The sequence below is a fragment of the Dermochelys coriacea genome, chromosome 23 (assembly GCF_009764565.3).
Source record: "Dermochelys coriacea isolate rDerCor1 chromosome 23, rDerCor1.pri.v4, whole genome shotgun sequence".
In the NCBI taxonomy this organism is placed as follows: domain Eukaryota; kingdom Metazoa; phylum Chordata; order Testudines; family Dermochelyidae; genus Dermochelys; species Dermochelys coriacea.
This window is the reverse complement of record NC_050090.1, coordinates 4,794,308-4,901,024: the sequence shown is the minus strand read 5'-3', so window position 1 is coordinate 4,901,024 and position 106,717 is coordinate 4,794,308. Positions and strand designations below refer to the sequence as shown.

Sequence of the window (106,717 nt, the reverse complement as noted above, 5' to 3'; positions counted from 1 at the left end):
GGATCGGGGGAGTGAGCTTCCGCACAAAACTGTATTGAATGGTCCAAATGCAGCCAAATTCCTGCCCCACCACCGCTTTCGCCATTCTGCTAAGAACATGCCGCTGATTTACCGTTACGCTGGCACGCGCTCGACCCTGGAAAGAGCCAGTTTAGCCCAGCAGAGGTCCCTTTCCCTGGATTGGTAGATTTCATAGACAGGATCATGCTGACCCTCCCCCTGAATCCCGGCATCGAGCCCAGATCTGATGGTTGAGCTAGAAAGCCACACCCAAGCTCAATGTAACGGTTCCAAGGGATGAAGAATCCACCCCATCCCCGAGCCATTGCTCCCACACTTAACCGCCCATGCCATCAAACATTTGCCCCTTCTTTCCAGCCAGAGCACTGCCGAGTCCGCCGGCTGGCCACCACGGGATCTGTTCGGTCTTTGGCAGCATTTTCCCAAGGCAGTTCTGAGCCAGGCTGCCCTAGGGTGTCTCAAGATGGGCTAAGATGAAAGGCAGCCAGGGCCAGTGGCCGGCGTCTTTAGTGAGGACGGCTGGTGGTCTGGAGCTCGCAGTTCAGTTCCCAGCCCTGCCCCAGCCCCCCTTGCGTGAGACCCTCTGCCACAGCAAGTGAGAACTTCGCTGGCACTTAAACTCTGTCTCAGCTCCCTGCCACGCCGGCCTGGCCGCCCCACCGGCAAACTCCTGGCCTCTGCCTTGCCCTGCAGCTAACAACCCCTTCCAGAGTGGTCCTCCGCTGGATCCGGTCCCTAGCACCAGCCACGCACAGAAGGGACCCCGGCACGCATGCCAGCCCATGCGTCGGTCTCGCCTTGGACCCCCACGGTAACACACAGCGGGGAGATGGTTTTATGGTGAAACTGACAACTGAGTTGATTAATAAAGTCCAGAGCTGCCTGGCACAGTCGGCAAGGAGACGAGCAACAGAACGTGGCTCCAAATGAAGTAGGCTGTCTGGCGACTAACGCTTTAACAGCTTCTACCCCAGGGCTCAGACAATTCCTCCCACGTGGCCGGGGGTGCCACCTTTCCAAGCACACTGGCCTCTTGTCTTTTAAGAGCCGGATTGCCAAGGGGTTTTCTCCCCAGTGCCAGGTACCCTGTGCCATGTTGTCTAGAGTGAAGTGTAGCCCCAGAGATCGGTCCCGTCTCCTGCAGCTTGTCACGCCCCTGGTGCTTCTCGCAGGCCACATTCCCTAGCTGTGATGGCCATTGTCTCTGGCATTAGGCAGGCTGATAAAGCCACTCTAAGGTTACTTGATCTGACCCTATTTCCAGCACATGCACACACACATAACTCGTCACACGCTGCCGGACACACAGCCCTGCACCAGCATTAGGGCCCAGATGGCCACCAGTTTTCTGCTGAGATCTTGCAAGCTACTTTTTGGATAAATATTATGACACCAGCGTGTTAGGTGTGATGAGTGTGCCAGGCCTGACAGGGGTTAGAGGGCAGCGTGCCCTCTGCCAGTTGGCATGAGAGGCTCTTCAGGGCATGGTCCCACTGGCTATTTAGCATGGACATGTTTTGGGACAGGGGCCATCTCTCCTTTCGTGTCTGTGCAGCGCCGGGCAGAACGGGGCCCCCATCTTGGTGACTGTGTGTCCGCGCGGTGCCCAGTGCAACAGGAGCCCTGATCTCTGCCAGGGTCTGTGCAGCGCCCGGCACAATGAGGCCCTGATCTCAGACGGGGTGGGGGGTCTGTGCCGTGCCTGGCACAATGGAGGCCCTGATTTTGGCTGGGGTCTCTGCAGCACCCAGTAAAATGCAAGGCCCAATCTCAGCTGGGACTGCTAGACTCTGCTGTAATAGTAACAAAGGAAACGTAAACAGGAAGGGGTGATGCAGCCAATTATGAAAGGAGCATTCAGCTCTGAGCTGTGGTGGAAGCAACATCCGGGCCCGTCATAGTCCAGTTACTGCATCATCATTTCCCCCAGGCTTCCCAGCCTGTGGATAGCGCATGTGTGGTTTGGGCTGCTGCTTCCTGCAGAAAATAACAAAGCCTGTGTGTGCACCCGAGGGTCCCAGCTGGTGTCAAGGGGCCTAGCTCCATGGGAGTCAATGGGGCAAATTCCCCAACAGCTGGATCAGGGCCACTCCATTGGAGTCAATGGGGCCAAATCCCCAGCTGGGGTCAATGGGCGTAGCTCCATTGGAATCAAAGGGCCAGATCCCAGCTGGGGTCAATGGGTGTCACCCCACTGGAGCTAAGGGTGCAGTGCCAATTCTGACACTCTCTGTCAGAAAGGTTTTGCCCGGCTGGATTCGAGGCTCCTGGCTGCGAAAGACCAAGGCACCCCCAGGAAGCATTTTCTTGCTGGCATCCCTTGGGGACTGGGCTTGCAGCTCGGCTGCTCCCTGCACCGCCCACATCTGGTCCCTGCGGTGCTGTCCCCGCATCTGGAGGTGGCTGATGGGAAAGCATGACATGGCAGCTGGGGGAGGGTGTCTGTCACTGGGAGGCACCTGGCACAGGGCTATGTTACTGCTGGTGTGTGTGTGTGTGTGCACGCGCGCGCACAATGCAGGATGCACAGTGCCTGCCTCGCTCTCATCAGTAACCCCCCCAGCTCTCTCTCTCCCTCTCCACTCCCTCTGAGAGCCCCCCCCCCAGAGCTGGGATCTGTATCAATCCATCCTTCCCACCCCCTCTGGTACTGCTCTGCAGGTGAAGGGGGAGGGCCAGGAGCCCCTCCCCATAATTCCCACCTGGCCTGTCCCCAAAGTAGGCATCATTGGGGGCACACCCATGATCGCAGCGCCCCTGCACTTTGGGGAACTCGTCTGCCTATTCTAGGGGGTGGCAGCTCACTCCAGGCGAGGCAAGAACGCCCCAGCAGGGCCCCTTAGATCAGGGCTTGACACCCCCTTGGGCCTGGCTGCGAGACAGAAGGTGCCAGGCGCAGGGCACTGGGTTTTTTCCCTCCTCCTGCCAGACCAGATGTAGTGCACAGCGCAAGTGTGCTGGGCGGGCAAGATTATTCTCCAGAGCAAACCCTTCCTGTCTATCCCGCCTGCCCCAGCACCCAGACACTGCCGACACCCACAGTTCCCCCCATGCGGCCTTCCGGGCACTTGCTCCCCGTCGCAGACACAGGCCAAATTCTCCCTGGGAGAACCTAGCTGGGTTTAATGACACAGGACCCTCCCTTGGGCAGGCTCCAGTGGCCCTGAGGGGCTAAGCCCGGTCTGAGGGCAGCGTGGGGGCATTGTGCTACAGTCGCTGAGCCAGGAGCGGAGCTCTGATCAGCTGCCTTTGTCAATGGGCAGAGCTCAAACCTCCTCCCCCTGCTCCAAAAATCCACCAGCACCTGAGCTAAAGGAAAATCCCCATCTTCTATTAGCGTTATAGGGCATATGACACACAGTTCTGAGTCTATCCAGTAGAGGGCAATGGTATCTATATATTCTCTGCTCCCCTGGGACACTGCATCCGCTCCTGGGTCACCATGTCTGATGCCTCCTCTCCCACCCTGGAAGTCTGGCTCATCCCTCTCAGGAGTGAGGTTTGAACAGCCCGGGGCTGTGGGGATGAGTGGGGCTGGGAAGCAGCACTACCCCCGTCTCGGCCCAGCGATGTGGAAAGAGTTAAACTCTTCCCGGGGAGAAGCCCCGGTTTAGGATGCCAGGGAGCAGTTCCCGAACCCCAGTCAGTCCCTTTCCAGGGGCTCCGATCGGTGTTAAAGACACATGGCCGACGTCTTTATCTGCCTTCCTAATAATAGCTCCTTTGATTATTAACTCGGAAAGGTCCCGTGTGCGTTCTCGCCCCGCATCCCCTTGGACTGGATTTGTGTCTGCGCTTGGCTCCGGCAGCAGAACGGCCCTGGTCAATTTCACTGTCTCCCTCCGATCAGCTTGCCTTTAAGGGAGCGGAATCCAATCACTAGCCATTTGTGAAAATGGTGGCCCAGGGCCAGCTGCACCCTCGGATTGTGTTGGTGCAAGGCGGGCTGGCTCGCCACACCCATTCCCTGCTGGTGCACGGTCCATGGGCATCCGTGACAGCTCGGCCTCATCTGTTCTCTGCCCAGGGGGGACACAAGTTTAGCCTCCTGCAAACCGAAATGCTTTAGTCTAACTAAAGTCATCAGGTTCAACATAGGGACAGCGCTTGGGTTAGACAGGAGGTCAGCCTAGATCAGGAGGGGCCCTACAAATTTTCGAATGGAGGTACGGACCCCTTTGGAAATCTTAGACACAGTCTGCGGACCCCCAAGGGTCCAGTCCACCGACCACTAATTGAAAACCACTGGCTAAGACGCTGACGATCTAATGCTAGATGATCTACTTCTTCTTCCTAGCCTTAGACTCTATGGATCTAGGAAACTCAGGGTATGATTTTCAACAGGTTTAGTTAATCAGAAGCAATTCTGTGTGTAGCACAAGGTGCTCCTGAGGCTCTTACATCTGTTTAGTGTAAGCCCTGCTCTACACCCTGTTTTTGTCCCAGTATCGCTATGTGGGTTGGGGGTGTGATGCTTTTACCAATAACATAATACTGGGATAAGCACTCATGTAGGAGCAGGTGCACCGGGAGAAAAGCTGCCTTCCCAGCCATTCTGAAAAATTGGGGGGAAAGAAAGCATTTCCTGGCAAAATGAAAAAAAAATTTTCCCCAAAAAATGTCAGGGAATTGGAAATGTTTAAAAATATTATTTAATAGATTCATCGAGTCCACAGCCAGAAGGGACTGTCCCCCAGAGAACGGCCCACAGTCATTTCCAGAGTAGATCTTTTAGAAAGATTATTGGAGTATTGCGTCTAGTTTTGGGGGCCCCATTACAGAAAGGATGTGGATAAATTGGAGAGAGTCTAGTGGAGGGCAACGAAAATGATCAGGGGGCCGGAGCACATGATTTACAAGGAGAGGCTGAGGGAACTGGGGTTATTTAGTCTGCAGAAGAGAAGAGTGAGGGGGGATTTGATAGCAGCCTTCAACTACCTGAAGGGGGTTCTAAAGAGGACGGAACTCAGCTGTTCTCAGTGGTGGCAGATGACAGAACAAGGAGCAAAGGTCTCAAGTTGCAGTGGGGGAAGGTCTAGGTTGGATATGAGGAAACACTATTTCACTAGGAGGGTGGTGAAGCACTGGAATGGGTTACCTAGGGAGGTGGTAGAATCTCCATCCTTCAAGGTTTTTAAGGTGAGGCTTGACAAAGCCCTGGCTGGGATGATTTAGTTGGGGTTGGTCCTGCTTTGAGCAGGGGGTTGGACTAGATACCTCCTGAGGTCTCTTCCAACCCTGATCTTCTATGATTCTACAAAACACAGCCAACCAGGACTTAAAAACTGTCCATGCTGGAGAATCCACCATGACCTTTGGTCAATTGTTCCAACAATTAATTATTCTCACCATTAAATATTGACACCTTATTTCCAGTCTGAATTTGTCTGGCTTCCACTTCCAGCCGTTGGATCATGTTAGACCTTCCTCTGCTAGGCTGAAGAGCCCACTACTAAATTTATGTTCCCTGCGTTGGTACTGCTAGACGGGGAACCAGTCACCCCTGACTTGACTTTTTGTGGCTCTTCTCTGATCCCTCTCCTATTGATCAAAATCCTTCCTGAATTGTGGGCACCAGAACTGGACACAGGATCCCAGCAGTGGTCGCACCAGTGACAAATACAGAGGTAAAATAACCTCTCTGCTCCTCCTCGAGATTCCCCTGTTTATATAGCCCAGGATCACATAGGCTCTTTTGGCCCCAGCATCACACTGGGAGTTCCTGTTCAGCTGATTATCCACCAGGACCCCCAGATGTTTTTCAGACTCATTGCTTCCCAGGAGACAGTCCCCCAGCCACTAAGTACAGCCTGTGTTTGTTGTTCCTAGATGTCTACATTTAGCGATATTAAACACAGGTTGTTTGCTTGCACCCAGTTTAGCTAGCGATCTGGATCACTCTGTATCAGTGACTTGTCCGCTTCACTGTTTACCACGTCCCCGATTTTTGTGTCATCCTCAAACTTTATCGGTGATCAGCTTTGGGGTCAAATGAACTGGCACTGTTAGATTTTGAGCATTTTTTTAAAACATTTTTTGTTACACTTTCTAACTAAAACTAACGGCCATTTGGAACCAAAAAGTCATTTAGAAGCAAAAAAAAAAAAAAAAAAATTTTAAGCTAAATGCTCAAAAGACCTCAAAACATTTTGATGTATTCATTTTGGTTAAAAAGTTTTTTTGACAAGAACAATTCAGCCAAACAACGCAACGTTGCAAGAAATAAATAAATAACTAAATCTTTCAGCTGACCCAAATCTGCAGGTGTTTTGCTGGGGGGAGAAATGAGCCAGAATGTCTACTGAATAATCTAACAACCTGCCAGGCACACCCACAGCCATCCACACACACATGGCCGCTCTAACTAGCTTCTGGCGGCTTCTGCAAGCCGGTGAGCGCCCCCAGAGGGCTCATAAACTAGTTAAAAAGGATCCCACCTGATTTCTATGCACCCACTCCTATACATGGCACTTGGCAACTAGATCTAACTCCATTAAACTGGAAACCTGTTCACAGCCCAACCGGCAGGGGGAGATAAGGAACCCCTGGCATTAATATGGGTCTATTGGCATCGTATCCAATTATTAAAGGCATCTCAGCTGCATAATTTCCCTTGGTGCCCCCATGCACTGGGGCAAGGGGGTGAATGCAGTGCCCGCCCCCCAGGCCTGCCTCTTTTCTGCAGCTCTCCACGAAGAATCTAGTGGGAGAGGCGATTAATTTCACGTTATCACTGATCCAGGTTTCCTTTTAACCAGCCTTCACCTGCTCACAAAGCCCAGCGTCCACCCCGCACCTCGGCCTTGCCTGGTCTCTGTCTGCAGCCCAGATCTGTGGAGGTATTCAGAGGCAACTGCTTTCTATGGCACTTAGGAGCCAAACTTCTTTTTCAGTTCTGAGAACTGAAAGGTTTTGCTCTACCTAAAGTCCTTGGGTTTGATATTTGGGTGGCGTTTCATGCCCTGGTATGCACCCAACGATCAGGGGTCACTTCTGGCCTGCAACGCTCAACTCCGTCACGATCGGACCGTCTCGAAACAGCAGGAAATTCTACCACCAAGAGTGAGGGTTTTTAACGCTATGAGTGTGGGGGGAAGTCAATTGGGTGTAGCTACTTCAATGTCAGGGATGCAATGAGACCTTCTAGCCTTGGGAAATGCACTCCTGCTGTCACAGGCTTTAGAAAAAAGAAAAGGAGGACTTGTGGCACCTTAGAGACTAACAAATTTATTTGAGCATAAGCTTTCGTGAGCTACAGCTCACTTCATCGGATGCTGTCCTCCTTTTCTTTTTGCGACTGCAGACTAACACGGCTGCTACTCAGACACAGGCTTTAGAGACATTTTTATTCTTATTATTTATAGTTTTCATTCATTTTTCCAAATACAACACATGCCAAAATACCAAAGTCTTCATAAAAGATCTTTATAGACTGGATATTTGAAGCATCTGATACCATGCCTTTAATTAATTTTATTTATTTATTTATTACAGTCACATCTAAAGTCCCTGATTTGTGTCAGGCTCTGCAGAAACAAATTGGCTGAGATCGGTGCCCCGTCACGCCGGGCACTGCCCAGACATGCAGTGACCGAGATCAGGGCCCAGTCGGGCTGGGCGCTGCCCATCACACCATGACCGAATCGGGGCCCCATCACGCCAGGCGCTGCCCAGACACACAGTGACCGAGATCAGGGCCCCGTCGCGCTGGGCGCTGCATGGTAACTGAGGCAGAGCAAGTGGGAGGTGGGGAGGGAAGGTGTTAATTGGCCATGTGTTATTATTTCCTTTATTGATTACTACAGTGTATTGGGGGTGGTTGCGTGTGTGCTTCTGCCCTCTCCTGGACACAATCAGAACTGCTCCTGTGTGTCACAGACCCCTCTACAGCTTTCTGCTAACAGAGATTCCCCTTTGCCTCCTGGCCTGGGGGGAGGGGGGTGCAGAGCAGAGGCTGGGTTCTGTCCCTGCTGAGTGATGCAGCGACCCACCCGAATTCCTAAGCAGTGATTTGTTCCGTCTGGTGACCTCACATTTGCACGGCGCTTGTTCAAACACAGATAAAAGCACGGCCCCCTCCATCCCAGCCCTGAACAAGTGACTTGAGATCTCAGTGAGATAAGCCAAGCCACAGGCCGGGAGTGGGGCGGGGGGATGGGAACAGCTGCTGTATGGGGTTGAGCAGTCCAAGAGAGGGCGAGGTGAGCAGTGCATGGGCATGGTAGATCTTTGCACCAGCCTGAGCCCACCGCCCAGGGAAAAGGGGAACGCTGATGGGTTCTGCGTTCTCTGCCCCCCCCCAACCCCCAAAGGCACAGGTGCTATGGGGCAGCTCCCAGTGACCACACTCGCTAAGCCAGACCCCCAGCCCAAGGATCAGCCCCCCCTGTCGCAGATCCACCAGCCATGGGGGGGAAGAGGGGCTGCCTCCGCCACTGGGAGTGGGAGGGGGCCATGGGCCAGTAGGTTTTGGGACTCTTGCCCACCGTGGGACAGCGCTGCACATATTTAGACAGGGGGGATTAGCCGGCAGCTGCGTGGCGGAGGCTAGAGGGGGATTAATTCAGCAAAGGAACTATTTACATTGGGCTTAGTGCTGGCTGTGGCATCATCTCCAGCACCCGGATCCCAACGGGGGCAGAGCCAGACAGGACAGGGACAAGCTGGGGCGTCAGGGCACCAGCCAGAGGGCAGAATGGGCACAGAAGGCAGAGGAAGGGGAGGAATGGGGCAGGGAAACTGAGGCAATTGGGGGCACAAACAGCCCCCAGGCCACCCCATGGCATCCAGGCACGTAGCTCTGAGGATGCTCCTCAATCCCCACCCACAGTCCCCCCATGTTCTCCCAGCCCTGGGCTCCCCCCTCACACAGAGCTCTGCTGACAGCCCTCACTCCCGACCCACAGCCCCCACCATGTTATCTCAGCCCTGGGCTCCTCCCCCCCCCCCCGAGCTCTGCCGACGCCCCTTAATCCCAACCCCAGCACCCCCCACAATGTTATCCCAGCCCTTGGCTCCCCCCACAGCTCTGCCAATGCCCCTCACTCCCGACCCGCAGCCCCCTGCTCCCCACTCCCACACACTCTAATACAAATTGACGACTGGGAAGCATCTCTGTTAAATTTTCTTTAATAAGGAGGACGGAGGCATTTAATTGCGAGTACCATTAACGAGCCAAAGGCCGGACTGTGCCATTCCCACAAGAGGGGGTGCATATAGCCCAGCCACATCCAGCCATGTAATCCCTATGCCCCTCTCCACCCCCCATTTCGATCATGCCCAGGGTATGGGGGGGAATCAGAGTCGGGATCAAAATCCCCCCTTTTCCCCATGACCTGGTGTCCCCCTCACCAGGGTGCTTGGCCTCCGGCACCAGCTTCCATCTTCTAGCCACTGGGGGGGTATGAAATGGCCTTTATACCCTACCTGGGGGCATCCACGCCCCTCCCCCCAGTTCCCTCTGCCCCACACCGGGAGGGGCATCTCCCCTGCTTGGCCCCCTTAGCTCATGCTCTGTCCTGTCTCGCACTGCCACCACCCCTCCAGTCATGGCCCCACCCAGCCGGGTGCCCTGGGTCTTCTCTTCATCCTCTGTAGAAGGTGGGTGGGGTTGGGGACGGAGAGTCCCAGGTGCCCACTGGGCCCCCTGGCCTGGCGATGTCGTGGTGCCCACGGCAGGGCCCGTGGCTGGTGCTCAGTGCCCATGATGCAGGGCCTTGCGGTGCCCGCACGGTGCCCGGGGCCCAAGTCTCAGCAGGAGAAGTTGGACTGGAAGGGGACGCTGTCCAGCCTGCGGGGCTCCGGCACCCGGCCCAGGGCCAGCACAGCAGCGCGCGCAGGGTCCGGAAGACGGCCTTACGGAACAGGATGAAGATCCAGGGGTCCAGGATGGGGTTGAGGGCGCTGAAGCGAAAGGCTACCATGTCGCCCTTCTCGTAGCCGTCCGGGGCCAGGCCGCCGATGTAGGCACGGATCTGGGGGGAGAGGGGAGGTTACAGTCACTGCCTGAGGGGGGTGGGGGTGGGGGTGGGGAGAGTGATGTTAGAAGAGGCTACAAGGTGGGATGGAGCTGGGGAGGGGATGCAGAGCAGGAGGGGCCAGGGGTCTTTCGGGGTACCCTGTGGGAGGTATTCAACTCTGGGACCTTTTAAGCCCCCTGGAGCTGGGGATAAACCCAGGAGTCCTGGCTCCCAGCCCCCCCTGCTCTAACCACTAGACCCCTCTCCCCTCCCTGAGCCAGGGACAGAACCCCGGAGTCCTGGCCCCCAGCCCCTCAGCTCTAACCAGTAGACTTCACTCCCCTCCCTGGAGCTGGGGATATGGAACCCAGGAATCCGGGCTCCCAGCCCCCCATCTCTAACCAGTAGCCCCCACTTTTCCCAGAGCCACCAGGGGGCAGTGTCAGGACTGTCCCCAGCTGCTGCCCCCCGTGGGTGCCTGTGTGCTTAGGCTCTCTGCTCTCTAGCTGCACGTGATGGGGTGGGGGGGGTTACAACCCCTCTCCCAAAAAACTGAGGCCATATTACCCTCCAGTGACTGGTCTGCCCGAGGAAAAGAGTCTGCTACAGCCGCTTGCTAGGGGAGTGGTTCCTTTATCTCAAGCAGCAGAGCATCTGCTGAAAGCCCCAGGCTCAAACAAGACTGGATTTACCTCCTAGCCCTCTTGCTCTGGCTCCTCCTCCTCCTGGCAGAGGCAGGGGCTCCCCTCTCCCCCAGTGCTCACCCCAGCAGCTGCTTGCAGGGAGAGGGGGCTGGGCCCAGTGCGCACCTCTCCTCCTTCCCCACACAAAGCACTGGGGCTGGGAGTTAGCACCAGGGATGCACAGGGCAGCTACCCCTTGGAGCAATCGGCTCAGGCTCTCTGCAAACCCCAGCAGCGTCGCTGCACCGTTTACACCTGTGTCGCATTGCAGAGCTTTTCTCACCAACTCTATGGGCTGGAAACTCCTGTTTAAATATTTTTATTGGCGCTGGGATCAGGAGAATCCAGGAGCTGGGGCCCTGGGCGTGGCCTTAACCGGCCTTGGCTTCAAAGCCCCCAGAGACCCAAGCCAGCTCACTGATCAATCTGAAGGGGGGATTCACGGATTTCAAGGCCAGAAGGGACCATTGTGATCATCTAGAACGACCCCCTGTATGACATAGGCCAGGGAACGGCCACACACTAATCCCTAGAGCAGATCTCTTTGACACCCAGCCCACCTTGATTTAAACCTTGTCAGTGCCAGGGGATCCACCAAGACCCTGTTCTCAGGGTTAATGACTCTCACCATTAAAAACTGACCCCGTATTTCCAGTCTGAATTTGTCCCGCTTCAACTATCAGCCATCAAATCATGTTTGACCTTCCTCTGCTAGACTGAAGAGCCCGTTATTCAATATTTGTTCCCTATGTCAGTACTGATAGCCTGGGATCAAGTCCCCACTTCACCTTCTCTTTGTTAAACTAAATACATCGAGCTCCTTCAGTCTCTCACTACAAGGCAGGTTTTCCAGCCCTCTGATCATTCTGGTGGCTCTTCTCTGATCCCTCTCCAATTTATCAACATCCTCCTTGAATTGTGGGCCCCAGAAGTGGACCCAGGATCCCAGCATCAGTCACACCAGGGCCAAACATGGAGAGAAAATCACCTCTCTGCTCCTATCCGCTACTCCCCTGTTCATACACCCCAGGATCGCATTAACTCTTTCGGCCCCAGCGCCACATTGGGAGTTCCCGTTCTGCTGATTCTCCACCATGACCCCCAAATGTTTTTTAGAGTTGCTGCTTCCCAGGAGAGAGTGGTTCCCTCCCCATCCCCCCCATAAGTGCGGCTGACATTCTCTGTTCCCAGATCGATACATTCACATTTAACCGGGTTAAAAAATGTATTGTCGGCCTGTGCCCAGTGACCCTGATTGCTCTGTACCTGTGACCCCCATTTGGGTGTCCTCTGCAAACTTTATCAGGGAGGATTTCATGGTTTATTTCAGGCCATCAATAACCAAGTTAAGCAGCGAGGGGCCAGGAACTGATCCCTGCGGGACCCCACTGGAAACGTCCCACAGACAGTTCCATTTGGAGACCCCTCTGCAGGATTTGAATCCATTTAACGTGGGCCCGTTTGTCATGTGGCCCCAAGTCACAGATGGGGCAGGGGAGGGTCTGTCAATGATCAGAGCCCGGGTCCAACGAGCCGACTATCCCACTCCCAACCCTTGTACCTGCAGCTTGGCTGCTGTTTCCAGCCCGTGGAGTGGCCTTGCTGGGCCATGATACCCCACCCCTTCCCTGGAGGCTATTTCTGGCTCATCCCAGCCACTCGGTGCTGGAGTACACACAGGCTCCCCGCTCCTCACCCCGGGGGACCCCCAGAGCAGGGTCCAGCCTCAGGGGGCCCATTCACACCTCAGCCCAGCTCCGACATTATCCTCCTTCCAGCAGACATGGGATGAAGGGGGGACGGACATGTCAGGCTCTGCACTTGGAGGGGGGCCAGGAGACCTGGGCTCTGTCTGCATAACCCCCCCCAACACACACACACATTGGGCAACAGCTGCCCTTGCTGGTGGTGGATAGATCCTCACGTATAACCCGGGCGGGGGTGGGGGGGGACTTGGCAGATAATGGAGATGAACACACTGGGTTAGCCAGGATTAATGGCAACAGGGTCAGCTGAGAAGGGGGGGCTGGGGCCCCGGGGCACCCAGGAGCGGAAGCAGATAGTGTCAATGACTGGACAAATGTGGGCAGTATCTGTCCACAAAGCACCCGGAGAGAAGCAGGCAGGGAAACTGAGGCACAGGGAGCTGTAACAGCCCCCTCCACCCACCGCAGGCCAGTGGTGAGGCTGCCTCCCAAGGCTACACATTTCTGTTCCCCACCCTTGCTGGATCAGGCCAGGGACCATGGAGCCCAGTATCCCATCCCTGACACCAGCTAGCCCCCAAGCAGACAGCCCCCTAGCAGGCAATGATGGGATAACCTAAGCCCAGGGGAAGTTACCCCTCGTCCTCTTGCACTTTCCCCTCCCCCCTCATTATTCATGGCCTCTCCCAGGTGCATATTAATCAAGCTGGACTCTTAAAGCCCCGGTGCTGGGGTGGGGTGGGGTGGGAAGGGAAGGATGGAAAGCAGCATTTCCCCCCAGCTCCTCCCCAGAGCCAGGAGCATCCCCCAGATGTGCTGGCAGCCATGCCCCGGCGCTGGGTGAGAGCCCACATGAGAGTGCCCAGGGCTGCTCCCCCTGCTGGGCAGCCAGCACCCAGCAAGGAGGGGAGGCACTTGCTGGGGACCCTCTGCACCCCTGTGCTGTCAGTGGCCCCCCAGCCCTGGCAGGATGACCCCCTGCCGGGCCCCTCCACTCAGCCACGAAGAGCTCCCTGCGCTGTCAGCGCTTTCTGCCCTGTGGGGAGCACCCTGGCTGGGCCAGAGGACTCGTTCCCTGGCCCAGCCCCCTCGGTTTCCTCCCAGACCACTCACGCAAACTGGGGCTGGACCATGCCGTGGTTCCCCAGTGCCTGCCCGGCTGCACCACACTCCCCCCTAGGCCAATCCAGGGGGTGCCCCAAAGATTCTACCCTCTTCTCCTATCAATCGGGGTCCCCCACAGCAACAAGGACCCAGCCACTGGAGGGGGGGAGGCGGATAGCCAGGGTCTCTATGGGACTGGTGGCTATCACCAGGGGAAAGAGTGGAAACGATCCCCGGCACTTGTTAACGACACTTTGTGCCTCAAAGGGAGCCTTTGAAAATCATCCCTTGTACAGCCCCTGGTTATCGTTTGTGTCAGGCTGCCCAGGAAGGCCGACCCGGCTGCAGGGAGACCCCCTCGCCCACCCTCGGGTGAATCCAGAGTCGCTCCATGGAGCGGCATCAGGGTGGACGCAGGATAAATTCGATCCCGGGCAGGCCGGAGGGGGTTCCCTGGAGAGGTAACTGACTAGTCTTCAAAAATGCAGCTCAACTCTAAGGGGGGAGGGGGTTGAGTGTTTGGGGGGTGGGGGGGCAGTCCCAGATCCCAGTCCGCTGGGAACACTGAGTACTAAACAGCTCGCAGAGGCGAGCAGACACAAGCATCCATATCGCTCAGGGTAACATCCTAGGAGAGGAAACAGCCTCATCACAGGGGCGAGAGGGGCCAGGGCATGGGAGGAAGGAGATTACTGCCCTATAACCATATACCCTAACGGGGGAAAGGGACTGAATGGAGAACTCAGCCCTTATCTGCAGGCCCCTTCCACACATGGTCCCAGCACGGCCGCAGCTTCCCCCGCGGGGAGAAAGACAGAAAGGCTTCTGGGGGCGTTCACCACCAGGGTGCCTTGCTTTACCCCAGCTGGGGATCTGGCCCACTGGTTCCAGATTTACACCACAATCTACAAATAACGGTGGAGACAGACAGAGGAGGGAGCAGAAGGGGGGGGAGGGATAGCTCAGTGGTTTGAGCATTGGCCTGCTAAACCCAGGGTTGTGAGTTCAATCCTTGACGGGGCCATTTAGGGATTTGGGGCAAAGATTGGGGATTGGTCCTGCTTTGAGCAGGGGGTGGGACTAGATGACCAACACTGATATTCTATGATAAGGCAACAATGGGCAGAGATTCCATCACGTGGAGTCTTGGCACCAAGATCAGCTGACTATCTAAAAGATCCTCTCTAGCTCGACCACCAGATATGGGCTGCCTGGAAGAAATGGCTGAGCGGGACTCAGAGGAGATGGTCGCCTGAACAGGACTTTCATAGCATTTAAGTTCAGAAGAGACCCTAGATCTTCCAGTCACAGTCCCTCTAGGACTCAAGATGCCCCAACATATATCCCATTGCCTCCCTCCTCCTACTTAACACATCCCTGTTAAATTTAATGCCAGACCCCTCGTTAAATTCAGTGCTGCGCGGCCGCTAGCTGGGCGGACAGCTCCCATCTGTCCCCAGCCAAGTTCCCTTCTTAAGAAGGAGTGGATTGTAAATAAACATCCTTTTCTTTGCAATCAGAGCAGAGGCTCCAGCTGGAGTGAAATGAAACTGGCCAGAAATTGACTCTAGAGAGACCTGAAACTGACCGATTCTCATGGCGCTGGCTGAGGAAAAATGAGAAGAAAATCCAAGAACAAAAGAACAGAAGTGGTGAGAAAAGGGCTGTTGGTTCAGGGGGCGGGGGGGTGGGAAGGTTCTAACTGGACTGTCTGTGAAAGTTTCACCCCAGGGTAAAACCCAAGGAAATCAGTGACACTCAAGTGATAAAGAAGAACAGGGAATAAGACCAGAATCAGGCCCAGAGGCTGCAGAACGGGAGAAGAAGCCAGTGCATGTGGAAAGGAAGTGTCACTTGGACCAACGTGAGTGTGCAAGGAGAAGGCAACGTGCACGCTGTGGGGCGGAAGCGAAGCAAGGACAACAACCAGAAAGGAGGGAATCAAATTAAGTTGCTCGCACACAGATGCACGCACGTGCACACATACACTCCTGCCCGTACAGATGCATGCACACACACAGGGATGCACAAACACACATGTGAACACGTACACCCCCGCCTGTCCAGATGCACGTGCACACACAAGGTTGCATGAACACACACGCACATGCACATGCATGGCTCCTGCTCACTCACGCAGGGGGCATATTTCTTCTCTGCCCTGCACCTTGCAAACCAGCGCAAAACAAATGTGAAACGCTGCCCAGCCAATCTGGGGTTTGCTCTTGATCCTCACTTTGCCCAGGTGCAGATGGCAGGGGAGGGTCACCCCTAGCAAACTCAGGTCTGGTTAAAAACCACCTGAAAGGGATTTTTAAAAAATGTGTAGTTGGCTGCTGACTGCTATTCAGCGGATTCTCTGGCCTCAGAGACCAGAGGGGCTGATTTTCGTTGGGCATCACTGCACGGGGGTCAGCGGGTGACCCCCTCATTTGCACCCAGTGTGAGCAAAAGGAGAATAGGGGTGCAGCTCCCCCATTGCTCACCCCACAGGCATGGAAGGAGGCCCTGTGGTCCTCGCCCTCTCTATTTAAAGGCTCAGCCTGGAAAGGCAAGAAAACGAATGGTTGAGAGGCTGTAATTTATAGACCCGGGAGGAAAAGTGAACCCAAGGAGGAAAGGATGAATCACGCTGGGAGAGATGGCAGAGACAGGCAGATGCGTGCACGTTGGGGGTTCCCGACGTGCCAAGGCAATGGGCAGGCAGAGCAGAGGCCCCAATCCCATTAGTTATTGGGCCAGAGCGGGGTCAACTGCAAAGCTCAGAGGACTCCAGAGGCACTAAGGCTGGGGATCGGGCCCGCCAGGGACTTGTTGCCTGTTGGCGGAGTGCCGGGAACCAGCCAGGGGGAAGCGATAGGACGGAAAGGCAATATTGAAACAGGTGAAGGAAACATGGCATGGGGCCGGCCAACAGGTACTGTCAACGCCGGGCGGGCGATAAGCGCAATACAGCAGGGCGGGTTTGGAAGGACAGTGAGCGTGTTGGGAGCCACATTCAGTGAGACGCCCCACGGCAATATTTGCTCAAGGCAGCTCGGGGTCCCATGAGCCGCCGGGACCACAGCAAACACTGTAATGAGCCCCCAGCCCTTCCTGGCTACAGAGCCACTGCAGCTGATCAGACCAGCTTCTAAAGCCCAAACGTCTGGTGCCTTAGTTACAGGGAAATCACCATCAGCTGGGTGCAGTACAGGGGCTATGACACATGGATGAAGAGTTCTGATTTCTTCCACTAGGAGGCAACAGTGATATCACACACACTCACATGGATGGGGTTGGACTTTGTAACTAAAATGGATGGGGTAGTACTTTGTACTAACGTGCCATCTCAGCCCAGAGCCCTCACTCACTTTGTAAAGGTCAGGGGGCCCCACTCCTCTTGCCATCTCTGTTTCATAAATGGGGGGAGCCATGGCATGGCATGGGGAAGTGACCTGCTGAAAACCACCCAGCAGAGTCAGGAATAGAACCCAGAAGTCCCGACTCCCAGCTCCCCTGCTCTAACCTCTAGTCCTCACTGTCTCCTTGAGCTGGGGATAGAACCCAGGAGTCCTGGCTCCTGGCCCTCCCTGCTCTAACCCCTAGACCCCACTCCCCTCCCAGAGCTAGGGACAGAACCCAGACCTATGCTGAGTGTATTAGACCAGAGTTTCTCAACCCGTGGGTCGCGACCCACAACACATCAAAGGGTCACAAGGCTCTGGGGGGCTGTTTGCAGAGCTCACTCCACCCGCAGGCTGGCTAGGTTCAGCTCCTTCCTCCGGCCTGGTGCACAGGGGCACAGTGCCACAGAAGTACGGCCCAGCCACCCCTCCATCACGATAGCAGGGGGCAACAAGTGGTACTGTGGCCCCATATGCAAGCTCACAATGCCACTCACACAAATTTGACCCACCTGGCCCCGTTGGAGGGGGGCCCACTGGGCCAAACCTGAGCAGCACAGCCATCCCAGAGATTGCAGCGCCCAGAGCGGGCAGCCGAGCCCAGCCATCCCCATGGGACGGGAGCCGCAGGAGCTGCAGCTGTGGTCTGCCCAGTGCACTGCGTGTATATGTAAGAAATATTTTGCCAGGTGATTTCTGCAGTAAAGATATTTACTGGGTTGCGACAGGCCAGCGAGGCTGGGAACTGCTGTCCTAACCCCCACGCTGCTCCCGCACAGCTTGGAGCTCTCTGCAAACCAGTCTTCTCACCTTCCCGCTCCAATGTTGGTTTAACAATCGGGACAATAAGCAGCTTGTTTGCCCTGTAATCACCGACAGAATTTGCTTTTCTAATTGTTAAACCAGGAGCACAGCAGGATTTGAAGCCCTAGATCCAGTGGGCAATGAGAACCTATGCCAGGGCACTGGCACCAGCACTCACTCCTGGATCTCGTGTGCACTGGGGGTCGTACACCAGGGCACGGGCACCAGCACTCACTCCTGGATCCGGTGTGCAACGGTGGCCTGCAGCCTCCCCCATGAGTGTGACCCTGATAGGAGCCCCCTCAGCACCCCACAGGAGCGGCCACTGAAGTTGGTGGAGTTATGGAGGGGATCAGGCCCGTATCCTCCACCCCTCAAGTGCTGAGAGCGGGACAGCTAACCTCTTCCCCCCCCCCACCCCCACATACACATACACACTTTCAGATTCCCGAACCTGACTCTCATCCCCCAAACCAGCACACAGGCCTTCACCCCAGGGGCTGCACTGGTGCATTCTGGGATCCCAGAATCCCTTGTACCCAGGCCCAAGGGATTTGGGGGTCGTAGCCCCAGAGAGATGCACTGTATTGTGGGAGAGGCTAGTGGAGCTGAATTAAAGCCCAGCCACACTTGGGAAACCCTGGCAGATGGCATGAGCTCGGCGGGGCCCGAGCTAAAGGCCTGGTCCCCAATGCCCGGGACACCTGCCACACAGAGACGGCTGTGCTGGTGTCACGAGATCCCGGTGTCCCTGGAAACTTCTTCTTGCAACTGCTTGGTTCTTAGTGGAGATGGGACTTTCCTCCCCAAGCCCACAGCTATTTGCTGTAACATTTCAATAGAACAGAACAGGAAAATGCTCCAGGTTTCCCCTTCCCCCTGCTGGATTTTAAACAACCCCCCATCCCTTTTGCACCTGAAATCTGATCCTTTCCCCCTGCGGATCACAGAATCACCCCACCACCCCAGAAAGGCTCATGCCAAGATGTAAATCCTGATCTCCGGCCATTTGCCGATACGCAGCAGGGAGTCTCAGCTGCCTGGAATCTGCCCCCCCACACCCATATTCCCAGAAAAGAGAAGGAGCAGGAGCAAAGCTGTCAGTGCAGGCAGCTGCATCTTAAGGGCCTCACATGGGAGAGAGCCACGGCATCTGCCTCATGCCGCTTAGAAGCCCAGCCACTCTTCACCTGCAGGGTGACAAAGAAAACTTCCCATAGCGTGACTTGAGGCTTCAAGGTCTGCCTGAGTTTGCAGGCAGCCTGAGCCACAGGCTCCAAGAGGGGTGAACATCTCTAGTATCAAATTTGTTCACTGGGTGTTAACTCTGGAGTCTAAATGAGGACACTCCAATGGGTCTGACGCTCCCTGTTTCAAGCAACCTGGACTGTCTCCATTTATGGGTCTGCCTTCTCACACAGCTCCTCAACGGCAGACACATGCAAAAAATCTTAATTCAAGGCATCCATCCATCCATTCATCCATCCATCCGCAGTATTATCAATCAGCCATCCATCATATCCCCTCTGTTTGTACCTCGGTGGACAAATACACTTAGCAAGAGACAGACAGACAGAGAGGTGTGTATGGGGGTGGATATATCTAGGCAGTTAGATAAATGAATGTAGTGACACACAGAGGGATGGATAGATGTGCAGAAGGGCAGATGACAGTGTTAACCAGCTACCGTGCCCCGCTCCAGAAGTGGCTGCATTACAGTGCTGGGGTGGTGGATTCCTGGGTCTATGAAGAGCCTGCGAGGGTCCCTCCCCAGTTTCCTGCTGTCTACAGCACCGGCTGCTTCTTCTGTAGGGCCCGAGTCTTGGCTCAGCTCCCAGCCCCTCAGAATTCATCAGTGCCCCGAGATGCTGCGGGGAGGGATGGCCATGGGCTTGAGGGGACTCCCCTGGTCATCCGCTCAGTTTGCCCGTCAGCCCAAGGGTGTTCCACTCATTCATCTCTCCAGAGCCTTGGGGCCCTGCAGCCGGGAGCCTACAGCCTCCCTGACACTCCCTGACAGACGGACACCCCCTCCCTTCTGCATCTATAACATCCCTGACAATCCCTCCCCGACAGACCTACCCCTCCTGGCGCCTATCGAATTCCTGACAACCCCACTCTTGACAGACCCCTCTTCCCACCAAAGAGCCTACAGGATATCCCTGTCACACATGCACACACACAACCTGACAACGCCCCCCACCCCCCTCCAATGGATCCACACACACACCCCCAGGAGCCTACGGAATGCCTCAAAAGATTCACAACCCCCTTCCCTGATGGATCCACCCCCGCAGGAACCTCCCTGACCCACCCCCCCACCCCCCAGGTCAGCCGGGGGGGCGGTGGGCAGTGTTCCTATCTAGAGAGTGTGATGTGGAAAAGTCAGGAGGAGGGCAGAGAAGAGATGGGGCGAGCAGCACCTTGGGCCCGTGGGCAAACAGAGCCTGGGAATTGGGCCCAGCAGTGTTTGTCTTGGCCCCGTGTCCCATCCCTGAGCCTGGCTCCCACAGGGCGCCCAGAGTAGCTTGGAGCCTGGCCCAGCCAGCCCGGCTGGAAGGGATCAAGTCTTCGACAGCGCTGGCGCGATGAGGGGCCTCAGCTGCTCTGATCCTGGCGAGTGCCTCAGCAAATATTGGGACAGCCAGCCAGGATCCTCTGCCCTGGCCAAGAGTCGCTGGCCAGCCACTCATGGCCTCCCCAAGCCCACTCCCCGGACCCCAGCCCAGGAGCACTCCCCAACTCCCCAATCTCCCCTAGGGGCATCCTCAGCCTAATGACACACAGCCATCCCAACCCAGGGTGTCGGACTCCCCATTGCCCTCCACGGTCCCAAGGATTCACAGTCCCCTTCCACCCTGCTCTAACCACTAGACCTCACTCCCTTCCCAGAGCAGGGGATAGAACCCAGGAGAACAAGGGGCCACCAAATGTAATTAATAGGTAGCAGGTTTAAAACAAAACACAAGAAAGTATTTTTTTCCACACAACACACTGTTAACCTCTGGAACTCCTTGCCAGAGGGTGTTGTGAAGGCCAATATTATAGGGTTCAAAAGGGAGCTAGACAGATTCAGGGAAGATAGGTCCAACAATGGCTATTAGCCAGGATGGGCAGGAATGGTGTCCCTAGCCTCTGTTTGCCAGAAGCTGGGATTGTGTGACAGGGCATGGATCACTTGAGGATAACCTGTCTGTTTGTTCCCTTTGGGGCACCTGCCATTGGCCACTGTCAGAGGACAGGACACTGGGCTTGATGGACCTTTGGTCTGACCCAGTATGGCCGTACTTATGAGTCGTGGCTCCCAGCGCCCCCCACTCCCCGCTCTAACCACTAGACCCCGTTCTCCTCCCAAAGCCAGGGATAGAACCCAGGAGTCCTGGCTCCCAGTCCCCCACCCCTGCTCTAAGCACTCCCAGATCCAGCACTTACCGTGAGGGGCAGGGAGCAGATGACGAAGATGATGGTCATGAGCGCCAACAGGACCAGGTGATCCACCTCTTCCTCACCTTGGCTGAGCCAGCTTTTCCCACGGCGCTGGGCCGGCCCCAGGGACCCACGCCGGGCCCGCTGCTTGCGGTACATCTTGCAGAGGCTGACGATGACGGAGCCGTTGCAGAGGAAGATGGCGAGGATGAGGAAGGCCATGAGGGTGGCGTAGGTGAGCGAGAAGGCGGCGGTGCCCGGCTGGCCGGACGCCATCTCCACGAAGCACCAGGTGCCGGGGCAGTATTGCTTGTGCCGCCCCACGCCCAGGAAGGGCAAGCAGCAGAAGAGGGCGCTGAAGGCGTAGACGGCCGGCAGGGCCAGCTTGGCCCAGCCGCGCCCATTGTGCTGGGAGTAGAAGTAAGGGTGGCTGATGGCCAGGCACCGCTCCACCGCCATGGCGCAGAGGATGAGCATGGAGGCCAGGCCGAAGAAGGTCATGGCAAAGGCGAAGAGCTGGCACAGACCCCGGCTGCCCTCCGCCAGGCCCAGCAGGGAGGCATTGCGGGCGTAGCTGACAAAGACCACGGGGCTGAGGAAGCAGGTGCCCAAGAGGTCAGTGGCGGCCAGGCCGGTCACCAGGATGCAGAAGGCCGAGGACTTGGTGCGCAGCTCCTTGCGGTGCACGCCCAGGATGGCCAGCGCCACCACGTTGCCGGCCACGCCGGCCGAGAACATCAAGGAGCTCAGCACCGGGCTACCGTCTTCCCGCAGCTGCGTGGTGTTGGCGCACAGGTCGGCCAGGGGCCTCAGGGAGGGCAATGCCAAGGGACCCGGGCTCTTCTGCTGGAAGAGCATCGGCAGGGGGTAGGACTCCTGGGTTCAGTTCCTAGCTCAGGGAGGGGAGTGGGGTCTAATGGGTGAGAGCGGGGCAGAGCGGGGGGTGGGGGTGCTGGGAGTCAGGACTCCTGGGTTCTGTCCCAAGCGTGGGAGGGGAGTGGGATGGAGTAGTTAGAGCAAGGGGCAATGGGAGCCAGGACTCCTGGGTTCTATCCCTGGCTTTGGGAAGGGAGCGGGGTCTAGTGGTTTGAGCGGGGGGGGGGCGGGAGGGCTGGGAGCCAGGACTCCGGGTTCTATCCCCTGCTCTGGGAAGGGAGCGGGGTCTAGTGGTTTGAGCAGGGTGGGGGGCTGGGAGCCAGGACTCCTGGGTTCTGTCCCGGGCTCAAGGGCACCTGTAGATGAGACGCGCCCGCGTGGGACCCCCGGAGATCCGCCTCCTGCAGACGCCGCTGGCTCGGCTCAACCCTCGACTCTCCGGCAGCGGCTGAGAAGCGGCTTCGGCTCCTCACCCGGCTGTGGGGCTGGGAAGAGCCAGACCGGGGCGGGGCAGCCACCGCCCACTTGTTTCCTTTTCTTGAAGCTGGGGGGCGGGGACCAGCTGCCAACATCAGCCCCGGGACAGCGGCCCTTGGCCGCCCCCGCCCGTCCTGGGCCGGGCGCAGGGGGCTCGAACTGCCGCGCAGCCAGGGAGGGGGCACCCAGAGTGGGGTGGAGGGGGTGCATGGGGGGAGAGAGGGATCGAGGGGCTAGAGGGGGTGTATGGGGGAGACAGATAGAGGGGGTGTATGGGGGAAGAGAGGGGTGTGTGCCTGGGTAGGTTTTTTCCACCAAATGCATCCGATGAAGTGAGCTGTAGCTCACGAAAGCTTATGCTCTAATAAATTTGTTAGTCTCTAAGGTGCCACAAGTACTCCTTTTCTTTTTGCGAATACAGACTAACACGGCTGCTACTCTGAAACCTGCCTGGGTAGAGGGGGTTTATGTGGGAGAGAAACAGAGGGGGTGCATGGGGGGAGAGAGGGATCGAGTGGGGTGTATATGGGGAGGGAGAGACGTGGGGGAGGTATGTGGATGAAGGAATAGTTAATAACATTCCCTGGCTCTTTTCACTGGGTTTCAAAGCACTTTACAAAGGAGGTATCATCGTCCCCATTTGATAGATGGGGAAACTGAGGCACAGGGACTTGTCCGAGGTTACCCCACAGGCCAGTCTCCGGCCGCCCAGCCACATTCCCGCAGCAGGGCGCCACAGGGTCGCAGGGCCGCCACCAGCTGGCCGGAGGGGAGGTGACGTGGGTGACTTGGAAGGGACCGTGAACCCGAAGCTGCGGCCCAGAGTGGCTCTCACAGCCTGACGCAGAAGCAGGACAAGTGATTTGAACGCAATGCTAACGCCATAGAGGGAGGATAGGTGGGTAACACCGGAGAGGGGTGGATGGAGAGCCGAGAGTGTGGAAAGGGAGAGGCATTCACCATCAGATCCCCTCTGACTCCAGATGACTGCGGGCGGGGGGAGGTCGTGGCCCTCCAGACTCCACATTTTCTGTGTCAGTGTCCCAGTAATTCGACCCTGGAGTACGTCCCAGCCGAGCCCCAGCTGGCATAGATCAATCCGGCTCCCTTGGAACCCATGGGGCCAGGTCTCCAGCTGGTGCAAAGGGGTGTCACTCCGTTGCAGTCAACGAGCCAGATCCCCAGCCCCTCTGCAGTCCCTTGAATAGACTAAAACCTATTTACACCAGCTGAGGATTTGGCCCAGGACCCCCTTCTGTGCTCGCGTCCTGCCAATATTCCAGAGCCTGGTTTTTATCAGCAAATTACAGGAAACATCAACTGCGCCAGATCCAATTCTCCACCCTTCCCCCACAACCAACAGAGCCAGCCAGTTCTCTCCTCAGAGCCCTCACCCAACCACCCGGGGACTGGATCAGAGCCAGCACCTTCTAGAGGGCCCATTCCCCACAGCCTGCCCAGGGCATCTTTCCATCATGCCCTACGAAGTCACAGAGCAGGCACCCAGCACCCTGCTCTTTGATGGGGGGGTGGGGAGAGGAAGGTGCCTGGAAATCCAGACCAAGCACTCTTTGTGCCAGGCTCAGCTGTGTCTAATCACAGGTAGGGGGGTTCTGTGGGACCCAGGGACCCAGAGAGCATCTTCCCACTCAGCCATGGGGGAAGAGGGTGAGTCAGCAAACACCAGTGCTGGTCTGGAGACAGATTCCCAGCAGCAGCTGTGGTGTAGTGCTTCCATGTGCTCTGGACGATGTTTAGAGTCAGATTGATTGGGCCATCTGATAGATCCAGCAAAATAGAGATCCAGAGATACGAGTCTTATTTATTAAGTGGATTATGGTAACACCAAAAGCCCCCAGTTGAGATTGGGGCCCCATCCTGCTGGGTGCTGCCCAGACACACAGTTACCGAGATCGGGGCCCCGTCGTGCTGGGCGCTGCCCAGACACACAGTGACCGAGATCAGGGTCCCGTTGTGCCGGGCGCTGCCCAGACACACAGTGACCAAGATCAAGGCTGCGTTGTGCCAAATGCTGCCCAGACACATAGTGACCAAGATCAGGGCCCGTTGTATCGGGCGCTGCCCAGACACACAGTGACCAAGATCGGGGACCCATTGTGCTGGGCACTGCACACACGGGTGTGTACACACATGCGTACACACTCTCAGATCTGAGGCCCTACTGCTCCAGGTGCTGCACACACATAGTGAGACAGCTCCAAAGATCTCACAATCAACATCACCAAAGGGTGGGAGTGTAAACAGGCCCGGAGTTAGGGGAGACTTGCCAAGGTCAGTGTCAGAGTCAGCCAACTGGGAAAACCGAAGCACTAACTTTGGTTGGACAAATGAAAAATTTCAAAAAATGTTAATGAGTTTCCGCTTAGTAAACTACAGTCAAAGGGAGAATAGTCTTAGACATAGCCTGCTCCGTGGGAGGGGACATCCCCCAGGAGCACTGGCCCAGAAAAAACCCCAGAGTTGGGGAGTGGGCAGCCGTTTGGATGTGATACAGTGACAGAAAATGTTGATGCCGTTTTGGGAGCTGTCTAGAGCCCTCCCAGGCTGGAGCAGAGAGCAGCATCCCTCCTGCCCTCTCTGGCTTTGAGCAGACCCTCCTGTTGGGGTCTGTTGCCCAGCTCTGAGCCCCTTCGATCCCAGAGTCCCTCACTCTACAGCGCTGATGGCTGTCGTGTACTCTGGGGCATTTTGTGACCAGAAGGGAGCAAGCTGATGGGCAGTCAAGGTGCTCCAAGGGCTGGATTGATTGATGGAGAGACATGAAAAGAATTTGGGGCCTGATTCTCATTCAGTCTCAGGCCTCCTGGGCTGCATGAAGAGGCCTTAAATTGAGCATAATTTACAACCCCTTTACAGGGCCAGAGCCTGGTCTACACACCGCTTTTGTCCTGGTCTAGAGACTTCGGGCGTGATTAGGTCCTGGATCCATCCCTTTGCTATCCAGGGTGCACCCACACCTGGGATACTGTGTACCATTCGGGTCACCCCCATCTCAGCAAAGAGATATTAGAACTGGGAAAAGTACAGAGAAGGGCAACAAAAATGATTTAAGGCTCTGGAACAACTTCCATGTGAGGAGAGATTAAAAAACCAGGGACTGTTTAGCTTGGAAAAGAGACAATCAAGGGGGGATATGAGCAAGGTCTATAAAACTATGACTGGTGTGGAGAAAATGAAGTGAGAACTGTTATTTACCTCTTCATATTACACACAAACAAGGGGTCACCCCCCAAAAAATAATCGGCAACAGATTTAAAACAAACCAAAGGAACTGCTTCTTCACCCAAAGCACTGTCAACCTTTGGAACTACTTGCCAGGGGATGTTGTGAAGGAACTATCACTGGGCTCAAAACAAGAATGAGCTAGGCTCCTGAAGGACAGGTCCATCAGCAGCTATAAGCCAAGATGGTCAGGGACGCAACCCCATGCTCTGGGTGTCCCTAAACCTCTGACTGCCAGAAGCTGGGACTGGACAACAGGGGATGGATCACTCGATAATTGCCTTGTTCTGGTCATTCCCTCTGAAGCGCGGGGAAAGTTCTGTCTGAGTAGCAGAAAAAACATCCTGGTGGCAAGAGGGGGGAGTAGGGCCCACAGGGATGGGGTGGAAACTACCAGCTCAGCAGAGCCAACCCCAGCTCAGTGGTTTGAGCATTGACCTGTTAAACCCAGGGTTGTGAGTTCAATCCTTGAGGGGGCCATTTAGGGATCTGGGGCAAAAATTGGGGACTGGTCCTGCTTTGAGCAGGGGGTTGGACTAGATGACCTCCTTAGGTCCCTTCCAACCTGATATTCTATGATTAAGTGCGCTGACCCAGCTCAGCAGAAAGGGAGCGCCACATACAGGTTGTCCGGGTGATTTATGTGTCCAGTGCATGCCTGCTCGCAGCACTGGAATATAGCACCCCATAGCCAGACCCTCAGCCAGTGTGAACCCTACACCAGCTGAAGATCTGCTCCCCACGAGTATGCCGAAGATCATCCATACACCTGGGGACACTGAGGCCCAAATGGGGGGGAATGACACACGAGAGGTCACTGGCAGAGTCAGGAAAAGAACCCAGGAATCCTGACTCCCAGTCGGTGTGTTCTAACCGCTGCACCCCACTCTCCTCCCAGGGCTGGATATAGATCCCAGGAGTCCTGACTCCCAGTTCCCCCACCCACTTGAATAGGGTGACCAGATGTCCCAATTTTATAGGAACAGTTTCGATTTTGGGGTCTTTTTCTTATATAGGCTCATATTACCCCCCACCTTCTGTCCCGATTTTTCACACTTGCTGTCAGGTCACCCTAGACTCAAACCACTTGACCCCACGCCCCTCCCAGAGCTGGGGATAGATCCCAGAAATCCTGCCTCCCAGCCCCTCCCTAACCTGATGGAGGACAAGCAGGCACTCAGCACCAGATCGGTGCCGAGGTGCAGAGGGGGAAGCCCTGGATGCAGAAGACCCAGATGGGGCTATAGTGTGGTGGGGGAGCAGAAACTCCCTCTGCCTGTAGCGGGTGGGGGCCATCAGCACACCACTCTTCCCCTCCCCCTCCCCGCAAAAGCCCAGATAAAAGCAGCAGCCTCCTTCTGCCCATGGCGTGGGCAGCTGAGCCTGGCACACTCGCACCCAGGGCCTATCTCCTGGAGCCAGTCGCTCCCTGTGGAACCATCAAGCAGCCACCCAGCCACTCTCCCCGCCAGCGATGGGGCCAAATCCCGCCCTGGCGTAAACCCACCCAGCTCCATAGGGCAGTGCGATTTACACCAGAGGGGGCTGGGCAGGGGGGAGGTGGAATCTGGCCCCATGTCATGTGGCTTGAAGTGAGACGTTTATGGGCACTAAATAATTAAGCAGCAAGTTCCTCCCTTCCCCCCCCCCCCCGCGGAGATATAACAATAATTTCATTTACAGTGGGAGAAACAGGCTAGCCCATGATCTCATGGCAGAGCCGAGGTGAGAACCTGGGAGTCCTGGCTCTTAGCTCTAACCACTAGACCCCACTCCTCTCCCAGCATGGGAGAAGAGAACCCAGGAATCCTGGCTCCCAGCCCCCCTGCTCTAACCACTAGAGCCCACTCCCTTCCCAGAGCTGGGGATAGAACCCAGGAGTCGCCCACTCATGCTCAGTGTGTCCAACGGAAGGACGCCCTTTCACACCAGCCGGGATCCAACCCCTTTGGCACCAATGGAGCAATGGCTGATTTAATCCAGCTGGGGATCTGGCCCCAATGCAGTCCCACAGAGCTTTGCTCACTACTGAGCTACAACTCCTCTGGGGTGGAGCCCAGCAGCTGTTTAACAGCATTAGCCCAATTGCCGGGGGAGAGGGGAAACTCACTGCAGCGTGAACCAGGAGTAGCTTCATGGAAACTCAAACCCAGTGTAAACCAGGAGTAGTTCCACTGAAACTCAACCCACTGCCAACTAGGAGTCACTTCATGGAAACTCAACCCCAGTATAAACTGGGCATGACTTCCTGGCAATTCCACCTATCTTTAATAATGAGACCTTTTCTCCTGATGGCTCTTTGAGCATTTGAGTGAAATCAGCATTAACAAAAAGGAACTGATTTGAACAGTGGGGAGGGAAATCCCCTGCTGCTCTGATTTCACTTTTCTGGTATTTCCTACCTGGTCTTTATCTGCCCATAGCAACAGCCGAGGCCTGAATCTGTAATGTTTTAAAAAACAAACAAACTGCAAAAAAAGCCCCTTTCTTTTCCCCTCCTGGCTTCCCACATGCAACACCCTGGAGCTGTCATGGCAGCTGACAATTCCCCAGGGTGCTGAGCTGCACCCTCCATGCCCCCCCCACTTCCCCACAGTCGGCGGGCACAGGATCCTTTCAGTGGTTGAATCTGCTTGCTGCAGGCTGGCACAATGTACCAGAATAGGGCCATTCAGGGCCATGTAAACAGCCCCCTTATCTCTCTTGGCTTCTTTCCCACTGCACCCTCCCAGTGATGAGATCCTGACACCTCCCCCTTCTGTACCCTCCCCCCCCATCTCCAGCCCCCACTGGCTTTAACGTCTCTTTATTTGCCTAAAAATGATCACCTCTGTTGCACTGGTACAACAGTAACCTCGACCAGTAGCCCAACCCCATGGCAGCACTCCTTTCGGGCTACAGCACGGGGCGAGCCAGCCTTCAGCCAACATGCATGGCTCCAGCACATCACAGCCCTCTACCACCTGGGATCAGATACACTCATCCTTGGGTCAGAGACTCTATACTGCCAGCAGCTAATGGGGATTCTTCTCAAGCTCCAGAGGCCGGGTCTTTGAATCAGGTGGGGGGGTCTATCTTAGCCTCCGAGTTTGCATGGCATAGCGGCATCGCATGAAGCCCTAGGTCCCTGTGGATCGCTTAGAAGTGCTGAATTGGGCAGACAATGAGGCGCCCGGAGGACGGGGAGGGCGCTGCCGGGTTTAGAGCAGGCAGAGCATGAGGGGCAGAGCTGGGATTCTGTGGGGAGGGCTCTCAATAGTGGGGTGAGAGGTGTGAGCAGAGAGCCAATGGCAATTAGCGATAACGAGTGGGAATCTAGGGGGGGTGGGAGAACTATGCGGGGGCGGGCATCTGGAGCAGAGAAAGGGGCCTAGATAGGCTTGGGGCTGGGGTGGGATCTGAAGCAGAGAGGCCCAAGCCTGGAGAACAAAGGGGGTCCTGAATCAGAGGCCTTGGGGGTGGGGGGACACCCTATTTCCAGTTCCTGATGACCCAGGCCAGCTCCTGGCTGCAAGCTGCTGATCCAGCAAAGCCGTTAGCTTCTCCAGAGCAGTAGCTAGGGCTCTGACCCAGGGTGCTGGGACCGGGTGGGTCCATATGGAATAACAAGACAAATAGGCCCGAGACAGGGAGTGAATAAACCCGGAGCTGCCCTGCCCCGGTTAACAGAGGGGCTGGATCCTACCCGCTCCGGAGTTCTGTGGATCCACCCGACCCTGGCCATCCGCACTCCAGGTCCCGCCATCGGACGCATCCCCCAGTGGGGCTGGGCTTTCCCCCCACACGCTGGGCACCTCAGCCAGAGGATGCCAGGGCTGAGCTCTAGATCTGAGCCCCCCAGGCCCTGCCGCCACTGCTAGATGCCTCCACCGCCCGCTCTGAGCCCCCACCTCCCACAGTCAATGGGGAGCCTGTCCCTTGTATTCCTTAGCTAGTGACTGTCACCACTTCCCTGACAGACCAGTCACAAAATACAACATGGTTTTACAAAAGGTAGATCGTGCCAAACCAACCTAATCTCCTTTTTTGAAAAGGTAACAGATTTTTTAGATAAAGGAAATGCAGTGGATCTAATTTACCTAGATTTCAGTAAGGCATTTGATACCGTGCCACATGGGGAATTATTAGTTAAATTGGAGAAGATGGGGATCAATATGAACATCAAAAGGTGGATAAGGAATTGGTTAAAGGGGAGACTACAACGGGTCCTACTGAAAGGCGAACTGTCAGGTTGGAGGGAGGTTACCAGTGGAGTTCCTCAGGGATCTGTTTTGGGACCGATCTTATTTAATCTTTTTATTACTGACCTTGGCACAAAAAGTGGGAGTGTGCTAATAAAGTTTGCAGATGATACAAAGCTGGGAGGTATTGCCAATTCAGAGAAGGATCGGGATATTATACAGGAGGATCTGGATGACCTTGTAAACTGGAGTAATAGTAATAGGATGAAATTTAATAGTGAGAAGTGTAAGGTTATGCATTTACAGATTAATAACAAGAATTTTAGTTATAAGTTGGGGACACATCAATTAGAAGTAACAGAAAAGGAGAAGGACCTTGGAGTATTGGTTGATCATAGGATGACTATGAGCTGCCAATGTGATATGGCCGTGAAAAAAGCTAATGCCGTTTTGGGATGCATCAGGAGAGGCATTTCCAGTAGGGATAAGGAGGTTTTAGTACCGTTATACAAGGCACCAGTGAGACCTCACCTAGAATACTGTGTGCAGTTCTGGTCTCCCATGTTTAAAAAGGATGAATTCAAACTGGAGCAGGTACAGAGAAGGGCTCCTAGGATGATCCGAGGAATGGAAAGGAGACTTAAGGAGCTTGGCTTGTTTAGCCTAACTAAAAGAAGGTTGAGGGGAGATATGATTGCTCTCTATAAATATATCAGAGGGATAAATACAGCAGAGGGAGAGGAATTATTTAAGCTCAGCACCAATGTGGACACAAGAACAAATGGGTATAAACTGGCCACCAGGAAGTTTAGACTTGAAATCAGACGAAGGTTTTTAACCATCAGAGGAGTGAAGTTTTGGAATAGCCTTCCAAGGGAAGCAGTGGGGGCAAAGGATCTATCTGGTTTTAAGATTCTACTTGATAAGTTTATGGAGGAGATGGTATGATGGGATAATGGGATTTTGGTAAGTAATTGATCTTTAAATATTCAGGGTAAATAGGCCTAATCCCCTGAGATGGGATATTAGATGGATGGGACCTGAGTTACCCAGGAAAGAATTTTCTGTAGTATCTGGCTGGTGAATCTTGCCCATATGCTCAGGGTTTAGCTGATCGCCATATTTGGGGTCAGGCAGGAATTTTCCTCCAGGGCAGATTGGAGAGGCCTTGGAGGTTTTTCGCCTTCCTCTGTAGCATGGGGCATGGTTGACTTGAGGGAGGCTTCTCTGCTCCTTGAAGTCTTTAAACCATGATTTGAGGACTTCAATAGCTCAGACATAGGTGAGGTATTTCATAGGAGTGGGTGGGTGAGATTCTGTGGCCTGCGCTGTGCAGGAGGTCGGACTAGATGATCAGAATGGTCCCTTCTGACCTTAGTATCTATGAATCTATCTACGTTCAGCCCTCCATACACATGCACACGCACAGACACACACACTCTTACAGAAACACACATAGACACACAGACACACACGCACTTACAGATACGTGCACAGACACACACACACGCTTACAGACACACGCTTACAGACACATGCACACACACAGACACACGCACACACTTCCAGATACATGCACACACTCACAGACACACACAGACACACACACACTTACAGATACATGTACATGCACAGACACACACACACACAGACACAAGCACACATTTACAGATGCATGTACAGACACAGACACACACAGAGACATGCACGCACACACTTCCAGATACATGCACAGACACATGCACACAGACACAGACACACACTTCCAGATACATGCACACACACAGACACACGCATACGTTTACAGACACACGCACAGACACACACAGAGACACACATACACACACTTCCAGATACATGCACACACTCACAGATACACACACACTTACAGATACATGTACATGCACTGACACACACAATCAGACACACGCACACATTTACAGACACATGTACAGACACAAAGACACACACAGAGACACACATGCACACACTTACAGATACATACACAGACGCACACAAACACACACTTACAGATACATGCACACACACAGACACACACTCACAGACACACATGCACACACTTACAGATGCACGCACGGACACACACACACTTACAGATTCACACACAGACACACATGCATACCCACAGACACGCACATGCACACGCACATACAGATGCACACACAGAGACATGCACACACACATGCACATGCACAGACACACCCATACATGCACACGTACAGACACACACATGCACATGTACACACACAGACATGCACGCACACAGACGTACATACACACACACCTACTCCACACACCATTGTACTTTCACTCCCAGCTCCACCACCTCATCATCCTGCCTTGCCCTGCAGGGAGCCTCTCCCTCCCCTCCCCTCCCCCCCACACCCCAGCCAGCAGTGGAGTCATTTCCGAGGCCTCAGGACGTGAGCTAAACAGCAGTGTACTTGGCACCGCTTGCCCTTTAAAGGTATTAGCTCCCGCCGCCCACAGGAGTGTCTCAGCACAGCTGGGAAATGGGCACGTGTTATTAACCAGCTGCCCTGGCTCGTTCTGGGGGGCCTTTCCGGAGATCTGGGCTGGGCTGAGCGTCCAGCCGCTAGCCCCGTGTCATCTGCCCTTCAGTGGGACAAATCCCCATACGCCCCCCTCTATCTATTGTCATACGTACCCCGTTACCCATCCCTCCATCAATCCCACAATCCTATACACCCCCCGATCTATCTATCTATCCCCATACACTCCCTCTATCTATCTATCTATCTATCTAGCCCTATACACCCCCCTCTATCTATTCTCATACGTACCCAATTACCCATTCCTCCATCAATCCCCCAACCCTATACACACCCCGATCTATCTATCTATCTATCTATCTATCTACCTATCTATTCCATTCCCATACACCCCTTCTATCTATCTATCTATCTATCCCCATACACCCCCTCTATCTATTTATACAGCCCTACCAAATTCATGGCCATGAAAACCGTATCACGGACCATGAAATCTGGTCTCCCCCCATGAAACTGTTTTTTTGTGTGTTTTTACCCAATACTATACAGATGTCATGGATGTTTCTCAAATTGAGAGTCCTGACCCAAAAGGGAGTTGCAGGGGGGGTCACAAGGTTATTTTAGGGAGGGGGTCATGGTATTGCCACCCTTCCTTCTGCGCTGCCTTCAGAGCTGAGTGGCAGGAGAGCAGCGACTGTTGGCCAGACACCCAGCTCTGAAGGCAGCGCCCCACCAGCGGAAGCGCAGAGGTAAGGGTGGCAATGCCAGACCATGCCACCCTTATCTCTGCACTGCTGATGGCGATGGCTCTGCCTTCAGAGCTAGGCTCCCAGCCAGCAGCCGCCGCTCTCCAGGTGCCCAGCTCTGAAGGCAGCGTCGCCGCCAGCAGCAGTGCAGAAGTAAGGGTGGCAGTACCGCAGCCCCCCCTCACAACTCCTTTGTGGGTCAGGGCCCCCACAAGTACAGCACCCTGACATTTCAGATTGAAATAGCTGAAATAATGAAATTTACGATTTTAAAACTCCTGTGACCGTGAAATTGACCCAAATGGACATGAATTTAGTAGGTCCCTACTTATTAGGAAACGGCTGCCCGGGGCGGCTGACGGGCATCTCGTTCCCTGCTCTGGAGGTGACGGCTGGGCCCCTGCACTTCCTCCACGTTACAATGCTTAGACAGGTCTCCATGGAGCCCACTCCAAACACACATGGCCTGGCATTCCGATGGCAAGGTCTGGGGAAAGCAGGCACCCAGACAGTGACAGGTGGCTTAGGCTATGGGGGTGGGAGGGGAGACCATCCTTTGCTAGCCCTTGTGCTGGGCCACCATTGTCCCTGCTCCGCTGGATGCCCTGGATGCCCTCCCAAGAGGCTGGCGGGGTCTCACCAGCACCATTGCCTGCAACGAGAGAGCCAGGGGGGCGCTCACTGGAGCTGGAAGACAGAACATACAAAACTAGCGTGTGGACAATCTGTGGAACTCCCTGCTGCAGGAAGGCTAGAGATTCAAATGCTGCCTTGTATCAAAGCAGCAGGTATTGGCTTGGCTGAATGGGTGGATGCTCCAGTCCAAGACACTGCATGCTAAGTGCTTATATTAGTGCACATACATGTGTTTACATGTGCTACATATGCATGTAACTATGTGTGTGAATGCGCACGTTCTCCAAATGCATACATCCATGCATAGGATGGCATACATTTACACAGAGCTACCTATATGCCTGCCTGCATTTTGGTAGGCATTTTGCATGTTTGCATGTCATGTACGCAGGCTGGCACATGGGTATGCTTGAATCATGGATACCCCCATGCTGGTACGTGTGCTTGCGTGCTTGCCTTGCATAAAGGCATGTTTGTATTGCATGCATGCATGGCTGTGTATGTGTGTGCATGGTTGTATTACATGTGTCCACATTGCATGTGTGTGTGTCTGTGCACACATGTTTATGGATGTGCGCATCTTTGTATTGCATCCATGTCCGTATTGTACGCATGCATGGTTGTGTACTTCTATGCATGGTTGTGTGCATGCCTGCAACACACGCACATATGTGCTGCATGCAAGTGTGCTTACGCACATGTATGCATATCTGTATTGCCTGATGCATGGCTGTGTGCCTGCATACATGCCTGGGTATTCCACGCATGCACACTCGTATGGCATGTGTGCTTGTATTGCACACTCATATGTGTGTGCAAATAACTCTGAATAGGTGTGTGTATCAGAAATACAGAACAAGCAGGGCCCTGCACCATGGACAGGAATGTGACAGCCAGGCAAGTGTCTGCACTGGTATCTGGGAGGAGGCGGGGGGTCCAGACACCCCAGGGGCAGAACAGAGGGGCTGAACCCCCCAAAATAAGAAATTAAGTCAACTGATTGTCCACACTATTATTACACTACCAAAGCGTGTGCAGTCCAGTACTTTCTGAAAGCCGGTGGCACTGATGAATATCCTGGTGAAATGTCTGTCTTAACAAAACATGAGGAATGACGGGTACTCGTGGCTATGGTGTTTTAAAGCAGGGGTGGGCAAACTTTCTGGCCGGAACGCCCCATCTGGGAATAGAAGGTGTATGGTGGGCCATGAGTGCTCACAAAATTGGTGTTGGGGTGCGGGAGGGGGCGATGGCTCTGGTTGTGGGTGCAGGCTCTAGGGTGGAGCTGGGGATGAGGAGTTTGGGGTGGAGGAGGGTGCTCCGGGCTGGGATCGAGGAGGTTTGGAGACCGGGAGGGGGTTCAGGGCTGGGGCAGGGGTGCGGGAAGGGATGCAGGTTCCAGCTGGGGGTGCGGGCTCTGGGGTGGGGCTGGGGATGAGAGGTTTGGGGTGGAGGAGGGTGCTCCAGGCTGGGATCGAGGGGTTTGGAGAGCAGATGGGGGATCAGGGCTGGGGGAGGGGATTGAGGAATGGGAAGAGGCTCAGGGATGCAGGCCCCAAGCAGCGCTTACCTCAAGCGGCTCCTGGAAGCAGTGGCACGTCCCTTTTCTGGCTCCTATGCGGAGGCGTGGCCAGGTGGCTCTGCATGCTGCCCCAACCACAGGCACTGTCCCTGCAACTCCCATTGGAGCACCAGAGGGGACCATTGGAGTGTGTAGGAGCTGGAGCGGGGCCATGCCATGACTTCCAGGAGCCGCATGGTGCAGCCCCCAACCCTGTGCCCCAGCTGGAGCGGGGCTGAGCCGCGTGGTGCAGCTCCCAACCCAGCGCCCCGGCTGGAGAGCCGGAGCAGGGCAAGCCCCAGACCCTGCTCCCCAGCGGGAGCTCCTGGGCCTGCTTAAAACGGTTCACAGACTGAATCCAGCCTGCGGGCCGTAGTTTGCCCACACCTGCTTTAAAGTCTGTGACCAAAGAAAGGGAGAACCAGGTTGTCTCCCAGAAGGGGGAAGGCAGCTACCTGCCTCTTGCCCATGAAATTACACATGCTGGAACAGAACCAAGGGAAGCCCCATTTACACAGGCATCAGGGAGCTGGGAAATCGTCTTCCTGAAAAACAAGGAGTTTGGAGAAACACAAGCAGAAGCAAAAGGCCATTTTGGCACCCTCGGAGCCTGAGAAAGGCGGAACCCCTTGCATGGGATGCTACAACACAATGGAAGTAAAAAACTGCTCCGGCAAAGGCTGTAACTTGCTAAAATGAAGTTTTTGTCGCTAGAAAGCAGGTCGGGTTTGATTTGGTTTTGCTCGTAGCCGGCTCCTGCCTATTGCTCAGCATCACGTAAATCTCTATTCTTTGTGAACCCAGGTATTCCAGCTTTACCACAAGCCATCTCAGGGCTGTGTGGCGAGGCGGGGCCCAGAAGCCCGCCGGAGCTAGCAAGCTGTTGTGTGCACTGGCTCTGTGGAAGCAGCCAGCTTTGGGTTACCCCTGGGAGTGTCCAGCAAGAGGGATTGGTTTTGGGGAGACTGGAAGGGTTACTGGGGTCACCTGCATGAAGTCACTGGGCTGGTGGAAGGCAGGATACGACCCTTACGCCATGAGCAGGCTGCTGGTGTCCAGGCTCTGAGCTTGAGCTGCCCAGCACAGAAGCAGTTGAGGTTACAGGGCAGGGAGGTGACAGAATCCCTCACGGGTCTGGGTGAACCCCCAAAGCGCCCCAGCTCAGCTGCCTGCTCCCCTGTATGCTAAGCAATGGCAGATGCTGCCAATTCAAAGCTCCCCTGCACCCTCGCCAGCTTCAGCCTTGGCATCATCCCAGCCCCTGGTGGGATCCATCAACACTGAGCAATGCTGCCTAGAGCAATGCCCCTGACCCAGCCTGGCTGCAGCAGCTGGGGGGTGGACACAAAGCTTTGCCTCCCCGCCCCAACTCTGGCCTCTCATTCCCTGCCCCCCAGGGGGCAGCAGCTGTGGGATGCCTGGGTTCAACGCCTCTAGGGTCAGGAGCATTTTACCTTCTAGCGACCCCTTCTGGCCAAAGGGAGGATTGCACCTCTCCCCACCTGGCTCATCCCAGCAGTGAGGGTGTGGGTCGCCTCCTGCAGGTCACCTGTCTCAGTGTCGCCCCTGGGGCAGACAATTCAGCACTCTTCCCCACCCCCGGTCCACCTGCAAGTTCCCAGGAGAGTTGTGGGAAGTGCAGAGTGTGGAGCTGTGAAGGGGGGGGAGCTGAAAATGCAGGATTCCCCCCACCCTGGTGAACTGCCTCCATGCCAGGCACCGGAGAGAACCCAGGCAAAGGGATTAATGGGACTTTGGGTGTGGAAGGTGTAAGGGACTGTGGAAGACTTTGTTACGGCTTAGCCAGGGAACTTCCGCTTTCTCGAGCCGAGAAGTTACTGTGGGATGTAGATAGCTGCTTCGTTACTGTGGGATAGAGGCTTTGTTATTGTAGGAGACAGTTCTTGAAGGACACAGCTGCTTTGCATGGCCCTTCGCCAGGTAATAGAAAGCCCCCCTTTGAGAAGTACCTAATTCTATATTCATGAGCTGTTTTTGTGTAGTGCTTATTAGCGCTGACTGTCTGCCCCTCCATCGGACTCCGTCCCAGCCAGAGCTCCGGTGTGCTGGGTTCCCCGCTTCCGTGACTGCAACGCTTGGAGTCCCCGTTGCGGCTGGGTCACTAACCTTCAATAAAGCCAATAACTCACAGCTGTGTGTAAGCCTCGTTTTTCTCAGAGTCCTCCTGCCGGAGCTCTGGTGCTTCGAGCACCTTGGCCAGAACAGAAGGGTTAATGGCCCACGAAGCCAGCCGCAGGGGCCCGTGGGCTGAGCCAGACTGGCTTTAGATGGGACCTTTAGATGCTGTTGTCCCAAGCCTGGGTGGGTCCTCCCTTCAGGTGCCCCCACCACCACCTGGTGATGGAGAGCCCTCCAAAGGTACCCCAGGAGGATGGACCAGAGCTGCCCCAGAACTGCAGGGGGCTGGAGTCACCCACGCAGTGTCACTGCAGAGCCCGTAGGTGGTCCCTGTCTGCCCCTCCTCATCTGCCCCCCAGCAGCTGAGTGGATCTAGGCCAGAGGATGCTTTGCTGCTCTCTAGCCCCATCCATCAATGAACCCTCTCAGCTTCCCTGGGTCATGTTCAATATGCCCATTGTACAGCTGGAGAAACTGAGGCACAGGACAGGCAAGCGGCTCGCACAGTAAGTCTTCAGGAGAGCCAGAAACTGAATCCAGGTGTCCTGATTTACACTCCTTTACCCACCCCTCCCTGGCTGTCCTCCTGGAGCTGGAACTAGAACCCCTGAGTCCTGGCTTCCTCTCCAAGCCAGATCACCAAAGGGTCTCCTTTCCAATCCACTGAGAGCTCACAAGACATCTGCCCCCATTGCTCATTCACAATCTCTGGAGATCCACCCCATGCCCCCAAGAGGTATCCCAAGGGATCCGTCCCCATTCCTTATGCAAGATCACTAGGAAGTCCCCAGAACCTAGGCTAAATCAGCTGGCACCCCAGCCCCCTTCTCCAGCTCAGACTCCAGTTCCTGAGCCCAGCCCCACCCCCCAGTTGAAGGCAAACACACACAAACACACACCCCATCCCATGGACCAGCCGGGGCTCTGCTAGCTGGGCAGCTACTTCCCAGACCCAGCCTCCCTAACAGCAGCAGGGAAGGGGTTAGCCTGGAGGCCTGCCGTGTGCTCCAAAAGCAGGTTCACTTGCAATTCATTTAGCCAATGTGCTCAATTAATTAGGGAGGAAATGAGGGGAAGGAACCAGAGCCGGAGGCTGCATGTGGCCGGGGGTGATCGGCGCCAGTGGGGCCAGGGTACTGGCTGGCGCACAAGTGCCCCTGACAGGGACCTAATCCCCTCAGCCTGTGTAGCCACCGGCCCATCTGGCTGCGTAGTGAATTTGCAGTTTTTGAGGGGGTCAGGCGCACCCACTGGGTGGAATGGTGTTGGGGGGCACCAGTGATCTCACCCACCAAGCTGGGCTACTCTGCACTGTCACTAATAAACTGTCATGGGAGAGCACCAGGAGGAGATTAGCCCTGATAAACTAGCACATGACAGCAGCGTGAGGGGATTAGCACTGATAAACTGGCACAGGACAGCAGTGTGGGGGATTAGCCCTGATAAACTGGCCTGGGGCAGCAGCGTGAAGGGATTAGTCCTGATAACCTGACACAGGACAGCAGTGTGGGGGGATTAGCCCTCATAAACTGGCACAGGACAGCAGTGGGGGGATTAGCCCTGATAAACTGGCACAGGACAGCAGCGTGGGGGGGATTTGCCCTGATAAACTGGCCTGGGACAGCAGCATAGGGGGGATTAGCCCTTATAAACTGGCATGGGACAGCAGTGTGGGGAGATTAGCTCTCATAAACTGGCACAGGACCGCAGCGTGAAGGGATTATACCCTCAGTCTCAGATCATTTGGAGCCAGGACAACATGGTGGGAGGGGGATTAACCCTCTCTCTTGGATAATCTGGCACTGGCCAGTGGTGTGAAGGCGATTAGCCCTCAATCAGCAACAGCGGATTTAGGGAGCAGGCAGGTCTAATCTCAAGGACACAGGAACTAAGACCTACACGAACTAAGGATGAGGCCAGGGAAGGGTGAACCTTCCAATGACTGACACAAACCCCCATCCATCCCCGTGCCTCCAGCCATGTCCTGCCCCACCTTGCCTGGTCACACAGACCCCCTGACCTTGGCCTTACAGAGAGCCACTCCCTGGGGCTGAAATTAACAATGACATAGGTTTCGCTTCCGGCTCTGATCACAGGAGGGCCATTTTCCTCCCCCCTGCGCCAAAGGCCCAGCTGCTTTCAATCACTGATTTTATAACCCGGCATGATGTGGGCTGGGGCGCAGGGGCCCTCCCTGCCAAACCACCCATGTAACACGCATGTCAGGGCCACACCTGGAGAGTAATATCTCCCCTGGGAAGTGCATGCCTGGGGAGTTGAGGCTACAGATCCCAGCCCAGAATCACTGGCAGGACCAAGCAGAGATAGATCCAGATCCCAGCCCTGCGAGGAGGGGGTGGGGAGGAAGGTAGTAAATTTGGGTACAGAGAAGGCAGAGCGCCCCCTCCTGACTCACCCACACCACTTCCCGCTGAGTTGGGGACTTGGTGGGTCTCCCACCCAACTATGCACTAAGTCTGGCCCTGCTTAGCGTAAGATGCCAGCATGAGTTGGCATGACAGCAGTGTGTCCTAGGCCATACAGTGCTAAGATCAAAGGGAGATTCTCCTTTAGATTAAATGCGGGGAGGCCTGGGCTTCAGAAGCAGGAAGCTCGGAGCTGTATCCCCACCGGGGCTGGGAAGGACCAAGAGGCCCATGTGTGTCACTGTTAGCAAAACCCTAACTGGCATTGGATTGGTTATAATGGGATACGCCCTGCTCCTGAGCTGATCATCGTAGATAGATAGATAGATAGATAGATAGATAGGGTGTATGGGGGAGAGAGAGAGAGAGAAGGGGGGTGTATAGGGTTAGGGGATTGATGGAGAGATGGGTAAAGGGATACGTATGAGAATAGACGGGGGTGTGTATAGGGTTGGGTGGACGGTAAAAGGCTCTGTATGTGGCTAGGTAGACAGAGGAGTGTGCATAGGGAGGGAGGGATAGGCAGAGGGTAAATCCATGAAGAGGGTGTATGGGGATGGAGGGGCGTGGCCAGGGGCTGGCTGGATAAATAGAGGGGTGTGCCTGGGGACAGAGAAAAGGGGAAAGGGTGAGTCTGAGGCAGGATAAATAAGGGGGATGGATGGATGGATAGAGACCCCTCCCAATCAGATGGCTATGAGCTGTAAACAGCCATCAGTGGATTTTCCAAGCTGTCTGTTAGCAAAGCCCTGGGGCATCCCATTATCGGGGGGGGGGTGGTGAAAGAATGCCCCCATCTGTAAGCGCTTCCATGTGTCTCCATGACTCACGCTGCTCATTTCCTTCCACGCAATCCCCCCAGGGCTCATCACTCACTGGCTTCCACCGCATGGAGGGGGTGGGCGCTGTGCTGGACTCAAGGAGAGGGCCCCTTGTAGAAGGGGGTGCTGGGCAGCCTTCCAGGGTGACAGAGCTGTAGGGCTGGATTCGGGCGGGGTGACGTGCTTGTGACCAGGGGACCCATCCGTGCACTGGGACCTCGTCACCTCATGGGGATCTTCGGGGAGTGTCGCCCTCTTGGACAGTCTCTGCTGGAAGAGCTACTCAAGCGTGGGGCAGCAGGATGGGCTAGTCAAAGCAGGGGACCACTAGCCCTAGAAGGGGGCGTTGGCTAGTGGTTTGAATCGGGGTCGGTGGGACTGGGAGTCAGCACTCCTGGGTTGTGTCCTCAGCTCTGGGTGGGGAGCGGGATCTCGGGACTGGGGCAAAGGGATTGGAGGTCAGGACTCCTGGGTTCTATTTCTGGCCCTGGGTCGGGGGGCAGAGGGGGTTGATGCAGTGATTAGAGCAAAGGATTGAGGAGCCCATGTTCCTGGCTCTGCCTCTAACTCCCCCAGGGCTGCCCTGGGGTTATGTCAGGTCCTAGGCATTTCCTGTCAGTGGGAAGCGCTATTGCTGGCCAAGGATGGAGCCCCCAAGCTGAGCTCCCCCATCCCCATCTCCCTCCTGCAGCTCAGCCCCTTAGCCATCAGTTTTGGTCTGAGCTGGAAGAAGTGAGATTTCAGCTGGTGCTGATTCCTTGGCTGAACAAACTGAAGGTAGGAGGGATGCCCAGCAAGAGGATCTTGGGGTCCTGGGACACCCCATTAGCTGGTGCCCCAGGCCCTCCCATGTCACTCCAGTTGCAGAAGCTTGGACGGAGGCCTCCTGAGCTCAGGTACAATTGTCCCCCTTTCCCACTGCCCTCGCCAGCCCTGCCTGGCCAGGCTCAGGGCCCCGCTGGAGGCAAAGGCTGATCTCAGGGCTCAGGGATTGGCCAGGGATCCTCGCAATTTGGGTCAGTTCTTGGCTTTGCTGCAGACTCCCTGTGTGACCCCATGGAATAACCACCCTTCTGCTGTCTGTCTTGTCCACGTAGACAGGTAGCTCTTTGGAGGCAGGGGGACTGTCTCACTCTGTCTGTGCAGCACCCGGAGCGACAGGGCCCTGATCTCAGTCACAGTGTGTCTGGGCAGCACCCGGCGCAACGGGGTCCTGATCCCATCACTGTGTGTCTGTGCAGCGCCCGGCGCGATGGGGCCCTGATCTCAGGTGGGCAGTACCATAATGCAAATAAATAATAAGAACTGACTTCTTCATTAGTGGTTTGCTTTATGCCAAACCAGAAAATCCCAGTGGTTGAGCTAGTCCAGTCTCTGGTAGTCAGAACAGGTGGCTCAGATGCTAATTATTCACTCTTATGTAGCCATTTTCATTGCTAGAGCTACATTTGTATCATCACCCCCATTGTATAGATAGGAAAAACTGAGACGCAGGGAAATTATTCACTTTCTTCACAAAGCTAGGACTTGAACCCAGGCATCCTGAGGCTTAGGCAGGTGCCTTAACCACCAGGCTGACCCTCCCCTGACTTTGCAGGCCCCTGTGACTGCTTTTTATGAATGGATTCCAGCTACACAGGTTCCTGCCTCTCGCCTTATCACACACACACAAGACACGGATCACCCGGCACCCCTTGACAGCCAGTTCCCAGGACTAGATTCCTGCTGATTTGACTGTACCAAGATTACCCTGCTGGTTAAATTCCCATGGGATTTAAATTGGCTTTGAGTAGCCCTGGGGTCATTATGAGCATCTATTTACCCAACAGCCGCACTCAGAACATAAAAAGAAAAGGAGTACTTGTGGCACCTTAGAGACTAACAAATTTATTAGATCATAAGCTTTCATGAGCTACAGCTCACTTCATCGGATGTACTCCTTTTCTTTTTGCGAATACAGACTAACACGGCTGCTACTCTGAAACCTGTCACTCAGAACATACAGGGCCTTGGGCACTACAAAGCCCAGAGGAAGATTCATCGAGTTTAAGACCAAGAAGGGACCACTAACCTACCTGAGCGGACCTCGACAGGTCACAGAACTTCCTCCAGCTCCCCCTATCCCGAGCCCCATGATTTGTGTTTGGCTAACACATCTCCAGACAGGCCTGCACTTGGAGATGGAAAATAAGCCACCACTTTCCTTGGCAGCTGATTCCAGAGCTCAGTTACCTTTGTTGTTAAAAATCAGGCCACGGTTCTCACTTCAATGTATCTGGCTTTAACTCCCAGCCACTGGTTCTTGTTCTGCACGAAATGAAAGAGCCCTTTAGTACCTGGGAATTTCTTATACACTGTAAGCAAGTCACTGCTCAGTCTCCTTTTCAACAAACTAAACAGGCTGAGCTCAGTATAAGGCATTGCAGCCAGTCCTCGACTCATTTCTCTGGATCTTCTCTGCACCCTTGACAATTTTTCCTTGCCCTGAAGAGCTCATGAGGAAAGCCTTCCAAACAGACCCGGCACGGAGCTCTCTGCCTGAGTCTGCACAGAGCCTGAAATGACAACTCGAAGGCAGCCCTCCGATCATCTCAAGGCGGCGTTGGCTCTGAAATCTACTGACAGTTCATGTCAATGTTGTTAGCATTGGCCACTGCTCATCTCAGCTTAGGCACTCCAGGGATGCAGGAGTGCGGGGGGGAAAGGGGCTGTATCGCTTTAACCGCGAGCTGGCACATCCCAGGCAGGGCTGGAGACATGATGCAAGTTTCAGAGCTGGAGGCCTAGATGCAGAGAGGGAGATGGAGGGAAGTCAGATGCAATTATAGCCCTGATGAGCAGGAAGGATTGTAAATCAATAGTGACTAATAGGGCTGTAAATAATTGAGCACAGCTGAGATTGGACCCTAATCGAGGGAACGGAAAGCAATTTAGATATCATGTTCCAAACACACAAGGGAAGTCATGGAGGCCCTGGGAGGCCCTGATTGCTCCGAGCAACATAATAATTCCTGGGTCTTGCCGGCAGAGGGGAGTGCTGCAGGCCAGTCTGGGGGTCTGAAATGCGGCTACGTCTGGGGTGGAACAGAGTCCAAGGGTTAGCAGTTGGGAGAAAGACAGAACAAGAACTAGTGGCTGGACGTTCAAGCCAGACAAATTCCGATTAGAAATAAGGCACAAATGTTGAACAGTGCAGGTGATTGGTGTGAAGCAGCAGGGAGGGGGGAGTGTTGGCCTGGGAATGTGGCAGGGGAGTTTCACTCCCTGCGGATGGGATACCTGAGAGCCCGTAACCTGGCCCAGGAGGGAGAGGGGGAGGTAACACCTCTGCCCTGGGAATGTGGACAAAAGGCTGCAGGAGAGAGCGGGGGGGGGTGTTAGTTTCAATTTGGTGCTGGGTGGTGGAACACAGGGAACCCCAGGGCCGGGGTCTAAGCTCCCTGCTCCCCCAGAAGGACTTGACTGAGGGGTCCTGGTTGTACCCCCAAGCTCCATTTTAGACTGTGTTCCTATTGTCCAATAAACCTTCCATTTTACTGGCTGGCTGAGAGTTACAGTGAATCCCAGGAAGAGGGGTGCAGGCCCCGGACTCCCCCACACTCTGTGACAATTGGTTAATTCATTAGCTAATCCCCTTGACGGCCTTGTGCATTTCCTCAGACCTGGAGAGACAACTGGCAATCACTACGTGGCTGACTCCACGGGGGGGAGGCAGATTGCGGGAGAGGGCACACACTGGGAAAGGGGGTGCACTGGGCAAGTCAAGGGGGTGCAACAGTCTGCATTAGCAGGATGCAGAGAATCAGGGGGCTGAGAAGGAAGCCTGGACCATCAGCTGGGAGTATCTCTTGGGCTGTGTCAGAATGGGCCCTGCCTTGCTCTAGATCTGGGGTGCTTTGGGCTCAGCTGGGTCCCTCTGGTCTCTTCCAATGCCCATGAATGTACATGGCCAAGGGCAGCCGGGCTGCGAGGGAGCAGTAGGGAGGGCAGTCACAGGAGGGACCTGTTTACTCTTCCTGCTAGGGGAAAGGTATTCGCACCGAGGCTGGCTAGTAAAGGAGGCTGGCTAATAAAGCAGTCACGATGCTTTATGGGCTGGTTCTGTGCAGGGACTCTGCGAAGAACAAGAAAAAGGGACAGGGGAACGGAGCTAGGAACCTTGGGGGGGGGGAGCCTAGCAAGAGTCACGGTGGGAGCTCCAGCACTGGGGAGGGGGGGAGGCAGGAGCAGCCATGGAGGGGAAGCTCAGACTCACTGGGGGGAACCCAGCCTCAGGAGTCACTTGGGGGGGGCCAGCCCAGAGTCAGTTTGGCCCCTTTTCCTGCTACTGAGTGACAGGGCAGCTGCCCTGGCCTTTTCCCTTACGGAGGGAGCAGAGCTGGTCTCCAAGGGCGGTCAGGGGTTGGTTTCGGGGGTAGGACAGACATTCCCCATGCTTTCAGTGCGGGGATTTCCTCGTGCTGTATCTCTCCCAGCAGAGAGAGTGCCCCAATCTGGGTGTCGCAGTGTCCTGTCGCTGCCTCCACCCCGCAAAGAGACACAATAAACCACAAGGCCCCAGCTCCTGCCTGCCCTGACCCGCCTCCCCCCACACACACCCTACTGAGCACAGCCCCCAACCCAGGGCAACAGAGGTGCTATTATGGGCATTACGATAACACCCGGAGGCCCCTCCATGCCACAAGCACAGAGTGAGAGACAGCCCCTGTCAGAACACAATCGAGATACACAATGGGTGGGAGGGAAACTGAGGCAGGGAGTAGGCAGTGACTTGCCCGTAAAGACTGATAAACCTTGGACCAGAAGCCGGGTCTGCTGAGCCTTAACTGCGGGGTGATGCTTCCCCTCCAGCTGGGGGGGCCATTGGTTCACTTCCATTCCTGGGGCAGCCCCCGGCTTTCTCTGAGTGTCTCCCCGCCAAGCTCTCACCAGGGCCAACGCAGCTTAGCTGGCAATGACTAGCGGGAGCAGGCAGCAGTGCATTGGGGGCAATGGGTGCTGTGTGGTCCCGCTCCCCCAGCCAGGCTGGCCATCACCCGGCCCCCAATGCCAGTGCAACTCGCCCGGATGAGCACTCGCCCGGATGACCACTAGGTGGTAGGCTGGCACCGGGAATCCCATCAAGGGACTCGCTGCCTCCAGAGGCCTCTGCTGGGGAAGGGGCTTCGACCCTCCTGCTGGAAAAGTGGGCGAGGGCTGTGTCTGGCCAGGCTGTCCCAGTCTCACAGGTCGTGCCCACTCGTGGCCCTATATGGTCCCTTGGGGGAGCTCCCTTCAGTGCGACAGCCCTTCTCGGGGGTCCACTCTCTCTCGGGGGTTAAGCCCCTCCTGGAAGCACACCTCTCTGAGCCTCAGCACACCTGTCTCTCGCCGTGGGCCCCCTCAGGGAGTCTACTCGCTCTGTACCCCCGGGACCCCCAAGCCCAGAAGGAATAATGCCCCCTGATCTCTAACCCAGAGCAACTCTCAGCCAGCGTAAGACAGGAGGGTTTATTGAGCGTCTGAACCCAGCATAGAAAACTCTCAGGGATCCTCAGGCCTGGCCTCCCTCAGGCCAGCACTTCCCAGTCTCTCCTGCATCCAGGTGGGCTCTGCCTGCTCTCTCCCTCCAGCCTCGAACCCCCTGCTCCCCGGCCCCGCCTTTCCAGCTGGGCATCCCATATCACCTCCCGCAAGCCAGGCCTCTGTCCATTGTCTTCTGTCCAGGTAAACAGGGTCCTCTCGGCTGTCCTTTGTTCCCCACTGGCTGGAACCAATTGGTCACAGCCCCCGGGGTCCTCTCTCTGCAGCCCATTGTCCTCCCGCTGGCCAGAACCAGCTGAACTGAGCGGGGTCACTTGGCCAGTGACCTGGGGAAGTTCAGGGCCCCCGCCCCGTGGTAAAGCATCGGCAAAAACATTGGCACTTCCCCTCACAGGGACCATCTCCATGTCATAACCCTGGAGGAGCAGGCCCCACCTCAGGAGCTTGGCATTAGCCCCTTTCATTTGGTGCAGCCGCGTCAGGGACAAATGGTCCGTGTACACAGTGAAGTGCTGCCCAAATAGATGCAGCTGCAGCTTTTTAAGGGCCCACACCATGGCCAGGCATTCCTTCTCCATGGCCGCATAGTGCTGCTCTCGGGGCAGCAGCTTCTTGCTCTGGTACACAAGGGGTGTCTCTCCCCCTTAGTATCAGTTTGCATCAGCACCACACCCAGCCCCATGTCTGAGGCGTCAGGGAACACCAGGAAGGGTTTGTTAAAATCCAGGTTTACCAGCACCAGGCTTTGGATAAGTGCCCCCTTCAGCGCACAGAGAGCCCTCTGGCACTGCTCGGTCCAGACCACCTTGTCCGGCTTTCCCTTCCTACAAAGCTCCCTGAAGGGAGCTGCCAGGGAGCTAAAGTGGGGCACAAACCTCCGGTAGTACCCTGCCATCCCAATGAAAGCCTGGACCTGCTTCTCAGTCTGGGGAGTGGGCCAGTCCTTGATTGCCTCCACTTTGGCCAGCTCTGGCTTCAGGTGGCTGTTCCCCACCTTGTGGCCCAGGTAGGACACCTCTGCCATCCCCACCTTGCACTTTTCATCTTAATCCTGTATCCTGCAGGCGACCCAGCCCCCTCTTTACCTGGGACACATGGTCCTCCCAAGTCTCGCTAAAGACACAGATATCATCAAAGTACGCCAGAGCAAAGTCCTCCATCCCCCTTAGTAACTGGTCCACCAGGCACTGGAAGGTGGCAGGTGCCCCCTTGAGGCCAAAAGGCAGGACCAGGAACTCGAAGATCCCTATTGGGGTGGTGAAGGCAGATTTCGCCCTGGCCTCCAGGTCCAAAGGCACCTGCCAGTAGCCTTTGGTGAGATCCATGGTAGTGAGGTACCGGGTGCCCCCCAACTTATCTAGGATCTCATCAGTCCTAGCCATGGTAGGTAGGCATTGGACACAGTGATAGCACTGAGCTTCCGATAGTCCACACAGAACCAGATCGACCTGTCCTTCTTGAGGACCAGCACCACGGGAGAGGCCCAGGGGCTGGAGGAGGGCTGGATCACCCCTAAAGCCAGCATGTCTCCGACCTCTCCCGTCAGGTCATGGGCTGTTTTCCCAGTGACCCTGAATGGGGAACAGCTGATAGGAGGGTTGGCTCCCATCTCCACCCGGTGAACAGCCAGGTTAGTGAGCCCAGGCCGGTTGGAGAACAGCTGCCGGTATGAATGCAGCACCTCTCTGATCTCAGCCTGCTGGGCAGGGGTTAGCTGGTCTGAGAGGGGAATTGATTCCAGCGAGGGGTCAGCCCCAGCCTCAGGGAGGAGTCCCACCAGGGATCGTCTCCTTTCTCCTCCCTCTGCCCACGCACAGCCAGCACCAACTTCTCCCTGTCCCAGTTGACATGGTACATCACTGGCTGTGTGCCCAGCTGGACAGTTCCACTATATAGTTCACCTCGTTTACCTGTCTGATGACCTTGACCGTCCCAGGCAGTTTGCAGCTTGTTCCTCCTCACGGGGATGGGAAGCATACTTGTCCCAGTCCTGCAGGTGCTGGTCCATAAATGTTTTCAGCACCATGTTTAGGGTCCCATTGAACCTTTTCACCAGCCCATTGGACTGAGGGTGGTACACCAAGGCCCAGGTGTGCCAGACCCCACACTTCTCCCACAAGCACTGGAGCAGGGCCAACATGAAGATGGACCCCTGGTCTGTAAGGACCTCCTTGGGAACCCCACTCTGCTAAAAATGGTCAGCACCGCGTTTGCCACGGTGTCTGCCTCGATCAAGGACAAGGCCACCGCCTCGGGGTAGCATGTAGCGAAATCCATCACCATCAGGATGTATTTCTTCCCTGACCAGGTCACCCTGCTGAGGAGCCCCACTATGTCGACAGCCACCTTCTGGAAAGGCTCCTCTATGACGGGCAACGGTCTCGGGGTGCTTTACACTTATCCTGGGCCTTTCCCCCACAACTTCTAGCAGGAGTCATAGGACCTGCAATACTGTTGGACAGTGTCAAAGACCCCGAGCCAGTAAAAGTTCTGCAGCAGCCTTTGCCTGGTGCCAGATGCCCTGATGCCCTGAAAGGGAAATATTTTGGGCCAAGTACAACAATCTGTGGCGGTACCTCTGTGGGGACAGGGCCTGGGGTCTCAGTATCTGGGTGGGGGTAATGGGGAGGAGATGGAACCTGGGGACTCGGTGGGGACAGGGCCTGGGGTCTCAGTATCTGGGTGGGAGTAGTGGGGAGGAGATGGAAGCTGGGGCAGTGGAGGGGATGGGCTCAGCGACCAGACAGGAGCAGCAGGGCGAGGAAAGCTAGAATCAGGGGTCCCATTTGGGGAGGGGGACAGGGCCTGTGGGCTGAGTGACCAGGTGGTGGCTGTAGGGGCGGAACGGGACCTGGGGGCCCAGTGACCAGGCGGGGGCAGTTGTAGGGACAGGACCTGGGGGCTCAGTGACCAGGCAGGGGCAGTGGGAGGGACAGGACCTGGGGGCTCAGTGACCCAGTGGGAGCAGCACGGGGTGGGGACAGGACCTGGGGGTGTGTGACAAAGCGGGACTGTTCTTAATGTTTCCTCTGAATATTGTGGGGGTGCCTCAGTTTCCCCTATGCAGTTCTTAAGTCTCTAAGTGCTGGGTTAAGGGTGTATGATCCTTGCAGAGCCCTAGAGGGCAGGTGAGTGCAGGGGTCTGGACACAGAGAAAGGCCGACACCCTGTTTCCTGGCAACTGATGGCCTAGGCCCTCCCCCCCCCCAAAGTGAGAGCTAAAGGGTTGGAGAACAAAGGACTCAGGTGCCCTCCTGGCCCGGGAAAGGGACAAAGCCCAAGTGGGGGGAGGGGGCCTGGAGGGTGAGTCAGTTTGGGGCTGGCTGGGGACATGGAGTGAAGTGGAGACGGGGTTGTCTGGCTCACGGATCCCCAAAATGGACCCGGCTGAGGGGTCCTGTTCTCTGCACCTACAAGCTCTGTGTTAGACCATGTTCCTGTCGTCTAATAAACCTTCTGTTTTACTGACTGGCTGAGAGTCACGTCTGACTGCGGAGTTGGGGGGCAGGACCCTCTGGCCCCCCTAGGACCCCACCTGAGCGGACTCGCTGTGGGAAGCGCACGGAGGGGCAGAGGATGCTGGATGCTCCGAGGTCAGATCCAGGAAGGGGGAAGCCGGGTGAGCTGTGTGCCCTGCAGACAGTCTGCTCACAGAAAGGAGACTCCCCCCAGAGTCCTGCCTGGCTTCGTGGGGAGCAGTTACAGAGCATCCCCCGGAGACTCCGTGACAGGGTGTGGGGGGACAGGGGCAGGGGGACACAATGACCAGGCAGGGGCAGAGGGAGAGTAACTCAGCAGTGTGTTTATTGATCTTGGAAATAGCAGCCAAGGGGTGAATCCACAGAGATAATGTTCACTGATGGGGGGGGGAGAAAGGAGGATAGGTGAAGCAGACACCCCAGGTCAGTCAGGGTGTGCAGCCCACACCCCATGCTCTGTCCCACAGTGCCCACACACCTCCCCGCCGCTCTCTGACCCACTCTCCGCTCCCCTGTGCTAAAGCTAGCGGTGCCGCTCTGGAGCTGCAGCCCCGGGGGAGAGGGGGGCGCTGAGTCGCTGGCTGCAGGGCTCAAAGCACGATGCAGAAGAGCCTCTTTTCGCGGAAGGGGTTCTCCGAGGAGGGCACCGGAGTCACCAGCGGGTCCTCTTTGGCATGCGCCTCGCAGTAGGCCAGCAAATCTGCCGCCGCCTTTGACACCTGCCACAGGGAGGAAAGGGTTAAATACACCTGCCCGAGCCCAGGGAGAGCACCTCCTGCTGGCCACAGAGCTACTGGGCGATCTCCCAGCCAGTGCTCCCCCCACAGCCAGCTCCTGCCCTGCTCCCCGCAGCGCCCCCTGCCGGGAGAGGCTGGGACTGGAGTAGCCAGGAGCTCCCCCCACAGCCAGTTCCTGCCCCACTCCCCCCAGCGCCCCCTGCTGGGAGAGGCTGGGACTGGAGTAACCAGGAGCTCCCCCCCACAGCCAGCACCCCTGCCCTGCTCCCCACAGCGCCCCCTCCTGGGAGAGGCTGGGACTGGAGTAACCGGGAGCTCCCCCCACAGCCAGCATGCAGAGAGGATGGCATTAGGGGTGGGGCTTCCACAGCAGTGGAGACAGTGGCATGGGGGCGGGGCTTGCACACCCATGTGAGGAGGAGGCGGTGGGGGAGAGTCACACCTTCATGCGGTCAATGTTCACCTCCAGCTTGAGCTGCTCCACCGTCTTGCGGGCCTCGGCGATCTTGGCCATGTTGTTGGACATGGTTCCCCAGCCAGGTGCTTGCCCTGCAGGGAGCTGGCGGGGAGGGGTGGGTGGAGCCGGGGGAGTAAGGGGAAGGAGGAGGGGGGCAGAGAGAGCTGATGTAACTCATCACGGGCTGCTGTCCCCATTGGGACAAAACTCCCGGAGCCCTGGGCCACGCCTGCTCCTCGCACGCTCCCTGCTCCCTCGTCTATAGGGGGCACCAGCTCTGCTCCAGCCCCAAGGCAGTGGGGACTGGCTGGAGGGCGGGAGGGGGGCGGGCAATGGGATATGGGGCCCTTCCCCTCCAGTTGCTGGCTCCAGTACAGCTCCTGGTCAGCAGTGACAAAATCATCCCTGCTGAGTGGCTCATATGTGAGGAGTTGACGGGGGTCTCAGTTACAGACCACCCCCACGAGAGCGGAATGGGTGGCTGAGGAGGAGATGCCGGGCCAAGGGCCAGTCCCTCTAGGGCAGGGCCACATTGGCAGGGGCTGAGCATATGCAGGAGAAGGGACAGCTCAGTGGTTTAAGCACTGGCCTGCTAAACGCAGGGTTGTGAGCTCAGTCCTTGAGGGGGCCATTTAGGGATCTGGGGCAAAATTTGGGGATTGGTCCTGATTGCACGGATGATCTCCTTAGGTTCCTTCCAACCCTGAGATTCTATGATATGTGTGTGGCATGCATAGCATGTATATGTTTGCATGCATGTATAGGTGTGTGTGTATATATAGAGAGAGGCAGGCCTATCTTTTATTGGCCCGTCTGTTGGTGGAAGATCCACGCTTTTGAGCTGCGTGAGAGCTCCTCTTCCCGTCTGGGGAAGGAAGCAGAGTACACGTATGTGCATGCGTGTATGTTTGCGTGTGCCTGTGAGTTCACCCTGCCCCCCCCCCCCCGACAACCCTGAGCTCTCTGCTCCATCCACGCCTCCCCCCAGCACAGAGCTAAATTTTAAAGGCAGCTCAGTGGAGCTGCTGGGCCAGGAGGGGTGGGGTGGGAGCTGCAGATGAAGGGGGCTGGAGGCTGGCTGTGCTGGTGACCATGGGGAACCCACTGCCTCAGACTTGATCCAAGAAAGGGAAATTAGCCACACTCCGGGAAGAGTATGTGGGGGGGCTGGCTAATTAGGGCCTTGCAGCAGCTTTCCTCCCCCTACTCCAGCCCTGCCTGCAGGAGATCCCTGATCAGCTATGCTCAAAGCAGCGAGCTAATTGCTCAGCCAGGTGCAGGGAAATGTCACCTGTTCCAGGGCTGGCACAGGGAAGGCCAGCGCTTAAGTGGCACAGCAGGGGGCACTGCATGGCTAGAAGCCCGGGGCAGGGCCTTTAAAGGGACAGTGCCTGCAGTCTTTACCCAACCCACCCTGAGCTGTGCGGGGACCAGGGGTGGAGGGAGGCCTGAAATACTGTGAATTTTGGAGGCTCTAGGTCGTGATCCAGTCTGTAAAATCCCATGAAGGTGGCTCTGACAGGGAAGGTCCCACCGATCAGGGTTAGGAATATTGGGGTGACAGAGTCTCTGTCAGGAACAGGGGCCCACCAGAATCCCTCAAGGCAGAGGCAGTCATTAAAATATTGGGAAAAGGGAGGTTAATGAAATGCGGAGAAGTTTTTCTGGGGAGATCGGTTAGAGTTTGGGGGTGATGGTTCAAATCAAATCCGCTTGCTTTGTGCTCTTCTACAGACCACCCATTCCACACCCCGAGCCAGTTCTTTCCTACAAAAAACGCCGGGGGAGCTGGCTGGGCATCTCATTTGCCCGGCTTCATGAGCCTGCAGGGTGTGTGCCATTTGTAAGCGAGGAAGGCCACCTGCACGAGACATCAGAGCTAAAGAAATATGTGTTGCTGGTGTGCACTGGCGTGCAGATGTGCATCCACGTGCAAGTTCGTGCCAGGGCGTGTGTTAGTGTACGAATGCCTGCATGCTTATGTCTGAATGGGCGTGTGTGCCCGAGCGCAGGCTCTTATGGACATTTGTGCGTGTGGGGGTGCAGGCATGGGAGTGCATGAGTGTGCACATGGGAGTGCAAGGACTTGCACACGTATGTATGTGTGCAAGGGCATGTAAGGACAAGGGCTTATGGGCATGCACCTGCGTGGACAAGGCCATGGGGAGGGTATGTGTGTGCTATAGTGTGCACATGAGAGCGCAAAGACTTGCACATGTGTGTGTGTGCATGTGGGGGGGATGCACACAGTGAGCATGCATCGGTGGACACATGCAGACACGTCCCCCCGTGGAGGAGAAGTCCCAAGTGCCCTGAAGTGCTAGCTGCATTCCTCTCACTGCCCCAGGCCCTCCCTAGCTTCGCAGCTGCTGCTGGGGGAGATGCTGGTCCCTGATCTCTGTTCTCCGCCGATAAATAACAGAGGGGCTGGGCGTTGGCTATTTTGTTTTTCAGTTCCAGATCTGTCCCCCCATGCAGGAACCTGGAATCTGATTCTTATCGGTTGCTGGGGGCACAAACACCTCCTTCCTTCCAGATCTGCTCATCCCGCTGGACTCATACCCTCTCTGGCAGGGTCACCGGCCACAGAGCTCCTGCCCGGAAAGCCAAGCCAATACGTGGCTGGCTCTGCACTGCCACCTGTATGTATGTGGTGGGGGGCAGAGATGGGGCAGGAAAGTGGGGGCTTGGGGGGTTATTACAAAGCAAATCTCCTGCATGCCTTGGACCAGCGTGGTGAGTTGAGGACCAAGAGCCAGGTGGAATGCATGTCCCGCCCTGCCTCAGGAGAGTCCAGGGTTGGTCCAGGAGAGTCCCTGGTTCTGGTGCTGACCCAAATGGATCAGAAGCTGCTGAGCCTGCAAAACCCATCTGGGAATCTCACTCCGTTTTAGGGCCTGTAGTATAGATCTGGACCTGCTTAGAACTCATCATCACCCGTGATTTGGTTTATTCAGTGGCAGCTCTTGGAAACAAAGGTGAGCTGGGGATAAAGAATTTTCAGAACTTCTGGGGATAGATAAATCTATCTATCTATCTATCCCCATAGACCCCATCTATCTATCTATCTATCTATCTATCTATCTATCTATCTATCTATCCCCATTCACCCTCTCTATCTATCTATCCATCTATCTAATCTATCCCCATACACCCCCTCTATCTATCTATCTATCTATCTATCTATCTATCTATCTATCTATCCCCATACACCCCCCTATCTATCTATCCATCTATCTATCTAATCTATTCCCATACACTCCCCTATCTATCTATCTATCTATCTATCTATCTATCTATGTATCTATCTATCTAATCTTCTTACATCAGTGCCCAGATTTGGGCATGGAGGTTCATACTTTTTCTCCCCAGGCTGGCCCCTGTCACTGGAGGAGTGCAAAAGAATGAGTAGGTGTCACCAGAGGGAGGGGTGGTCTAGAGATTAGGTGAGAGACCTGGGCATCAGGACTCCTGGGTTCTAGGCCCAGCTCTGGGAGCAGAATGGAGTCTAGGGGCCAGAGCAGGGGGGCCTGGGAGCCAGAGCACCTGGTGCTAGTCCTGGCTTACTGGGACCCTGGGCAAACCCCTTTCTGCCCCTGAGCCCCCCTCTGTGAAACAGGGCTAGGGAGCCTGACCCCCATGCTGGGAAGGAAGCAGTTAGTTTTGCTTGGCAAAGGCTCTGAGACCCTTGGAGCAGCGGACAGAGAAAGACCAGATGCCCCCTTAGCAGTGATTGCACCCCAGCCTGCCAGCTGCCCCCTGAGGGCAGGGAGACCGGCCCCCGCTGGCACTGCACGGAGCAGTCTGGGGCATGGGGGAGCTTTAACTGCTCCCCGGCCAACAGGGATCATGGCTGTCGGATGCTCCGGGGCCAGCTGGGTCCCAGGATTTCCTAGGAGACAGCGGGGTTCACTACAGCGAACAGGGAGCCTTCTAGCTCGGCGCTAGCTTCCCAGAGGGGAGATCAGCACTCCCCATGTCAGAACCCCAGCCCAGGGCAATTTAGGAAGGGGTGGGTCACTTTCGAGGGGACGCGGGGTGGAAGGGGGTGGGGGCTGAACCAGCTCCTACCTGTTGCCAAAGTGTCTGGGTCTCTCGCTCTCTCTGGATGAAGTGAGCAGCGTCAGCTCCCCACTCAGCAGCCTCTGGTGTGAAGCATCTCTGAGTGTCACCTCCCCCTGCCCCCCGGGGGGTGCTGGCTCAGCAGGGTGGCTCGCAGCAGCTGGCAGAGTGGGGGGAGGCAGGGCCAGCACCAGAGCCCTGTGATCACACACAGTAGGACATACAGATGCACAGACGTGAGCATGGGCACACCCGTGTGGCCAGACAGACACACAGACCCAAGGGCAAACGCCCTCCCCCAACCCCTTGATAGACATAGACACGTGGGCACAGACAGACAGCCATGGGGCGCACACATGGACAGATAGATGGATACGCGCACACGGAAGAGTGATAGAGTCACACACACACACACACTCACAACACTCAGAGTCAGGTGCGCGCAGGAACCCCCCCCCCACCATGGTCGGACTGACACACACTGGTGCAACTAGACTGCCAGGCACGGAAGCCTTCGTGCACACACACACACACACACCCCGTGTGCACAGACACACGCCAGCTCCGTGCTCACACACACTCAGTTCGCAGGGCCTGTTCTCTGCCCCTCATGTCATCATGTGGCCCAGTGCCAAGGGTTGCCACATTCAGGCATGGAAGTGGGCCAGAGCCACCATTCGGGCATGGAAGTGCCCTCCCCCCCGCCTTCCCCACTGACCCACAGAGAAGGAGGCCCCAGGATTCTGGGGGTGCCTTTCTCTCTATCACTGGGGATTGGCATGTGCCCAGCTCCCCACTGGGGAGTGCCCAGCCCCAGAGCAAGGGGTCCACACGTTCCCTGGGGGAATGGCTGACGGGCTGCAGCCCAAGCTGGCTGTGTGTAAGTGGGTGGCCCGTTACCCCTTCGCCCTCAGCAGGCCAAAAGGCTCGAAGCCTTACCTAGACTCCTCTCGAAACATGGACCCAGGAAGACTCCAGCCCCCTGGCAAAAGGGCACACCGAGATGTGGGGGGGGCTACCCTGCAACTGCACTTGGACAAGATGATGGGGGAGCAACCAGACCTTTCCAGTTGCATTCTCTGTTACCCAGAACCCCCAGGGCCCTGCCCAGCTCCTGCTCCCCGATTCTCTGTTATGTGCAATGACTTTGCTTTGTCTCTCCCCGTCCCTGGGACCCCGAGTCCGGTCCCTTGCACTCTGTGCTGCCCTCCCCACATGCAGCACTGGCATTACCCACATGGGGGCACCGAAGGAAAGGGGATCCATACAGCACTTGGGATCATGCCACCGACCCTAGAGCTGGCAGACAGTGGGGTGCATGGGGGAGGGTGCCAGGGTCTCTCCAGCTGAAGGTTTCCTCCTCCCGCCCTCCCGCCCCATGGAGCTCACACCTGGAGAAGGCATGGGGTCCATGCAGGGCAAGAGGGCCTTAAACATGGGTGCAGGCCCTGCTGGGCTCGAGGACAGTGCTGCTCAACCCCAGAAACCCTGGGATCTTCAGCATGAGCCAGAAGCTGACCGGGCCGCCGGGGCTGCCCTCGTGTCTCACGAGAGCGTGCCGCGTGGGCAGGAAGGCGCCGCGGGGCCGGCGGTGCAATGGAGTACGGGCTGCAGGAGGGCAGGGGCTCAGAGCGCGTGTACCCGCAAGCGTTGTGCGGTGAGCGTGGCAGGTGCAATGCTGGTGAGGCAGGACAGGAGCGAATCTCCGGGGGAGGCAGGAGATCGTGGCACGGGCCGGGCATGGCCGTGTGGGGAAGCCGCGCCCTCGCAGACGGCTCTGATCTGGCTGGGGCACGTGCCCCTTTGCCCTGGTGTCACGGGGAGAGGCGGGCGCCCTTGGCTCCGAGCACCAGCCCCGCTGCAGCCGCCATGGCAGCCATAAGGGCCTCAAGGGGCTAAAATTAGCCCCAGCAAATCCCGGCAGTGCCTCACGGATTCCAGAGGGGCGGGGGGATGATGGAGGGATAGAAAGAGAGGAGATGGAGAAAGATGGGGGGGGGAGAGAAAAGGAGGGGGCAAGGGGAAAGGGAGGAGGGGGAAGAGGTAGAGAGGGTGGGGGAGGGGAAAAGAGCTAGCGAGCATGAGTGCTGGAATCGGCTGACCCCACACTAGAGGCGGGGGAGACAAGGCCATTAAAGGAGCTGAACGGCAGGGAGGGGGTCGCTGTGGGGGGCAACAGAGAGAGACGTCTAGAATGAGGGCAAATGAGCTCCACAGGACCAGCCCGGTCCATGGACCAGCTCCCATGTTGACACACACACACACACCCCTGCCCCACATCCACGTCCTCCTGGGATGGGACGGGGGAGTGGATTGCCTCCATCTAGCTTCTTTCCTGCTGAATCCTCCCCTGCATCCCTCTTTCCCCCGCAAATTACCTGCTGGAAGCTCCGAGTGCACCCCCCCACCAGAGGGCAGTGCCGCCCAGGTGTCCCGACACGTTGCAGCCACTCAGACCAGGACTCAGTATTTAATTATTTGTTCTTTTTACTGTTTTTGGTCCCCGCGTCCTGCCAAAGAGGCTTTATTTGGCCTTTGGAGCCCCACCAACCCTGGTGTCTTGGCTGCATCTCAGCCTGGGTGACACTGCCCTCCCTGTCCCCCATAGCCCACTCTGCAGACAGGATTCTCCTGGGCTTTCTGTCCCAAACAGTGTTTAGTTTTGCCATGAAATGGCTGTCGCATCCCACCCCAGAGGTGGCTGCATTTCAGTGCCGAGGGAGGCATTGCTGTATAAACAGCTGCTGTGTTCCACACCAGAGGTAGCTGCATCTCAGTGCTGGGGGATGGATTTCTGTATAAACAACTGCTGCGTCCCACCCCAGAGGTGACTGCATCTCAGTACCCGGCAAGGGGTACACCTGTGTGCCCTATCCCAGTGGTGGCTGCAATTCAGCGCTGGGTGAGTTGTCCCTGTATAAACAGCTGCGGTGCCCCACCCCAGAAGCAGCTGCATTTCTACGCTGTGTGAAGCTACTCCTCTCTGTTTTTGTTTAATAGCCGTCTTCTCCTAACACTTCCTAGCAGCAGCTGGGGTAAAACCCAAATCCTCCTCCTCCACCAGCCCAGATCACTTGAAGCCGAAGGAGAATCCACACCAGCAGTGATGGGCCTTGACATGTACAGTGGCACATAGGCCTCGTGCTGTCTACACCAGGGGTTAGGCTGGCTACATCTCTCAGGGATGTGGATTCCAGTGCAGATCAACCCTAAGGAAGGGGATTCCAGGCACCGGTTCCTTGGTAAAGTCACTTCAGCCCCTCCGCACCGCCGGTGCCCTGCACCCTGGGACTGCCCAGCCAAGGATGCCCTGCCTCCCCTCCAGCGTTTGAACCCGGGGCCATCAGAGCTGCGGCTCTGTCCCTGGAGTGACAGGACCAGCTGGCTGAGCCGTCTCGGGAAGCCATGGAGTGGTCGCTAGAGGGTGGCACAAATCCACGCTCTCCTGGCGTGGGTGGTGCCAACCCCCGCAGCTGGGAGCGGAGAGCGGTGGGTAATTGTCAGGTGCAGAGCAGTGCATTGTGGGACAGGACTAGCCGCACCCCATGTGGCTTCCTATCCCTGTATGCATGGCTTAGCCAAGACTGAACTAAAGGCCCCATCCCTGTGGCATGGACCCAATATTGCCACCCTGCAGGCGCATTGTTGCAACATCTTCCGGTGTAGTGTAGACGGGCCCTGCAGGGAGGCGGCTTTGCTTTTCCCCTCGATTCCTCGGCCAGCCCTGGGATTCCTTCGCACGGAGGGCTGGCGGGGAAGGAGCCGGTGGAAGGGTTAACATAATCCTCTCGTCCCTTCGCCCCCTTCTCCAGAGGCAGGCGCTTGCAATACGGTCGCCATGGCGACGGCACCAGCCCGTTCTGATACCGGAAGAAGCGAGGGGTGGGAAAGCCGGGGTGTGGAATCGGTTCATTAAGACCTGGGCGATAGCGGGGGGCAGGGGGAGGAGGAGGACTCGGGCACATTCCAGAGGTAAACGAGACAGAGAAAGGGCTCCTGCAAATTATCTCGCATGTTTTGACAGTGCCTGTTGCTCATGTCCTTTTAGGGAAATATTCACCCAGAGCTGAGATGCAGCCACCTCTGGGGTGAGGTGCAGCAGCTGTTTATACAAGGAGCCTCCATCCAGCACTGAAATGCAGCTGCCTCTGGGGTGGGGGTGCAGCAGCTGTTTATACAAGGAACCTTCACTCAGTGCTTAAATGCCATTTCCTCTGGCATGGGGTACAGGGACTCTTTCTACAGGGATTGTTCACCCAGCACTGAGATGCAGCCACCTCTGGAGAGGGGTGTGGCAGCTGTTTATACAGGGATCTTTTTCCTGGCACTGAGATGCAGCTGCCTCTGGAGTGAACGTGACAGCTGTTCATATAAAAATTCTCTGCCCACCACTGAAATGCAGCTGCCTCTGGGGTGGGATGCATGGGCTCTCTTTATACAGGGAGTTTTTACCCAGCACTGAGATGCAGCCACTTTTGGAATGAGCCTCAGCAGCTGTTTAGACAAGTTCCCCCACCCAACCCCCCCACCCAGTCCCCCAGACTTTCTCAGCCTTGCTGATTTCTAGTCTGTCAGCCTGGTCCTAGTCACTGCAGGGGGGAGTCAGAGTGGATTCAGCCAGGTGGGATCTAGAGAGACCCTCCCCCCTGCCTCCAGATTAGCATCCAGTTCAGGGCAGGCAGCCCACTCCTGTGTCCTGCCTAGCCTTCCCCTCTCCCCCCACCCATGGGTGAGTCTGAACCAACCTGGAACTCATGGGATGCCCCTGGGGCACAGGCATGAGGAGCCAGCCAGCGCCCAGCACTTGCCAATGCATCCCATCATTCCAACTTGGCTACTCACGCCTGCCCTGTGCCCAGGCACCAGTGCATTGTGGGAAAATCCTGTCCGCTTGCAACTCCTCTGCCCAGGCTCTGGAGTGGCTTTCCCAGGGTGCACGGTTCCTGGGGGCATGGGGGAAGGGACAGGACCGGCCAGCTCAGAGTCGCCAGGTTGGAGGGTCTGAAGGGTCCAGCAGCCTCCATAGAGAACCCCCTTTAGATTCCAGTCAGCTCAGTCCTGGCTGCAAAAGGCAAGTGGGGCGGGGAAGGGAGTGGGGGTGGGATGTAGGGGGATGGTGCTAGGGCCCCTCCCCCCCAAATATCTATGAATCACCTTCAGACCTCCCAGTAGCCCCTGAGATGGCCAGGCACTGCGGCGGAGAATCTCGCAGCACTGGGGTCCCCGGTTGGATGCTGGCAGGACACTGCTGTGGGGAAGCTCACAATGCTGGAGCCCCCAGTTGTGTGCTAGCCATATGTGGGGCCCCTCTGCTGCAGAACTGGCCCACTGGCCCAGAATTCCTGGTCGCCTCGGCCCAAACCCAGCCCAGCTCTTTTGTCACCTTAGATTGGGTTGCTTTACCTCATCTCCCCAGCCTGGCTCATGGCCCCCAGGCCAGGCCAGTCTCCTATTCACAGTGTGTAGCTCCCGTCTAATTACCCCCTGCGGCCCCAGACTCATTAATCGGCCCCATGATGCTGCCTTCATTAATTGCCTCCTCCCTGCTGTAATATTGGCCAGTTGTTCCGTTCCAGAAAAGTTAGCCCCGTGACACCAAACCGATCAATTACCCCCACCCCAGGGTGTCAGGGGAATGAGGCAGTTCATCGCCCCCCCATAGGGCACCAAGTGCCCAGCGAGCCAGCTGTCTCCTGCCACCATCCCGGCTTGTTGACCCTCCATTAGCAGGACCATAGCTGCTTGGACCCAGCCCAATGGGCACCTGTAAGGTGCCAGGATAGAACGACTGGCAGGGGGCTCAGCTTGGCTCATTGCCTGGGGGACATGCCCGTCTGAGGGGGAGGCACCCCGCTGTGGGTAAGATAGTTTGTTAACCCTATGGTGCCTGAAGGCAGGAGCACAGCAGGCACTGCCCTGGAGAAGCTCACAGCACGGCAGCGATCGGAGTAGAAGCCTGTTCTCAGCTCTGGGCAATCCAGGCAGAGGGACGGGTGGGCACCTTGTGAGGGGCGGGGGGGGGCCCTCTGCCCTGGAAACAGCCCCTTGAGACTCTCCCCCGCCCCACACACAGGAGGCCTCTCTGCTCAGTGTAGAGCTGACTCCCAACCCCGGCGTAGGGAGCAGATCGGGGGCATGGCCAGAGGACATTGCGCTGTGCTATTCTCTGCCCGCCCCCCAGGGCATAGGGGGTGCACCCCTGACCGGGAACTGGGAAGAGCCCTGAATGTGAGGAACACAAAGAGAGTTAACCCTTCCCTTTCCCCAAGCGTAGGGAGTTGGGACTCAGGCCAGCTGCCTGCCATCAGCTCCATGTGCCAGGAGGGGTAGGAGCGAAGCAGGTGTGGGTGGACATGCCAGGGCCCCTTTCTGGGCCAGAGTAACCCCTTTCCCGGGAGAGCAGAGCTCAGCCCCGGTCCTGCAGTGATCCGGGGCCCGGGGGGGAGGGGGCAGGAGAAATGGGGAGTCTGGCAACGCTCTGGCCCTGCCACCGCCTGCGAGGTATTTTTAGCAGCTCCGTGGGAAGGTGCTGCCTGACTCAGGCTTCATGTTCCCTGCAGTTTAGCAGCTCCCCAGTTGGGCCTGGCTCCTGCTGGCAGCCAGGGGCATGTGGGGAGAGGGTGAGTGGGCTGAACACACCCAATGCTGGGGAATCGCTGGAGCAGGGGCTACAGGGGTGCTCACACCCTCCCAAGCCCACACCAGCTCTCCCTCTGCTTTGCCCCAGTGCACCCTGCCCCACACTGGCATTCGTGTCGAAATCACTGCTTCACTCTGTTCTGTCTGTGTCAGGTGCTGCTGGGGAACTGCTGTAAGGAAGCTCGCAGCACCATGTTCCCCAGCCGGCACCGCCTAGAGGAAGCTCGCAGCACCACGCTCCCCAGTTGGCACCGCCCGGAGTAAGCTCACAGCACCAAGCTCCGCAGCCGGCCCCTCCCGGAGGAAGCTCACAGCTCCACACTCCCCAACCGGCACTGCCCGGAGGAAGCTCGCCTAGTGCCAATGCCCCTTTGGAGGCAAGTGGCACTTTGCCAGCTCCAAGCTGTACTGTCCAGCCCCACTGCCCTGATGTCCCCCCACCCACACCAGGACTCCCACCCCTGCTGCTGGGAGAACCCTGCAATGGCACAACAGTCCCCCAGAGACCCGCACACCCAGATCTGGATCTTTGCCAGGACAAAGATCTGGTGTGGCTGCAGGAGGGGTGGGTACCCTCCTCCCCGCTTCCCCCCCCGCCACCTGCCCCGAAAAGGATCTGCTCTGGGGATTATTTCATGCAGTCCTGTGCCCTGCAGGGGGGTCAAATAAGCCAGTTGCAATGGACCCTTCCAGTCTTGGGGTCAAGGCATCTGGTGCCAAGGAATGGGGCACGACCTGCCCGCACACACAGATATGGTACAGCCCCCCCCCGCCCCATCCTGGGGCTGGCTAAGTGGCCCCATACCCGCTGGGAATTGGGGAAGGCGATCTTGGGTCCCACAGGACCGTCTCACCTCCTCCCACCCCAGCCTGAAGCGCACACAGTCCCAGCAGCTGGTGGGTTTGGCTCGGGGCAGGCCATGAAAGGGGGCCACTGTCTCACATCTGGCAGGCATTAGACCCCAGCCACTTCAGTCAGCCAGAGCCACCGGCCCCTCCCCACATCCCCCTCCGCCATAGCCCGGCCTCTCCCCAGGTCCCAGTGCACCCCCTGCACTGTCCCCCACTGCCCAGCAGAGCCCAGCCCCCCATCAGAGCCCAACCCACCCTTCCCAACAGCCCAGGCTCCCCGCCCTGCAGATCCCAGCTCCGCCCCCCCCACCCAGCAAAGCCGAGCCCCACCCAACATCCCCCTCCTACACACCAGCCCCCTCCCACAGACCAACCCCCCATCCCCGCCAGAGCCAACCACTGCAAACACACACACCCTGCGCCTCTTGGGGGAGCCCAACATATTCACATCCTGCCCCACAATAGCCCTTTCCCCACCCCATAACCTCCAACCCTCCCCTCCATTACAGCCCTCCTCCCCCCACCCGCTCCCCCTCTGCTCAGGTTTGTGTGATTTGCAGATGGTACAAATTAAAGGGTGTGGTCCCATCCCCCTCCCCCTCCCCCCATTCCCTGGACCAATCCCCCTCATTTCTACCCCAGGCTCCCCTAATGGGAGGCAGCCAGATGCTCCCTGCTTTTCTCCTCTCCCCCATGCCAGGAGATGGAGCACCCGGGGGGGGGGGGGAGACAGAACTTGACCTGCAATACCGGTGTGAAGGGGGGAGGGAAAATCTTCTGCCCCATCAAGTGGGGGTGTCCCATTCCCACCCAGACAGAGAGGCACAGGGAGGTGAACCCCTCATTTGTATCATGCACAAGGCAGGGTGGGAAAGGGAAGACACTTGGCAGCTCAGGTTTGGGGGTGCAGGGGCAGAGGGGTTTGGAGGCTCAGGTTTGGGGGTGCAGGGGCAGAGAGGCTCAGTGGCTCAAGTTTGGGGGTGCAGGGGCAGAGGGGTTTGGAGGCTCAGGTTTGGGTGCAGGGGCAGAGGGGTTCAGCAGCTCAGGTTTGGGGATACAGAGCACAGCAACTTAGGCTTGGGATATGGGGAGAGGGGTGCAGAGCACTGCCATTCAGGTTTGGGGGGTGCAAGAGGGCATCGGACTTAGCAGGCCAGATTTGGAGGTGCAGAGAGCACTACAGCACAGGTGTGAGGGTGCAGGAGAAAAAGCGCAACACCGCAGTGGGGGTGCAGAGAGCGCAGAAGCTCAGATTTTGGAGTGGGGAAGACAGCAGCCTAGGCTGGGGGGAGCAGAGACAATCTGCATAGCTGGGGTGGAGGGGAGCAGGGAGCAGAACTGGCTCCACACTTTGGCTTCCAAGCAGGGCTCGAGGAGGAGAATGTGCATGTTGTCCACAGCTTGTAATAATTCAGCTGAGCAAGGGCCGGGGGGAGGGGAGGGGAGGGGAGCAAGTGCTGGCGTTCCTGGGGCTGAGGGAAAGAATTTGGAAGGCAGGAACGTTTTCCTGGCTGCTTCACACATCTGGTTTTCATAAGGGTCTCTGGGCTAAGCGTTTTTAACAGCGACTGCCTGGACCTCAAAGCAGCCCATGGACATGGCTGCAGCCTGGAATCTCCCCCCAAATTCTCTATTGGTGTCAGCGGTGGGATGATGCCGGCATGCTGCCATGGAGGGATTGACCCACGCCAGGCAAGGGGAGGTGGATGAAATGCCAGAGTCTCATCCACTAGCTCTCCAGCCCCAGTCAGTCTCAGGGGCATGTGTGTGGGGATGCTACAGCCGACCCAGCCTGAGGTTTGGGGCCTGCTTTCCACAGCCACGCCAGGGTATCTAGGTACTTTTTTGCATACTCACGGACATACACTGCATGTAATGGGGGGTCTGGATGTCAGGTACTGTGTCTAGGCAGCGCCTGGTCTCAGGGGACCCTGATTTCAGTTAGTGTGCATGTGGGCAGCGCCCAGCGCAACGGGGCCCCAGTCTTGGTCACTGCATGTCTGGGCAGCACCTGGCACAATGGGGCCCTGATCTCAATTGGGGTTTTCTGTGTGTTACCATAATAACAAATACTGCTCAGCAACCCGCCCCCTTAACATTGTGAGTGCTTCAATCCCTGCCCCACCTCACCAGTAAAGCAGGACTTCCACAAATAACACTGATTTTTATTTACAAAAACGGGGTGATGGGGAGGGGGAAATTATATATAGAAATACAAGACTGGCAGGGGGGTTTGCCACAGACTCCAGGGAGGTACCTATGTACAGCGCGGACTCCAGAGGAGTTGCAATACAAAATCAGAATAATAAATACGTTCATTTAAAAAGCATGCGACACTGTGAACGTCGCGCCATGGAAGTGCTGGCCCAGCCGGGGGGCAAGGGTCTGCGGCAGGGGACTAACACAAGCTCCTGTTGGCAAGTTAATTATCTGAGTAGCGGGCATGGGTGTCTATTTCAGGGGAGCGCTCAGGAGCAGGCTGGATCTCCTTAGTAAATGGCCCTGGCAGAGAGATGAAACCCACATAACCGGGGAGGGGAATTTTATCTGCTGCTGCGATGGGGCCGGATGGCGACCCCTGGAGTCCTTCCTGATCTAGCCCTGGAGTGGGCACAACCCCGGGCAGGGGGAACTCACACCTGCACCCCAACTGCTACCCTGAGCAGTCTCAGCCCTGCCCGGAGGGACCCCTTTCACTGGGGGGGCTCATGGTGTCTCCCACTGTGAGCGGAGACCCAACAAACTGATTGCAGACGGGGAGAGAGGGCAGCATTACCCAGCTGGGCTGGACTGGAACTGGGGAGCTAGAGGGGAAAGGCCCCTGTATCTCATGCCCCTGGGACCACAATGCTGTCCCACCCCCACCACGCTCATCAGGGGCTCCTAGAGTATCTGATGAGCTGCAGCAGTGGGAGCATGTGGGGGGGGGGGGAGGTAGCCAGAGTCCATGCCCTCAGGCATAGGCTCCCAAAAGGGAGAGGATGGGAGTGCCACCACCCTGAGATCTCTGCACCCTTAATCCGTCACACCGAAGCCCTGGGGCAGGATCCACGGGTGCAACGAAAGACACAGGCCCATCCTAACCCAAAAGCTGCTGTTAGCCTGGTGGGACCCAGGTCCCAGCAGTCCACAAAGTCTGCAAGGCGATGAACACTAATGGGGCACAATTACAGTGCTAGTGCCCTAGCCCTGGCTCGGTGCCAGCCGCCAGGGTATTGGCACACACTCACTAGTGCCCACAGCGTCACCATTAACAGACCCGAAGAGCTCATCTATTCAGACACAATCACATCAGCGTCACAACCTCCTCGCTAGCGCCCCAATGCAGCTCACCCCCTCCCATGCAGGGGGCGTCACCCCCAGGGCCCACGATTGCACTAGTGCCCCAGTTTCACCGTTAGTGTCTCCGAGGCCACTCGGCATCAGGATTTTACCACCAGCGTCCCGGCACCAGCGTTTCCCCAGTGCCAAGCGAGGGTCTCGCACGCAGCTCACTTCGGTGGCGTCATGCACCAGGAAGCGAGTGCTTACGCACAATGGTGAAGGGAAGCCAGGGCAGACTGCAGCTCCCCCACCCAATTCCCTCCCCAATTAATTTTAGCACCCGCTCCCCAGCCGCAATGTAACCCACTGACCCCCAGCAGCCAGCGCCCCCTACCCCGTCATGGCATCCCCCTGGCCTTGCAGACTGGTGGGGGGCAGGGGGGCATCTTGCACCTCTGCTAAAAATTAAACTTGGGGGCTTGAACCTACCAGCTTCTGGCCTGAGGTTTGCATCACGGGCCGGGCAGGGAAGGGTTTGGGGAGGAGGATTTGGTAGTAGGGCAAAGGGGGAAGAGAGACAGGGTTGCCACGCCTCCAGGATTGTCCTGGACTCTCCACGAATTAAAGATGAATTTTTAATTAAAGATGATGTCATGCGATTAAACCTCCAGGAATGGGTCTAACCAAAATTGGCAACCCTGGGAGGAGAACTGGACCAGTGGGAAAGATCAGAGGGGCCCCAAAGCTGGGAGGGATGGAGGGATGACATGCCCCTCCCAAGGTAAGTGGGGGGGGTGAGGTGAGGGGGGCCCCAGGCTGGGGGTGCAGGGATCCAGGGTGGGTCAGGGGTTCGCCAGGCTGGGGGGTGGAATGGGGGTCGAGGGGAATCCCCAGGCTAAGGCGGGTCAGGGTGTAGATCAGGCTGGGGTTTGGGTCAAGCGACATTCCCAGGGTGGGGGTGGGGGTGGGCTGGATTACCTTAGAGGGGTTGGATCAGGGTCACTCCCAGATTGGGAAGGTAGATGGGGGGAAGGGGGGAGTCAAGCCCCCCACAAAAGGCCAGGGATTATGGATGTGGTGGATCAGGCTGGAAGGGGTATGGGTCAGGGAATACTCCTAAACTGAGGGAGTAGATGGGGGGGGGGTCAGTGCCCCCCAAGCCAGGGGAGTATGGGGCAAGGTTTGTTGGGGGCCACCACCAGGCAGGGAGCATAGACCGGGAATGGGTTAGGCTGCCCCAGGCCGGGGGGGGTATGGGGCAGAGTTGGTTGGGGGGTGGAGCAGGCTGGAGAGAGTGTGGGTCGGGGGCAACCCCAGGCTGCAGGGGGTGACGAAGGGGATTAGACCCCCTCTCCAAGCCCAGGATCTCACACCGTCGTCATCACTTTCAGGGAACCCGAGCGGAAACGCATAATCTTCTTCTTGAGGGCGTGGGAGGCCTTGATCTTGACGAAAACCTTGGGCCGCCCGCCGGCCTGGCCGGGGCCCGCGCTGGCGACCAGCTGCGGCGAAAGCTGCTGGGGCCAGACCAGCCCGCTGCTCTCGTCCGTGTCGCTGGAGCCGGTGCTGAAGGCGGGCGAGCCGCCCTCGCTCAGGCTGGACTCGCTGTCGCCGTAGGCCAGCCCCTCCTCCAGCCGGCACACGGGCGCCCGCCGCGCCCCGCCGTCCCGCCCGCCCGAGCACTCCGAGTCGCTCCCGGCGTAACCGTACAGCACATTGCGGGGGGGCGAGGCGGCGCCCGACCCGTTCTGCCCCGCCCGCCGGCTCCGCCGCGGCTCCCCGGCGCCCGCCTCCTCCTGGCAGATCTCTGCCGTTGAGCACCACTTCCGGTAGCCGGTGGCGCCGGGGTGGGGGCGGCGCTGCCGGGACGGCTTGAGCACCACCTCGTCCCGCTCCACCGTGTGGTACTTGGTGCCTGAGGCGCCCGCCTTGTTCAGGAGGCTGTTCTCTGACTGAGAGCGTGCCGCCTTCTTGCCCCGGGGGGAGCCTTTCCTGGCGCTAGCCCGGCGCCCCCCTGCTGCTTCCCCCCCTTCCTCGGTGAAGCGGCACTTCTTGGGCATCGCCGCTGCCCGAGGCCTTTCCCTGGGCGTCACCGGGGCCCGCTCCGGTGACAGCTCCACCGAGCGCCCCTTGGTGAGGGGAGGGGGCTTCTTTTTGGCGCCTCGGTGGGCCTGTTGGGCGCGGGGCGGCTGCTGGGCCGGGATGTACTGGGCCTTCACCATCTGGCAGGCCCCGTCCTCGGTACAGGGCAGAGGAGGGCGGCCCCCCCTCTCCTCATAGGGAGCGGGTTCCTGGCCGTTCCTGGCATGGGCGCCGTCCTCGCCCGGCCCCTCCTCATAGTGATCCACCGACTGGGCAGGCCGGAGGTGGGCCAGTGCCTGCAGCTTGGGGGGCTTCTTGAGGTTGGAGTGTGGGGGGGCATAGCCTTCGGGGGCCCCCTTGCCGGCCAGCGTCCTCTCGGCCGCAGCGTCCCAAGACGACCAGATCCGGGTGGCCAGGCCGGCCCCGCCCTCGTAGCCGCAGGGCGAGGGGGTGCTGCTGCCCCGCTCCATGGCCGGGGGGTGCTTGCGCTCCGCCTGGGGGGCCAGCAGCTCTGAGGGCCTCTTGCAGAGGCTGTTCTGGCGGGCCACTGCCTTGGCGGGCGGCTCGGCGTTGAGGCTAGTCCGGGGCTTGCCGCCCCGCGCCAGCTGGCTGCGCCGGCGGATCAGCCGCGAGATGTAGCTCTCCACCTTGTGGCAGTGAGCGGCCTCGGGATAACAGGGCAGCTCCTGCCCCCCGAACTCCTCCAGCCCCCCGGCCTGCTCCGCCCCATAGGCCAGGCCCGGTGAGAAGGGGGTGGTGTCATAGAGGCGACCGCGGAGCAGTGGGTTCTGCATGGCCACAGCGTGAAGGGGACTGGGGTACAGGAAGGGGTCCAGGCTGTCCCGGGGCGGGAGGCGCGGGGGTGGCTCGGAGGGGTAGTCCTGAGAGCTGGAGTAGGGGGCCGAGTAGGAGCGAGGAACCATGCCCCGCCCGGCCCCGTCTTTGCCACCGCTGCCCATCTCGCCTGCGGGACAGAGAGATACAGACTGAGAGACAGACCCACGGACAGCGGGAGGGACAGACCCACAAAGGGAGGTTCCAGCTGGAGGGGGGCAGTGCTCAGCCCCCTTCGCTCCCATGGGGACGAAGGCAACCCCAGACACAGGCCAGCCCTGTTCACCACCCCCCAACTCTCCTCGGCCAGGACTGGATGGTCCCTGACAGCCCATCCAGCCCGGTATCCCCCAGGACCGGGCCCACGGCCCCATCCGGCCCGGTATCCCCCAGGACCCAACCCACGGCCCCGTCCGGCCCAGTATCCCCCAGGACCCGACCCACGGCCCCGTCCGGCCCGGTATCCCTCCCTCTGCCCACCAGATCAGCCAGGCGACCCCCAGCCCCGCGCTAGTCTCTCGGGAGCCGGGCAGCCGCTCACCCACGGACTTGGGGCGCTCACTGGCGTAGCTGCCACGTGACTCGGCCTGGCCGATGCGGGGGCAGGAGCCGGAGATGGAGGGGAAGCCGGAAGAGTCCGCGAAGCAGGAGGCTGGCGAGTCTGAGGCCAACGTGGAAGAGGCACCCTCGTAGAAACCTACAAGAGATGGCAGCTGAGAGCTGGGGGGGCAGCCGGGATGGATTTGTGGGACAGCCACTAATTGGGGGGGGGCAGGGAGGGGATAGGAAGAGGCAGCCATGAGCTGGGGGACAGGGATGGATGTGGGGGGGCAGCCATCAGTTGGGGGGAAGGGAAGAGGCAACCATCAGCTAGGGGGCAGGGAAGGGGGAGGCAGGTGACTGAGACTGCAGTGGGGGATGGGAGCAGCGCACGGGGCAGCCAGCCAGCCCATTCCCTGGGCAGGTCTCAGCTTGGAATCTGGGGTGTGAGAAGCAGTTTTGGGGTCCCACTTCCCTGCAGGGATAACCGGGGGCGAGGATCAGCTGCATCTCTCCCCCAGTCTGAGACACACCCCCCCATATCTCACCACTGGGGTCCCTACCCGAACTGGGCCAGCTGTCCATCTCGGCCGCCTCCCCGCAGGCCTTTTCAGGGTGCAGCCGCAGCCCCCCGACTTGCTGCTCCAGTTCCCACATCAGCCCGGGCAGCGCATCCTGGAAAGGAAACCGAGAGGGGCAGGATGTTAGTGAGGGATTGATACTCCAGCAACAGGGGCCTTCCAAGCCTCCCCATTTGGGGGGGTTGAACTACCCCCCCAACAGTGCCCTCCATCCAGAAGCCACTGCTGCACGTCACCCCCTGAGCCCCCTCCCAAAAATCAGGGCTCAAACCCCATCAGTGGTAGATAGTTGGGGGGGTCAGCTAGCCCCTTAGTGCATCCCTCATGTTTACATTCAGTTGCACTTTGCACCCCGAGGGGGGTATCATGGTGGGAGGGGGATGTGCTGCAGACAGCCCACATGGGGGGTGGGGTAGGGTCTGCTAGGTGACCTCTGACCTCCAGACAGATGGGTGGGGGGGAGACAATGAGACCCATTTGGGGCTGTCGCTCAAACTCTGCTGGAGACAAAAGTGGGGGGGGACGTCCTCACCCCAGGGAAGCGGGGGAGCTGACAGCTCCAGGGCTGGAGGGGGAGGGGAAACAGCCACCACCTGGCCCACTGCATTGGGATACCCCAAACTCCACCCCCAGATCTGGGGTGCGCAGCCGCCCAGGGAAACAAGGCCCAGGGAGCCAGGAGATGGGCCCCAGGCTCTTTGGAAACTGTGCTGGCCTCTACCCTGCCCCTATAAGGTCAGGAAAGCAGGAGGCAGCCAGATCCCAAAGCTCCCAGGCCCAATGGAGGTGGGGGGAAGCTTCCTGAACTCCAAGGAGCCGGGGAGGGGGTGTTCTGACGGGGCCAGAGCCAGTCAGGATGCGGGGGCAAAACAAGAAAAGGAGAGAAAGAGAAAGGAGGAAAAGGAGGAGAGAAAAGAGGGAAAATGAGAGGAGAAAAAGGAGGAGAGAGAACAAGGGAAGGAGAAAAAGAAGAGAAGAGAGTGAGGAAAAATGAGAAGAGAGAAGGAGAAGAGGGAACAAAGGAGAGAAGAGAACAAAAGGGGGAAAAGAACGAGAGGAGAAAAGGAGAGGAGAGAAGAATAGGGAGAAAAGGAGAGACGATGTCATGAAAAACACTTTTATTCACATCAAATTTCATTAAAACTTTTAAAAAATGTTCTAAAATACCAAGACAGGGATAAAACAAAGCACAACACACCCAGCGGACATTACACTTGGATAAGCATCAGCACCACCAAGTTCAGGCAAACTCTTAACACCCCACGTCAACCGACCAGCGACCTGGCTACAAGTCAGTTCGTAAAAGGTGTAATCAGCCCGCTGCCCGGGCCACCATCGGCCCTGGCGCGTCACACGGCGCTACCCCAGCCCGTCGGTTCCGGTGAGATTTCAAACCGGCTCTCCTGTGCCAGGAGAGAAGAGCGAGAGAGAAGGAAAAGACAGGGGAGGAGAAAAAGAACAGGACGGACGAAATCGAACAAGAGGGAGCGAGAGGGAAAAGGAGAGGTGTGTTGGGACGGACGGACAGATGGGGTTACGTGGGGATAGACAGACAGAAAACACAACAGGAAGAAAAAAGAAGAGAAACAAACGAGAGAATGAACGAGAGGGGAAAAGGAGAGAAAGGAAAAATCTCCTCCACCCCTCCAACATAGACCCCGTTTCCTTGCCATCCCAATGGGGAGAGCTCCCCAGCCGTGCACTGGGGACACATGCACACACAGGCCTCCCCCGGCCCATCCCCGCTATCTCTGCTTCACACCTGGATGCCTTCCCCTCTGCCTGGCTCAGAGATTGGGGCGGGGGGGGGGGGAGTTCGGTTCATTTATCACGGCTCCTGGGGAAAGGGGGGCGGGCGACACCCGGTCAGCGCTGGAGGAAATTAATTATTCGTATTACAATGGCAACGTCGATGAATACATTACAGTGCAGGGGGCTGCAGACAAAGGGACTGTTTGGGGGGGGTATTCCCAGCCCAGTCCAGATTCACCCCCCTACTCCATAAATTCAGCCCACGTCCTCCCCCCCACTTCATGAGTGACATTCTAAATCAGGGATTATCCTGCTGCTCTAAGGACATCTGATAAATTCCCCCCACCCCACAGAAGGGGCAATGCCCCCCCCCATTCCTGACCCTCAACTCTGTATTGTCCACCCGGCACTTAACCAACCCCCTCTGTTTCCACTGTCTGTCTCCCAGCGGCCCTCGTGTCAGGCTCATGGGTGAAGTCCAGCCATTTTGTGAAGAGGCTGGACGTAAAAATGGTAAATTTCCTAACTAAGCTCCCCCTCTCCCACCCCCCCTCCAAAAAAAACAACACTGTAAAACTCTGGGGGGACCCGAGGGTTTGTTTTCTTCAGGTCTTTTGGCTTCAGCCTAGTAGCAGAGAAAGAGAAAGGCTGGTGAAGGAGGGGGAAGGATAGCCTAGCAGCCAGGGCCTCACTTCCTTGATCCACCACAGCCTCCCTGAGTGACCTTGGACACAAGGCTCTCTGTGTCTCAGTTTCCCCCTTTGTACAATGGGCATAGCTGCCTTGCCTCACAAGGATGCTGTGAAGATCCTTATGTTAAAGTTTGTGGGGTGCTCAGATGCTATATTAATGGGGCCTGAAGTGAGGTGGTCGTTACATGGACTATCCAGAAGGGGGCAGCACCCACAAGCCAGGCCAGAATTTCCATTTAGAGACCTCAGTGAATTGGGTGCTGAGGTCCCAAGTGTGGATGCTGGGCTTTGGAAAACCTAGCCCTCAATGGCCTTGGCCCCTGGACTTTCTGCCCTATCAAATCCTCCAATGGCACTAGTCAGATTTTTATCCTACTATCCCACACCTATCCCCACGGTATCTGGGCACCTTACTATAAGGGTGCATGTGGGCACCCCATTAAGTACACATGGAACGGTTGTGCCGGATCAGGACTGAAATGACCTGCATGCATCACCCATGTGTTAGCTGCACTTTCCCCTTGTTCAGACAATCCAGCCATGCAGGTCCCACAGCCGAACCAGCAGCCATCAGGGTTTTAACTGCTGTGTCAGCTAGACCTGCTCTGAACTAGGCCGTACGGGGGGAGGTTGGCAATTTGACAGTCTAACCACTAAATCATGCTCCTCTCCCAGAGTGAGGAATGGAACCCAGGAGTCCTGGATCACAGCCACCTCCCTCCTACCCACTCCAATCCACTAAACCCCACTCCCCTCCCATAGCTGGGAACCCAGGAGCCCTGGGAGTTAAAATGACAGCCATAAAGGTCTGACAGCGTGGAAAGAATTTTTTTTCAAGGGGGCCTTTCAAAATAAAAACCAAATTATTGTCTTTGAGCTACGGAGGTCAGCTAAGGGTCTAGGCCCCCAACTAATGTAAATGGGTGTCATGCTATTGGAGTCAATGGGCCAGATCCCCAGTTGGCACAGCAACACTGGGATGAATAGAACCAGATCCTCAGCTGGTTCAAGTCAGCATCACTCCAACAGCGCTGAACGAATTTGCACCAGCTGAGCTCCTGGTCCAAAGATTTTTAATCCGGAAAAAGACTTTAAAATCACCCCCTAGGAAGTGCCAGATCCCAGCAATGCTCCATATTACCCAGCACCCTGCCTCCCCGTGGCTAGTTCCAGGTATTTTGGGGGCAGGTGCAAAACACTATGGATAGGACCATGACCAACTAACCACCTATGAGGGAAGTTATTCCAACCTCCATCAGTTTGCAGTGGGCTTATACCCCAAGGCAGGCAGATTTATATCCCATGTAAATTTTCATCCCAGCACGTGTAGCCGCAACAGTTCTTATTATTCCTATAAATGGCTAATCCTTTTTGGAATCCTGCTAAGCTCTGTAATATCTGGTGCTGGCGCATTTCAAATATCTAAATCCACACACACACAAATGGGTTTGAAAAACCAATCCCGATCCAACTGCCAGCAGCCACGATCAGCCTCTGGTAAAGGATGGAGCTGAAAGATACATCCTGGGATACAACGGCAAGGAGCACTGGATCTGTAATTTGAATGAGTGCGTTAGCAGCAGCCCAAATAGCAATGTCGATTGTTAAGGTTGTCTGACAGTTGCCATTATAAGAGCCTGTTTTCGGTTACTTATAACTTTAGCTGTTCAGTTGAAATTTTCCCTGTTGGGTGTCAGCCTCCGGCTGAATTTTTCTGGAAAGTTTCAGGTAAAACAGGTCAGCTGTTTTTGAGAACAAAGTTGGGGGGAAATATAGCGCTTTGGCCATGCTTCCAAAAAAAAAAAAATAAATTTTTTTTTCTTCCAACCATTCGGTTGGGAAGCTCTAGCGCCTCCATGCTTTGGGGCAGAGACTTGAAATCTGGCAGAGGGGCCAGGGATGTGCCTTCTGCTGTCCCCCTGAGAATCTGTCCTGTGTGCCAACCAGACTGCCCATACACCATCCGAACAGAGCAATTGAACATGCTCCAGCTCAGGGCTGCAGGGGCTGAACAGGACTCCTGGAAATTGCTCCTTGGGGATGGGGGAAGGGGGAGGGCAATGCAGCACAAAGAGCAAGGAGATTCTCTCCTGCACTCTGAGTGCTCCCCCTGTTGGCACCATGCAGCATGGAAGAGGAGGCAGCTGCCAGGCTGGAATGCAGAAGGGTGAGGAATGAGGAGGCTGGATGGGAGAACAGAAGAGATGCAGGTAGGAAGAGGGAGAGAGAAACGGAGTGGGATAGGAGGAGGACCAGTCATGAGGGATTCTGGTGTCAGCAAATAGCTGTGAAACCCACAGTCAACACGTGGCTCTCATCCCCCTCTAGTGGCAGATCCACATAGAAGATGATAGCTTACTACTGCTACCAGGACTGCGCTTTGAATCAAATGATCCCAACCCTGATGACATCCCGCATGTGTGAAAGGGTCAACATGGCTCCACAGGATGAAATCCTCGCCCCTCCCAAATTTTAAAATCATAGGAAATTACATTTAAAAAAAAAAACCCTGCATTAAGAGGCCTGGTGTATATTTAAATCTAGCCTACTTTCCTCCCGGCTTCGTGGCTAAGATTAGTTGCAGTGCAATATCAGGCAACCTGCCTCCGGGAAATGAATCTGATCTGGTTAGAGATTGCAAAGATCCTATTAACGTGGTGGGTTTCCTGTCTGCATTTCACCTCGCTCAGGAACCCTGAAACATAGCTGGGTTGTTTTCACTCTGATTCTAATCAGTTCCACTTCTTGCCTCTCGCCACCACAAGGCAGCAAAAATAACCATTCATGTATGTGGCACTTGCTACCTCCAGAATACTGTATAAATATTAACCCTTTCTGCTCCCCAGCTCCGTGCTTTCCCTGGTTTACAAATTGGGGAAACTGAGGCATACTGACTTTCCCTACAACCAGAGTGTCAGTGGCAGAGCTAGGCATAGAACCCAGGAGTCCTGACTCCCACTCCCCACCTGCTCTCATCCATTAGACCCCACTCCCCTCCAAGATCTGGGAATAGAACCCAGGAGTCCTGATTCTCATGTCCCCGCTCCTCTAGCAATTAAATCCCATCCCTTCCCCTTTAAAACATAGCTTGTTCAGTTCTCCAAAAGAGAGAGCTCAAATGAGAACCAGGTGTGGGGCTCATCCACATTCATTCTGCACAGCACCACTGCTCTGAGCTATCCCCCGCCAAATTAAAGATCGGACCGGGGAGAGCGTATGGGATAAATTACAGAACGGAGCCACTTACAGACATTGTAGGGGGGATACATTTAAACAGGACACCCTGGAGCCACAGTCAGAAAGGCAGAGGAATTGTCACAATCTCAGCTGTACTTGGGGCTCTGTGAAGAAAGGGGAAGGAGAAGATCTGGGGTGGGATTGGTGGAAGCTCTGCAGGGAGTGACTACGGGGTGGGAGGGGAATTAGGGGCGCTCTACTGTGGTGATTCAGAGATTTTCAGCCCAGAAGGAACCATCATTCTGATCAGCCTGTCTGACCTGTATTACCTAGGCCAGAGAATCCCACTTCCAGCCCATATCTTGTGGTTGAGCTAGAGCAGGAAAGAAATGTCTGATTTCATCATAAAGCCTCCAAGCGGTGGAGAATCCACCACTGCCCCTCAGTCAGTTGTTCCAATGCTTAGTTCCTTTTCCTGTTAAAAACTTGAGTCTTATTTACAGTCTGAATTTCTCTAGCTTCAGCTTCCAGTCACTGCCTCTTGTAATGGCTTGTCTGGTAGGTTACCAAGCCCTTTACACCAGAGATCTCCCCCGCGGATGCTTATCCACCCAGACCAAGCTGCCTCTTAGGTGTCCTTTCAATAAGCTAAATAGACTGAGCTCCTTCCCTCTCTTGCTGGGAGGTGGCTTTTCCGGACTTCAACTTGCTCGTCTCTGAATCCTCTGTGAGCTTCCCCCACTCCTGTTTGGAGTGTGGACACACTATCCCAGTAGCTGTATACAGAGGTAAGGCTGGGAGCTGGCCAGAAAGCACGAATCCCCCTCCACAGAAAATGTCAAGGTTTCGAATTTTGTTTTTATTTCACACTGGAACAAACCGAGACCTTTTGAAATTACTCACAAAAACACCACAGGGGAGAGAGAGAGACAGACAGACTGAGAGAGAACCACCCTGGAACAGCCAACAGCTCAGAGTTAGGATGCATTCCTGGGATATGGTACACCCAGGTTCAAGTCCTCTGGGAATAGGACTGGTATGAAGAAAGGGACTAGGGAAGCGCTATTTGCCCCTTCACATCACACAAAAACCAGGAGGTCGCCCAATGAAATTAATAGGCAGCAGATTTAAAACAAATAAAAGGAAATATTTCTTCATCCAGCACAGTCAACCTGTGGAACTCCTTGCCAGAGGATGTTGTGAAGGCCAAAAGTATAACCAGGTTCAAAAAAGAACTAGATAAGTTCCTGGAGGACAGGTCTATCAATGGTTATAGCCAAGATGGTCAAAGAAACAACTCTGGATGTCCCTAAACCTCTAACTGCCAGAAGCTGGGACTGGACAACAGGAGATGGATCACTTGATAATTGCCCTGTTGTGTTCATTTCCTCTGAAGTACCTGGCATTGGCCACTGTCAGAAGACAGGCTACTGGGCTAAGTGGACCCTTGGTCTGACCCAATATGCCCATTCTAATGAATAGAACCCAGGAGTCTGGATTCCCAGCCCCACCTGCTCAGCAGTATCCCTGTTTTACAAATGGGGAAACTGAGGCATACTGACTTGCCTAAGATCAGAGAGGGAATGGCAGAGCACAGAATGGAACCCAGGAGTCCTAACTCGCAGCCGCCCTTGTTCTAACCCCCTGCACCCCACACCCTTCCTAGAGCAGGAATAGAACCAGGCATCCTGACCCCCAGCCCCCTGCTCTGACCCACTAAACCCCACCAGAGCTAGGAACAGAACCCAAGGGTCCTGAGACCCCCTGCTCTATCCCGCTCTAACCATTACTCTCCACTCCGTCCCTTTAAAACTAAACATGGATTGTTCAATTCTACAGCTGAGAATTAGAATGAGAACCAGGCGTGGTCCAGCCCAGGGAATTGAACCGGTGTCTCCCATTTCCCTGAGGAGCATCCCACCCACCAGGCTGGAGAATCAGCCTCAGTCTCACCGCTTTGTAGAAGTCATTAACTAGCCACTGTGCCAAAAAGAAAGAGACTGGGTAGCCCAGTGGTCAGGGTGGTCGCTGGGGATACAGCAAACCAGTTTGAAGGCCCTACTCCAATGCCAGCCAATCAGGGCCTTGCACTTGAAATGATTGCTCAGACGGTTTGTCAGGTTGAGGATGGGATTGACAGGTGCATCTACACTGCATTGCGAACCTGGGTCTGTGGACCCCAACATGTGGACTCGGCCTTTCGAAGCCCGTGCTTGAGCGTCCACACCACTTAGAAGTGCTGGGCTGGGGTCTCTCACCCATGCTAACAAGTCCACACTGCACTACGTGGTCTGCAGCCCGATTCTGTGTCCACACTGCAAAATGACGGAGCTCAGGCCTGAGTCACACCAGGTGCAGGGCTCTGATGCACCCCACTAGCAGGGTCCTCAGTGAGTGCTTGCTGACCCAAGACAGAGTAATTTGTGTGTGGACACAAGGGGGGATGGGTAATTGGGCTCAAACTGGAGTCAGAGCCTGGACTTAGCGTGCAGTATAAACGTGCCTGGCAACAGCCACCATGACCCCTCAGTTTGTTTCGGAGCAAATGCTTTCCAGACTATAGTCCCCCCTGTAGTTGTATTCCTTGCTCCTAGACACACGATCTTGCATTTGGCTGCATTCAAACTCATGTTTGGATGTTGGAGCAACAAGGAGACAAGGATACAAGCCAGACCTCGGCAGAGCCGTTATCGTCCAGCTAACAGTCATAAGCAGGGAGGTGGACGCAGCGGAGCTAAAGCAGAGATCACAGCAACCAGAAATGGAAAAGTGCCAACAGATCCTGTGACTTCCTGAGCACCAGGGCTAGGCTGAATTCAGCCGGATCAAACTCTGCGCCTTTCACGGCTCAGGACAAGGTTAAAAAAGGGTTAAACCCGTAGAATTCAGTTTAAGTAACCTCAGTGCAGCAACCCAGCATCCCACAGAGCCAAGGGCCAGGCTCTGAATGTGCAGCTAGCACAGCAAATGGATGGTGGCTCCAATGCCGTGCGAGTCTCTAATCTGCATGCCACACAGGCACTAGGATCTGCTGGGCCGGATTGGACCAGCATCTCCCCTAGCGCAGTATTGTGGGGCCCGATTCCCAGCTATCTACCCCCTGTGTTTGTGGCAGTGATGGTGGGAGGTGGTTTTAAGCCCCTTTGCAAAGTGCTCCCCCCCGCCCTGGCATATTCTAGTCCGCCCCCAGCTCCTGGTGTTAGCTAGTGCAGCCTCAGGGCTACTCTAATTCACACTGTTGCCTCTGGAGGACAGCGAATAGCCACAGAGCAGTGGGCGCTGACAATGCCCGCGATCCACCCCTTACGTCGGGGGGCTGGGATCCAGGTCCTCTTACCCCAGCTCCACACTGGCTGGGGAGACCCCCTTGTGAGGGAGGGATTCTCAAGGGGCAGTTTCCACCCATTTTAAGACCAGGGGGGTCTGAACATGCATGAGGGTTGGAACTGTGTCTATGACAGCTGCAGCTGCTTCAGAAGAAGGTGCAAGAACCACCCTTCCTCCCCGCACCGCTCCCCCCGGTGGGCAATGATGGAATACCTGGCCGAGAGCAGAAGTTCTTGACAGACCCCTAGGTTAGCGGGTTTGCGTATGCCCTGAAGCATGAAGGCTTATATCCCTTTTGCCAACAAACTTCCTATTTTTGTTTTATATGGAAAACTTCTAACCCTTCCTTTAAAATCCTGCCTTAATACTATCATGTGGCAGGGAGTTCCATAGGATACCATGGTAGGGGTTTCTCTCTCTCTCTCTCTCTCCCTTCCTGCCAGGTTTCAATGTTCCACCCTTCACCAAGTCAGCGGCCAGAGGTGGCTTCAGATTCATTATACCTACTAGCAGAGGCTGACCCAGAAGAGCAGAGACAGGGGAAGCATCTCAGCCCCCATTCTCATCTCCCGCAGTGGGAGGACAGAGGCATGGGCTGGTCTTGCTAGGTCTTTACACCCCCTTCCCCCATATTTCAGATCAGCACCTGGCTGGCAGATTTAGCCCTCTGGATAGTAAATCTCCCAGCCTGGCCATATTGGCTAGCACATCCAACATTGCACTAGTCTAGGAGGTAGAAAGGTTGGACCAGCTAGAGGCAGCATGGCTCAGTGGATAGGGCACCAGACTGGGAGCTGGGTGCCCTGGCTCTATTTCTGGCTCTGCCCAGACTGTGAGGCATTGGCAAATCACTTCTCTCTGCTTCTCCTCCTGCCTTGACTGTGAGCTCTTTGGTGCAGGGACTTTGTGGCCGTGCAGTGCCTGGCACAATGGCCCCTGATCTCCACTAGGTGGTACTGTGATATACAATGTAAATAATAATCCAACGTTGGCAATTCTTGCACTTCAAGACCCAGCTCCCAGAGTCATGGGAGAACATCTGCTTCCGTTTTTTTTCCTTAATGAAGTAAGGGCTTGTTTAGATGAACTGTTAGCACATGGCAAGCTGGAGCATGAATCTACCTGGCCATAGCCTGCCATGCACTAACTGTCGCAGACTGTGCTTTGACCTACCCCAGATCTATGTCTGTAGGGCTTGTGGTAGGGGAGACAGAGCTAGAAAATGGGACACCCTAAAGGCTCCAGAAGGCAAATGGAGAGAACCCCCCACCCCATTATTTGGGAAAGTCTGCTGATAGCATCGGGCCATCTCATGATTCTGGGGGGGAAGCTGACACATGACACCACCCCACAGCTGAATGGGGAGCAGGGGGGAAGCCTCACTCTTCACCATGAAATCTCAAAGGGCTTTACAGAGGAGGGCAGGATCACAACCCGCATTTTACAGCTGGGGAAACAGAGGCACAGCCAGCCAGCCACCCAGTGGCTGAGCCAGGAAGAGAACACAGCTCTCCTGGGTCCCAGGCCAGTGTTTTAGCCACTAGGCCACACAGCCTCCGTCACAGGGGGTAGCAGGGCAGGCCAAAGCAAGAACTGCACCAGCCCGGCGCTCCACCATCACTGAGCTGCTGTGGCTGGGAACCATTGTACTAAGCAGCTAGTTACTGCCGGTCCCCGGGGTGCAGTTCAGAGCAGATTGCTCTCCTCGCCGTTGCAGAGGTCTCCTTCAGCACACCAGATCCTGATAGCCAGCAGCCGCCAAGGGGATTGCAGGCTATAATAAGCTTGAGCTTTGTATCGGTTCTCTCTGTCTCGCTCTTGCATTCCCTTAAAGAAGCCGCTTCTCAGCATTCTCCTCCTCCTCTTCCTCCCTCCCCCCACCGGCAAGAGGAGAGAGAGGACAGACCATAAAAGTCTCTTGGATGGAAGCACAGCTCCCATTTCTCGGCAGGAAAATTCCTCTTGGACAGTCATGGCTGCTTTCCCAATCAGAGAAACAGGGAGGCTGATTTAAAAAAAAAAAAAAAAAAAAAAAGGAACAAAGGTCGGAGACGTACGTTGCACACACATGTGTGTAAAAAAACACCCAGCAGAGAGAAAACACATGACCCATAGGGGGTAACGTTTTGCACCAGCATTCAGGACTCCTGGGTTTTATTCCCAGTTGTGTGACAGAGTGGTTAGAGCCAGGACAATTGAAAACCAGGACCCCTGGGTTCTATTCCCAGTTCTGAGAGGAGAGTGGGGTCTAGTGATTAGAGCAGAGGAGGCTGGGTGTTGGGACCCCTGGGTTCTATCCCTGCTGTGGGAGGGGAGTTGGGCCTAGAGGTTAAAGCAGCAGGGCTGGGAGTCAGGACCCCTAGGTTCTCTCCCCAGCTCTGCCACTGACTCCTTGAAGGAGTTGCTTTCCCCTCTCCGTGCCTCAGTTTCCCTTCAGTAAACCAGGGGGTGGAGCCATAATACTAACCCACTTTGCACCAGGTGGCTGAAAAGCACCATACAAGTGGCAAGCATGAAATGATTTTAAAACAGAAAAGAACTTAAATAAACTTCCTGTTGCTTTTAAATGCTTCATCCCCACCCCCACCGTGGGCACAGAGGGCCAGGCTTACAAAGGGAAATAGATGCCTCAAGATGCAGAGAGGCACCAAGCAGGATTTTACAAAAGGACCTGACCAGGTGAGGTGCCTAAATCCCCTGGGCCAGCAATGGCTTTATATTCTTGGGTACCAACTCTGCCCTGGTGTAGGGGAGTGGACAATGAAGCATCCCACACAACATATAGGACTAGAATGTCCTAAGGGAGTTAGGCATGTGAATTCCATAAGCATCTAATTCCCCTAGATTATTTCCCAACCATAATTTCTGGAATGAGGTTTAAATCGTTAGAACAAGAGCTTGTTAAAAAAAAAAACCCAAGTGCTCCCATAGCAACATTTAATTCCTGCAAAGCTTTCACTTCGCTAACAAGGAAAAGAATTATAATTTTGTTTGGGGGGTTAAAATTAAACCACCGATTTTGATGTAGGACGAAATTTCTCATCTTCTACGCTTCTAAAACCAACTTGCAAATGACCATTAATTTGGAGCTGATACTGATTCCTATCTTGATGAGGGGAGGAAACACAGTATCCTTTCCCAGAACAAAAATCTAGGTTGGCTTAATTTGATGGAGTCTTGAATGAGCATTTCTAGGATCCAGAAGAGACCATTGTGATCATGTGGTTGTGACCTCCTGGATAACCCCAAATTAATTCCTGTTTGAACTCGAGCAGGTCTTTTAGAAAATCATCCATTCTTGAAGAGACACATCACTTTGGAGCTGTGGAAGGGATCTTGGTAGAAACAGGCTAGGTTTCTAACTGGCAGTTCCACGACTAAATTTCTTTAATTAGCTAGATATGGGGAAATATGGAGAGGGGGAAATTTCTCTTATCACGTGAGCATTAGGGGTTGCATACTTTTTTTCAATACCAAATGCCGTTGTGTGCCCTATTCCCTAAGTAGTCCTGGGCCAGGGCACATGATAAATAAAATCTGAATACATGTATATTTCTCTCCATAGAAGTGTATGTGGTTTATATGCCTAGAAATGATTTTCCCGTTAGGCTACGGAAGACCTTAGAGGGATTTGCACTTGAAGCCTGGCTCTAAACGACTTTTGGAAACCTTACTGAGCTGTTACACCATTGATTCTCACAGGAGTTATGCCATGGATGATTTAGCCACTGCTATACTTAGCAACATCCCTGGCTGTGCATTCAGCATCTTCTCTGCGGCTTTCCGCCCCCTCGGTAGATTTTTTTCCCCTCGCCTTCTTAATTACAAGGGATATTTGCATAAAAGCAGATTCTTTTGTTCCTGCGGCATTTAACAGCTGCTAATGCCTCCACCTGAACTGAAACCACAATCAGCTGCGCAGCACGGCGTGGTAATCTTTCCAGCAAGCCACTGACACGCTCAAGAATGATAATCTGGAGGAAGGTCTGTGGTAGCTCAGAACTTCCCACCACCAACAGGGATAGAACCCAGTGCCTCCTGCCGCAAAAGCCCACCTGGGCTGAAGGAGAATCTCCCAGCAGTACAGGGCTTATGACACTCATCAGAGCTGTCCCAAGTGTATCCAGACGACGGCAATGCTCGGATATTGTTACACTGTTTCCCTAGCGGATCGCAAATCTTTTCACAAGCTGTGCACGCACACTCAGCAGCAGCAATCGAATGCAGCCATCTCTGGGGGGGGAAGAGTGCACAGCACAGGGTGGGGTAGATTTTTGGCCAATGGCACCAGAGCAGACCCCTGCCCTTATACAAAGATTTTTTTTGAAGCATCTACTCAGAATTCACAAGCTCTCCTCCTTCCATCTGGGCCCACTACGCACCCTCCCATCTCAAGGCAACAATGTTTCTGGTAACAAGGTTGGCCTCATGGTTAAGACAGCAAGAGACAAAGGTTCAAGTCCTGGCTCTGTCACAGACTCTCCCTGTGTGACCCTTGGGAAACTGAGGTGCAACACTTGCCCATCTGTAAAATGGGGTGCTATGAAGTTCAGGTGCTCAGTTACCATGGTGATGGGTTTGCACAGTTGCCGCGGTGATGGGGACCACACAAGGACCTAACTAGACAGAAGTTCCGTGTGTGATCCTGACGCACAGGGTACGAGACGGGGACAGACTGCGCTGGAGAGGATCAGACTGGGGGGCAGCCCTTGAATATGCTTCTCCAGCTGAGAAGGGCCGCCAAGGTCATTGTGACTGGTCCAAGAAGACATAAGAAGCTCTCCAGGCTGGGTGACCCAACTTATGTCTCTACTTTGAGGTTTCCATGTTGGCTTCATTTTTCTTCTTCTTTCTTGTGTTTCCTTGTCTGAGATCAGGGCCCCGTTGCTGCCCAGAGACACAGTGACCGAGATCAGGGCCCCGTCGCGCCGGACGCTGCCCAGACACACAGTGACTGAAATCAGGGCCCCGTCGCGCCGGGCGCTGCCCAGACACACAGTGACCGAAATCAGGGCCCCGTCGCGCCGGGCGCTGCCCAGACACACAGTGACCGAAATCAGGGCCCCGTCGCGCCAGGCGCTGCCCAGAACCACAATGACCGAGATCAGGGTCCCGTCGCGCCGGACACTGCCCAGACACACAGTGACCAAAATCAGGGCCCCGTCGTGCCGGACGCTGCCCAGACACACAGTGACCGAAATCAGGGCCCCGTCGCGCCGGGCGCTGCCAGACACACAGTGACCGAGATCAGGGCCCCGTCGCGCCGGGCGCTGCCCAGACACACAGTGACCGAAATCAGGGCCCCGTCGCGCCAGGCGCTGCCCAGAACCACAATGACCGAGATCAGGGTCCCGTCGCGCCGGACACTGCCCAGACACACAGTGACCAAAATCAGGGCCCCGTCGTGCCGGACGCTGCCCAGACACACAGTGACCGAAATCAGGGCCCCGTCGCGCCGGGCGCTGCCCAGACACACAGTGACCAAAATCAGGGCCCCGTCGCGCCGGGCGCTGCCAGACACACAGTGACTGAGATCAGGGCCCCGTCGCGCCGGGCGCTGCCCAGACCCACAATGACCGAGATCAGGGTCCCGTCGCGCCGGGCGCTGCCCAGACCCACAATGACCGAGATCAGGGTCCCGTCGTGCTGGACGCTGCCAGACACACAGTGACCAAGATCAGGGCCCCGTCGCGCCGGGCGCTGCCCAGACCCACAATGACCGAGATCAGGGTCCCATCGCGCCGGACACTGCCCAGACACACAGTGACCAAAATCAGGGCCCCGTCGTGCCGGACGCTGCCCAGACACACAGTGACCGAAATCAGGGCCCCGTCGCGCCGGGCGCTGCCCAGACACACAGTGACCGAGATCAGGGCCCCGTCGCGCCGGGCGCTGCCCAGACACACAGTGACTGAGGAGAGGAGGAGGTAATGGGGTCTGTTTTGGGGTCAGATAGGGCAGGGGCTCCCAGGAGGAGAGGGTGTGTTGGGGGTCTGTGCGAAGGTCAATTGGGAGGGGGCTTATTGAGAGTGGACAACAGGGTCTGTCTCGAGGGCTCCCTGGGTCTGGGAGAGTAATGGGGTCTCCGTTGGGGTGAGATGCAGAGGAGGATCCCTGATGTAATGAGGCCCGTCCTGGCACTAGCAGCTTCCCTGCCCCATCCATCCCGCTAGCTACAGCTCACTCCCTCCCTCCCCCGACAGTCCAGGCCGGAGTTTCGCTCCTTTCGGCACAGCCCCCCCAGCCCAGTGGTTATGGCCCATAAGTAATAAAGCAGAGATAAGGCGCAGGAGGGACCAGTGGGGGAAGGGAGGCTGCTCACCAGGCAGGAGCCTGCCCCCTTGCATCCCTTCAGCCCCCCTCAGCGGCCAGGAATGGGGCTGGGGGGGGGGGGGGGACAGGCAGAGCGAAACAGCTCCAGCCAGCCCAGCCAAGGGGCCCAGTCTGCCCCCAGCAGCCACCGCCAGGCCCCCTGACCATGCAGCTGTCGGCTGCTACCAGCCCTGCATCATGCAGACAACTCTCAGCCCTCCCCCATCCCACTGATATAAAGTCCAAGCTCAGCTCCCCCTCTGTAACCAGGGGCTCACCCCAGCCCCTTCCACGATCTTGCAGCTACTCCCTTTGCAGCAGCTTTTGCTTCAATTCTGCAGCCTCCCCACCCAAGATCACGCCCCGCCCCCCCCCACCGCTGCAACGTCTGGGCAGGATCATTACCCCTGTTTTACTGACAGGGGGAGCGAGGCCCAGGGAGAGGCAGCACTTTGCCAAAGGATCCCACCCCCCCCCGGCCCCCAGCCTCAATTGTGAGCCGCCAACGGCTTTTGCCTTTGAAGAAGTGAGGAGCAGAGAGGAGAAATCAGACTCCTAGCGGAAAGGCAGGCCCAGCAAGAGCCAGTGGGACGGTGTGTGTGGGGTGGGGGGATGGACACTGCAGCCGGGGACGCGTGGCTGGGCTTTGCTTTGTCGGAGCATCTCTTCCAAGGAAACCCTAAACCGGGGCCGCTCCGGACGCCAAGCCGCAGGCTCGCGCACCGTCATGTCTCAGGCATGAGCCGACCTCAGAGCGCCGGCCGCCGGCCCATTCCAGATGACTCACGTGTTTCCCCACCACCACCGGCAAGACTCCCACATGCTCCAGCTCCAGCTGGAAGGCAGGGGACTGACGAGGCCTGCCAGAGCGCATGCCGGACAGCGTGTCACTGAGACCCAGCCGGCCGGGAATGGCCAGGCCAGGGCTAAAGACACTGACAATGCTAGCCACCGGCACTCCCTTGAGGAAGTTCACCGCACCCGGGGGAGGGAGATGTCCTCACTTCCATCAGCCAGGGCACCTCCCTGAGGAAGCTCCCCACACCAATCTGGGATGGTGTCAGAAGCCCCCCTCCCACACGCACACGGGGGCGGGGGGAAGGGCCAGCACAGCTGCATAGATTGCCCATCCCCTGAGAACTGTATATTTTTCCTGTCCCAAATTGGGAAGAAAAGTCAAAAGCTTGAAAATTTTCACCAACCAGCAATCCAAAAAGAAGTAGAAGAAGAAGAAGAAGACTGGGTCCAGTCGAAAGGTTTTGTGTTGATTGAAACCTTTTTTATTCTTATCTGCCTTGTTTAATTTGTGGGGGGGGGAGAAATGTAAACTTCAAATTTCCCTTTTGGCCCCCCACCAAAAAACCTGGAGCTTTCTCATTTTGTAAAACGTGATGACAGGGAGGTGGTGACAATTCCTAACCCCTTCTTCCCCATGCAAAAATAAAATAAATCAATAAATTTGTCAAAACAAAAAAAACTTTCCCACCAAAATATTTGGGTTTCAACCCACCCGACGACGTTTCCCAGTGGCGGGGGAAAGAAAAACATTTTGCTGTAAAAACTCCCAACCTTCTCTGAGGGAGGAAGGAGCCTCCCCCGTCTCGGGAAGGGACCCCAGCTCAGCCAGAAGATAAAGACCAAAGAAATGGGGGGAGAGAAATAGGATGGTTGAATGCGTGACCCCTGCCCAACACTAGAGGGGGAGGAGTCATGGCACAGGGGTGCAGCCAAGGAAGTGCCCCATGTGAGGTTGGGCTAGCACTCTGGATTGCTTTGCCCTGGCCTTGGGGTCTAGCTAGCACTGCTCAGAGGCAGCTCACCACGCCACTGACACACAGTCAAGATGGGAGGGGCGGAGGGGTGTAAGGAGGACACAGCAATCCAGGCAGCCTGTTCTCTGGCTGACTCATTCCCCCCCCATCACCACCACCGGAGCCCAGACAGTCTTGGGGTGAAAGCAGGACTCGTCGGCCCATTATCCGACCGCTGGAGTGGCGTTATCAGCACCAAGGCATGCAGCTTGTGTCAATGGCAGGAAGAATTCACCCAGTGCTCAGCATCCTGAGCTGACTGCAGCCTCGTCCCCAGGGCCGCACCCACCCACCCCCCACCGCCTTTCCTCAATGCAAGGTCCAAAGAACAGCTTCCAGACCATCTCACCCTCGCCCCACCAGAGAATCTCATCACTATGCAAAGCAGACGCCTCTCATTGGCTGCTGGCTGCTCGCCCCATTAATCCCCTGCTGGAAGACGCTGCCAGGCTTTTTGAGAGTGGATCCGCAAACGTGAAGTCGATTTAATTAAAGGGGGGGAGAGAAAGAGCAAAATCTTTTTATTAAATCAGTAAATAGCTGGCAAAGCTGGAGCTGAAAGGGGGGGCGGGATGGGCAGCTGCGATGTACCAGGCCAGGCAGGAATCCCATAGCCCAGGGAGCAGCAGAAGGGACCAGTAATGCCAGCCTCCAGAACAAGACTTTTAGGGGTCCAAGCGATACCTGGTCAGAGATGGCTGCACAGGCCAAGCTGTGAAATCAGCAAGATAGCACATCCAGGGCACTGAAAATACAGAGCACCTTGCAAGAGGGTGTGGGGATGGGGAAAAATCAGGACTCCTGGGTTCTACTCCAGCTCTAGGAGGGGAGTGGGGTCTAGTGGTTAGAACAGGGGGGCTGGGAGTCAGGACTCCTGAGTTCTACCCCCAGACCTGAGAAGGGAGTGGGGTCTGGTGGTTAGAGCAGCAGGGCCTGAGAGCCAGGACTCCTGGGTTCTACCCCCAGCTCTGTGAAGGGAATGGGGTTTAGTGGTTACAACAGAAGCATTTGGTGCCTCAAGTCCTGGGTTCTCTTCCTGGCTCTGATACAGATTTGCTGGGTGATCTCGGGTTACGTTACTCCCTCTGTCTGTGCTGTGCTGTGCCTCTATTTCCCCTATATGTAGAATCCACCCAGGTCACTACTAGGAGGAAGCTTACCAAGCCACTCAAGTCCTGTAGCTGCCCCTGCTGCAGCAACGCTAAGCAACACTAGAGCATGGGGCTGGGGATGAAGATATTTGCTACATCACGTCAGCCCAGCACCGTGCCACCAGCACCAGTCAACATCCAACGCTTCAGAATCAACCATCCTCCTGGCTGAATGCACTGCAGGGGCAAGTGAGGAATCCCCTTCCTGACCCTGCTCCAGGGACCAGCTCTTGCCCTGGAGCATGACCTTGACTACTCTAACTCCACTGGCATGGGCAATAGTCTGGAGCACAGGACTATGTCGTCCATCTGTCCATCAACAGCTATGTCGTCCATCTGTCCGTCCTGCTGAGACAGGGAGGGGCCGAGATGCACCCAGGGAAGGACTCCAGTGAGAATAGCCTTAGCAGCCACTTTCCAAGAGGTAAGCTGGTTCCACGTGCCCAACAGATACCTTTGCCCAGGGCTTGTGAGCAGCTTATTACACAAAGTGACAAGACCCACACAACATCCCCCGACCCCACTCCAGAAGTCGCTGAGGATAGTTTGGTTTGGTACTGCAGGGTCTTAGGTTAGAGCCAGCTCAGAGGTGGGACAGACCCTACCGACACCTGCACCATACACCAGGGAAAGGCAGCCCGCCCCATTCCTCTCCCCCAGATATGGTCTCCTCAGGTCTCCGGAGAGAGACCTGCCCCACCCAGCACTCACAGCTACAGGCTTAGCTCTGAGAGCAGGACACCACCGTGACGATGTTCACCACACCACTGGCCCCTTCCCAGCTAGGACACGGCACTGAGGAAACTCACCACAACCCCAGCCCCTCCCTGGCTAGGACACAACTGCAAGGGATCTCGCCACACAACCGAAGTCCTAGCTGACTCCGGCACAGTGACACTGGGATGATGGCGGAACCTGCCACTTCCAATGATGACCGGACAATCGAGTGTTTTGTGAATGACACCCCCCCCGTCCTTTTGACTCCCACCCCACCTGCTTTCCCCTCTGAGCGGGCTGAGAACAAGATGGGGGAGGATGCAGTCAGTCCATGCACCAGAGGAGCTGACAAACTCTGACTGACAGACAGACACCCCGAGCCCCAGAGGGCTGTCCATAGTACTACAATGAAGTCAGTGAGCAAAGCTGATGTATGCCAGCTGGGGATCTGGTCCCACTGACTCCAATGGAGTTATACCCAATTTACCACAGCGAGGGATCTGGCCCAGCACTGTAAGGTCTTTGGGGCAGGGACTCTCTATGGCTTGTGCGCATAGTGCTCAGCACAATGGGACCCCCAATCCCCAGTTGGTGCCCCAGCTAAAGACCAGGACTAAAGACCAGTCAGACCTCAGAGGGACACCTCACCTGCCATCTCCGGCCTCCCCCCAGCTGCCTTATGCCAGCATACCCCCACAGCCAGCAGGATCTTTCCCTTCCACCCGCACATGGAGGAGAAGACAATCGGTGCTGAGTGTAATTTGTCAATGGCAAGACAGCCCTTCCTCCGCATTAGCATTGGGGCTGAGGGCAGACTGAATTCTGTTAATGAAGATGCCAAAGCAGAAATGATCAGTGGTCTGTTGAGTGCAGTGTCCCCACCACCCCCTTCCTTGCTGCACCAGAGCAGACCACTGGGCCAGTCTAGATCCACATTCTCTCCTGGATGGCCTGGAGGATGGACTTAACTGTGTACTCGGATTGGGTGCCTTCCTGACCATTAGCCAGTGATCAGCTCTGAAGCATGAGGGTCAGTTTTTGTATTAAAAAACAATCTTAACTTTTTTCCAACTCCTACCCAAGCACTGTGCATTGGTAACATCTTGTGGCAGGGAATTCCACAAGTTAATTTTGTGCTGCTCAGGAGAACATAGGTGTTGGAACTAGAGGTGCTGGGGGTCCTGCCACACTCCCTGACTTGAAGTGGTTTTCATCATATATAGGATTTACAGTTGGGTTCAATAGTTCTCGGCACCCCCACTATAAAAATTGTTCCAGCATCACTGCAGGAGAGAATTAATGTTCTTCTACTTTCAGTTTATCGCTTCGCAATTTCACATGCCCCCCTTTTCCCCCTGGAGTCTATCCAGAGGTATCAGGAATATCCTCCTTTCTCTAGCTCTCAGGAAAACCCTGACACTAAAAGCCCAGTTTCTATTATACATAGTGGAAGATCTCACTAACGCCTCACGGTCACACAATAATTCACTACTTTCTTGCTTACCGGATTCATGTTCCAAAAGCAGTTCTTAAACTGTAAGCCTATCCATATCAGGAAGAAAGGCTGGCCCTGGGTTGCTCCTGTTGGCAACAGAGCCCTTGAGGCCTGACTCCCAGTCTCCTGCTCTAACCACTGACCCCACTCCCCTCCCAAAGCTAGGGATAGAACCCAGGAGTCCTGGCTCCCCGGCCCCCTGCTTTAACCACACTGCCATAGAGAAAACACTCTCAAATCAACAGAGTCCAATCACAGGGCAGAGGACAATGTAACCTCAGACACGGTGGTGCCATCAACTTGAGTCAGGCAACAGGCCGGGCCCAGGGGTTCCCAGAGGCCGGGGGTCTGAGATGTTTCTATGAAAGTTAAATACACAAAGGGAGGGGAGGGGAAGCCTCCTGCTCACCTGCCCCCAGAAAACACTAAAACTGAACAGCTGGGGGCTCCCACACCCCCAGAGACCTCCACAATACACAGCTAGGGGCTCCCCCCACAACCACTCAGAACAGCCCCATAGACCCCCCATGCCCCATAATAGCACTGTACACCCCCCACTGAACAGCGGGGGGTCCCCCCACACCCTCATAACAGCTCTCTACACCTCCCACTGCACAGCCTGGTGTGCCCCCACACCTCTTTAACAGCCCCATACACCCCCATAGACCTCCACACTACACAGCTAGGGGCTCCCCCAACACCCCCTCGGAACAGCCCCATAGAGCCCCATATTGCACAGCTAGGGGCTCCCCCACACCCCATAACAACCCCATACACCCCACACAGCGGGGGGCTGCCCCCACACCATCCCCATGTACCCCCCCACAGCGCACAGCAAGGGGCTGTCCACACAACCCATAACAGCCCCATACACACACACACACACACACACACACCGCACGGCTCCCCGCACAACAGCCCCCCAACACCGCACAGCTGGGGCTCCCCATAACAGCCCCATACACTCCGCACACCGAAGCAACCGCGCAGCTATGGGGAGGCCGGACCCAGCCCCCCGGAATTAGCCCCACTGTGCCCAACGAGTCCCGGCCCCGCCGCCCCCGCTCTCCGGACCCGTCCCCAGGCGCTCGGGGCTCCGGCCGGGACTCACCAGCTGCTCCTCGGGGGCCGGCTCGGCAGCGCTGCCCGGCTCGGTCTCCCCGGCCGCCGCCTGCTCGGCGGGCTCGGTCCCGAGGCGCAGCGCCTGCCGCACCCGGCGCTCCTGCCGCTCCCGCAGCAGGTGGAGCTCGCAGAGCCCGGCCAGGCTCCCCTCCAACCAGCCCCGGAGCCGGCCCCGCTCCGGGCTCACGGGGAAGGAGAACGCCCGGATCATCCCCCCGGCTGGGCTCCCGCTGCTGCCCCTGCAGCCCCGGCCAGCGCAGCCGAACCGCTCCGCCTGCGGCAGCTCCGCGCTGTCACCGCCTCATCTGCATAACCACCGCCCCCAGCACCGCCATTGGCTCACCTGCCCGGCCTCATCTGCATAGACACCCCCCCAGCACCGCCATTGGCTCGCCTGCCCGGCCTCATCTGCTTAGACACCCCCCCCATACAGCCATCGGCTTCTCCGCCCTGCCTCCTCTGCATAGCCGCGCCCTTGACCCGATCGATTGGTTCCCCCGCACTGTTTTATTTGCATAACTACGCCTTCAGATCCACCCATTGGTTGTCCGACCCTGCTAAATTTGTATAGCCCCCCTCCTCATTGTAGCCAATTGAGTCGCTCGTCCTGTCTTATCTGCATAGTCACGCCCTCAGCCAACCCATTGGCTCGCCTGCTTTCTCCCCTGCCCTGTTTTATTTATATAGCCACGCCCCTAAATTTAATCCTTGGCTCCACCCACCTTGTTTTAATTGCATGGCCACCTCCCCTTCCCAGCCAGTGGTTCATTTACACATGCTTATTTGCACGGTCACGCCCATTTGCTCATACGCTACCGTAAATCTGCATGACCACACCTCCCGCACCTAGCCATTGGTTCATCCATTTCGTCCATGGGCGGGGCAGTGACAGCTCCACCCACCCCAAGGGGGGTGTGGCTCTCACTCATCCTGCCTGCCAGGGGACGGTTGAAGCCCCTGATGGCTGGCTCCTGGCTGAGCGCCTGGGTTGTCTACTATAAATAGACCCAGGAGAGGGGAGCTGTTGGTTCTGGTAAAGTCTCCAATGGTCCTTCAACTCCTTCATGTGAACCCAATTGACCCCACTAGCCCCTTCCCCAATTCACCCTCTCCCCCAATAAACTCCCCAGTGCACCCCCACTAACCTCACCTCCAATGCAACCCCATCCCCTCCCACAAAGAGCCTCCCACCAATGCACCCTGTTCAATGCAATGCCATCCCATCCCCAAATGGTCATTCAACACCCCCCCTCACAGCTGAACCCAGTGCTCCCCCATGAACCCTCTCCCCCAATGCACCCTTGCCTCAATGCACCCCATCGACTCCTGCCAATGAGCACCCTGTGCAACTCCCCCTCCCCAATGCACCCCCACTAACCTGCTCCCCCAATGCCCCTCCTCCCCAGTGCTCTCTGCCTACCCCACCATTTACCCCTCCCCAGTGCACCCTGTGCAAACCCCAGCCCCGCCCCCAATGCATCCTCCACCCTGCTAATCAATCCCTGCCCAAGTGCTCTCTGACCACTCCCATGCACCCCTCCCCATGCACTCTGTGCAACCCCCCCATCCCGTCCACCAACACACCCCCTATTAATCCCCTTCCCAGTCTTCACTGCCCACCCCCATTTGCACCTCCCCCAATGTCCTGCCCTGCTGCACTCCTCCAGCCCCCTGGCCATGTCCTTCATCCAGCCCCAATGCACCCTGCACACTCCTCTACCCCCTCCCCAATGCACCCCATTCAACCCCTCCCCAATGCATCCTGTGCACCTGCCCATTTAGTCCCTCTCCAATGCACGCTGCCCCCCATTTATGGCTTCCTCCCCCAAGGCAGTCTCCTCAATCCCTCTGCTCCATAATGCTCGCCCTCCTCCCCCACCCCTACCAATCTCTGCCATGCTTCCATTGCAGCCCCCCACCATTCACCCCTCCTCTCAATACTTCCTATCCCCTGCTATCCCTGATACCCCCAAATACCTGCAGTGCCCCTCCAGGTCTCCCCATATCCCTGCAAATCCCCCAGGGCCCACTATTCCTGCTGCTGCCAACAAGAACCCCTAACAAGCCCACAACATGCCAGCGTCCCACCCCCACACTTATGCAGCACACCCTCCCACATCTCACCCCCCCCCACAGAGCCCCAGTGGAGGCACACGCTTTACCCTGGAACAGCGTCTACCTTCCTCTTTCGAACTGTGAAATCCAGCACATGGGTCACAACCAGCTTTGGTCATGGAGTGAAACGTGTCTGTACAGAGGAGGGGTCTTCTTTGCCCGCCGAGCCAGACTGGACTCCACGCAACCGGGCTGGGGAGGATGGCGGACGTGGTAAGTGCCCATCGAAAGAACAGCAATTCACGGCGTAGAGCTAAGGCCAGAAGAGACCCCCCGCTGATCATAATCACGGCTTCATCCAGAGAGCCATGGATGCAGAGATCATTTCCTCCAGCCCCCTGGAGAGCACAGGCCAGAGAACTGCCCTGAATGAATTCAAGATCTTAATAAAACATCCCATCTTGAGTTAAAAGTGACCAGGGCTGGAGAATCCACCACCACCCTGGGGCAATTGCTCCAGAGGTGATTTACTTGCACTGTTGAAAATTTACCCCTTTATTTCCAGTCCGAATTTGTCCCTCTTCAATTCCTAGCCCTTGGATCACATTAGATCTTTCCCTGCTAGACTGAAAAGCCCAGGATTAAATATTTGTCCCCTGGTAGACTGGGATCAAGTCACCTTCTCCTTGGCGGAGGATAATGACGGTGAAAATGGCCATGGGTAGCAGGAATGGTGGGAAAAAGGAGCCTGGCTCCAGGGAGGGCAGAGTGGCAGGGGGCGTGGGGCCAGGAAGGCTGCCCCTTCCCCAGGCTGCAGCTGCCAGAGCCAGTGCAGACGGGACGGGGCCAGGGAGATTTAATGAGCTCCAATAGGATTAGGGCCTGGGGTGGGGGATTAACAGGATCAGTGTCCGCAGGTCAAAACGCTGCCCTGCCCCCCAGTTAACTTCTAAGGGGGATTTAGTGCTGGGGAAGGGTGCCGGCATCACAGCCCCAAGCCCCCAGACCATGGCCTGCCCCAACAGTGACCCTGGCCTGCTCCCCCAGTCCAGTCACCCCACAGCACTAGCAAAGGAGAAAGGATTTGGGTTCATGCATCTTTAGAAGGTTTCAGAGTAGCAGCCGTGTTAGTCTGTATCCGCAAAAAGAAAAGAAGTACTTGTGGCACCTTAGAGACTAACAAATTTATTAGAGCATAAGCTTTCGTGAGCTACAGCTCACTTCATCGGATCCAATGTAGCTCACGAAAGCATCCGATGAAGTGAGCTGTAGCTCACGAAAGCTTATGCTCTAATAAATTTGTTAGTCTCTAAGGTGCCACAAGTACTCCTTTTCTTTTCTTTTTTGCATCTGTAGAAGAAGCCGATACCCCCCTCTGGGGGCCAGAATGCGTCATGACAGCACAGACACATGGGGAAAAGGCCTCATTGATCTGGCACTTTTAATAAAGAGGCAGGGCTGGAAATGGAACCCAGGAGTCCTGACTCCCAGACCCTCCTTACCCCCTGCTGCTCTATTCACTAGACCCCACTCCCCTCCCGAAGCTGGGAGGGGGGAAACAGAACCCAGGAGTCCTGATTCCCAGTCTCCCCACTCTAGCCACTAGACCCCACTCCCTTCCCAGAGCTGGGGATAGAAGCAAGGAGTCCTGGCTCCCAGCCCGCCCTCCATCCACTAGAACCCACTCCCCTCCCAGAAACTTTCCAGACCAAGAACAGCAGAATCAGACTTGTCCATGCTGGTGCGAGTCACGGCTTACACTATCGCAGCCCATTTGCATGAGGGGTTTGCACAAGTACAGCTAGACCCGGGGCTAGCAGCCTGACTTAAACAAAGCCTTGAGCAGTTTCTAGTAAGACAGCCATGTCCAGATTCAAAACGACCAGCCACAGCAGGCCCCCGAGGGCTGAATGAGCCAAGGAGACTGTACGCCTAGCAAGGGGGAGGCAGACAGACAAGTGGTGGTGTGTGCTGACTCTCCCCAGGAACAGATCCCTGGCTCGAAGAGCATGATCCAAAGAAGCTGCTGTATTAGCTCCGTAACCTGTACCCAAGTCACAAACCGCTAGCAGGCGCCTTGCCACTCCGTTAGAGTCAGTGCGTGTGATATGTTAGTACGGTGTAGGCATGTCCCAGACCTGTTGGTAAGTCAGGGAATTTTCAATGAGACTTTTCCCATCCAAAAAATTCGATTAATCGAATACCAGAACTGTTTGCAGGGCCGGGTCGATTCTGGGAAATTTCTTGACTTGAAAAAAAAGGTGAAAAAAAGTTTATAAATTGTCAAAATGTCCCATCTTGCTGTCGTCTGAGCGGCACATTGCAGTTTCCTGGCTTGAAAGGCCTTTTCCAGCAACAATTGAGGCTAATTGTCGTTTCAAGCGAAATGAAGAAAGCTAAAAAACGAAACGTTTCCAGCGACCTGAACCCAAACCAACGTTGGCTGTTCACGTCACAAACGTTTTCAAGATTTGGACTTTCCATCTCCGTTCAAGAAGGGGAAATTTCCCAGAACCTTGACTATTTTCCTGGGACGGGAAAACCATGTCACCGGTCCCTAGTCCATCACAGGAGGGGGTGTACATTCACACTGGAGCTGGGAGGAGCACACATACGCAAGCTCTACTTGAGTTAGGTCGCTAAAAATAGCAGCTTGGCCACTGTGGCGGGAGTGGGAGCTGCCGGAGTACATAGCTAGCATCTCGGCCAGGATTGTACTTGCCTATCCCATCGCCCGGGAAGCCACAACAACACCATGGGGTTTTTTAGCAGGCCAGCTTGCTCAGTATGCCTCCTCCAGCCAGAAATTACACCTGTGACTCACAGACACACCCTGTGAACCTTTCAGGGCATGGAACCGTGTTTTCATTCTGGGCATATGCAGCGCCCAGCGCGACAGGGCCCGATGCAACCCCGGTCTGGGGCCCATTGATCGCCCCTAGCTCACGTCAATAACAACCCGGGGGGCACCGACACCACCTGAAACCGATTTCATAGCCAGGCAAACCCTGCGGCTCCCCACACTTCCATCCCCTCGCATCCTGCTGGATCCAAATCTTTACTGTGTCTTGGACCTGACAGAGTTTACTCATGGATCTGACATGTGTGTGGTGAGGGGAAATCTGCTAGTGGGTCCCATGGGTGAGTAGAAAGGACAAGGCTCAGGATCCTGGTCTTTATTCATCAGCTGGACACTCACTCCGAAGTCTGTACTACCCAGAGTGCCACGACACCATCTCAGTGCCGGCATACACAGCTAAGGCAGTCCCATCGACCAGCTTTCCAGGGCCCGCTGTAAAGACGCCTGGATTTTCAGTTGTCCAAGGGGACAGAAGTCGTCAGCCTGATCTGGGAACCGAGTCCGAAAACCTGGCGACAAATGGGCAGATCCGGGGTGGATCGTTGAAGTTAAAAGATGTGTGGCTAAGGGGGCTGCGGGGCCCCTGGGAATGTCAGGGGTCGGCATGGCAACGGGCTGAAAGAGTCTAGAAATGGGAGGAAATGTCTGAAGTCACCAGGATGCGTGTCAGTTGGCCAGAGAGATTTGCCAGCCTGGCGTAGAGTGTGTTTATATCACAGCTGCCACCTCCACCATGTCCTGGGCACTACTGGGCCTTTCTCACCTTGGTCCTGGCAGGCCTCCTGAACAGACCTGGCCAGAGAGAGGGCCCCGGATGATTTTGCCATTTTGCGGATGATGGTTGTCTGCCCTGCCGCAGCTCCAGTTGGGAGACTAAGGCAGACCCTCCCTCCTCTCCTGAGAAAAACCAGCCCGAGCTGATCAGTTTCTCCCCATTTGGTGCCAACATTCTCCTTAGCTTCGCTAGCTCTTCTCCCTCCCCAGGGACACCCCGCCCTGGCAATCGGATCCCCCCGCAGCCTGGGGTTTAGACGAAACAAGCCCCGCTCTGTCAGACTCCTCTGATGAGATCAGCACTTTGAGCCATGATGATCAGCCTAGCAGCCTTTCTCTGCACCTGCTCCAGTGTGAATTCATCATTCTCCAGCTGCTTTGGCCAAACCTGGCACACCAGAGGCAGGAGATTGCTCCCTGCTGCCCCCCACCACCACCACCACCCATGTGTCAGTTTCCTTGCCCTCTTTCCTCTTCCCTCCTTTTGCCAGCTATGTAATCCGGCTCCACCACCCAATGCAACTCCAGCTTTTGCAAGCCTGCGACCAAAGAGGCCGCTGAAAGCAGGGCCCTAAACAGCCCCAACGCTGCTACAAATTTGCCAGGTCTCGGAGCGGCTGATCAGCCCGTGGGTTGGGCTTGTGTTTCTCCAGCAATGAGGCTGCAGGAGAGAGATGGCACCAGTGACAGACTCTGTGTTTCCTATCTTGGTTGTTCTTTTCCCTCCCCTTTAATGTGTGTTTGTCTTAAAGGAGGCAGAATCGGACTCACCGGTGGCTTCAGACCATCAGAAATCCCTTGTATTTCCTGCCCCCCAAAAAAGAACAGTTCATCCCACTTTTCATGCTGTTTAATAGACTGTCAAACAGAGGCTATTACCTATAACAACCTTCTATTGCTAAAGGCGCTGACACCTCGTTAAAAGATAAGCCTCCTTTAGGACTTGGATGTTTTCCTGTCTTTTTCAGCGTCCTTGTAAGAAAGGTTGAAAAGATGTTCAGCAGTGGTTGCAGTGAAAGTCACCTACAAAACTTGATGTCCAGCCCCAGACCACACTTTAGTGTTGGGAACGGTGAACGACGGATTGTTAACCGTTTATCACTTGCTGGGGAAGATGCCCCTCTTCTCAACACCATGGACCCCTCTATTTAAGCCCCCGATGAGATGGGCTCCATCCCCGGCAGAAAGGATACCCCAGCCTCACTGTTAGGGAATCATATCCTCCTGTTTCCGCCCTGTCTTTATTGCCCCTCGTTGCTCCCACTAAATAATCCTTCGCCCTCTTTGGAGCACCTCCTGTTCCGTACCCCGTTCTCTGCAGAGTTCTCAGTTCTTCGCTCCCCACAAACCCCACGCAGTGCCTGGGATCCCAGCGACAGAGCCACCGCTCGGCCGCAAAGCGCAAGCTCCCAGGCAGGGCTGTCTCCTTCCCACAATGCCCCCATCTATGCAGCCTCATTGGCAAACCACCTAATCCACCCCCTTAGCCACTGCTGGGCCCCCGACCGCACCCCTCCAGTCTTGGCATCCACCCATGGATCCAGCTGCGTCTCTTGGTGCCATCGGGCATGGTGCTTCAGGCTTTCTCCCATGGGTGAGGCGATGTTCCTAAGCACGTAGCTCACTCTTCTGGTTGCCATCAGGCATCTTCGATTCCAGTTTCCCTCAGTCTGTGTCCATGCCAGCCCTGGTTCACAAGGCCCGAACGAGGTGATTGTGCCCCCGGATATGTGGGGCACTAGCGCCACGCAGCTCCCGAACCACTTCCGTAGGTCACCCTTGAGTGCTGTCGTCAACAGGGCCGTGAAGGAACTGGGGTCTCAGGGCGCTGTTGAGGCTGGACAGGGCCAGGGCCAGGGAGAAGGGCAGGTGGAGCCGCTGCTCGAAGGAGCAGAGGGAGCAGCCATCTAGCACCGCGGAGGCCACCGTCCGCACCAGCAGCAGCAGGTGGTAGGGGGCGAAGCAGAGCAGGAAGATGGCGATGATGCCCATCGAGAGACGCTTCACCTTGGCCTTCTGCCACCTCAGCAGGGTGCTGCTGGCCCGCACCCCCTGGAAGATCTTGAGGTAGGAGACCCCCAGGACCAGCAAGGGCAGCGCGAAGCCGCCGGCCACCCGGAAGTAGTTGAACCTGGCCACGCCGCGCTGCAGCGGGTAGCTGTCGTAGCAGGAGGCATTGGCCGGCTCCGGGGAGCGCAGGGCGACGCCCACGTGGAAGGTGAAAACCAGCAGGGCCACCACGGCGCTGGCGACGGCGGCCGAGCAGCGGCTCCGCAGCCCGGGAGCGGAGCGGGTGCGCCACGGCCAGGTAGCGCTCCAGGGAGATGAGGCAGAGGAGCAGAACGCTGACGTACATGTTGGAGTAGAAGACGAAGCCGGCGGCGTGGCAGGCCAGGCTGCTCAGGGTCCACCGGTGCCCGCGCCACACGTAGAGCATCCACAGCGGCAGGGTGAGCAGGTAGAGCACGTCGGAGGCGGCCAGGCCCAGCAGGTAGACGGCCAGCACATTGCCCATCCGCACCTGCTGCACAATGGGCCACAGGGTCAGCGCGTTGGTGGCCAGGCCCAGCAAGAAGACGGCACCGTAGAGAGAGACCACCAGCTCCTGGCCAGCCTGGAAATCCACCCCGCAGCGCGAGGCGTTGGACGGGCAGGGGGCGCTGGCATTCAGCATGGTGCTGCAGGGGCGCTGCAAAGAGAGAGCGGGGCTTAGTAGCAGTGAGGAACTTCCCCAACCCCCTGAATCAACGGTGTCTTCAGAGCACACGCGCCCCCTACACACGGGGCAGGGCTCGTCCCCGCCAGCAGGGGACACACACACACACACGCACGCACGCACGCACGCACGGAGCAGGGCTTGTCCCCACCAGCAGGGGGCAGTGCACGCACACGCACACATACACACACACAGAGAACAGGGCTCATCCCGGCCAGCAGGGGACACACATGCACACACACGCACAGAGCAGGGCTTGTCCCCACCAGCAGAGGGCAGCACACGTGCACACACACACACACACACACACACACACACACACAGAGCAGGGCTCGTCCCTGCCAGCAGGGGGCAGTGCACACACACACACACACACTCAGAGCAGGGCTCATTCCCGCCAGCAGGGGGCAGCACTCTCTCTCTCTCACACACACACACACACACACACACACACACAGAGCAGTGCTTGTCCCTGCCAGGAGGGGGCAGCGCACACACACACGCTGACTGGCTGTCCTTTCCCACTTGCTTCACCTCCTTGGGGGGAGAGCAGCCAATCAGAGTTGCAGAAGGCCAGCAGAGGCTCCTCCCCTTCCCCCCCCACATAGCCTACAGGATTTTGGGGGGAAGGGAGGGAGGAGAGGAGTCTGTGGGTGGCTCCGCTCCCCCCTTCCCCTGCCATGTCTGCAGGTGGCCCTGCTGGAGCTGCCCTTTCCCGCAGGCCCAGGGCGGGGAAGAGCGTCCACAGTTGTAAAAGGAGCAGAGGTGCGGCTGGGTACAGATGTGGGAGTGGAGGGGCAGAATTGACATGGGTCTGGGGGGCAAGGGGCAGATGTGGGGCTAGGGGGCAGAATTGAGATGGGTCTGGGGGGCAAGGGGCAGATGTGGGGCTAGGGGGCAGAATTGAGGTGGGTCTGGGGGGCAAGGGGCAGAAGTGGGGCTGGGGGGCAGAATGTACATGGGTCTGGGGGGCAAGGGGCAGATGTGGGTTGGGGGAAGAATTGACATGGGTCTGGGGGACGAGGCAGATGTGGGGCTGGGAGGAAGAATCGAGGTGGGCGGGGCAGAAGTAAGGGTTGGGAACAGAAAATTAACTGATGTGGGGCAGGCAGGTACAGAAGCGACATGAGGCTGGGAAAGCGCTCAGCTAATCGCTGGGCTGGGGAATAAGCCGATATGGGGCCGAGGACCAGCAGCCATGTCAGGGTTGGGGGGCACGGAGCACATGTGGGGCTGGGAGGCAGAGCATTAATTGGTGGGCATTGCTGGATTTGGAGAGGGGCTGTGTGCTCCCGATCTGTGAACTTTGGTCTCCATTGTGGTGTAGCGCAAGCTCCTGCCAGAGGTGGCGTGTGCGCATATGTGCACATGCGTGTGCACTGAGTTCACGTTCATAGAATCATAGAATATCAGGGTCGGAAGCGACCTCAGGAGGTATCTAGTCCAACCCCCTGCTCAAAGCAGGACCAACCCCAACTAAATCATCCCAGCCAGGGCTTTGTCAAGCCTGACCTTAAAAACCTCTAAGGAAGGAGATTCCACCACCTCCCTAGTAACCCATTCCAGTGCTTCACCACCCTCCTAGTGAAATAGTGTTTCCTAATATCCAACCTAGACCTTCCCCACTGCAACTTGAGACCATTATTCCTCATTCTGTCATCTGCCACCACTGAGAACAGTCTAGATCCATCCTCTTTGGAACCCCCTTTCAGATTGAAAGCAGCTATCAAATCCCCCTCATTCTTCTCTTCTGCAGACTAAATAATCCAAGTTCCCTCAGCCTCTCCTCAGAAGTCATGTGCTCCAGCCCCCTAATCATTTTGTTGCCCTCCGCTGGACGTTTTCCAATTTTTCCACATCCTTCTTGTAGTGTGAGGCCCAAAAACCGGACACAGTACTCCAGATGAGGCCTCACCAATGTTGAATAGAGGGGAACGATCACGTCCCTCGATCTGCTGGCAATGCCCCTACTTATACATCCCAAAATGCCATTGGCCTTCTTGGCAACAAGGGCACACTGGTGACTCATATCCAGCTTCTTGTCCACTGTAACCCCTAGGTCAGGGGTGGGCAAACTTTTTGCCTATGGAGGGCCTATTAGGGGAGGCTGCGTCTCCCAAACAGTCAGGCGTGGCCTGGCCCCTCCTATCCAATCCCCCCGCTTCTTGCCCCCTGACGGCTCCTCCGGGACTTCTGCCCCATCCAACCCCCCTGTTCCCTGTCCCCTGGGACTCCTACCCTATCCCCCACCCCCTGCTCCCTGTCCCCCAGTCCCCCACCCCTGATTGCCCCCTGCCATCCCATCCAACCCCCGTCTCATTCCTGACTGCCCCCCCGGAACCCCTGCCCCATCCAACCCCCCTGTTCCCTGACCTCTGACCACCCTGAGCCCTATCCACACCCCTGACCACACTCCCGAACTCTCCTGCCCTCTATCCAACCCTCCCGCCCCCTTACCGCGCTGCCTGGCACACCAATGGCTGGCGGCGCTACATCTGCGCCACCCAGAGCACCGGGTCAGGCCGCGGCTCTGCAACTGCCCTGCCCAGCCACCCAGAGCATTGTGCCAGTGGTGCAGGAGCTCAGGAGCCGGGCAGGAGGGTCCTGCGGGCCGTAGTTTGCCCACCTCTGCCCTTGGTCCTTTTCTGCAGAACTGCTGCCTAGCCATTTGCTCCCTAGTCTGTAGCGGTGCATGGGATTCTTCCGTCCTAAGTGCAGGACTCTGCACTTGTCCTTGTTGAACCTCATCAGATTTATTTCAGCCCAATCCTCTAATTTGTCTCGGTCCCTCTGTATCCTATCCCTACCCTCTAACGTATCTACCACTCCTGGCAGGACATATGTGGGATGCACACGTACATGCACTGACTCCGCGTTCTTTGCGATTCATTTGAGGGAGCCGGCCTCACAGTCATTCTCACACATGGTGGGGGGAACCAACAAGCAGACAGGTGAGAAAACACAAGGTCATTGTTCTCTGCTTGTACAGCGCCTGGCACACTGCAGCCCCTGGACGCAACTGTAATACACTTAAGAGCAATACAAATTACAGCATCTAGTGACATGGGGGGGGCCTAGCGCATGACCAGGGCTTCTAAGCGCTACTGTAATGCACTGAATAGCAATACGAATGTACAGCTCCTAGCACCAAGGGGGCCTGGACCATGACTGCAGCCCCTGGGTGCTACGGTAATACACCTAAGAGCAATACAAATGTACAGCACCTAGTGCCATGGGGTGGGGGGGGCTAGTGGATGACCCGGGCTTCTAAGCACTACTGTAATATACCTAATAGCAATACAAATGTACAGCTCCTAGTGCCATGGGGGCCTGGGCCATGACTGGAGCTTGTAGGTGCTACTGTGATACAAATACGTAACTACCTTTTTTTTAAAAGCTCTCTCAGGGTTTCACCCATTGGCTGTCGTGGGACGAACCCATCGGCCGACACTGAACACAACAAAGCCTGGCCCAGGACCTCAACAGCCCACGTGCCTCTGGTGTTCCCAAGGCCTCCCACTTCAGCATGCCCGTGCATGTCGCCAACGGGCCACTGAGCAACCTCACCCCCACCCCGCACACCCGGCTTCCAGCATGCAGGCCCTGGCTCTTTAAGGGCGGCCGAGACGCGCTGCGGTGCGACCATTTCCTTTCCCAGCCCATGACACTTCCCTGGGGCCCGGCTTCCTGCCTGGGCTGCCCGAGCACGGAACACGTGCGCCACGCGGTGAATGGCGCACGTGGCAGCCGTCCGTGCGGCTGTGGGGGAGGGAGCCCCGTCCTGCAGCACAGCGAGTGGGGGATCTCCTACAGCGGGAGCAGAACTGTGGCTGGCGGCCTCTGGGGTGCGCTGCGCACACTAGGGGGCACTGTCCCCAATGGGGGGCCAGGATGGCACATACAGCTGGCAGGTTTTATGGGGACCGGGGGGGTATCTTTGTGAAGCAGGCTGGTCCAGTAGACAATGCACTGGCCTGGGAGCCAGGACTCCTGGGTTCTAGCCTCAGCTCCTGGAGAGTATTAGAGTCTAGAGGTCAGAGCGGGGGTGGTGGTGGGAGCTGGGTTCTGTTCCTGGGAAGGGAAAATATTTGCCGTGGGTGGGGGGGGGCTTATGAGGCAGACTGCCTGGGTTCTATTCCTGGCTTTGCCGCTGCCCTTAGCCAAGTCACTTCCCTGCTCTGTGCCTCAGTTTCCCCATCCGTAGCACAGGGGACAATAGTACCAACCTACCCTTGTCCAGTGGTTGGGGATCTCTGGCTGAGCAGCCTCTCCTGTGCGTGTGGCAGGGTTGCGTGGCTGTGGGTGTTGGAGCTGCACGGGGACTGGATGGGAAACGTGGTGTGTCTGTCACAGGGGATAGCGTGTAACAGTGATGTGGGGGAGGGAGCCTGTGTACTGTGGGTGGCGCATGTGCTGTGAGCGTTGTGCGTGTGCAGGGCATGTTGGTGTGTGGAAAGGGGCTGGGGATGGAACCCTGGGCCCTGCACATTGGCAGGGCCCTGGGAGAAGGGTGGGGTGGGCTTGATGCCGGCTCTGGGAGAAATTGGGGGGCAAACAGCTGGCTCAGCCCAGCCTCTGCCCCCTATGTCCGTGGTAGATGGGGAACTATCTCTGTGGCCCCAAGACAGCTGTGGGGTGAATGTAGCAACCCCTACCCCTGCCTCTATTTACCCTCCCACCCCCCACCCCCGGTATAACACATGTACCCTCTCCTCCCACTCAGACCCCCCCCTTCCCCAATTTGCACCCCCTGCAGTTTATTTACTTGTGGGACCCTGGGGGAGGGGGCATTTGGCAGGGTGGGGTTCACTGTTCACCACCCCCCCCACTCCCTCCCCTGCTCCACCAGGCAGTCCCCCATGTCTGCCCCACCCAGACCCCTGTCCCTTAGGCAGCATGCACGGTTTGGGGCGGGGGGGGGTCCTGTACAGCCGCCTGCCCCAGCCTTTCTCTTCCCCTCCCCAGGGACTGATCTCTAGAGCAGGGGGAAGTGGGGGACAGCAACATACCAAGCCGCCAGTGAGGGTCTCTGCAGAGCTGAATGGAAGCCCCCAGCCTGGGGGGATGCTGGCACCGGCGCAGCTCAGGGGCACAGATGCATCCTCAGATCTTGGCTCCTTTGCATCCTCAAAGGCTTCCCCCACGCCTGCCGCCCCCGCTATCTCAGCTGGCATATGAATGGCTGGCAGCTCTGCCCGCCACGCTGCCATTCGCCAGCCAGCACCCTTTCCCGCCCCAACCCCTGCACTAGCAATTTCTAAGAAGCACAGTCCGGGATTTCACACACACCGGAAAGGGGGTTTCCAAGGGCTGGCTGGGGGGTGGCCCAGCCCTGGGACGGTCTGCCCCCAGGGCAGGCGGAGGTCTGAGGTCCCTACAGGGGGCGATCAGGGCTGGCAGGCAAGCAGGCAAGCACTGCCCAGAACACCTGTTCTTGGCAAGAGGGAAACATTGCTGACGTTCCCAGAAGCAGCATGTGGGGCTGGCTCTGCAATCACCAACGGCTCAGTGTCCCCGTTCCCACACCATGCCAGCACGGGCAGTGCACACACACACACACATAACTGCCGCTCGTACTCGCCTATCATCACACACAGCCGCTGTGCACACTCACCCAATGCCACACACAGCCACCTCGCACCGTGCATGGCCATTGTGCACAGGCACTCAACACCATGCACGACCACCGCACGGCTGCTGCACACAGTCGCCTAATGCCACGCACCCATGGGTGATATGGCCATTTCACCTTCTCTTCTGGGTGTAAATGAGGGCCCTGTCACAGTGCGGCGAAATGGTGTCCTAGTTGCAGGATGGACGGATAGGTGGTGGTGGCTAAATGGATAGGGGCACGGCTGAATGAGTGGCAGGGGGTAGATGGCTGGCTGGATCCATCAATGGGGAGATACATGGGTGGGTGGAAAGATGTTGGGTGGATGGTGGGTTTCAGAGTAGCAGCCGTGTTAGTCTGTATTCGCAAAAAGAAAAGGAGTACCCGTGGCACCTTAGAGACTAACACATTTATTAGAGCATAAGCTTTCGTGAGCTACAGCTCACTTCATCAGATGCATTGAAGTGAGCTGTAGCTCACGAAAGCTTATGCTCTAATAAATGTGTTAGTCTCTAAGGTGCCACGGGTACTCCTTTTCTTTTAGTGGATGGTGGGTGGATGGACGGGGTGGTAGGTGGATGGACAGTGGCTGGTAGGTGGATGGATGGTGGATAGCTGGACAGTGGGTGGTCGGTGGATGGATAGTTGGTGGGTGGATGGACGGGGTGGTAGGTGAATGGATGGTGGGGGATGGACAGTGGATGGACAGGGTGGTAGGTGGATGGACAGTGGGTGGTAGGTGAATGGATGGTGGGTTGATGGACAGTAGGTGGTAGGTGGATGGATAGACAGTGGCTGGTAGGTAGATGGATGGTGAGTGGATAGACAGTGGGTGTGGACAGTAGGTGGATGGTGGGTGGATGGACAGTGGGTGGTAGGTGGATGGATGGTAGGTGGTTGTGCAGGGAGGGTCATAATTCAAAGGCCCAAAACATCTTTCCCCTGCCCAGGGACAAGCAGGAGCATTGCCTGGGGCTGGGATCTCTAATTCTTGAATATCAGAAAGGCGGCCGGGGGGGGGGGGAGAAGGAGCCAGGCCATGGAGCACTGTGGGGGGTGGGGGGAGAACTGGGGAGGGGAGGGCAGGGCCAGGCTGTGGAGAGCCCAGACCAAGCTGCCAAAAATGTGAAGGCAAATAAAGCAAAAGCACTTGAGGGCCGTGAGTGGCTCAGGGTCCGGGAAGTACCTGGCCTGGATCCCTGCACCTGGGAGCGGACGCTGAGCACAGCCCCCTCCGGAGCAATCGGTGCTCCGCAGAGTTAGAGTGGTGGAGGGCATGGGGGGGGGGCAGGCGGTATTGCAGGAGTTGGGCCAGGGTTCGGCCTGATACCCTCAGGAAAAGTGCCCGGGTGGGGACCTATGCTAG

General features: G+C 56.5%; 4 protein-coding genes across 5 annotated transcripts; all 4 read right to left on the bottom strand.

Moving 5' to 3' along the window:
• Window positions 1–9,134: 9,134 nt before the first annotated feature.
• On the bottom strand, window positions 9,135–22,472 carry PTGIR (prostaglandin I2 receptor). The gene is made up of 2 exons (XM_038381829.2): window positions 21,096–22,472; window positions 9,135–9,995 (listed from the first exon to the last, which is right to left on the bottom strand). The coding sequence occupies exons 1-2, from the start codon at window positions 21,945–21,947 to the stop codon at window positions 9,606–9,608; spliced, it is 1,242 nt and encodes a 413-aa protein (XP_038237757.1). The 5' UTR covers window positions 21,948–22,472; the 3' UTR covers window positions 9,135–9,605.
• A 27,622-nt stretch (window positions 22,473–50,094) lies between these two features.
• On the bottom strand, window positions 50,095–55,071 carry GNG8 (G protein subunit gamma 8). 2 transcript variants are annotated; one of them, XM_043501380.1, is made up of 3 exons: window positions 54,997–55,071; window positions 50,911–51,017; window positions 50,095–50,450 (listed from the first exon to the last, which is right to left on the bottom strand). In XM_043501380.1, exons 2-3 carry the CDS (start codon window positions 50,992–50,994, stop codon window positions 50,322–50,324), a joined length of 213 nt encoding a protein of 70 aa, XP_043357315.1. In that variant the 5' UTR covers window positions 50,995–51,017; window positions 54,997–55,071; the 3' UTR covers window positions 50,095–50,321. The 2 variants fall into 2 exon arrangements, with proteins under 2 accessions (XP_043357315.1, XP_038237910.1); XM_038381982.2 differs by having other exon boundaries at window positions 50,911–51,027; window positions 54,997–55,052.
• A 9,124-nt stretch (window positions 55,072–64,195) lies between these two features.
• DACT3 (dishevelled binding antagonist of beta catenin 3) lies at window positions 64,196–91,726 on the bottom strand. The gene is made up of 4 exons (XM_038381723.2): window positions 91,325–91,726; window positions 69,762–69,873; window positions 69,200–69,355; window positions 64,196–68,788 (listed from the first exon to the last, which is right to left on the bottom strand). The coding sequence occupies exons 1-4, from the start codon at window positions 91,544–91,546 to the stop codon at window positions 67,110–67,112; spliced, it is 2,169 nt and encodes a 722-aa protein (XP_038237651.1). The 5' UTR covers window positions 91,547–91,726; the 3' UTR covers window positions 64,196–67,109.
• Window positions 91,727–97,859: 6,133 nt separating this feature from the next.
• LOC119847400 (probable G-protein coupled receptor 132) lies at window positions 97,860–104,990 on the bottom strand. Its single transcript, XM_038382184.2, is given in 4 exon segments — window positions 97,860–98,844; window positions 98,846–99,305; window positions 99,307–99,713; window positions 104,750–104,990. Coding segments are annotated over 4 exon segments (1,443 nt in total). The 5' UTR covers window positions 104,951–104,990; the 3' UTR covers window positions 97,860–98,469.
• Window positions 104,991–106,717: the final 1,727 nt, after the last annotated feature.

Coding starts and splice junctions, on each gene's coding strand:
- PTGIR (XM_038381829.2), bottom strand. CDS start 21,947: ATGCTCTTCCAGCAGAAGAGCCCGGGTCCCTTGGCATTGCCCTCCCTG. Junction 9,996..21,095: donor TCTGCTCCCTGCCCCTCACG/GTAAGTGCTGGA, acceptor CTCTCCCCCCAG/ATCCGTGCCTACATCGGCGG.
- GNG8 (XM_043501380.1), bottom strand. CDS start 50,994: ATGTCCAACAACATGGCCAAGATCGCCGAGGCCCGCAAGACGGTGGAG. Junction 50,451..50,910: donor TGAACATTGACCGCATGAAG/GTGTGACTCTCC, acceptor TCCCTGTGGCAG/GTGTCAAAGGCGGCGGCAGA.
- DACT3 (XM_038381723.2), bottom strand. CDS start 91,546: ATGATCCGGGCGTTCTCCTTCCCCGTGAGCCCGGAGCGGGGCCGGCTC. Junction 69,874..91,324: donor CGGCCCCCGAGGAGCAGCTG/GTGAGTCCCGGC, acceptor TTTCCTTTCCAG/GATGCGCTGCCCGGGCTGAT. Junction 68,789..69,199: donor TGAGCGCCCCAAGTCCGTGG/GTGAGCGGCTGC, acceptor TCTGTCCCGCAG/GCGAGATGGGCAGCGGTGGC.